This window comes from Dendrobates tinctorius, unplaced genomic scaffold (genome assembly GCF_039654945.1).
Source record: "Dendrobates tinctorius isolate UK_male_01 unplaced genomic scaffold, ASM3965494v1 ptg000098l, whole genome shotgun sequence".
Taxonomy (NCBI): domain Eukaryota; kingdom Metazoa; phylum Chordata; class Amphibia; order Anura; family Dendrobatidae; genus Dendrobates; species Dendrobates tinctorius.
Window position 1 is genome coordinate 22,892,156 of NW_027361766.1, and position 144,179 is coordinate 23,036,334.

General features: G+C 44.7%; 1 protein-coding gene and 1 long non-coding RNA gene across 7 annotated transcripts; one reads left to right on the forward strand and one right to left on the reverse strand.

Annotated features, from left to right (window-relative positions):
- Positions 1-3,255: 3,255 nt before the first annotated feature.
- On the reverse strand, positions 3,256-59,231 carry ELK4 (ETS transcription factor ELK4). 5 transcript variants are annotated; one of them, XM_073587219.1, is made up of 5 exons: positions 59,015-59,226; positions 51,198-51,413; positions 43,503-44,321; positions 21,409-21,522; positions 3,256-15,024 (listed from the first exon to the last, which is right to left on the reverse strand). In XM_073587219.1, the coding sequence occupies exons 2-5, from the start codon at positions 51,402-51,404 to the stop codon at positions 14,926-14,928; spliced, it is 1,239 nt and encodes a 412-aa protein (XP_073443320.1). In that variant the 5' UTR covers positions 51,405-51,413; positions 59,015-59,226; the 3' UTR covers positions 3,256-14,925. The 5 variants fall into 5 exon arrangements, with proteins under 5 accessions (XP_073443320.1, XP_073443321.1, XP_073443323.1 ...); XM_073587220.1 differs by lacking the exon at positions 59,015-59,226 and adding an exon at positions 58,515-58,911; XM_073587222.1 differs by lacking the exon at positions 59,015-59,226 and adding an exon at positions 53,863-53,970.
- Positions 59,232-135,858: 76,627 nt separating this feature from the next.
- On the forward strand, positions 135,859-138,822 carry LOC141099111 (uncharacterized). Of its 2 annotated transcripts, XR_012234414.1 has the most exons (3): positions 135,859-135,960; positions 136,044-136,088; positions 136,190-138,822. It is a non-coding gene; the product is annotated as an uncharacterized lncRNA (long non-coding RNA). The 2 variants fall into 2 exon arrangements; XR_012234413.1 differs by having other exon boundaries at positions 136,044-138,822.
- The last annotated feature ends 5,357 nt before the right edge of the window (positions 138,823-144,179 follow it).

The window sequence follows — 144,179 nt, forward strand, 5'->3', positions numbered from 1 at the left end:
GATCGTGGAGGGTCACAAGGCTGGCAAGGGGTACAAAACCCTTTCCAAGGAGTTGGGCCTACCTGTCTCCACTGTTGGGAGCATCATCCGGAAGTGGAAGGCTTATGGAACCACTGTTAGCCTTCCACGGCCTGGACAGCCTTTGAAAGTTTCCTCCCGTGCCAAGGCCAGGCTTGTCCGAAGAGTCAAGGCTAACCCAAGGACCACAAGGAAGGAGCTCCGGGAAGATCTCATGGCAGTGGGGACATTGGTTTCAGTCAATACCATAAGTAACGTACTCCACCGCAATGGTCTCCGTTCCAGACGAGCCCGTAAGGTACCTCTACTTTCAAAGCGTCATGTCAAGGCTCGTCTACAGTTTGCTCATGATCACTTGGAGGACTCTGAGACAGACTGGTTCAAGGTTCTCTGGTCTGATGAGACCAAGATCGAGATCTTTGGTGCCAACCACACACGTGACGTTTGGAGACTGGATGGCACTGCATACGACCCCAAGAATACCATCCCTACAGTCAAGCATGGTGGTGGCAGCATCATGCTGTGGGGCTGTTTCTCAGCCAAGGGGCCTGGCCATCTGGTCCGCATCCATGGGAAGATGGATAGCACGGCCTACCTGGAGATTTTGGCCAAGAACCTCCGCTCCTCCATCAAGGATCTTAAGATGGGTCGTCATTTCATCTTCCAACAAGACAACGACCCAAAGCATACAGCCAAGAAAACCAAGGCCTGGTTCAAGAGGGAAAAAATCAAGGTGTTGGAGTGGCCTAGTCAGTCTCCTGACCTTAACCCAATTGAAAACTTGTGGAAGGAGCTCAAGATTAAAGTCCACATGAGATACCCAAAGAACCTAGATAACTTGGAGAAGAACTGCATGGAGGAGTGGGCCAAGATAACTCCAGAGACCTGTGCCGGCCTGATCAGGTCTTATAAAAGACGATTATTAGCTGTAATTGCAAACAAGGGTTATTCCACAAAATATTAAACCTAGGGGTTGAATAATAATTGACCCACACTTTTTTGTTTAAAATGTATTAAAATTTAACTGAGCAACATAACTTTTTGGTTTGTAAGATTTATGCATCTGTTAATAAATCCTGCTCTTGTGTGAGGTTTGAAGGCTCTAACTTATTTGCATCTTATCAAACCTGCTAAATCTGCAGGGGGTTGAATACTACTTGTAGGCACTGTATACACACACACACACGTGGTCAAAGTTGTTGGTACCCCTAATTTAATGACAGAAAAACCCACAAACCCACAATGGTGACTGAAATAACTTGAATCTGACAAAAGTAACAAATCAAACATCTATAAAAATGAACAGATGAAAGTCAGAAATTGCTTTTCAACCATGCTTCCGCAGAATTTGAAAGAAATTAAACTCATGAAATAGGCCTGGACAGAAATGATGGCACCTTTAACTTAATATTTTGTTGCACAATCTTTTGAGGCAAATCACTGCAATCAAACAATTGCTGTAACTGTCAATGAGACTTCTGTACCTCTCAACAGGTATTTTGGCCCACTCCTCAAGAGCAAACTGCTCCAGTTGTCTTGTGTTTGAAGGTTGCCTTTTCCAGATGGCACGTTTCAGCGCTTTCCAAAGATGCTCAATAGGATTTAGGTCAAGGCTCATAGAAGGCCACATTAGAATAGTCCAACGTTTTCCTCTTAGCCATTCTTGGGTGTTTTTAGCTGTGTTTTGGGTCATTATCCTGTTGCAAGACCCATGAACTGCGACTGAGACCAAGCGTTCTGACACTGGGCAGCAACTTGAGATTTCATTGTACTCTGCACAGATTCTAGATACCCTGTGCCAGATGCAGCAAAGCAGCCCCAGAACATAACAGAGCCTCCTCCATGTTTCACAGTAGGGACAGTGTTTTCTTGATATGCTTTATTTTTCCATCTATGAACATAGAGCTGATGTGCCTTGCCATAAAGTTCCATTTTTGTCTCATCTGTCCATAGGACATTTTCTTAGAAACATAGTGTCTTATCAACATGTCAAGAAATTCCAGTCTGGCTTTTTTATGATTTTTTTCAACAATGGTGTCCTCCTTGGTCGTCTCCCATGAAGTCCACTTTGGCTCATACAACGACGGATGGTGCAATCTGACACTGATGTTCCTTTGAGCTTGAAGTTCACCTTTATCTGTTTAGAAGTTTTTCTGGGCTTTTTTACCATTCGTATTATCTATCTCTTTGATTTGTCATCAATTTTCCTCCTGCGGCCACATCCAGGGAAGTTAGCTACAGTCCCATGGAGCTTAAATTTTTGAATAATATGTGCAACTGTAGTCACAGGAACATCAAGCTGCTTGGAGATGGTCTTATAACTTTTGCCTTGAACATGTTTGTCTATAATTTTCTTTCTACTCTCCTGAGACAACTCTTTCCTTTGCTTCCTCTGGTCCATATTGAGTGTGATACACACCATGTCACCAAACAGCACAGTGAGTATCTGTAGCCCTCTATACAGGCCCACTCACTGATTCCAAGATTGTAGACACCTGTGATGCTAATTAGTGGACACACCTTGATTTAACATGTCCCTTTTGTCACATTATTTTCAGGGGTACCATCATTTCTGTCCAGGCCTATTTCTTGAGTTTTATTTTTTTAAAATTCAGTGAAAGCATGGGTGAAAAGCAATGTCTGACTTTCATTTGTTCAGTTTCATAGATTTTACATTTATTATTACTTTTGTGATTCAAGTTATTTCTGTGACCATTGTGGGTTTTTCTGTCATTAAACGAGGGGTACCAACAATTTTGACCACATGTGTATAATTTAGTATGGACTTCCACTACAGATGGGGCAGTCCAGACATCATCATGGGTCTGTCTTTTGAGGCCCAAGCAGAAATAGTTTGAGAAGGTCTGATCTAAATCAATGTCTTTCTTCCTGACCCACAAACAGGTGTCTTATCTAAGGATAGCGCATCTTAACCTACGTCAGCTTTCCTGTGATCTTGTGTAATCCAGTTTATCCACAAGTCTGGTAGACTATAGCAAATTACTGACTTATATAAGAACCATGCTCACCTCTGTTCAAGCTGCTTGTTGTAGGCCCCAATTATTTTCATAGAGATATAGAGATAAGGAGAGTTGACAGTTTTTGTAAATCATCAGTTGTTATCAGTGAACAGTGCATGACAAAAAAGATAAATTCAGATAACAACTGTGTTGAAGAATTGGAACAGAAAAATCTACAATCATGCCACGGCTACTGGGAAAATAAACACACCAGATGTAATATTTGCGTAAAAATGTTTATTTAAAAAAAATGCAAAAATGTATTTGCAATTCTGCCTGCACATTGACAAAGAAAGCAGATAAACACAATGTGTTTGGGTTTTGAGCCGATTATCACAGATCCATAACACACTCATCCTCCCTTTATAATGAACAAAATAACATAAAAACAGAACACCTACATGAATGGTATTACACGTAAGAGAAGGATAGCAGGAGCAAATTACCGACATATTACATAATTGTTCAACGCAAAAACACAAGATCTAAGGGATTTCATTGGTTAGTCTGAATTAAAATATATGAAGAATTCTACTGAAAATTAAATGTGGGTTTTATTATACAGAACTTCAAATCCCATGCATAAACCTGCCTTAAAGCAATAACATACTGGCTACCTGTAGCCTCCACCAGAGGGAGCTCAGGAGCCAAGTGCATACTTCTATAAGTTGAATGCATATATATTACAGTTTGCAGTAAACTCCTGTGCTCATTCCAATGGTGGCTGCAGGTAGCTGGCAAACTAAATTTTAGACAGGATGTGTAGCTCCAAAACATATATATTTAAACATACCTGAATTGACAAAGATGTAGTGATCTACAGATCTCAGCGCAGGGTCCACGAGCACATCTGGCTTTGGTTCAGCACACGAGAGCGTTCCCTGCGTCAGCACATGACCAGCGCTCTATGTGAACGAGGCTTAATTACTAGCTCATTTCAATAGTTAGGCCAGCCTCCTTCTCTGTCCATGAATTAATTGTGATAGAAAAGGGGGTGGTTTAGCTACGAAATGCCCTAACCAGCCTCAATTATACAAAGCAGGGGTCATATGCCAAAACAAAAAAACCGCTTCCCAAGGAATCAGCAAATTGGATGTTAGCTTTTTTGTGTAGGACACACCTTAAATCTATGATTATCTAGGCTCTTCATAGCTCAATTTCAGAAACACAAAGCTCTTACAGATAGAAAGACGGGTTATGATTGAACCTAAAACTATAATAAGAAAACGGTAAAGAATCTCCTTAAATGCGCGATGTAGGAGTTTGGACCTAGGTGTAAAATATGTGCATTAGCTTTACTACATAGTTAATACGGATGAAAAAAGATGAAATATCCATCAAGGTGCTCTTCTGAGTGTTCTTTGGTATCGTTGTTGCTAGAATTAGTACATTACCCTATAAAATATAATGTTGTAGGTCTGATTAAATATATAATCATATTACAGTAATAAGAGCCTTCACCTTATTTTATAAGATTATAGCAAGTTCTTAACTTAGAAGTTAAAAGTTCAAGCCCTTTTTATACCGTCCCTCGGTTATTCCTATTAGACAACAGGGTGTTACCATTGGGAGGTGTGTCTGACACTGTCCACTCACAGCTTGCAGTGCCAGACTGCAGGGACAAGCCCCCTTAGACAAGGAGATCAGTAACACCCAGTTGTCAATTTCTTTCTAAGTTTGGAGGAAAAATAACAGAGGATTGGCACAAAGGAAAGCTATGAGGATAAAGAATTTATAGTTATCCCATGGAAAATACAAGTACGGTATTTGGTAAAAACACTTAAGTTTGGAGAGTGGAGAGATACTCTCTCTGAACTCAAATTTAAGACAGAACTTTTACTAAAAAATTTCAGGAAATAACATTTTTTTTTAAATTATAAATCTTTTTATACAGCAATTCCCCAAAGCTAAAATCAAGAACAGTTTTACAAAAAAAGGCTTTGGAAAAAGTATAAAAAATACATTTTATAAAAAGGTACATAATAAGCGCCATTAAGTGCTGGATACTCTGTGCAGAATGCTAGTAACTCTGTGTCTGCCAGAGGCCAATGAAATACATGACCCTATAGCCAAACAGTTGAAACAAAAACAAGATCAATATTTTAAATGACGAAATTAAAGAAAGCGTCATAAGAGTAGCTCGTTATATATCTTAATAATGCACCATTATATACATAAGACTGTACACTGTCACTGGACGGGACGCTTGTCCCCAATGGGATAAACAGCGATGCAGATGGAAAGTTGTACCTTTGAGATGCGATGGTTTTGTCAGCAGTCTTAATGAGTCCTCTTGAGTAAGATGCGCCTCATTCATTAAGAGACACACACCACATTGAATGAGGCTCATCATACTATTGCTGTGCGTCTCCGGCAGAAGTGTTACTCCAGGGAGTGACTGGAGTACATTTCTGGAGTGATACCCAGCCACTAAATCTTGATGGATTTGCCAGGAGGGCTTTGCCACGTCTCATCCAGGCTCTGGTGCAGCTGGTCAGAACGGAGATAAAAACGCCAGAAGTGTCTACATTTTTGCACAACTTTGAAATGCGAAAAAGATTTGTGTATTTCATGCCAGGAACTAGTGCAAACACCTTGATGAATCGGAACTACGGTTTTTATTATGTTGCTAATCTGAAACCTCAAGATCATCCAAGATATATGCACGTAGATGTGTTGCCAAAATCTCTCCAACTACAAATCTCCTCTGTAGATGGATTGGGATTGTTCCTACAGCATGTGGAAATTCCAATGATATTTTTTTAAAACAAACCTGTAAAATGTGAATATACCCTTTGGGTTTTCCATCTGTTCTGACCCTGGATGCCAATAATGACACAAAGACTTGTGCTGCTGTGGTCAAGCTGGAGAACAACCCAACCAGCTGGGACTAAGGTTAAAACTTTAACCAATTTTTTTTTTAATTATTTTGGTTATTTATATAGCGCCATTAATTCCACAGCGCTTTACAGACACTACGATCACTTGTCATATGGCCGCGGTTTATAATACATGTGCCAAGTTCTGCAATGAGCCAGAAGTTGTAGTAATTTACAGAGAGAAGCAATCTGATAATAGGGAACATGTTCATCTGGGTTATTCACACATGTCCTATTCTGATCTGATAAAAGGAACTGGTTCTTTCTGCGCATGAAAAAGGAATGTTACACGAATGATAAAAACGGACACAATGAATGAAAAAATGGACCAAGCAACAGGATGCAAAACGGAAACGGATGTCTGAACAAGGCCTAGAGGACCTAGACTGATAAAAGCTTGGTTCAGTGAAACTACAAGGTAATTGAGTGTTACAGCAATGTAAAAAAGCTGAAAATATAAGGCCACAGGTAGCAGCCAAAATCCGGTTGTGACTTCTACATGCAGCCTTACCCTAAAAGTATCTTAGCCACCTGAGCCACTTATATGTCTAACTATGTCACACATACTGTACATACATTACATTAATACAATCCTGGTTGCATTAAGCCACCACTAAAGGGAGCCCTCTGAAGTTTTACTACCAAGCTTAACCCCCTGGTCTGGTTGGTTGCCACTGAGTACCAACATGGACGCTGGTAGAGGGTAGTGTGAATCTTTTTGCTAAACTTTAATTCCAATATATAGTGCAAGTTCAAGTCCTCTATGGAGTCTAAAAACTAGGTGAAAAAAAAAAAAGCATAAGTTCAAATGAAGCCCTTTTTTCCCAGATCTGAACATAAAAAAAAAAAAATACATTTTTATTTGTCATCGTCAGGTCAATAAAAGTCCGATCTATTAAAATATAAAAGTTATATTATTTATATAACAATATATTAATATAAATGGTAAGGAAAAAAATGAAAACGACAAAATGCAGTTGTCGAGCCACCTCGCTTCTCCCCAAAAAAATGAAATAAAAAGTGTTTACAAAGTTATATGTAGCACCCAATGAAACCAATAAAAATGTCAGTTCGCCTCCTAAAAAACAAGCCCCCATTAGAAAAAAGAATTTGGGCCTGATTCATCGTTGCCGGCGATTTATTCAATGGTCTTGATGAGGGGGCGCGCTGGAGTCAGACACCACTGATTTATGAAGAGGTGCACGCCTGTTCATGAAACTGGAGCATCTGACAAATGGCAGAAAAGTCCGTGCACTGTTCCAGAAATCTTACACTAGTCAAGGGTCAAAGACTCAAGCAAAAATTTCTGGTGTATGGAACGCCACAGCTCATCATGAATTAGACGAGCTGTGGTAGCATGCCCCTGCTGCGCCAAACTTTTGCAACTTTTCAAAGCTTTTGCACCACTTTTCTGGTGTAAAAGATTTGACGGATCAGGGCCTTTGACTTAGAAAATGTTTACACCAACCAAATTTAGGAATAAGAGAAATAAAAAGGGTAAAAATTAAAGTTGGCCCAGCAGTAAAGATTAAACAGTATGTAATAAACTCCTAATCTCTCCCAAATTGTGGCTGGTGTCAACGTGAATTATATGTAATATAATGGCTATGTATGCCTTGGAACTGACATTTTTTCTTATCATTCATTAACTTTATGTAAAATTGAGCCACATTCTAATATTCTTTATTAAACATTCTACACATTGCTACTGCGGAGCCTGTTTAACTTGTTCACATAGCTGACTGTCCAGCTGTTTTGACAAATATCTGACGGCATGTTGCTCCTGGTGGTATCATACCTATGCCTGACCCTTCATTCCATTGGAGATACTAGAAGGGAGAGAGAGGAGGTTGCACAACCCAGGTCAGATTGTAAAGAAAAAAAGGAAAGCAAGGTTTCAGTGAGGGGATGGGGATGGGAAGAAGGAAAACACACAAATGGCAGTGTTCATGAAGTTGGAAGGGGGTTAAGGTACTGTCACACTTAGCGATGTACCAGTGATCCCGACCAGCGATATGACGCGGTCAGGATAGCTGGTACATCGCTAAGTGGTCGCTAGTGAGCTGCCACACAAGCAGATCTCACCAGCGACATCGCTGGGGACGGGGGTCGCTACTTACCTGTCAGACGCGGTGATCCTGCGTCCTCCCGCCCACGCGTCGCAGGAAGCTGATGACGAGAAGCGGTCCAGGATCAGCGATAACCAGCGGGGGAGCGTGTTGTAGGTAAGTATCAGACACAGCGATGTCGCTAGCAATATCGCTATAACGTCACAAGTTATAGCGATATTGCTAGCGATATCGCTTAGTGTGACAGTACCTTTACACAGGCTGCATATCTGTGAAAAATGATGGGAGAGATCACAGGGAAGATATTGTAGGGAGAGGAAATCATATTCCTCGGGATCAATGTTAGCACAAAGAAGAGAACCCATAAGGGCAACAGTAACGGCAACACCAACCTGGATGAAGCGCTCAATCTGGTATGTACTACTGGAAAAAATATGCTGACAGATGAACAGTCTGAAACTAGTAGCAGGTTGCAACCTGCATGAGAGGACTGAAATGGATGAAGGAGTAAAGATTAGTCTGAAGTTAAGTGAAACGTAATAAATAGTTGACAGGTTATCAAACTTGGGGTTATTTAGCCTGAAAACCAAGGTTTAGGCGCAATGTTATTAAAATGTACAAATATATGAAGACATTTATATAGAAATACATGAGACAGTACAGAGATTTTTCTACTGATCTTTGTACACCCAGGCCTGCGACAGTGACAAGGGGGCATCCTCTATGTCTAGAGGAAAGAAGGTTCAATCATAATCATTGACGGTGATTCTTTACCGTAAGGGCAGTGAGGTTACAGAACTCTCTAATACAAGATGCTGTAATGTCTGATTCACTACAAAAGTTTAAGAAGGCTCAGAGAACTAGTCCGATTGCCATAAGTAAAAGTCAGAAAGGCATTCCCCCCCCCCATATGGGGCAATTGGCATCTGCCTCACAGGGATTTTGCCTTCCTCTGGATCAACATGTTAGGTTGTAGGTTGAACTCGATGGACTGGTGTCTAATATCAACCTTAATAGTTAAGGTTTTTTTCATAGTTTCACTCAACATACTGTATGTAATATGCCGTACCATGTCCATTGCCTTTAATCGAAACTGTGTCAGACGGGCAGTGCCATCATTCAAGAAATATTTATGATTAGTAAAGATTTTTGCACCCATTTAGACTAAAAAGAGAATGGTGATCAAGGGTGCATATTGACTTCTAGTTCATAGATAATGCGGGTTATCCGTGCCGTCAGATTAAACTACAACCTTACTGCGCCAAGTACAATTGGTACTGGTTATAAGAAAGATTACAACCCCCAGACACTATAAAAAGCCCACAATTATAATGATTAGTAAACAATACATTTTCTCCCTCTGAAAGTGCTTAAAGCCATAGAGCAAAGACACACTGATAACACTAATTTGCAGGCATTTCTAACTAATCCACAGACACTCAACATAAATCATGGATCAGTTAAGTTCCAAAGAGGTTCTGCAGAGGAAAGTGATTGACGATGAGCCCTAGCATGACCCACCAGATACAGGTCTACAGCATAAATTTCAGAAAGCCAAACTCTAGATGGTTTGCCTGAAATCACATATACATCACAGTTTTATGGAAGAATTGACTTCTGACCATTATATCCTTTGAGCTGCCCTGCCTCAAAGTTTAAAAACTCCCCCCACTCAGGTACAGCCTGTTTCCATGCAGACTTCCGATGCACTCCCTTAATTTCCACACATAGCCCTCCTGAAATGCTCTACCTAATTATTGAGAGAAATATGCAGTTCTGCTTCCTGCTACAAACTGTAAAGTCAATGAACATAAGTGGAGAGGGCACGTTGTGGAGTCTTAAAGGACCGTCAGCTCCTCCTAAACGTCCACCATAACTTTACATAAGCGGGTTCTGTATGTGCCACAGGTGACATCATCATGAGGGCTCTGCAACTCTTGTTCTGCCTTTCTGATCATGTGCAATGAAACAGTGCGTACAAGGACGACAGAACGTTGCATTCTTGTAAGTACGTTGGACAGTGTGAAGCCAATGATTTATTCCCATCCCTCAGCAACAAGGAAGTGAAGAGACTGGAAAGCTGTGAACTGCCCTAGACTTAAAGTGGTGTTTCCATCTCCAAGATCCTATCCCAATGTGTATCAGGTGTAATAATAATAATATTAGCAAATACCTCCAATTAGTAATGTAGTATAGTTTTTCTGATTTACTGTCTCTTTAATTATGTGCAGAACCTTAAGGCTGTGTGCACACGCTGCGGATTAGGTGCGGATTCATCCGCGCGGATTTTGTAAAATCCGCAGGTCAAAATACCTGCGGTTTTACCTGCGGATTGCTCTGCGGTTTTGCCCTGCGGTTTTTCATCTCCTCAATGGAGGAGATGGCAAACCGCAGCAGAATCCGCAGAAAGAATTGACATGTCAATTCTTTCTGCGGATTGAAAACCGCGGAAAATTCCGCACCGTCTGCATTGCGGTTTTTGATTCCCATATGGAATCATGGTACTGTACACCGCAGCAAAAACTGCTGCGGGTCCGCAGCGGCCAAAACCGCTGCGGAACCGCAGCGTGTGCACACAGCCTAAGGTGTCCACAGTTACGACCACTGACAGTGAATTAGCTAGTTGCTGGATGTCGTAACCATGGATACATAAGGACCTGCAATGCCTGCACATGAGGAAAGAAACATAACGATTCAGAAAAAATATACGACATTACTAATTGGAGGTATTTGCAAATACTATTATTATTATTACACCTACTACATGTTTGGATAGGACCTTGGAGATGGGAATACCCCTTTCAGTTGAGAATAACCCATTCAGGAGAATTCTGCATGAGCTAGACAGGAAATCATGGGAAACGGTGTATAAAAAAGGGGCATAAAAAACAATCTGTAAGGAGAAGGGAAAACAGTCAGGGGAGTGGACTTTGAGAGCACTGAGATAGAGCCATGGGGAGCAGTGTACAACTGAGAAGAGCATGGGGAGCAGTCTGCAACTGAGAAGAGCGTGGGGAGCAGTCTGCAACCGAGAAGAGCGTGGGGAGCAGTCTGCAACCGAGAAGGGCATGGGGAGCAGTCTGCAACCGAGAAGAGCATGGGGAGCAGTCTGCAACCGAGAAGGGCATGGGGAGCAGTCTGCAACCGAGAAGGGCATGGGGAGCAGTCTGCAACCGAGAAGGGCATGGGGAGCAGTCTGCAACCGAGAAGGGCATGGGGAGCAGTCTGCAACCGAGAAGGGCATGGGGAGCAGTCTGCAACCGAGAAGGGCATGGGGAGCAGTCTGCAACCGAGAAGGGCATGGGGAGCAGTCTGCAAACGAGAAGGGCATGGGGAGCAGTCTGCAACCGAGAAGAGCATGGGGAGCAGTCTGCAACCGAGAAGAGCATGGGGAGCAGTCTGCAACTGAGAAGAGCATGGGGAGCAGTCTGCAACTGAGAAGAGCATGGGGAGCAGTCTGCAACTGAGAAGGGCATGGGGAGCAGTCTGCAACTGAGAAGGGCATGGGGAGCAGTCTGCAACCGAGAAGGGCATGGGGAGCAGTCTGCAACTGAGAAGGGCATGGAGAGCAGTCTGCAACTGAGAAGGGCATGGGGAGCAGTCTGCAACTGAGAAGGGCATGGGGAGCAGTCTGCAACTGAGAAGGGCATGGGGAGCAGTCTGCAACCGAGAAGGGCATGGGGAGCAGTCTGCAACTGAGAAGGGCATGGAGAGCAGTCTGCAACTGAGAAGAGCATGGGGAGCAGTCTGCAACCGAGAAGGGCATGGGGAGCAGTCTGCTACCAAGAAGGGCATGGGGAGCAGTCTGCAACCGAGAAGGGCATGGGGAGCAGTCTGCAACTGAGAAGGGCATGGGGAGCAGTCTGCAACCGAGAAGAGCATGGGGAGCAGTCTGCAAACGAGAAGGGCATGGGGAGCAGTCTGCATTTGAGCTCAACTCCAGATGACTATTACATTTTTTTTTTTTTTTTACTGTAGAATCTTTTTGAAAGGAGATAAAAACAAACAGGAATATGATTAGTGGATAGCCAATGGTTCTCGATTACTATTATTGCACTTTAAGAGCAGTCACGCAAAGTCTGCAGGCTAAAATAGTAAACTTCATAAAAAGAGCTTGGAGTTTACTTTCCTTTAACAAGTTGACCCGTTTCAAAGATTATTGCACAATAGGTTCAGGAAATAAAAAACACAACCTTTTTCTAAGCCTCCTGGGACACTGTGTTGTCTTTCACCGCTGCTTCTGTCTTTACTGATTGACTACAGCGGTGATGTCATGTCGATAAAACAGTAGACAATCACTAGGCTTAAATGCTTGAGCTGTCCACATCGACAGGGGTGCTGAGGTCAGCGATTGGCTGAAGTTCTGACTATGTCATGTCACTGCTCCAGGCAATCAAGGAAGACTGGAGCACTAGTGAGAGGCAGTGCTGGGAGTGGGAAGGTGAGTAAAAGCTTGATTTGTTCTTTTTTTCCTCCATGAGTCGGTGGAGGAATAATCTTTGCAATGGCAAAACCCCTTCAACCCAAAGTTAAAGTGGTGTTCTCAAGTTCTGAAATTGCTTTAAGTAGTTAGACATCATGAAAATAAGAAGGTTTGCAACTGCCTTGTTTTTTTTACCAGCTGTCATTCTCCTGCAATGAAAGCTTTTGTCTTTTAAAGTGTGCAGCTGGTTTCTATAGAGCCCAGCCTCAAGAGGCAGGGCAAGTGTGTGTAGTAGCTACTAGAGTTGAGCGAATTTGATTGGGTCAGAGCTTGTTCGGCAAGCTATAGCGCTTACCGAATAAGCTGCAGAGGGAACCCAGCTTCCTGGAACGCTATGGCTGATCAGCTCTTCGGCTCCGCAGCTGCATGTGTGGCGGCTGTGCGACAGTCACGACACAAGCATGGAGAGGCTATTTATTGGGCCAAATAAGCCCTGACCCGCTCAAATTCACTCATCTCTAGTAGCTACATTCAATGAGAGATTAACTCCTAAAATACAAGCCAGATCTCTCCAGCCAATTGTTTTCCATACAACAGTTATCTGCTCACCTCATTCCCCCTCCCTCTCTTGCAACATCACCAAACCACAGCTTTCAGAGCAGGTCTAATCACACGCGCCATTCTGGCTGTCAGGAGCTTTGTGCCTGTTCAATCGCCCGCTTATCCCTATGTATAAACATAGTGATAGCAGTGTAGACTTAAAGGAAGTTTTGCTAGGTGTTCTGAGAGCAGCATTGTGTAGGAGCTGAGACCCTGATTCCAAAGATGTGCTACTTACTAAGCTGTACTTTTCTGTGTCAATATATTCAGTGAATAATCAGGAGGAGATTCACAATCTGACTAGCTGCCTTGTGCTTACTGGTCCAGCCACACCACTACTGAGTAGAAGCTCTCTGTCAATACATAATGTACACAGAAACCTAACACTCAGTGGACAGGGCTCAACATTTGAAGTTATGCTAAATCGGCAGCAGGTAAAACTGATTCTGTCACAACTGCTGCACCCAGTAAACTAATTGATACATCTTTAGAATCCGGGTCTCAGCTCCTACTTCATGCTGCTCTCGGATTACATAGCAAAAACCTGCTGACGTATTCCCTTTAAAACAAACCATTGCTAGCTGAATGGGTTACAGCAGAAGTTGTGCTGAGCTTTATAGTTCTAATTCTATAGTTTTACTTCACCATATCTATCACTGAAGGAGGAGAGAAGTAAGGAAACTGCACTGCTCTTAGCTGCTCAAGAGACAACTTAAATCCCTTTAAAGGAAAGTATCCTTTATCCTGTGATGCAGAGATGACAGTTTGATAAAATGAGGCACCGCCAATGCCAGGCTTGTTCTGGAAGCAGATAGGTCAGACCCGCTTCCTGCCATGCTAATACCAGTCGATAATACTGTAATATGACATTCTGAAAAATGTTTCCCTTTAAAAAAATATACTGTGACAATTTTCTTGTTAGTGGCTACAAAACATTGGCTAATCTTTAAGATCTACTTCACCATCTGTGCTTAAGCAATGTACAAGTAAATGTATTAAAATATACAATTTCTCTGAAACAAATATTGCATAGGTAGAGCAGGTAGGAAAAAAAAGCCCCGATTCTGGAGCAGACGTTAAAGACGCTTGTAGCAGGCACACGTGTAGATCCTATAGAATGGTGTCACTCTGGTGCTAGTCATCACATATGCCCGCAGCTAACGTATTAGTATGTTAGATGCCAAACATGGCTTTTTTCTTTCCGTGTTATTCCTGGGAGGCTTCAGCATTATACATTAGTGCAGTTTGAAGGGCGCACGTTATCTTGTGTGCGATCACTAAAAGCAAATGATCCTGATTGCTTTGCATTGTTCGTGTTTTTCAGCCGTCTGCTCCTTCCCTTTGGGTTCGGTCCAATTTAAGTGCTTTGTGTTTCCTAACAGCAATTTAGAAGTACTTTCTGAAAAGAAACTAAAATTTGTGTCTTCCTTTCCACTTGATTTCTTTCTTTTTTCTTTTTCGAATTTGGTAGGCAGCCCATATTATAAAATATTCCCGTAAAAATATAGATTTGCCTGGGGTCCTATTAAAGTAGGACGTCCACTGCAAAAGGATTTGGTAAAATGACTGGAACAACGTTACAGCGTATGTCTGAAAAGTCATTCCTGCATATAATACAAAAATATTCCTGGTTCTCCTCATTTTGATAAAACTCTGCTGAAAAAATAGATATGGTATATTAGGAGTCCTGGATTTTTGGAGCAGTTTTTGCTTACCAGTGATTCAAGTGCAAAGGACAATGGCTACTTTTCATCATTTCCTCAGAGGACATTCAATTTGCCAAAGTCATGGTGATTTAGTCACAAGGTATTTGTAAGGGGAATTCAACAAGCACATACATCAATGAAAGGAAATCCGTATGTAGCTCCAGGGAACCTGACAATCTTCTCCTTGTGTCCGGGTCTTCAGTGTGGCTGCTATGACTTTTGCAAATCGGGAGAGAATGGTCCAGGAGTAGATGGGCTGTCAAAGCCGGATAACGCCAGTGGCATGTGACTGTTGTAGACTGACGGAAACTAAAGTAAAACAACAATGCATTAAAATGTAGTCAAAAAAGTAAAAAATCAGTTTAAAGATCAATCTAGTATATAAGACGTCAGGAAAACCAGCAATGAGACAACAGCCACTTCAACTCAATAGTGGTAAATCAGTGTTCAGAAATCTACACAGGCAATTTAGGCCTCCGAATCAGAAAAATGGTGCTGGAACAAGCTATAGAGACCTTAAAGGAGTTGAACACTACTCAGACAAACCCTTTTTAATCCCTACGTTTCCCCTTTGTAGAAAAACAACACTTATACTCACCTCCAGTACCGACATCGTACCAGTGGTGTTGGCACTGTCTCCCCCGAGGATCGTGTGACATTGCTATGTCACGGGAACCCTGTGACCAATTAGCATTGGGTTCACACTCCCCACCTTTAGACAAATCACATACATCCGGTGGAAGTGAAAGAGCAACTTCATTTTTTAGTTTCTCACATTCCAGAGCCATAACTTTTTAATTCTATTTTTTCCCACACGTAGCAATATATAAGGGCTTTTGTTTTTTTTTTTTGCAGGAAGAGTTGCATTTGTTAGTGACACCATTTTGGGGTGCATACAACCAAGTACCATATATACTCGAGTATAAGCCGACCCGAGTATAAGCCGAGGCACCTAATTTTGCTACGGAAAACTGGATAAGCTTACTGACTCGAGTATAAGTCGTGTATGCATTGTCCCCTCATCCTTGTCCTGCTATGTGTGGCTCCCCCTGTCCTGTGTGGCTACCCTTGTATGCATGGCTCCCCCGGTCCCTCGTTGTATGTATGGTCCCCCCCCCCGTCCCATCTTATGCATGGCTCGGCTCCCCCCGTTGTATGCATGGCTGGGCTCCCCATCCCATCCTTGTATGCATGGCTCGGCTCCCCCCCGTCCTCCTTACGCCGTTGCTGCACGTCCCTGCATCACCGTTGTCCTGGTGCGGCAGCTTCCTGTGCTCAGCGGTCACGTGGTACCGCTCATTAAGGTAATGAATATGCGCTCCACGCCTATGGAGACGCTTGCATATTTATTAAATTAATGAGCAGTACCTCGTGACCGCTCAGCAAAGGGGAAGAGCTGCTGCTCCTGCACAACAGAGATGCAGGGACACTCCGCAATGGCGCAAGGAGGGCGAGAATGATGTGTGGTGCAATGACCGCTGTGACAGCTAGGGGGCGCAGTGTGGGCGTCCCAGGACATGCATATAGGCATGTCCATTATTGTAATGGAGAAAGGATGAACGGCAGGATGGTAAATGACCGATATGTATCAGAAGGTGGGTGGCCTTGTGATGGAAGCTGGAACCAGTATTAATCAGCAGATATTCTGCTGAGGGTTTGTTACTCTGTACTAGGGAAAGCTTCCAGGTGGCTTAGTGAGATGGGTGGGACCAGTCACCTACAAACCCACCCAGGGTCGTGTCTGAACGCCCATAGTAAAACCTGTATATGTGTGTGTATGGCTGGGTGTCTGGAAAGGACCTGCAATGAGGTCATAGCCATGTGATCCATACCTCACCTGTGGGTGTGGCTACGGACCATATAAGGTGAACAGGGTAGGTCTCCCTGGTTGGGCCATGTGGAAGGTCCCGGGAGGCCTAGGTTCTGGAAGGTGTGCTGACTCCCTGAAGAGCACATGCTGAGGCCACAGACCTGGTGAGGCCTGTGTATATTGGCCTGTGTGTGTGGGACAGTCCCCAGGAGGGAATGGATGTCCTGAATGAGAAGCAACTAAGAGGTAACCCCAGAGAGGGGGAAATAACTGTGAGGCTATAGAGCCTGATTGCTTGACAAAGCACAGCCTGTGTGACCACAGTGCTAAGAGAGCGGAGCTCTACATTTAACATTCGTTTGGTCTGATGTAAGACTGTTACCCTTTCTACATGCTTCTATGGTTTATGCTATGTAACAATAAACCGTATGGACTGGTTATGTTTAAAAACCCGGTGTCGGACCCTGTTAATCAGCTGCCAAGTGAGCGTCCCCAACACGAACAATAGGCGCTACCTTACAGATGTCACAGCCACCGGCTCCTGCCGCTGCTCCCCCTCCCCAGCTGGCTTTCTGGACAATGACTTGTGTATAAGCCGAGGGGGCCATTTTCAGCACACAAAAAATGTGTTGAAAATCTCGGCTTATACACGAGTATACAGTACAGACCAAAAGTTTGGACACACCTTCTCATTCAAAGAGTTTTCTTTATTTTCATGACTATGAAAATTGTAGATTCACTCTGAAGGCATCAAAACTATGAATTAACACATGTGGAATTATATAATTAACAAAAAAGTGTGAAACAACTGAAAATATGACTTATATTCTAGGTTCTTTAAAGTAGCCACCCTTTGCTTTGATTACTGCTTTGCACACTCTTGGCATTCTCTTGATGAGCTTCAAGAGGTAGTCACCGGAAATGGTTTTCACTTCACAGGTGTGCCTTGTCAGGTTTAACCCCGTAATGACAGCCAATACGTCTTTTAACTGACCTATCATCCCCATACAGGCGACAATCTAGCAGCTGTCATCTGTACACTATAGCTGACAACTTGCTGTATCACAAACGATCAGTGTTGACACCGTCCATATCTGTTTAACCCCTTAGTTGCTGCTGTCAAAAGAGACATCAAATAAATGGTTAATAGATTGTGGGGGCTTCTGCTTTAGTCTAATTGACACACAGAGATCATGATTGTCTGGTCCTGATGTTTGCCATAGCATTTCATGGCCAAATAGCAGCCTTAGAGTCTCCCGGCTCTAGTGGTCAGTTCAGAAGTTACCGACATTTAGGTTGTAAACAAACACTTTTTCATTCCTGCTATAACACTTTGCATTAATTCCTGAAAATCACCTTAAGGGTCAATAAACTACCTGACAGCAGTTTTCAATGTGTCAGGGGGTGCCGTTTTAAAATGGTATCATGATTGGGGTTTCCCAATATATAGCACCCCAAAAGTCACTTCAAACATTGATAGGTCCCTCAAAAAAATAAATTTTGTAAATTTCCTTGAAAAAATGAAAAATTACTGCTACATTTTTAAACCTCCTAAAAGGCTACAAAAATAAACTAGCGTTTTAAAAATGGTGCTGATGTAAGGCAGACATGTGGGAAATGTTATTTATTAATGGTTTTATGTGGAATGACTATCTGGATTAAAGGGATAATCATTCAAAGTTTGAAACTTGCATTTTTTTTTTTACATTTTTGCCAAATTTCTGATATTTTTTATAAATAAACCAAAAACATATCAACCTAAATTTATCATTATCATAAATTATAATGTGCCACGAAAAAACAATCTCAAAATCAATGAGATTTGTTGAAGCGTTCCAGAGTTATCACCATATAAACGGACAATGGTCAGAATTTAAAAAATTGGCCCTGTCACTAAGGGGTTAATGAGTGGGATTTCTTGCCTTATAAATGGGGTTGGGTAAATCAGTGGTGTTGTGGATACACAGCTGATAGTCCTACTGAATAGACTGTTAGAATTTGTATGATGACAAGAAGAAAGCAGCTAAGTAAAGCAAAACGAGTGGCCATCATTACTTTAAGAAATGAAGGTCAGTCAGTCTGAAAAATTGGGAAAACTTTGAAAGTGTCCCCAAGTGCATTGGCAAAAACCATCAAGCGCTACAAAGAAACTGGTTCACATGAGGACCGCCCCAGGAAAGGAAGACCAAGAGTCACCTCTGCTGCAGAGGATAAGTTCATCCGGGTCACCAGCCTCAGAAACATCAGCTCAGATTAGAGACCAGGTCAATGCCACACAGAGTTCTAGCAGCAGACACATCTCTACAACAACTGTTAAGAGGAGACTTTGTGCAGCAGGCCTTCATGGTAAAATAGCTGCTAGGAAACCACTGCTAAACACAGGCAACAAGCAGAAGAGACTTGTTTGGGCTAAAGAACACAAGGAATGGACATTAGACCAGTGGAAATCTGTGCTTTGGTCTGATGAGTCCAAATTTGAGATCTTTGGTTCCAAACACCGTGTCTTTGTGCGACGCAGAAAAGGTGAACGTATGGACTCTACGTGCCTGGTTCCCACCGTGAAGCATGGAGGAGGAGGTGTGATGGTGCTTTGCTGGTGACACTGTTGGGGATTTATTCAAAATTGAAGGCATACTGAACCAGCATGGCTACCACAGCATCTTGCAGCGGCATGCTATTCCATCCGGTTTGCATTTAGTTGGACCATCATTTATTTTCAATACCCCAAATGACCCCAAACACACCTCCAGGCCGTGTAAGGGCTATTTGACCAAGAAGAAGAGTGATGGGGTGCTACGCCAGATGACCTGGCCTCCACAGTCACCAGACCTGAACCCAATCGAGATGGTTTGGGGTGAGCTGGACCGCAGAGTGAAGGCAAAAGGGCCAACAAGTGCTAAGCATCTCTGGGAACTCCTTCAAGACTGTTGGAAGACCATTTCCGGTGACTACCTCTTGAAGCTCATCAAGAGAATGCAAAGAGTGTGCAAAGCAGTAATCAAAGCAAAAGGTGGCTACTTTGAAGAACCTAGTATATAAGACATATTTTCAGTTGGTTCACACTTTTTTGTTAACTATATAATTCCACATGTGTTAGCTCATAGTTTTGATGCCTTCAGAGTGAATCTACAATTTTCATAGTCATGAAAATAAAGAAAACTCTTTGAATGAGGTGGGTCCAAACTTTTGGTCTGTACTGTATACGGTACCTAACTTTTATTAACTCTCTATGGAAAAAAGTACCCTACCAAGTCTGATGTTTTTTGACATTTGAACCTCTCAATGACCACAAATTCGTCTTTTTAGTGACCTGAGATATAAGAGTATAGCATCACCCAACGGGTAAAAATGCAATAAGCTGTCACCCTGCAGCATCAGCCACGAAAAGGTGTTGACACGACCATAGCTGTTTAACCCCTTAGATGCTACTGTCAATGACTATGGATTCTAGATGGTTTAAAGAGTGTAGGGGCTCCCTCTTTAACCCCTTCATGCAGCAGCCCTTTTTCATTTTTGCATTTCTGCTTTTTGCTCCCCTTCTTCCTAGAGCCATAACTTTTTATTTTTCCGTCAATATGGCCATGTGAAGGCAACAATTTTGTGGAACAAGTTGTACTTTTTAACAGCACCATTGGTTTTACCATATTGTGTACTGGAAAACAGGAAAGAAATTCCAAGTGTGGTGAAATTGCAAAAAAAACTGCAATTCCCCAACAGTTTTTTGGATTTTTTTTTTTAATTTTTTTTATTATATTTACCAAATGTTAAAACTCACCTGCCATTATGATTTTCAAGGTCACTAAGAGTTTGTAGATACCAAACATGTATAGGGTTCTATTTTATTTCAGAGGTAAAAAAAAAACAAAACAAAAAAAAAACGTCATTTTCTGAGACCCATAGTGTCTCCATTTTTCGTGATCTGTGGCTGGGTGAGGGTTTAATGGGTGAGGGCTTATTTTTTGCGTGCCGAGCTGACGTTTTTAGTGACACCATTTTGGTGTGGATACGATCTTTATTGAGTTTTAATGCGATGTTGCGGCGACCAAAAAAACTTAATTCTGGCGTTTTGACTTTTTTTCGCTACGCCATTTACTGATCGGATTAATTCTTATTAGATCCTGGCAGATCGGGCGATTCTGAAAGCAGCGATACCAAATATGTGTATTTTTATTTTTTAAAAATTTAAATGGGGCAAATTTGAACTTTTGTATTTTTTTTTAAATTATTTTTAGAAACTTTTTTTTTTTTTTTTACTTTTCACTTGCTTCAATAGTCTCCATGGGAGACTAGAAGCTGCGATAATCCGATTGCCTCTTCTACACACAGATGATGATCAGATTGCCGGTATGTAGCAGAAATGCTCACTTGCTATGAGAGCTGACCACTGGGCAGCACTCATAGCAATCCGGCAATGACAACCACATGGGTCTGCTGCAGACCCCGGGTTGCTGTGCCAACCCATCGGCGACCGGCGGTCATTTGACACAGGTGACGATGGGCGGGATTAGTGACACGCTTCCGACACGATCATATTAAATGACGCTGTCAGAGATTGCAGCGGCATTTAGCATGTTAACAGGTGCGGGTGGATCGCGATTCCACCTGTGGCTGTTAGAGGCACATGTCAGCTGTTCAAAACATATATATTTATTTTTTTTTTTATTGAGGGAGTGGGGTGGAAGTTCTCAATTATGGCTTTTGCTATTGCGCCCCATGATTTCTATCTAGACATGTATAAATGTTGATATAAAAAGCACTGGTCGACTTGCTATGGAAACACAAGGAATGCAAGTGAGAAATGCAAGAAGTAATGCAAAATCTAACTGTGATTTACGTAACAGTCTGCAATAAACACTGACAAAACAGTTGTATAAGTAACTCACCTGGAAAAGAGAACTACCATGTAGCCTGGCAGGACTGAGAGGAGCCACAGGGCTCAGGGTACTCCAGAAGTGAATGCTAGAGAGCATGGCATTTGGAGTTAGCAATATAGGTGTCTGCAAAAGAAAAAGAAAATCAGTAAGTCATTATTTTATTGTAAAAGACAGAATATCACAGAATGAGCAATGTGGTAAGATTCACTTATGCAAACACCAGACCTGCAGCCCTTTATAACTCTAACTTATTACCATAAATATTAAGGGTGCTCTCTGTGAAAGGGACAGTATTACGCTGCTGTAACTTCCCAGCATGTCAGTGACAGCTTGTACTGTATTATCTGACAGCATGACCCAACATATGGGATTATAGTCTTGTAGGTTGTGAGCCCTAGTGGGCAGGGTCCTCTCTCATCCTGTACCAGTTGTGACTTGTATTGTTTAAGATTATTGTACTTGTATGTATTATGTATACCCCTCCTCACATGTAAAGCGCCATGGAATAAATGGCGCTATAATAATAATAGTCTCACGATTTTAACCCCTTCACCCCCCAGCCTCTTTTCACCTCCATTACCAGGCCATTTGTTTTCAAATCTGACCAGTGTCCATCTGTGGTAATAATTCTGGGATACTTCAACGGATCCCACCCATTCTGAGATTGTTTTTTTATGACCCATTGTATTTTATCGATAAATTTAGGTCGCTATGATTTGCGTTTACTTATGAAAATATCTAACATTTTGGCAAAAATTTAAAAAAAAAAAAAAAAAAATGTTTTTTGAAAGTTTGAATTTTTAGGGTAAGTTCACAATAGGTGTTTTTTTCAGCAGCAAAACCTGACATCTTGGCAGGAAAGAACCTGCAGGAAAAAAAAAGCATGTTTTCCTTGGATTTTTTTGTGTTTTTTTTTTCCAGCGGTTTTGGCATGCTAGATTTGTCTAGTGTTGAAAAAATAAGCCTTAGGCTGGTTTCACACTAGCGTTTGATTGCGCAGCGCAATGTTCCCCTATCTTTAACATGGTGATCGCAGGGTCTTGCGAATGTACGCGCTCATCAGTGTTTAGCGTGCGCTGCGCATTTTACAGGTGTGCGCCCAGACGCGCTGAACGCTACATGATGCATTTTTTGTGCCGCCTACATACTTAAAAAAAAATCGCGCACACACGTGTGCGCTCGATGTGCGCCCAAAAATACATGGATTTTTGTGAGTACTCACCGTAAAATCCTTTTCTCCGAGACGCTCATTGGGGGACACAGAGACTGTGGGGTGTGTGCTTCTGCCGTCTGGAGGCTGACACTAAGTATACAAAAAAAAGAGTTAGCTCCTCCTCCGCCGCATACACCCTCGCCCCCAGACCGGGCGTAACTCAGTTTAGTGCATAAGCAGTAGGAGAACGCGCCTTAAACTCAGGCAAGAAATTATACGTCTGAAAAAGGGACCACCCTGATCCTTACATAAGGATTTGTATAATTCAAAATAAACAGATGCCAACTGGCTAATAGGGTGGGTGCTGTGTCCCCCAATGAGCGTCTCGGAGAAAAGGATTTTACGGTGAGTACTCACAAAAATCCATGTTTCTCCTTCGTCTCATTGGGGGACACAGAGACTGTGGGACGTTCTAAAGCAGTCCCTGGGCGGGATCTTAGCTCACCCAATCCATGCTATTTTGCGCCCCTGATTAGAGGTGCGCAACTGCTGCCTGGAGAATCTTTCTTCCCAGGCTTGCATCCGAGGATGCCTGGGTATGTACGTTATAATGTTTGACAAACGTATGCAAACTGGACCAGGTAGCTGCTTTGCACACCTGTTCCGCTGAAGCCTGGTGTCGCAGTGCCCATGAGGCACCCACTGCTCGAGCCGAGTGTGCCCTGATCCCTGCCGGAACCGGCGTGCCACTGATTTGATATGATTCTTGGACTGTCAGACGAACCCATCTGGCCAAAGTCGCTCTGGACGCAGCGAGTCCCTTCCGCCGCCCTTCTGGAATCACGAATAGAGAGTCTGTCTGGCGGAATGGCGCTGTCCTTGTCACATATCTCCTAAGGGCTCTTACCAGATCCAGGGTGTGCAATGCCTTTTCTACCCTATGCACCGGTGCCGGGCAAAACGAGGGTAAGACAATGTCTTCGTTGATATGGAATGCAGAGACAACCTTCGGCAAGAAGGGGGGAGCTGGCCTTAAAACTACTTTATCCTTATAAAAAGTCAGGAACGGCGGTTTACAAGATAAAGCCGCCAGTTCCGAAACCCGCCTAATAGATGTTATCGCTACCAGAAAAACGACCTTCCTGGACAGGTAAGGTAAGGAGACTTCTTGTAACGGTTCGAAGGGAGGTTCCTGAAGGGCCCTGAGCACTAAGTTCAGGTCCCATGATTCCATCGGTGCCTTATAGGGGGGTACTAAATGTGCGACCCCTTGCATAAACGTCCTAACCTGCCAGACCGAAGCGACCTTTCGTTGGAAAAGCACCGACAGGGCCGAGACTTGCGTTCTGAGCGAACTCGGAGCCAATCCCGCGTCCAGCCCTGCCTGCAGAAAAGCCAGTACGTTGGGGATCGAAAAAACCAGAGGAGCCACTCCGCGATCCCTACACCAACGGAAAAACACTTCCCAAGTCCGATGATATACCTTCGCCGAGGAAGGCTTTCGGGCACTCACCATCGTGGCCACCACATCGCGCCTGAATCCTGCCTGTGTTAACAGCCAAGATTCAATGGCCACGCCGTCAAACACAGGGCCCCTAAGTTCGGATGGCAGATCGGCCCCTGGGACAGTAAGTCCGGCCAATCTGGGAGACGCCAGGGTACGTCCACCACTAGTTGAACCAGATCTTCCTACCAGGCCCGCCGAGGCCAGTCTGGGGCCAGCAGAATTGCTGGAACCCTCTCTCTCCTTATCTTTCTGATGACTCTTGGAAGCAGAGGTAGCGGGGGGAACAAGTATGGGAGCCGAAACTGGCTCCACGGAAGCACCAGAGCGTCTGCTGCGATTGCCTGCGGGTCGAGGGATCGAGCGACGAATCTTTGAATCTTGGCGTTCTCTCTGGATGCCATAAGGTCCACGTCTGGTGTCCCCCACCGTTGGCAGATCTGTTGAAAAACCTCGGGGTGCAGGGACCACTCCCCTGCCGCGACCCCCTGTCGGCTGAGAAAATCCGCCGCCCAGTTTTCGATTCCCGGAATGTGCACCGCTGAAATTACCACGTGGTTTTTCTCGGCCCAACGCAGTACCAGCCCGACCTCGCGCATGGCTGCCTGGCTGCGCGTGCCCCCCTGATGGTTCACATACGCTACCGCTGTAGCATTGTCCGACTGAACGCGCACCGGCCGGTTTGTCAGCCAACGCTGAAAATGTTGCAGGGCCAATCGTATTGCCCGTATCTCCAGAATGTTGATCGGGAGAATTACCTCCCGAAAGGACCACCGCCCCTGGGCTGTGTGACTCTGGAAAACTGCACCCCAACCCTGCAGGCTTGCATCGGTCGTCACCACCAACCACTGTTCCGGGGGAAAGGGTTTCCCCTGAACCAGAGACGAGTCGCGAGTCCACCACTGGAGTGACCGTCGGACCGGTGGAGACAAACTGCACCGATGATTGAGGGAAAGCAGCCTTCGGTCCCATGCTGACAAGAGCGCATGTTGAAGCGGACGGAGATGGAACTGGGCAAACGGGATTGCCTCCATCGCCGCCACCATTCTGCCCAACACACTCATGCCGTACCGGATGGATCTGAAGCCTGGCTGAAGAAGGTTCCGTACCCCCTGTTTGATCCTTTGCGCCTTGTCCTGAGGGAGGATCACCAGCCCCTGGGAGGTGTCGAAAATCATGCCTAGAAATACGATTCTCTGAGCCGGAACCAAGGACGACTTGTTCCGATTGATCAGCCAACCTAGGCGGGCCAGGGTATCCAGAGTGATACCGACATTCTCTTGGCACGCCTGAAACGACGGCCCCTTTACCAAAAGGTCGTCCAGGTAGGGTAGTACCGTTATGCCCCGAGCATGCAGGATGGCCATAACCACCGCCATTATCTTTGTAAAGACTCTGGGGGCAGTGGCCAGACCGAAGGGCAGAGCAACAAATTGGAAATGTCGCCCTCCGATCGCAAAACGCAGGAACCTCTGGTGTGGAGGAAAAATCGGGATGTGTAGATATGCATCCTGCACATCGATCGAGGCCAGGAATTCCCCTGGATCCATGGCTGAAATGACCGAACGGAGGGATTCCATCCGGAATCGCCTGACCCTGATAAACTTGTTCAGGATCTTTAAATCCAGTACTGGCCTTACTGTCCCGTCCTTTTTGGGGACTGAAAACAGGTTGGAGTAAAAACCTTGCGTCTCTTCGCTTTTCGGCACTGGGACAATGACCCCGTTGCGCTGTAGCGTCATTATAGCCTGCAACAGACCTTCCGCCTGCGATTCTGTTCCGGAGAGCCGGGAACGGAAGAAACGCCGTGGCGGGAGTCCGACAAACTCTATCTTGTACCCGGACGATATCAGTTCTGCCACCCAAGCGTCGCGTGCCACTGCGACCCAAACGTGGCTGAACCTTAGTAGGCGTCCGCCCACTCTGTCGTCCGTAGGTACGAAGTGCCTCGAGTCATTTTGCTGGAGGCTTTTGTGATCTGGCCCCCCTCGCTCTGGGCAAACGGCCCCGGCCTCTACCCAGCGGATTGGCCCTGTAAGAAACTTGCCTTTCTCTAATCTGACCATCATTTGCGGAGGTGGATGCCCTGGCCGAAGTCCACCTCCAGGAGCTACGAAAGGGCCGAAAACGCCTCTGCGTCTGCCTGAATGCCGGCCAACTCTTCTGCTGCGGTAGAAAACTACTCTTCCCCCCTGTGGCTTCTGAGATAAGTTTATCAAGCTTTTCACCGAACAATCGATTGCCTTGAAAAGGCAATGAGGTCAAGGATTTTTTAGAGATAGAATCCGCTTTCCATAATCTCAGCCATAATGCTCGCCTTACGGCGATCGCATTTGCTGCTGCCACAGCAGAACACTCGCCCGCATCCAGAGCGGCGCCGACGAGATAATCACTCGCTCCTGATATCTGATTTGTCACCTCCAAGATTTCCGCGGGCAGATCCCTGTCTTGGAGGGCCCTATGCAGAGTGTCTGCCCATGAAACCATGGCCTTAGCCACCCAGGTAGCCGCAAAGGAGGGGGCCAGAGCCGACCCTGCTGCCTCATACACTGAGCGGGCAAGCCCCTCTATGAGGCGATCAGTTGGGTCCTTAATAGAAGAACCGCTGGGTATCGACAATAGCGATCTTGATGCTAAACGTGACACCGGTGGGTCCACTACTGGCGACTCCACCCACCCTTTATGGAGTTCAGGAGGGAACGGATACTTTGCTTGCAGCGCCTTTTGCATTGCAAAGCGCTTATCCGGGTGTTCCCTATGTTTCTGGACTAGCTCCTCGAACTCCGGATGTGTGGCAAACCTTCTATGCGGACGCCTGGTTTTCTTGAAGGAGACCTTGTGACCTGAGGCCGTGGACACATCATCCTCGATCTCTAAAGTCTGGTTGACCGCCTCAATGAGGCTGTCCACCGAGTCCTGGTATCCCAGGCTTTCTGGATTCCAGGCTTCCTCTTCCTCCTCCTCGCCCTCGTCCTGATCGCTTCCTGAGCTTGGCGACAGGGAACGAGATGCCCTAAAAATCGCCGCCGACTCCCCAGAGGGCCCGGCCGACGGAGAACGAGCTCTCTTACCATGAGCTTGTCTGGTGCTGGAGCGGCCCCTAACGGACGAAGGGTCCTGAGACGTGGACGAGCTGTCTTCCGCTGGCAGACCACCATCCTTGACCCTGCCCGGGCCCCGAAGGGACTCAATTGCCTTCGTAAGGGACATCATAGAATGCGATAAAGACACTGCCCATTCTGGGGGGTCCTGACCCCTGGGCTCTGCAACAATGGGGGGCTCCTGGGCTCGCTCCGACTCACAGGCTTCGCAAAATTTACCCGGCTGCGCCTTAGGCAGCCTGACCCCACAGGAAACGCAAACAGCGTATAGGAAAGAGTGAGCTTTCCCTTTGCCAGACATATTGCAGGGTAGGGTAGGAGGAGGAGGGTAACCCCTTCCTTGACAACCAGTGCGGCACTCGAAACGGGGTTGCACTCACCCACCGGTAACGTCCCCCCTCTTCCACGGGGTGCTCTGGACGCAGCGAAAACCCTGAGACGTGGACGAGCTGCTTTGCACACCTGTTCCTTCACGTGCCGTTACTCGCCGGGGGCACTGCGGTGCACTTTGGAGAGGGGCGGCGGGGTTTCCGACCGCACTCCGGCGAGGAAATGCGAGGAGGGGGAGGAGGGCGGGAGCCTCTGGTCACTGTGCGCGCCCGCCGCGCTCCCCGTGCCGCCGGAAGTCAGTGGGCGGGGCTTCCGGCCCCCACCGGAAGCGGCGGGCGGGCGCGGAACTCGCGGCCCTCCCCATACAGCGGGGACCGCGGCCGCCGGCGGAGCTTCAGCCGTACTCCGGCGGGGACCTGCGAGGAGGGGGAGGAGGGCGCGCGCTCCCCGGACACTGCGCGCCCGCCGCGCCCCCCCGGGCTGCCGGAAGTCAGTGGGCGGGGCTTCCGGCTACCACCGGAAGGGGCGGGCAGGCCTCGCGCGGCCTTGCGGATCTCCCCATACCGCGGGGACCGCGGCCGCCGGCGGGACTTCTGGCCGCAGAGCGTCTGCTGCCGCATGTGGCACTACTCGCACCGGGTTCCACCGGGGAGAGAGTCGGGCCCCGTGAGAAGAAGTAACCCCGTCGGGCGGGGGAACAGACAGCCCCGCGGCGCCTTCTGGAGGGTCCCGTTCCGGGGGGTGACCCTACAAACAAAGGTGAGCCTGCCGCCGGGGGGCTCTCTTGGGGTGCTCTCAACCCCATCCCTGGGCGGGGAGGGGGAGGCTACTGGGGGTGGATGCTTCGATCCCCTGGCTCACCTGCGCCTCCAACTGCACCCCTGGTGTCACTACCTAGGGGTGGAAGGGGCCAACCTGAAATCCCGCGTTGCAGGAGAGGAACAAAACGTGGAGTCCGTTGGGGATCGCCCATCGCTCACACGTGCTCGCCCGTTGTAGCTCATGGGGAAATCGAATCCTCTCATCAGGATGCGTTGCCCCTCTTTACAAAATAAAAAAGAAAAATGGTTGTCTGGGGAAAAGTCCCAGATGTGTCCCTCGGTGCGGGAGAGAAAACACGTGGAGGACTACTCACACGTGGTCGCCCGTTGGTGATTTGGGGAGATCGGACCCTCTCTATAGGATCCGTCGCCCCTGTCTTATCTTCAAAGAAAGGGAAAAAAAAAAAAAAAAAAAAAAAAAAACCTAGTCTGGAGCTCCAGACTGCGTGTGCCTCCATCAGACACTAAGCAAAAACTGAGTTACGCCCGGTCTGGGGGCGAGGGTGTATGCGGCGGAGGAGGAGCTAACTCTTTTTTTGTATACTTAGTGTCAGCCTCCAGACGGCAGAAGCACACACCCCACAGTCTCTGTGTCCCCCAATGAGACGAAGGAGAAAGCATTACAGTCTATGTGATCGCTGACGAGCACTTGGCACCGCGCACGTCAGCGCCTTGTGCGCGCACGCGCTTTGAGTAAACAATGACTAGACACTTGTCTAAAACTCCCCCTAAACAAGCAACATTGTTTGGGAGGAGTGTAGATAAAAGAAGGTGTCTTCAGGGACAATTACTCTACAGACAGCCTTGCAGAGAGAACAGACAAAAGCCCAGAAGAGCCTTCCAAGTGTGGATTCAAGCTTCAGAAGCCAAAATGTGAGTATTCTTCAACATAATGTCTGTGTGTCCTGTACAATTTTATAATGTACTAATGTTTATTTTGTTTTCATTTCAGCATGTCTTCTTCTGGATCGGTCTATTCACCATCTCGGCAAGAACTGGCCCAAGCTGATCGTGAGGTGACAATCTTGCTGCCCTTGGGTAAGTATAGCTGCCTCTAGAAATGTGTTTTAATTTTTTATTTCTTTACAGACATCGGACACGGGCAGTGAAGATGGAGTGCGGGAGCGGTCTGAGCGGGAGGATTCTGAGCGGGAGCAGCGTAGTCAAGTCGTGGCGAGGAGACGCAATGTGAGTATATAATGTGCCTTTTTTTTGTCTTTATTTTCATGTTTTATCTTGCTTCTTCTCTGTTTCTTTTTCTATCTTTTTCATTCTCCAAAATTACAAACAATCTAATATATTTTTTTTTTCTAGGTTCCACAACGGGATGACGAAGAAGTCTACATCGACAACGAGCACCTGATCCGCCTCGTTGAGCGTATCCCGTTGTGGGACAGCCGTGACCAGCAGTACAAAGACACAGTGGTGACCCGGCAACTCTGGAATAAGGTGGCCGCAGCGATGATGGATGGCTGGGACAGCGCCTCTGCAGCTTCCAAAAGGGCGTTTAGTAAGTATAAAGATGCTCTGTGATACTGCATTGATTTTTTATCCTGATGGTGCTGGTGTTTTTTTGGCAAGATATATTCTTGCCTTAAAAACACCAATGCCATGTGGCACACTGTGATTGATTTTGGTCTTCAACTGCCGCATTGATTGATGGTGCTGGTGTTTTTTTGGCAAGATATATTCTTGCATTGAAAACACCAATACCATGTGGCACACTGTGATTGATTTTGGTCTTCAACTGCTGCATTGATTTATGGTCCTGATGTTTTTTTGGCAAGATATATTCTTGCCTTAAAAACACCAATGCCATGTGGCACACTGTGATTGATTTTGGTCTTCAACTGCCGCATTGATTGATGGTCCTTATGGTGCTAGTGTTTTTTTGGCAAGATATATTGTAGTAAAAAGTTCAATCTGTTGTGTGTGCTGATAATTAAGTTGCCTTAAGTGCATTTTATAATTTTTTTTATTTCTTTTTTCCCAACAGTGAACAAAATACGCACACGTTGGCGCTCGATGAAGGACCGCTTCAACACTGATGTTCGTGCAGAGGGACAGGTTCGGAGTGGTTCAGCGGCAAGGCGCAGACGAAAGTACCGCTACTATCGAGAGTTGGCTTTCCCGAGACCGGTCCTTGCCAGCAGAGCGTATTTTTTTTTTTTTTGTTTTGTTATTACTATGTGCTTTTTAATTCAACAGGTGATGCTTCTTGTAAATACATGATACTAATGTTTTCCCTTTCTTTCCACAGCACTTGGAGCAGCACCCTGCAACCTGTCCCGGGAGCGGTTCTTCATCGATCGACCTCGGACCCGTCCCAGCCGTCCGACAGCCAGGAAGCATCTTGCAGGTCAGCAACACAGACAGCTGGTGACCAGGAAGCTGGTCCATCAGGTGTTCCCCTGTCCCAGGTCTCTGTCACTGGTTATGCGGGCACTACCCGCCAGCGGCAGAGGGCCTCGGACAGGCCTGTCATGCCCGAGTTCATGCTCTTGAGCGAGGCCTTTAAGGGCAGCCTCAAGACGCTAGCCGCCAGAATGGAAAGCGTTTTTTCCCTGATGGAATGTGGTTTTAACCACATGGAACACCGCTTCCACTCTGTCGACCAGCGCCTTGACCGTCTGTATGCCGACCTCAACAGACCGGCGCAACATTTTTTCAGTAAAATTGAACAGGGCATGGCGGAACACCTTAGTCCTGAGCAACAGCTGAGTGTGTTACAGGTCTGCAACACTGCTTACTTGCAGGCTATGCAGCAGAATCGGTATGTTCAGCGGTGTCATTTCCAACAGTTCCACCGCTGACTCGCTTTACCACACTACCGACTTCTGCTGCATACCATTGCACGGCCACCTGCATTCCCAGCGAAGCCGGACACCACTACACCACCCCAAGTCTGAGTGCTGCTGGACACTCCTCCGCCACCACCACTATGCCAAGCGCTGCTCCTGTATGGAGCACCACCACCGCCAAAGCACCACCAGCTTGGAGCCAAACCACCACAGAACCTGCTTGGGCCACTGACACCACCAGTCAACACCAAAGGAGCACCGCCAGCACTCCTCAGCAACAGAGCACCGCCAGCACTCCTCAGCAACAGAGCACCGCCAGCACTCCTCAGCAACAGAGCACCGCCAGCACTCCTCAGCAACAGAGCACCGCCAGCACTCCTCAGCAACAGAGCACCGCCAGCACTCCTCAGCAACAGAGCACCGCCAGCACTCCTCAGCAACAGAGCACCGCCAGCACTCCTCAGCAACAGAGCACCGCCAGCACTCCTCAGCAACAGAGCACCGCCAGCACTCCTAAGCAACAGAGCACCGCCAGCACTCCTAAGCAACAGAGCACCGCCAGCACTCCTAAGCAACAGAGCACCGCCAGCACTCCGCATCAAAGGAGCACCGCCACCACTCCTCATCAAAGGAGCACCACCACCACTCCTCATCAAAGGAGCACCACCACCACTCCTCATCAAAGGAGCACCACCACCACTCCTCATCAAAGGAGCACCACCACCACTCCTTATCGAAAGATAACCGCCACCAATTCTCCTCGGAGTCCCCAAAGAACTTTGCCTGAGATCCCAGACAGGCAGCCTCCTGCTCGGAGCACCGACCCAACTTTCTCCCCTTCTAGGAGCACCGCCACTGCCACTTGCAGCAGCACCGACACCGCCACCACAGAGCAGCAAAGTGGGGATCCGCATTCCCTTTTTTTACAAGGCAACGCCACAGTCCACCGTCACCAGGCGGTCAACAAAAGTAAGGCTTTCACAGGCTGCCAGTCGGTCCGGGCAGGATATTCCTGCGCCAAAGAAAAAAAAAAAAAAAAAAAAAACTTTGTTCGTCCATCCACCCTCTCCTCCTAATGTCTCTCAACATGCCTCCTTGTCCATTCCAGAGCTCCCTTCCCCCAGTACTTTCGTTGCCCCTTCTCCTAGACCCCTTCCTCAATCTCCAGTCGTTCCTCGTCTCTCCACACACCCAAAGTATCCCAAACATCCCCCAAAGGTCATTCCTAATAAAATATTTTTTTGTTTGTTTGTTACAAAATAAATGTGCACTTGTGCTTTCACAAAATCTGGATTGGTTACTGTGTCTATCGCCAACTACACACACTGCGCCGTACACACACTGTGCCGTACACTTAGCGTTTTTGCCACCAGATATCTCCATTACTGACATGTTTCTTGTGTCAGTCTTGGAGATATGTGTTGTCAATGCAACAAATCTACATGACTTGTCTTTTCCACAGCAATCTCTACATTCTTGTAATATTGCACGGTTCCCCAACTCCAGTCCTCATGGGCCACCAACAGATTATGTTGTATGGAATCCTTTTTATTTCATTACAACTTGATCTGTTGGTGGACCTTAAGGACTGAAATTGGGGAACCTTGCTGTATCCAGTCTGTGCAATATTACACAAATGTAGAGAGTTACCTACTCAGGAGTATTAGTGAATTCATGATGCACAAAACACAGCATCATAAATTCACTGATACACCTGGCTACTTGCTAATGGTATTGGGAGTGTAAAAACTGAGAATGCACTCAGTACAGGTATCAAAACAGTTTTTTTTATTAACATACCAACAACAAGCAATACATTTTTTTTACAACATTTGCTCTTGCCATTCCACCCGTCCTACATCTGAGTTGAAGTAGGCCGCAAATTGGTCCCTCATTTGGCCAACTTCATCGAATGACCTGAGAGGGTGCTGTGTAAATTCTGGCAAAGGATTAGGAGCAACATCATCAAGATCAAAGTTCAGGTCCTCACGAGAAATTACAAAATTATGTAGATCAACACAGGCCTTGACCACCTCATCCACTGTTTCCAGTTTAAGATTAATAGCTGTGCCAAGAATGCGCCATCTCGATACAAGTATACCAAAAGCACACTCTACTGTTCTCCTGGCCCTGGTCAGCCTGTAATTAAAAATTCTTTTTTGTAGGTCCAAGTCCCGGCTGGAGTAGGGTTTGAGGAGGTTTTGGCACATCTGGAATGCTTCATCACCAACCATTACAAATGACTGTGGCGGACCTTCGGTGTTGGGAAGAGGCCGTGGCATGGGGAAATCGAAGTTGTTGCAATACAACCTCCTGCCCATGTCCGATGTCTTAAAAGCCTGGGAGTCATTCCCACGGCCAAATGCACCAATGTCCACTGCAATAAACTTACAGTCTGCATCCGCAATGGTCATCAGTACAGTAGAAAAGTACTTTTTGTAGTTATAGAACTCAGAGCCAGTTCTTTTGGGCTTGATAATCCGGATGTGTTTCCCATCCACCACTCCCAAACAGTTAGGGAAATTGCAGACAGTCCAGAACCTTTCAGCGATTTCCAACCACTTTGCTGCAGTGGGCATGGGCATGAATGCGGGACAAAGAACGTTCCAGAGAGCCCAGCAGGTGTCCGCTACAATTCCAGACAACATGGAGATTCCAATCCGGTACTGGAAGTGCAGTGATGAGAGGGTCTCTCCAGTAGCCAGGAATCTGTAACACAAAGAAAACAATAATTAATATTTGTGTATATGTAAATTTTTTTACACACGTTTAATTAAAAACCCCAAAAAATAAAAAATTCTGCAGCCTTTGGTTCAATACATGCCATGAAAAAATTACCATAGCTTTTATTAGTTAACGACATGGCAGAACTGTAATTCTGCAAGATTTGGAAGAGTACATGTCACAACCAAGAAAAATCAGCAGCCATTGGTTTAAGAAAACTACGTACCTTAATGTGACCAGGAGCCGTTCCTCAGGAGTAATCGCACGCCGGAGCTGCGAGTCCTGTCTCCGGATGACTTCTTTTACCCGACCAAGCAAATAGTTAAAGGTTTCTTGGGTCATCCGGGTATAATCCGTAAATTTCTGCGGGTTTGCCTGGAGCTCGCTGTAGAGGGTGTGGTACGCTCCACGGCTCTCCCGGCGTTCAATAATGGCATGTATCCACATACGCTGCTGCTGCCGTCTTCGCTGCCGTCTCTCTCTCTCTCTTCCTCTGTTCATGGCAAGCAACTGCATAAGCCTGAGCCGTCCTCATGTCCAGATCCAAGTCAAAGTAAAAGCTCTTCCAGCGCAGATCCATGTTTCTCAAGTCAAATGCAAGCAAATGTGAAGAATTCAGCTGTAAAAAGGGTCTATATAAAGAATTTCCATAAGGCACGCCCACTGCTTTCCCATTGCTTGAGTGTGTTGCAAGAATTTTCCAAGGATTTTTTCTCTAGTTTATTGCACATAAAAAATGCAAACGCATAAAAACGCTGCGATTTTTGGTCGTTATGCGCACAATAATGCTACAAAAAACCGCAGCGTTTACAAGCGTTTGTATGCGCTTTTCACATGCGTTTCATGTGCGCTCCTAACGCAGCGCAAAAAAACGCTAGTGTGAAACTAGCCTTGTTCCATAGAATCAGGTTTGGCACAAAAAACACAGCAAAACATGATACCTGCGTTTATGGTGCATTTTTTCAGTGTTTTCAATGGGTGAAAAATGCTGAAAAAAAGCTGAAAGAAGTGACATGCTCTATGTTCAAAAAACATATAAAGCACAAAATACTGATGACAAAAAACAATGTGTGTGCATGAGATTTCTGAAATCTCACAGGCTTTGCTGGTACTGCTAAAATAGCTGAAAATTAGCATAAAAAACATTAAAAAATGCAGCAGAAACACCGAGTGTGAACTTAGCCTTATGTTTTTAACTCAGATAGTCATACCACACATACCATCACATGCCTATGGACCACTTCACTTGTGAAGTGACTTTGAGAGGCCTGTATGTCAGAAAACCTGCAAACAAGGCTCTAGTTTAATAACGGTGCCTTTCAAAGTATTCAAAACCAAATTCAGTAAGTTTGCTTGCTAACCCTTCAGGTAATTCATAAAACTGAATAAAAAGGAAGAAAAAATGAAAAATTACATTTTTAACTAAAATTTAGCTTTAGCCCCAAGTTTCTAATTTTAGCTAGAGTAACAAGCGAGAGTGCACAATAGATTATGGGGTCCATTTTCTCCTGAGTAAGCTACTGTTTGGGCACATGTCGGTGCTGAGACGGGAAGAAGCAGCATTTGACTTCTGGAGCACAATTTTTTAAAGAACGTAGATTAAGGTCCCATTTAGAGACCCCCCTCAGGTACCAAAAAAGCAGACAACCCACACAAGTGACCCCATTTTGGAAACTACACCGCTAGAGAACTTTATCTGGGGTTGTAGTGAGTATTTTGAATCTGCAATGTGTTTCACAGAATTTTATGACCTTGAGCTGTGAAAATTAAGCATGTTTTTTTCCATGTAAATGTTGTAGACAGAATTTCTCATTACCACAATGATAACAAGCGAAAATGAACCACACTATTTGTTGAGCAATGCTCCCCGAGCACATCGAAATCCCATATGTTGACAGAAATTACTTTTCAGCACAGTGCAAAGATCAAAGGGGCAACAGCGCCATATTGGGGTCCAGATTTTGCTGGAATGGTTTTAAGCTGCTTCATTACATTGGAAAAGCCCCTGAGGTGCCAGAACAGTAACTCCCACCCCCCAAAAACACACACTACACCCCTCAATGAATAACCTAGTGTTGCAGTGAGCATGTTGACATCACAGGTGTTTCATGGAATTTTATCCCATAAAGTGGTGATGGAAAAAAAATTACAATTGTTACCGCTAAAATGCTGATTGACCCAAGATTCTACATTTTCATGGGGGAAATTAGGTACAAATTGCCCACTAATTTGTTACACAATTTCTGCTGAAAGTGGTAAAACCCCATATGGGGGGACACGCAAGGCTCGGGAGTGCAGATCTTTCTAGAATAGTTTATGGACTGCATTTGCAGAGTTCAAAACTGCTAGAACAGGAGAAAGCCCCTTCAAGTTACCCCATTTTAGAAAGTACACCCCTCTGGGAATTTATCTGCAGGTGTAGTGACGATTTTGACTCCATGGGTGTTTTCCAGAAACAAGCATGCATTGGATGTTGCAGAGTAAAAACTGTAAATCTGCCATTGTAGAGCCCAGTACATTGTAGCCAGCTTCTGTTTCTTGAGGCATATATCCCATAAATTGCTAAGCAGGCTCTGCTACAGTAATGCCAAGCATGTGGACAATACCTGCAGTTTAGGCACACTCAGGGGCTCAGAAGGGAGGGGGCATCTGGGAGAACACATGTCACTGGATTTCTTTTGGAGGGAGTCATGGCGCTTTTCTAGAGCCTTTCTGTGCTACCAGTAATTTGGAAACATCCCATATTTTCACTAACAAATGATGGACCTAAGTGGGGAGGACTTGATCTTGGGGGGCTGAGTGGAAGCTTTTATTAGTAGCACTTTGGGGTACATAACATTTTGGATCAATTCACATTTATTCTGTGCTCTACGCTGATCACTTACATTGCTTAGCTGTCTAAATCACTCAAATACGTGATTCAGATGGAAACTTTGACGGATCCATTCATTATAACGAGTCAGGTAGAGATACTTTGAACTCCGTCTGGTCTCTGGCGGAGTCAGTCTTTTCAGTGGTGCACAAAACTGTAGTTGACCGCACTCTCCATGGATAACACTACAAGATCAGAGGAGAGATGGACCTAAAGTGACTCCATTTGCTTCCTTATGATAAGTGATCCCTTGGGCTTTGTTTGAATCACGTTTCGGAGATTTAGATATAAACCTCGATGGACATGCTCAGTGAAGAGCACAGGATAAATGTGAACAGAGTCATATCGAGATTTCTGGGAGACAGAATTAACAGATTAACCGCACTTCAAGAATTTTTTACTTTTTTAGGCTATGTGCCCACGTAGCGTTTTAAAACGCACAGTGAAAACTGGACTCCTTCCCAGAAATCACGCGGTTTTTTTCCGTGCGATTTCACGGCGATTCTGTTTGCGATTTTTCCGCGATTTTCTCAAGCACTTTCCAAGCGATTTGAAGCATCGCTTGGAAAGTGATTGACAAGTTGGTCACACTTGTCAAACATAGTGTTTGACAAGTATGACCAGGTTTTTACTATTGAGGCCGCCTATGCGGCTTCAATAGTAAAAGATAGAATGTTAAAAAAGATAAAAAAAATAAAAAAATCGGGGTATATTTACCTTCCGATGTCCCGCGCTGCCATCCCGGGCCTCAGCGTTCCCAGTAATGCCTTGCGAGACCTGTGATGACGTTGGTCTCGCGTTACTATAGCGATCTCGCGAGACCGCTAGAGTCACGCGAGACTACGTCATCACAGGAACTTGCCGCAAGGCATTACTGGGAACGCTGTGGCCCGGGAATGCAGCTCGGGACGCCGGAAGGTAAATATACCCCGATTGGAATTCTAGGGGTTAAATTAAAGGCTATACTCACGGAAAAAAAATTGTGTGGTCTCCCGCACAATTTTATGCATCAGAGAGGGAAAGCCAGTGACTGAGGGCAGATATTAATAGCCTAGAGAGGGACCATGGTTATTGGCTCCCCCCTGGCTAAAAACATCTGCCCCCAGCCACAACAGAAATGGCGCATCTATAAGACGCGCCTTTTCTAGCACTTAGCCTCTCTATTCCCATAGCCCTATAGCGGTGGCATATGGGTGAATGTCACCTTGCTATTGGAAGGTGACATTAAGCCGGGTTAATAATGGAGAGGTGACAATAAGACACCTCTCCATTATTAATCCTATAGTAGTAAAGGGTTAAAAAATACACACATTAATTACAACATATTTTAACTAAATACACCAAGTTTTTGACCAAATTTGTTATTCAGCCAATCCATCATAAGCCTGTGTTCACCTGTAAAAAAACAAAATATAAAAAACCAATATCCATACCTGTAAACCACTGCCGAATGAATTAATCTCTTTTTGCAGCCTCCCTGGCTGACAGGAGATGAACTCATAAGCGTGGGAAAGTTTCGGAACTTTTTCCCACGCTCCTGAGTTCACCTCAGGTCAGCCGGGGAATCCACAAAGTCTGTGATGTCAGCGGTAGTCAGTGAGGCTGCGTGGAGTCTCCGGCTGACATGAGGTGAACTCAGGAGCGTGGGAAATTACAGAATGCTGTAGAAAAGCCCCGAAAGGCAGTGGCTGCATCTTATGTCTGATAAACGAGGTGACAGGTGCACTTTAAGCATTTACACCCTCTCTGCAATCTAGACAGGGCTCTGAAGATCTGAGTTCCCAGGAACACTGAGGAAGCAATTATATAAATTATCCCTCATCCAATAGATAGGGGGCTAATTTTCAGTTCTGGAATACCTCTTTATAGGTTAAGGTCCCCCTTAATATTCTAAAAGTAATAAGAATAATTGCTCTGTGGAGTACTAAGATTACAGCCATATCATATTTATATAGTTTTTACGTTTTTTTTCATCACTGTATTCAAACAATGATTTTCATATTACTGTTGTCTTGTCTTTTTTTTTTTTTTAATAGAATTGTCATGCGTATTTTTAGTTTGTTGCATACCTGCCCTCATTTCTAGTGTTTGCTACTCTCAGGTCCCCCTCCATAGACAACAGAACAGATCCGTCACCTAAATAGGTTGTCCCTTCTAGCAAGTCCACAGGATATGCCATAATTGTCAAATGCATGCCCGATCACCCATCTTAAAAACGAGAGTCCCGCCACATGCTGTGAGAAAGGAAGAGGTGTTCTCGCGTGCATCTCTCTCCATTCATTTCCAATGGGGCTCTAAAAATGGCAGGACGCAACATTTGGCACCAGGTGAAAACCTCTAGCACCTAAATGTACAAGGGGGATGAATTACCAGAAGACACAAAAAAATAACAGGAGTTTTTCTGGGGAGAAAAAACAAAACACTATCCAACCGTTTGCCAGGAAATTAAATAGACATGAAGCCAATAACAATGAGCGAATATTCTGCAAATATTACAAACTGTAATTCAGGGATTCAGAACGACTTCACAATTACTGGGGTTATTACACTAACAGTTCAGCTAGCCCATAGAACAAGATAACTCATGTCGTGAATAATCCTCCCCCCCATTGTAAGACAGTGTTTAGTGACATCACACCTACAATTATACACCCAGCAAGTGATAACAGCATGGGGAGTGTGGCTTCTAGAAACTTAGCAAACTGGCAGCAGTATGATCAGACTACTACAAAAGGGTTAACAAAAGAGACATTCATCTAGCACAACCAGCTCTGCTCATCTATTACAAGGCAAGACTGAACCTGCAAGAAGAGAGGTAATATCAGGGAATGTGGATTTGCAGAGGAGGATCGCTCAGGTATTCATACCCAGCTGCCTTTTCTATCTGGCACCTAGATAGTGTCAGCAATCCAATACATGCCAGCCAAGAAACAGACACTGCAACACAGTACAACATATACTAACTCCAGTAATGCAATTATACTCGGCATCTGAGGGCAAGTGCAAACGTTGTGGATTCTGCTGCGGAATTTTCCTCGCAGATTTTGCAAAATCCACAAGTCAAAAGACCTGCGGTTTATCTGCGGATTAGCCTGCGGTCTTCCCCTGCAGTTTGACACCTGCACAGTGGAGCAGGTGTAAAACTGCTGCGGACTCCGCACAAAGAAGTGACATGCTGCGGATTTAAAACAGCAGAAAAATCTGCAGCATGTGCACAGCGGTTTTCATTTTCCATTGAACATAAAGGTACTGTACAACGCAGCAGAAACTGCTGCGGATCCTAAGGGCCAAATCCGCTGCGGATCCGCAGCAGAATCCGCAACGTGTGCACATACCCTAAGGGATATATACTACATCTGGTTCCATAATAGGAGCTTACCAACCTCTTGGGTCAGAGCACCTGACTGTTAGTATTTACCCCCCAACCAATACAAGCATAATATCCCAGAACGCCCCATGTATTAAGCCATTCCAGACATCTACCTATTTAGATCAAGTTGTGCTACATCTATTTAAAAGAAAATAAACAATGTTTTTCTCCATGTCAGGATATGTATTTAAAAAATAAAATTAGTAATCTTGCGGTTTTCCTAATTGTCACTAGGACGTAGAGACTACAGGCCCCTATACACATAGGACTAATGTTGGCTGCATTTGCAAATAATCAATGGTTTTGACTGAAAATTTTATGTGTATGGGGGTACCAGCCAACTGATGAAAAAGGAACGGTGATTAAGGCTGGTTTTACACTGACCGTGTTTTTGCTGGCCGTTTTTGCGGCCCCAATAGATTTCTATGGGGCCGCAAAATCAGCCCGCAAAAATTAGTAGGAGGGCCGTGCTCTGTATGGCCGTATTTGCGGCCGTGAAAATATATCGAGCTTGCTCAATATTTTTCACGGCTTACGGACAGGCAGCAATGCATTTCAATGGTAACCGCAAAAACAACGCTTGCCTGTTTTTGCGGTACACCATATTTGCGGATCACCGTTGTTTTTTACCTGCTATTTGTTATAACAGTGAAAAACGGCGATCCGAGAATGTTTCTTGCGGCCCGTTTTTGCGGGAGACCCGTAAAAACACCCGGCTTGTGTAAAAGTAGCCTTACAAGTCTGAGGTAAGCTGCCGGCTGACAAGGAGAAAACAGAACACTCGGCTGAACGAGTGCTCCTGTGTATGGGAGAGTGGCCTGAGACTGCTATTGGCTGAATGATCCGATGAAGCATCATTCAGCTGTCTAATGGCTATGGGGGCTTTACTTCCTGACCCATCATGAAGAGTTCATAGCAAGGCTACATATTATCAGAGGCAGCAGTACAATGATTGGTAACACCTCTACACACAGCAGATAACAAAAAAAATCCACCAATCACAATAGGCCACGTCAGTGCTCACCCTGCTACCCTTCCCTTCACAGTGACACTTGCAAAGGCTCATTAGACACTTAGGGTAAGGTCACACTAAGCGATATCGCTAGCAATATCGCTATAACTTGTGACGTTATAGCAATATTGCTAGCGATATCGCTGTGTCTGATACTTAACTACGACCGGCTCCCCCGCTGATTATCGCTGATCGCGCGAGAACGTTCAGGACCGCTTCTCGTCGTCAGCTTCCTGCGGCGCGACGAGCGTGGGTTCGGGCGGGAGGACGTCAGGATCGCCTCGTCTGACAGGTAAGTAGCGACCCCCGACCCCTGCGATGTCGCTGGTGAGATCTGCCTGTGTGACAGCTCACTAGCGACCACTTAGTGATGTACCAGCGATCCTGACCGCGTCATATCGCTGGTCGGGATCGCTGGTACATCGCTAAGTGTGACAGTACCTTTAGGGTAAGGTCACACTAAGCATTTTTTTTTCTGCAGCAAGACCGGATCTCTTTTTTTAGCAAGAAACAATCTGCAGAAAAAAGCAGGTTTTCCTTGTTTTTTTTGCTGTGGTTTTGGCATGCTAGATTTGTGTCGTCTTGTGCATGCTGATAATGTTTAGTGTTGAAAAAAATGCCTATTCTGAACTTCAATTAATACAAAAGATAGCGATGGGATCCAACCAAATGTATATGTACAGGTGTTATTTACTGAAACAAAAGGAAGAAGTCTAAAAAAAGCCTTAAGAGCCAGTGTGGAAATTACAAGATATCTATTTAATAGATAAAATAAATTAAAAAATATTGTAAAAAAAGTTTAAGCAATAGATCTTAGAATATTTAAATAAGCTCCACAATTAGACGTGTTAAAATGTTTTTCCTGTGCTGAGATAATCTTATAAACGTGCCCTTGCTGTGTACTGTCAGTGTTCCAAAGGAGCGTCGTTCCAGGCGTTCACTTTTTGCTATACAGATGATAACAGGTTCAAGGTTATAAAAAAAATAAAGTAAAAAATTGCATTGTAATTAATGCCAGGTTTTGATGCAAATAATTCAACATACAATAGGTCCCCCACACCTTTAGTAATAAATTAATGTACAGGTGCACAAATACGTAATGTGGCCAAAATCCGAACATATACATACTCAATGTGCCAGCGCACTGCGACTAATAAATAAATGGATTCCAATATCGCTGTAAACATTAAAAACATAAGGTACGTAGAGTTTTTTGATCAATGAGAGCAAAAACCATCCAACCTCATTGGGGTGTACCTTTCAATATGGATGGTCCTTATCCACTACATGGTCTACCTCTCCATGCGCCAAATCATCCATATGAGGTCGCCTTGATGGGGTTGGATGGCTTTTAAGGTTTTTGATCAAAACCTTTCAACCAAGTACCTCACGTTTTACGTATATAGCAATAGTGGAATTAATTAATTTAATAAAAGGCGTGCAGGGCCTATTTTTTCTTTTGTATAGTATATATCGGGGTGTCCCTCCAGGCCTCACACCCTTAACCATCCATCTTTGCCATATAATCTTTAATTGCGAGCTATGCCTGGTCTCCATGTTACTACCCATTCAGATGTGGCTGGTTTGGCACATAAAGAGGTAGGATGTATAGTGGTTAGGAACCATTAAGCTTAAAGGTACACCTTGACGTGGTTGGATGGCTTTTGCGCTCATTGATCAAAAACCCGCAACTAAGTACTTACGTTTTTATCTTTTTACTGTTTACACTGTAAACAGGGGTGGGGAACCTCAAGCCCATGGGCCCATTTATGGCCCTCGATAACCTTTTCTCCTGCCCTGGCCATATATCCCAGGGACTGCAGTGCTTGGCCCAGCAGCTGTGTTTGACGGCCGCCAGCGCTTTAATTTCTTTTTGCTCAGTGAACATGCGCATGCAGCGTTCACTACTGAATGCTGAGACGCATGCAGTGAAAGATCATGTCCTCCCGCCAGTACCACAATGTGCTTTCTGGATAGAGTTTATACCATTCTGCCCCCCGCAGAATGTAATAAATATCTAAAAGGCCATTGGAAGAAAAAAGGTTCCCCACCCTTGTTTTACAGCAATATTGGATTTCATATATTCATTCGTAGTGTAACAATGCATTGTGTATGCAAATAATTCAATCTGGTCAACAGTGGGTTAAAAAACACATACGGACAGCAATCTAAAAATCAATAAGTGCCATTGAAAAAATAACAATGAGGAAATTAATGATAATGAAATTGACCGGTATACATGTGAAGGTTCACCATGTCAGTAATATATGTAAAGATGAAAATCCTAAGGAATCCCAAGAGAAAGACCGCACCTCAGTCTCTCCAGACGTGCTGGAAATCAAAGTATTATGTATGAAGCAAAGCAGAAAGAACAAACTCTATAGGCATGTAAATGAAAACAACCAGCGATGTTACCTGGGAGAAAAAGGCCGGCGTGAGAGATGCGGTGGGTAACGAAGGGCTGAGAATACCAAGAGTGCTGGAATCGCTACTTGTGATAACCAATGTGGGTGTCAACTCCAGCTCTTTGGGCTTTTTAGACTTGGTGCTCTTATTGTCCAGTACATAGGGTTCAGGCTCGAGATCTGCTTCAGCCTCTGGCCTGGATTCTGAATCCTCTATCTCCATGTCACTAGGAAAATCGAGTTGTGGGGATCCCAAATCTGTATCGTCGGCAATATCATGATTGGATAAATCAGGAGACAAAGCTGGAGAATGTTTTGGAATGGGCGAGATGGAAGTGTTTGGGGGAGCGAGAGAGGTGCTAATTGTCACACCTGGAGGAGGCTCCGCAGGCTTCTCATTGGGTTCTGGAGGCAGGCGAGGAGCTGTAGATAGAATGGGTGCAGGCTCAGCGTTTTTAGCTGGTGTAGTCACAAACTTAATGACTGATGGAGCCGCCTCGGGGGTTATTTTCTTATCGGCTGTATATTCCACATTTGCTGTTTTGAAGAGCTTTACACCAGATGAATTCAAGGAATTAAGGGTGAATGATGTGTACAAACCAGAGTGAATGTAATCATTGCGTCCAGTGGATTTGGCAGGAGGATACAATAACCGCTCCTTGCTACAGTTCTCCTGGTCACGCATGATGCAGGTGCTGACGGGATTGGCAGGGCTGCCATCTATATCTACTTCAGCTTTACACAATGTCGCAGGATCCATGGTGAGGATATCGGGGTACGAGACAAACTTGTAAACAAACTTCTGCCCATTTACTTTTTTGATGATATTCTGAAGAGAATAAGAGTTGTTAGTTCCATAAAATATTACACACACAGTCAGACAACTATATTACCAACACATCTCTTGCTTTTTTTTAGACTAAAGTTACATAATGCATTTTTTATTGGTATTACTCAAGGATTTGCATAGGCAACGGCAGTGGATTGCAATAACAGAGGAGTGGTGGGGAAGACTTCAGAAATCTCATCCACGTGCGTAATGAGAACATATGCCAAATTTATCACAGTGGCTCTTGCTCTACCGTACTACATATGTTAGGCACTTTATTCTTCCTAGATGTGCCTGGACATGACAAGAATACCAACCAGTGACCAATTATGAAATAATAAATCTTTATTGCACATAGGGAAAGAAAAATTAGTGCATATATTTAAGAAGTATCCTTAGGTACGTGATACAAGTGGCCATGACATGCCAAAATCCCAACGCACATTCCCACTTAACAGTCAAATGTATCTCACCTATGTTGCAGGGTATTGTGACACAGTTAGCTAATTTCTTACCTGGCCAATATGTATATTTTTGTAGGCTTGGTTTACAAATTAGCGTTTTCACTTATGGCCGAGCCCAAGGTTTTGGCTCATGTATGTAAGGGTACTTTCTGTATATGGAGTGTAGTGAGTTGACGCCCTAATTAACAAGTAGGTGGTGCTTTTGTCCTCCTTACACCATTTTTTGGTTAGATTAAAGAGTAATTTTTATTTCAGAAGTTAATAATACACATGAAGATGAGCAACTTTGTAATATATATTATCAGAGAAATCTGCTTCTTTCTCCTCCTGGACTGATCATTCACTCTCAATTCCAGGTTAAAATCTGTATTCAGTGAAGACAGACTTTTGCATTACTGAGATAGGAGATGGCAGTTGTTACTGATAAGATTCTACGATGAGTAGAGGATGGAGGAGCTAGAGGCAGAGCTCAGCCCTACTGCCATCTATATAGAACCTTATGAGCACCAACTGTCATCGCCCATCTCTGTAATGTAACAATCTGTCTTCACTGAATTTTAGAATTTTTTTTTACTCACCCCAAAATCTCGTTCTCATAGTCTTGGAGGACATAGTAACTCCCTGCATGTGTTGCGGCTGTCAATCAGCCACGACACATGCAGCCACGGTGACTCAAACATAGTATTCGAGGATGATGAAGATGCTCTATTATCGCTCATCACTTGTGTGGAACTGTAAAATTTGGAAAGGCTATGCATTGATAAGTGAGTGGCAGCTTTACAGAGCTGCAATGTCGATACCTGTTGAAGAACTGCCTGGACAGCGCTTGTAGTCCACACGAAATGCACCAGTAACCCTGGAGGGGTAGCAATGACACCTGCTGTATAAGCCTTGCTAATGTCTGATCTAATCCAGTGAAAAAAGATCACCCTAGAGGCGGTTGGACCTCTGCCAGAGCATATCGAGATGACCCTAAGGGTATGTGCGCACGTTGAGCATTCGCTTGCAGAAATTTCTGCAAGGTTTCTGCATCTCTTGGTAATTTCGTTCTGTAATTTCTTGGTTCAACACCATCTTTTTCACTTTGATGCAGAGTGACATCAGGGTAGAGGGATTATAGGGCTTGGTGTCAGCAGCTGTTATTGACACAAAACCCGAGGTTTAGTAATGAAAAGGTGTCAGCCAGACACCCTCATTACTAAGTCAGTAATTAAAAACAAACACATTGTTACCAGCGTACGTTTAACAGAATGAACCTAAACAGCAACTGTTAATTTATTTAAAAAAAAAAATGAAAAAAAAATTGCGTGGGCTCCCGCATAAATTTCAAATGAGCAGCGGGAAAGCCAGCGGCTGATGTTAAGATTCTGGGAAGGAGCCAATAGCCATATAGGTTCCCAGGTTATTAATATCAGCTCACAGCTGTTTGCTTAGTCTTTACTGGCTAGTTTAAAGGGGGACCCCAGAAAAAAATGTACATAGGGTCCTCCTAAAAAAAACAATCTAACCAGCAAAAGCGAGGCAGACAGCTGCGGGCTGATATTAATAGCCTAGGAAGGGGCCATGGATATTGACCCCCTCCCATACTAAAAACATCAGCTCTCAGATGCCCCAAAAAAGTCTGGTGTCTAGATTCGCTCATCCCACTTGCCCTGTAGCTGTGGCAAGTGGGTTAATGGTGTGTGTGTGATTTGATGTCAACTTTGTATTGTCAGATCACATCAAGCCCACAGGTTATTAATGGAGAGGCGCCATTACTAACCCCATAGTGATATTATAAAAACACACATACAAAGTCCTTTATTTGAAATGACAGTCCTTTATTGAATCTAAATGAAACCATACTCACCAAATGCCTAATGCACTGAAGCCAACATCTCCTGCAACAAAAATAAAATAATAATCCACAATATCCCTCACCTGTCCGCCAAGAAGATAGTAATCCATAATGTCCCACGACGATCCTGATGACTGAGAGCAGTCACTGACGTAACCACTCTCAAGAACAGCCGGCTACACACTGACGCAGGAGGTAACTGCTCCCACAGTGTACAGAACTGAGCTGTGGTAAGAGAGTTCATCAGCTGATCAGCTAAGGTGATCTCCCTTATGGCACAGTTGATGTTTGAGAAAGTTCTCACGCAGTGGTGGTGCCGTAAGTGAGAGCACCAGAGCTCATCAGCTGATTAACTCCAGTGAACTTTCTCACCACAGCACAGTGATAAACTGTGGGAGCGATGATACTCATGTCTGTGTATCGCCAGCGGTCGATTAGAGCAGTCACATCTCCCGATGTGACTGTTCTACATGTGAGATTACCGTGAAATGCTCTGGATTACGTGAACTACGGTGCACAGGAGAGTATATGGTTGTTTATTATTTTTGATTGTTTACAGAAGACATGGTCATCAGGGATTGGGCGCTCAGGTGGGTGTTTTATTTTAGATTTTTTATAGGAGACAAGGGCATCGGGGATTTGGTGTTAGGCTAGTATAATGGAGGCACTTCACAGCTTCTGACTACATCCACATATGTGAGAACCGGCATGATGGCTCAGTGGTTAGCACTGCAGCTTTGGGGTCCTAGATCCAAATCACCAAGGGCAACATCTGCAAGGAGTTTGCATGTTCTCCCCGTGTTTGCGTGGGTTTCCTCCCACATTCTAAAGACATACTGATAGGGAATGTAGATTGTGAGCCCCATCGGTGACAGTGCCGATAATGTCTGTAAAGCACTGTGGAATTAATAGCGCTATTTAACAGGGCTGTGGAGTCGGTAAGCCAAACCTGCGACTCCGACTCCTCAATTTCCCTTACACCGACTCCAACTCCACGACTCCGACTCCCACACATATTGCTTATATTTAAGTGAAAAATTTATTGTAGTACAATGTGAACCTCAGACATTTAATCATTTTTATGATCCAATAATCAAGATATTTAGATAGAACAGAATATATATTGGTGTACTACCCGGTTTTCATTCTTTTTGGTACAGATACGATATGGATAGACAGATATGGATAAATGGATAGATAGAGCAGATTTCTAATCTGCTTTTGCTATTGAAAACATTATCTATGAGCTCAAAAACCTTTCAGGTGATGCAGTTTTTTAAAAAGATGATCAGCTTTTGCAGCTGAAAAACGTATCCTCAAAAAACACAGGAAAAACGCTGTGTGTGAATGTAGCCTTAGATCAGGAATATAACAGCCATTTATAGGACATTTCATAACTTTCCCAAACTCCTATGAATAAATATTCAGCACATCCTGCATTGAATTACTGTACCCAATTTATTATATATTTTAGGAGTCAGAGTCGGTCCATTTTATACCGACTCCAACTCCGACTCCACCAAAATGACCACCGACTCCGACTCCACAGCCCTGCTATATAAATGAGTAAAATAAATAAACCTCTCAGGGAGACGAGGCGGAGTACCTAAAGATGGGAGATCAATTTGCTCATTAACATGAAAAGGCTGAGAGTTCCGCTAAGGAGAAAGTAGGGAGCTGTACACCTGAATGCTCTGTCCCGGAGAAAGTGAGAGAAAAATCACATAAAAGTGAACTGGAGAGATCTCTCTGATCAGCACAAAAGGGGGAGGACTGAAGGACAACTGGACCCCTAGAGGTCTCTCGGATCCAAGGGAATAGTATGCTAGCAGGCAGAGTATAGTTAGTCTGCTAGGGAGGAGCCAATTTTCAATTAGCTGAATTAATAGTGTCAACCTACAGGTGGCAGCAGACAATCCCACGGTAAGGCTGTGTGCACATGTAGCGATTTTTAAGCGTTTTTGCCGCGATTTTCGGCGCGAAAACGCTTAAAAATCGTGTACAGAACGCCTCCCATGCATTCCTATGGCATTCCGCACATGCTGTACTAATGCTGCACTTTTTTCCGCGGCGGAATCGCATCGCGGAAAAAATCGCAGCATGCTCATTCTTTTGCGTGGAATCGCAAAGAATTGCCGCGATTCCGCACCCATAGGAATGCATGAGAATCGCTTACTTCCCGCATGTGGCTATGCCCACCATGCGGGAAGTTAAGCGTCTCATGTGCGGTTGGTACCCACGGTGTGGAGGAGAGGAAACTGTCCTCCAGGCCCTGGGTACCATACCCCTGTAAAAAAAAAAAGAATAAAAAATAAAAAATCGGGGTATATTTACCTTCCGGTGTCCCGCGCTGCATTCCCGGCCTAGCGTTCCCAGTAATGCCTTGCGGCAAGGCCCTGTAATGACGTGGTCTCACGAGATCACTATAGCAACGCGAGACTACGTCATCACAGGTCTCGCAAGGCATTACTGGGAACACTGAGGCCCGGGAATGCAGCGCGGGACGCCGGAAGGTAAATATACCCCGATTTTTTATTTTTTTTTTAGCATTTTAACATCCTATCTTTTACTATTGATGCGGCATAGGCGGCCTCAATAGTAAAAACCTGGTCACACTTGTCAAACACTATGTTTAACGAGTGTGACCAACCTGTCAATCACTTTCCAAGCGATGCTTCAAATCGCTTGGAAAGTGCTTGAATAACGCACGTGAAAATCGCGGCAAAATCGCGATCATAATCGCGGTGAAATCGCACGGAAAAAAACGCGCGATTTCTGGGAAGGAGTCCGGTTTTTAGTGAGCGTTTTAAAACGCTACGTGTGCACATAGCCTTACTGTGTTCCCCAATGAGACGAACGAGAAAAAGATTTTACCTGTGAACTGAGAATTTTAAGAATCAATATCCTGTACTGGCAAAGAAATAAGCAGATTTCTCTGAAAAAAATAAATTGCAAAGATGTTTATTTTCATGTGTATTACTGATTTTTTTAAATACTTTTATCAGGTCAAAAGTTCAATACACGAAAGGAAATGAGCTAGTCCCTTGTTCGGGAACAAACCAGCTTTAATATTAATGACCCTATTTTATCTTATATAATAAAACATCTCCCTCTCCCCTTCACTAACAAAACTGTGTCAGATTCTCTCTAGCGCACTTAACAAAAGGAAAAATGTACATTAGTTTCACACAGTAATAATGTAAAAATGAAATAAAAATTAAAATGATGGTTACTCTTTCAGATCAATATTTTGCACCAAAATGTTGGTGCGCTGTTGACCATGCTGCCTTCTTAACTAAGTTAAAAACAAAAGTCATGAATGACAGTTTTTTAAAACAAGTGGAGCCAGAATTCTGGCACATTTAGCTTACATCTTTCTCCATTGTGTCCATTTCTGCCATCCGTCATGCCATTAATTTCATGACATGATGGATGACAAATCTATTTTGACTTCAGTGCTTCGAAAACAAAAGTGATGAAATTACTTACATGTTTCTGTATAAAAGGTATATGGTAAGGAAAGCTGCTATTTTAAGGGGAATCTGTCACTCCCTTGGCCGAATGTAACCTATTAATATGGGCATACAGGTAATAGAATGGTTAAAATAGTCCTATATCTGTGGTGTTGTGGAGAAAACCTATTTGATTTGTTTATAGTTATGAGTCCCATCACCATCACAGTGCCCTGTGTGATGTGTAGTCGTCGAGACCCCAGAATCCCACGCCTGCGCCCTGCAATAGCACAATCACAATTGACGTTTCCTCCCTTCGATGGGAATTGGCTTCTTCTGCGCAGGAAAGTTACTAAGTGGGGAGAGCACCTTATCACCGTGCACACCGAAGGTCACTGAAGCGGAAGTAGCATGGATTTTTGGGCATAGAGCATGTCACTTCTTTCAGCGTTTAAAATTCATTGAAAGCAATGGGTAATGAAATAAAGCAAGAACAGCAGTATATGAAACCCATTTAGATTTGTAACTTTTTCCAGGTTTACCATCTTGTCTTGGTCACCTGAGATGGCAGTTTGGATTAGTAAACTAAAATTAAATTAGCGTTGCGCTCAAAGTAAACATTGGCTGATGAAGGTAGGAGATTGATCAATAATACCTATGGCTGACCAAGGTGTGAGACTGTACAATGCGTGAGCAGCTCAATGGCTGATCGTAGTGTAAAATCCAAACAGTGTTCTACAAACTCAATGCACTGCCATGGTCTTAGGTAAATTATTCCACACTAATTCACCTGTTAAATTTGTATGTGTATGTTTTCATGAACATATGCCTTGCATTGGTGACCTGTGTTCAAGGCCAAGTTCACATGGCAGTATTTTGGTCTGTATTTCACATCAGCATTTGTAAGCCAACACCAGGAGTGAAACAATCAGAGGAAAAGTATAATAGAAACACGTCACCACTTCTGTATTTATCACCCACTCCTGGTTTGGCTTACAAATACTGAAATTAAATAGTGAACAAAATACTCCCATGTGAACATGGCCTAAAAAACATGTTCATATAAAGGTGTGGTCATATTATATAGGTTTATGGTTCAATGCTTAACTAATCAATTCTTTACCTTCACATAGTAATAGCGGAGTGCCCTACTGAGCTTGTCGTAGTTCATGCTCGGCTTGTTCTTGCGCTCGCCCCATAACCGGGCCACCTCTCCAGCCTTCAGAAGTTTAAACTCCCCATCATTTGATGTCCAGCAAATCAAATCATTGTTTCCAGGCTCCTGTAGAAGCTGGAGCAGGAACTGCCACAGAGTGATGGCACTGTCCATAGCAAATCACTGGAAAGAAAATACAGCTAAGTTCATTTCAATCACAAAAGCACGACTGCTGCACCACATTCTTCACGAGGCTTCTACCTGATCTACTACACAACATGTACAGGTCAAGACAAAGAGCCGCATAGTTACATATATACACACACACATACACACTTATAAAAATGTATTATTTTTCTATTCTATGTTTTTTTTACCATGAACGTTATCTGCTGCAGTTTTAGTTACATTTCAAGCTGAATAAAAGCTTATCTTCACTTTGACAGAAAGCAAAGAGCTTCCTTGACGCTCAAACTTTCCATAGTATTGCTGTCTGACTTTGATAATCTAGAAAGCAGCAATCAGACAGGAAGCAGACATCAAAGACAAAAACAAAAAGGGAAAATATTTACCCATTAACTAAAACATAACTGAGAAGCAGAGTGAAGAGCATAGCTGAAACAGACAGATGATATTATGATGGGGCTGATCTATCATGTGTCAAGAGAGCAGGCGCTACACAGCGATCTTGGCCAAGACACCTGTTGCACAACTAAAGTTCGCTAGTTTTTCTTTCAACAGGGCAATACAAGTGAATGGGATCACATCATAACCCAACAATTACGGCAACAAGAAAGTTGGAAAAAAAAACTGTTGCATTTAGACCAGGGCTGTGGAGTAAGCCAAACCTTCGACTCCTAAATTTCCTTGACTCTGACCCCACAGCACTGGTCACTACTGAGCATGTACATAAAGTGCAGCACAGATTCATCTCAACTACGACTCCCCAGCACTGGTCACTACTGAGCATGTACATAAAGTGCAGCACAAATTCATCTCAGCTACGACTCCACAGCACTGCCTCTCTACTGAGCATGTACATAAAGTGCAGCACAGATTCATCTCAGCTACAGAAAGTGCAGCACAGATTCATCTCAACTACGACTCCCCAGCACTGGTCACTACTGAGCATGTACATAAAGTGCAGCACAGATTCATCTCAGCTACGACTCCCCAGCACTGGTCACTACTGAGCATGTACATAAAGTGCAGCACAGATTCATCTCAGCTACGACTCCCCAGCACTGGTCACTACTGAGCATGTACATAAAGTGCAGCACAGATTCATCTCAACTACGACTCCCCAGCACTGGTCACTACTGAGCATGTACATAAAGTGCAGCACAGATTCATCTCAGCTACAGAAAGTGCAGCACAGATTCATCTCAACTACGACTCCCCAGCACTGGTCACTACTGAGCATGTACATAAAGTGCAGCACAGATTCATCTCAACTACGACTCCCCAGCACTGGTCACTACTGAGCATGTACATAAAGTGCAGCACAGATTCATCTCAACTACGACTGCCCAGCACTGGTCACTACTGAGCATGTACATAAAGTGCAGCACAGATTCATCTCAGCTACGACTCCCCAGCACTGGTCACTACTGAGCATGTACATAAAGTGCAGTACAGATTCATCTCAGCTATGACTCCCCAGCACTGCCTCTCTACTGAGCATGTACATAAAGTGCAGCACAGATTCATCTCAACTACGACTCCCCAGCACTGGTCACTACTGAGCATGTACATAAAGTGCAGCACAGATTCATCTCAGCTACGACTCCCCAGCACTGGTCACTTCTGAGCATGTACATAAAGTGCAGCACAGATTCATCTCAACTACAACTCCACAGCACTGGTCACTGAGAATGTACATAAAGAACAGCACAGATCCATCTCCACTATGACTCCCCAGCACTGCCTCACTACTGAGCATATACATAAAGTGCAGCACAGATTCATCTCAGCTACGACTCCCCAGCACTGGTCACTACTGAGCATGGACATAAAGTGCAGTACAGAGTCATCTCATCTACGACTCCCCAGCACTGGTCACTACTGAGCATGTACATAAAAGTGCAGCACAGATTCATCTCAGCTACGACTCCCCAGCACTGGTCACTACTGAGAATGTACATAAAGTGCAGTACAGATTCATCTCAGCTACGACTCCCCAGCACTGGTCACTACTGAGCATGTACATAAAGTGCAGCACAGATTCATTTAATCTCTGACCCCACAGCACTGGTTACTACTGAGCATGTACATAAAGTGCAGCACAGATTCATCTCATCTCTGACCCCACAGCACTGGTCACTACTGAGCATGTACATAAAGTGCAGCACAGATTCATCTCAGCTACGACTCCCCAGCACTGGTCACTACTGAGCATGTACACTCCTCAAAAAAATAAAGGAAACACTTAAACAACAGAATATAACTCCAAGTAAATCAAACTTCTGTGAAATCAAACTGTCCACTTAGGAAGCAACACTGATTGACAATCAATTTCACATTTTGTTGTGCAAATGGAACAGACAACAGATGGAAATTATTGGCAATTATCAAGACACCCTCAATAACGGAGTGGCTCTGCAGGTGGGCACCACAGACCACATCTCAGTACCAATGCTTTCTGGCTGATGTTTTGGTCACTTTTGAATGTTGGTTGTGTTTTCACACTCGTGGTAGCAGGAGACAGACTCTACAACCCACACAAGTGGCTCAGGTAGTGCAGGTCTGTGGTCCCCACCTGCAGAATCACTCCGTTATTGAGGGTGTCTTGATAATTGCCAATAATTTCCATCTGTTGTCTATTCCATTTGCACAACAAAATGTGAAATTGATTGTCAATCAGTGTTGCTTCCTAAATGGACAGTTTGATTTCACAGAAGTTTGATTTACTTGGAGTTTTATTCTGTTGTGTTCCCTTTATTTTTTTGAGCAGTGTACATAAAGTGCAGTACAGATTCATCTCAGCTATGACTCCCCAGCACTGCCTCTCTACTGAGCATGTACATAAAGTGCAGCACAGATTCATCTCAACTACGACTCCCCAGCACTGGTCACTACTGAGCATGTACATAAAGTGCAGCACAGATTCATCTCAGCTACGACTCCCCAGCACTGGTCACTTCTGAGCATGTACATAAAGTGCAGCACAGATTCATCTCAACTACAACTCCACAGCACTGGTCACTGAGAATGTACATAAAGAACAGCACAGATCCATCTCCACTATGACTCCCCAGCACTGCCTCACTACTGAGCATATACATAAAGTGCAGCACAGATTCATCTCAGCTACGACTCCCCAGCACTGGTCACTACTGAGCATGGACATAAAGTGCAGCACAGATTCATTTAATCTCTGACCCCACAGCACTGGTTACTACTGAGCATGTACATAAAGTGCAGCACAGATTCATCTCATCTCTGACCCCACAGCACTGGTCACTACTGAGCATGTACATAAAGTGCAGCACAGATTCATCTCAGCTACGACTCCCCAGCACTGGTCACTACTGAGCATGTACACTCCTCAAAAAAATAAAGGAAACACTTAAACAACAGAATATAACTCCAAGTAAATCAAACTTCTGTGAAATCAAACTGTCCACTTAGGAAGCAACACTGATTGACAATCAATTTCACATTTTGTTGTGCAAATGGAACAGACAACAGATGGAAATTATTGGCAATTATCAAGACACCCTCAATAACGGAGTGGCTCTGCAGGTGGGCACCACAGACCACATCTCAGTACCAATGCTTTCTGGCTGATGTTTTGGTCACTTTTGAATGTTGGTTGTGTTTTCACACTCGTGGTAGCAGGAGACAGACTCTACAACCCACACAAGTGGCTCAGGTAGTGCAGGTCTGTGGTCCCCACCTGCAGAATCACTCCGTTATTGAGGGTGTCTTGATAATTGCCAATAATTTCCATCTGTTGTCTATTCCATTTGCACAACAAAATGTGAAATTGATTGTCAATCAGTGTTGCTTCCTAAATGGACAGTTTGATTTCACAGAAGTTTGATTTACTTGGAGTTTTATTCTGTTGTGTTCCCTTTATTTTTTTGAGCAGTGTACATAAAGTGCAGCACAAATTCATCTTCACTAAAAGCCAAGATCCTGAGATCAGGAGCAGAACAGACATTTATATGACATTTCCTAACTTTCCCAAATTCTTTTGAAAACATTTACAGCACATCCTGCATTACCCACTCCAACTACACAGCCCTGGATTTGACCTCTTGTAACTTATTTATCGCAGTACCTTTGGGGAGAAAATGTGATCCTATTCACTTGTATTGTGCTGCGATGTAGAAGCAACACCAATCAAACTTTGGTTGCGTGACAGGTGTCCTGGCCAAACCCAACCAAACAGATGAAACAGCAGAGGCCATTACACACACAGAACACACTTGTGTCTTTACACTTGTTATGTGCACCATATCGGCCAGTGTCTTATCAAAAAAACAAATGTCCTTTGTCAGAAAAACGTTCCAGCACCCAAAATATTTCAAGAGACATAATTTTTGTCAAGAGCTGTGTGAGAGTTTGCTTTTGTGGAACGACCTGTAGTCCACATTGGTACCATTATAGTGCACATATGGAGTTTTGATCACTTATTATTCCCATATAGTTGGAAAGGCAAGGGGAACAAAAAAAAAAAATGTAAATTTTAATATTTTTCGTGCCCAATGCTGCAAGATAAATTGCATAATATTTTATTAGTACGGATCAATATGCATTTATGTAAAATTTTGAAATCCTAAATGGAAAAAGGGATTGTTTTAAATTTTTAATGCTTGAAGGTTTCTTTTAAAATTTTTATCTTAACTTTATTTTTTTTACCAACAGCCAACACCTGCTGTATATAGAGCAGGCTCAGCCCCTAGGCTCTATCTATACATTGTCTAATATGTACATGCACCTCACATGTCAGGGGGTACAGAGTAACAGTTGACTTTTAAAACTTTTGATATATAGTGACATGTGAGAACTTCTGATTGGTGGAATCTGGATGCGGCGACTCCATCTACTGTGGGGGTCTCAGCACTCAGACCCCCAATGATCAAAAATTATGAAATGTAAATATACACTCTAGATTTATTCAGCATCAAGTATGAGCACCATGTGCACAAATATAGGCACTTATATGCCTTGGCAAGTTATCAATGAGGTTAATGGTACTCTGAGGAATGCTTTACAATGCCAAAAGAATTTGAGCATTTAAATCATCAAGATTCGTTGCTGACAGCTCCCTTAACAATTGCTGACTAATAATGTCCCAGGTGTATATGATAGGTGACAAGTCGAGAGACCCTAAAGGCCATGGTAGCACGTTTTGGCCTTACAGTCTTCTCACAGTAGCACAAGCAACGTGTGCCTGGTGTTGTGCTGAAAAACAGCTGCTGGGAAATTCACGTTCCCTTACCTACATGGTCTACTAACCTAGTTCCGGCTATCATTGCATCCAAGACAAAAGTGGGACTTATTATCAAAGACAGACCTTCATTACAGCCTCCACTCCATTCCAGCAGCAGCGTGAGGTTAATGGAACACCTTCAGCAGAACATCTGGTTCACAGTCCAATGTCTTGCATAAGCTGACTGATGGCTTGTGCACACACTGATGCTTTAGACTTGGAATGTGGAGTCCAATCTCACATGTAGGACAGCATGGATCCCTATCTGCAAACCTTGAAATCCGATGAGACCACATGAGCAATGTCATGAAAAGGTTTCCTTGTGAAGTCATCACACAGGTCCTACTGGGATTATAGTGTTGGGTGCAATTATATATGGTATTCATACCTTTCTCACCGTCATTCCAAGCACAGTAACAGCTCTGCGTTACATTGATTTGGTGGTGGAACCAGTGGTACGGCCTTTTCTCCATAGTGTCCCAGGAGCTGTTTTTCAACACAACACCAGTCTGCATGTTGTTAGTGCTACTGAAAGAAGCCTGTGTGCCCTGATTGTGCCACCATGGCCTGCATATCCAATCAAGCACATCCGAGACATCATTGGGCAGCAACTGTAAAGAGCTGCCAGCAGTGGATCTTAATGATTTTCATGCCCAAGTGCAATCAGCGTGGCAGGACATTCCTCAGATCATTAATAACCTTATGGACAGCAGCCAAGGTGCTTGTGGCTCTCATAATCAATATATAAAGCTGAATATATGTATGTGTGTGTATGTATGTATCAAGTCCCACCCACTCCACATAGCCCCACCCACTGGCAGGAGAGCGGGGTTGCAGAGGGAAAGTGCGGGACGTGGGTGGAGAGAGCAGGGCTGCAGAGGGATAGAATGGGACGGTGCATGGAGAGCGGGGCTCCGGAAGGAGAGATGACGGGTGAAGAGCGGGAAGGCAGTTAGTTACTATGCCTGGGCAACGCCGGACTCCTCAGCTAGTACTAAATAAATTGAGTTGTTTTGAAAATGTTCTGTCAATCTTTTCGTCATTTGCATTTGATTATCATGTCTATTATCCAGTGATTTCCATTACTCCACAAGTTTTCCTTTTTTGGTGTTGCAATTTTAATATTGAGGAAAGTATGTCAAATGTTTTATACAATTAGGGTATGTTTCCACGCTGTGTAGTAGCAGTGGAAAGCGCTGCCCCCTGTTGTACGTGCGGTGATGACGCATGTGTTCATTGAACCATGGGCAATCACTGCGTCCGCACCGACTGTGTAATTTACCTTGCGGAGACGGAGCGTCGCCACAATCATAAATAGACATGCTGCAGTCTATAAAGACGCGCCGCATGTCCGGTTTCGTGGGTGTGTCACCTGCGTTCTTGCACGCATAGTGGAGACGGGATTTCATAAGATCCCCTCCACTATGCTGTAACGTCTGGACGCTGCGGTCCAATCCGCAGCAAATCCTGATGTATTACGCCACGTGGAAACACACCCTAACAGCTCCTCCTCCTATGTTCTACAATTTCCTAGGATACAGCGGGGACATTTCCTGATATATAATCCACGCACCCCCACAGAGGCATGCAGCGCCTTCTCTGTACTACACCAACTCCATATAAATGCGGCAGGACTCTTTTTGAACACAGGCAGCCCATTTATTCCGAGAAAAAAATATTTTAAAATGTTTAAGCTTTTGCAAAGAATGGGAATATTTATTTCCATGGGCTTTAAAGGGGCTGTCCAGGCTTGGAGGAAACGCCTGCATTCACTATATGTGAATCCAGAACTTCCAAACTGTGACGTTTGTGGTGCGCACACTGTCAGGATTTGCCTGTCATACCTGCGCTCACGTCCACCAGATGTGTCCGGCTTCTCTCAATAGAAGGGAATGGAGACGCTGGAAGTCAGCTCGTGCAGATCACACACGCGAAGAGTGCGTGTGTACAGACATAAGGCACCAGGCATGGCTAACGAGTGACAAAAGCTTTCTGAGACTATAAAAAGTGTGCGGGGGAAAAAGTTCACGTCATTCCGGTCACACAGTGAACGATCCCCCTAAAGCAAGAGGCAGGTGTGAACATGGGCTGACACACGGGGTGAGCGCCCCTACAGGCTGACCTGGGAGCAGCCGCCACCCTCGGGGGTTTGTTTACTCCTACAGGCGCACCATGTGTGGTCAGCAGGATGCCAGGCTCTGCAGGTGGCGCACCCGGAGCGGACACACGCACCGCCCGCCACAGCCGCTGTAGACACGTTACGTAACTGCACCCGCAGAGCCGGGCACGGCCGCCCCAGGGCGGTGGAGCCCCCCGCCCGCACCCCTCCCCATACCAGCCATACCCGCTGCTCGGTCACCACAGTCCGGCGCGCCCCATGTTCCCTCCTCCTGTCACTTTCGGGCACAGTTCGGCCACCACTACAGAGCGGGCCGCCATCCGCCGCACGTCACTTCCGGGGCAGAGACAAACATCACGTGGGGAGAGTTGCGGGGCTGGGAACACAGAGGAGGGAGCGGCGGGCTCAGTGTGGAGACACGGCACGGTTCATCCCTGCTCTGTACCGGCCAGGGGGATGTCTGCTGGGGGCTGCCTATACCAGTAATGCGCCAGTGTGTTGGAGGGGGAGGACTAGCGGGTCCCGGGGGGCAAGTGTAGTCATACGTGGGGTCTGTATGGTTCAAGTGTGTGTGTGACCCTTCCCCCTAGCAGTGTTGGTATTGGGACAGATCAATGGGTACAAGTGTGTGATAGAGTCCCCAAAGGTGGTTGTGTGTGATGAAGGGGTCCTCAGAGGTTAGGGAGTGTAATGTGGAAGTCCTCGGGGTGAGGGTGTGTGACAAGGAGGTCATCAGGGGTGAGGGCGTGTGACTGGGCCCTCGGGTGAGTGTGTGACGTGGGGGTCATCGGCTGTGAGGGCGTGTGACGAGGAGGTCATCGGCAGTGAGGGCGTGTGACGCGGAGGTCATCGGCAGTGAGGGCGTGTGACGAGGAGGTCATCGGCAGTGAGGGCGTGTGACGAGGAGGTCATCGGCAGTGAGGGCGTGTGACGAGGAGGTCATCGGCAGTGAGGGCGTGTGACGAGGAGGTCATCGGCAGTGAGGGCGTGTGACGAGGAGGTCATCGGCAGTGAGGGCGTGTGACGAGGAGGTCATCGGCAGTGAGGGCGTGTGACGAGGTCATCGGCAGTAAGGGCGTGTGACGAGGTCGTCATCGGCTGTAAGGGTGTGACGAAGAGGTCATCGGCAGTGAGCGTGTGACAAGGAGGTCATCGGCAGTGAGGGCGTGTGACAAGGAGGTCATCGGCAGTGAGGGCGTGTGACGAGGAGGTCATCTGGGGTGAGGGCGTGTGACGAGGAGGTCATCGGCAGTGAGGGCGTGTGACGAGGAGGTCATCGGCAGTGAGGGCGTGTGACGAGGAGGTCATCGGCAGTGAGGGCTTGTGACGAGGAGGTCATCGGCAGTGAGGGCGTGTGACGAGGAGGTCATCGGCAGTGAGGGCTTGTGACGAGGAGGTCATCGGCAGTGAGGGCGTGTGACGAGGTCATCGGCAGTGAGGGCGTGTGACGAGGAGGTCATCGGCAGTGAGGGCGTGTGACGAGGAGGTCATCGGCAGTGAGGGCGTGTGACGAGGAGGTCATCGGCAGTGAGGGCGTGTGACGAGGAGGTCATCGGCAGTGAGGGCTTGTGACGAGGAGGTCATCGGCAGTGAGGGTGTGTGACGAGGAGATCTCCCCATCATAGAGCTAATATTTGGGACAGGTGTCATGAAGTGCATGTGTTTGATTAGGGGGGCTCTGGGGGGTACAAGTGAGATGTGATTGCGTGCAGAACAGTTGGGTGCTGGTAGTAGTGTATGTGCACATCTTAAGTATTTGCTGCGTTGTTGCATTTTTTTCTGCACAGTTTTGTCACAAAATCTGCCGCGTTTCCTAATACAGCAGACCGAATGAGATTCCTGACGTCTTATGCACACTTTGCTTTTTTTTTTTACTTGCAGACGTGAAGCTCTGCAGCGTGTCCATTCTTCCAGCACTTCACCTCTACTAATGACTGATAAAAAACCACATAAACAACATTCATATTTTATGCTACATTTTTTCCTGCCAGTGCTTCAGTATTTGCAGCAGAAATGTCTGCAGCAAATACTTATCGTGTTCACGTTAGAAGAGATCCTTAGAGGAATATAGCCGCCCAAGGGGTGAATATTGTGAGGATATTGTTTTGGTAGGATTTGTACCTCCAAAACTGCTAGCCTTCAAACCTAAATTAAGGTTAGGATGGTCTCTGAGTAGCTACAGGCATCGATTCGGTCATTGCTTTGACCAATGTTGCTGGAGCTGGCACTTCATGTCCCTTGTATTTTTTTTTTCTGATATTGGGCAAAATTAGTGTAAAAGTATGAAAAACAAGTGGTGTCTCATTTTTATTACCCTTCTGGACTACCAAAGTGCAATTCAAAAATTTGTTCCTTATTCTGTAACAAATAGAAATCGGCAGCTGTAACCGCTCCACCCACACTTACAGACACCGCCTCTGCGTTGGGGCCGGCTGTCAGTCAGGGCCGAGGGCATGGTTATAGCTTCCACTGTGAATTTTCAGAGTGGTGACTGATCCGGCGCCTCCTCCATGGCTGAAACCGGAACCCTGCAGGGAGAATAAAATTCATTTTCTCCCCGCAGCATTTGGTGAAGTGCGGGCACTGAGCAGGCTAGTAATAAATTAAACCCTTAGGCCGGGGGGGTCACACTTGCAACTGCAATGCGAGAAACTCGCGCCTCAATTCCCGGGACCGGAGTGTGCGGTTGCACGTCTTTCTATGCAGCTGAACGCTCCAGTCCAAACCGGGTATTGAGGCGAGTTTCTCGCATTGCACTCGCAAGTGTGACCCCGGCCTTATCTGCAGGTTCATAGAATTTTTTTTGGTGACGTGTTTACTTTAAAGATGTGCAAAGATAATTATCCATAGAGAGATAAATAATAGATATGCGGAAGATATATAGTTTAACAACAACACAATACATTCTAAAATTACACCCTTTATTGCATTGCACGTGGAACTTACTGTCCAGCGTTGTATTAACCAAATAGAAGAAATGATGTGGGGTCCCCCCTATTTTTGATAAACAGCCAAGATAGAGCAGACAGCCACGGGTTTATATTATCAGCCACGGAACGTCCATGGATATTGACCCCTTCCCAGGCTAAAAATACCCGCCCACAGCTGTCCCCAAAGTGGCACATCAGATTTGCCAATTCTGGCACTTAGCCTTGGCACCTCCCGATTGCCCTAGTGCTTTTGCAAGCATGAAGCCCAGGGGTTAGTAATGGAGAGGCGTCTATCAGACACCTCCATTATTTGCCCAGTAATAAAAGGAAGAGCACAAAAATGCTTTATTGAAATAAACACTCCCTAGTTCACCACTTTAAAAAAAAGAAAAAATCCTACACAAGTCAGATGTACTAATCATTCTGACGTAGTCCAGCAAATCCAACAGTCTATGGGGCCTCGTTCTGACGTAGAATTTGCCAAAAGCCATTTCGAGGTCACACTGCTCTGCTCATGATTCGGAAGCTCTATACTGAATGGATAAATAGAGGAATAGATAGCTAATAGATGGTTGGATAGTAGATATATAGATGGATAGATAATAGATGGATAGTAGATTAACCTCTTAATGACTGCCAATACACCATTTAACGGCAGTCATTAAGGGACCTTAGTAAAAGAATAGCGTTGCCCGATGGCTGCAATTCCTGTGGCTTTCAGCTGTACATGACAGCTGACGCCCTGCAATTTTGGAGCCGATTAACACCTTAAATGCCGCTGTTAATTGATACAGCTGTATTTATTTGGTTGCAAGGGGGTTACTAGACACGAGTGCTGCTGTGTATGGGACCAGAGAGCAAAATAAAAATTACGGTATATGTTCTGCCTTCATGCACGTTGACACAGTGTGCAATCCAGCATACAGCCTAAACCACAGTTCTGTGTTCCAAATAAGCAGACTGTTCTCTGTAGCCTAACTTGCTTATTGGTGAACAGTATAGAACATGCGCGCGCGGTAAAACTATAAAGAAATACAAATGACATGGGTAAGTAATGGGAAAGTGTACAGTGATGCAAACATTACATAGGAATACATAAGTCTCTGATTACATTCACTGTGAACTGGCAGCTAAACAGTTACTGACATCTCATAACATCTCCTGACTGCTAAACAGTAATTAACACCTCTCTAAATCACTGCATTGCAAGAAAACATTGATTCTTACCAGATATGCTTTACCCAGGTAGTGACTCAAGTAGAGAAGTTGCAGGAAAACAAAGGTTAAACAGGAGGACAAAAAATAACATGTGCGTCCTATGAGATCCACAAAAGGAAAATGGAGTCTCCCTCATCCCAGAATACACTGCTTCATTCCCACAAAGCATTACTTCAATCCCACAGTGCATTGCTTCTGTTAAAGTCACAGTCTGTAAATGCTATCAAATACACTGCTATAAATTTAGCCACCACTATATGGTGCTATAACTAACCCAGCACATAATACAAACCTACTGCTTTATTTAGAGCACATAACACATCAGACTGCCCTATATCAGAGGGCAGAACACTCCCCGCCTGGCATCAACTGATGCCACTTACAGGCTCTTTAGGTGAAAGCAATAAAATTAACTCCGCAACTGGTCTGAGGAATAGTTTACTCTCCACAGCCTTGCACACTTTGACCTCGACCTTGCGCACCTTCACATCTTTGCTTGGGAATACCTTGGTGATGAGGCCCAGAGGCCACTCATTTCGATGTGACTGACTGTCCTTCATGAGCACAATATCACCGGGTTTGATGTTCGGCTTGTCGATCTGCCACTTCTTCCTAGGCTCTAAGGTGGAGAGGTATTGTTTTCTCCATCTGTCCCAGAAAGTATTGGAGAGACTTTGAACTTGTCTCCATTGACGTCTGTAGAGGTCCTTGTTGCTGAATTCTCCCAGTGGAGCGCCGGGAGTGTTGGTTTTCTGAGTAAGTAACATGGCGGGAGTGAGAATGGTTGGATCAAGCTTTTTCAAGACACTGTTGCCAGAAATGGGTTGACCTTTGCTGAGGTTGCCTTTCTTTGGCATAACACTCACATTGTATGGCACGAATGATCATGTTCTTGGCATTTTCCAGATTTGGAGCAGTAAAGGCGTGCTTGCAGTGGTGCCATCCTTTACAAGGTTTCTGACTGGTGGGTGATGTTGATTTGTAGGACTGAGCCACATGAATTAAGCAAGCAATGGCACAAACAAGCGAGTTCCAGGTTGAAAACCTGCTAAAATGGTGGGATTTGAGGTAATTGTCTGAAGTCACCGTACGAAGAACGGATACCTGAGGGCGGATTTCTTCATCTGCATCTGGGTCTACCAGTTCAAAGGTGTCTGATTCGTCACTGTAAGGCGTTGAACGGTATAATTCAGGGCCCGCAAACCAGGTTGTGTCCTTAAGGTGTCTTGATTCAGCAGATCTAGTAGCGTGGTCCGCAGGATTGTGGTGTGTGGACACATAGCGCCACTGTTTAGGTCAAGTGGACCTCCTGATCCTTAGCACCCGATTGCTGATGTAAACATAAAAGCGTTGAGTTTCATTGCAAGTGTACCCAAGCACTACCTTGCTGTCCGAGTAGAATTCAACGTCCTTGATTTCCAGGTCCATTTCTGTCTAGATAAGTTCAGCTAACTCTACTGCTAGCACAGCCGCACAGAGTTCCAATCTGGGTATTGTGTGCTCCTGGACTGGCGCTAGTTTTGTACGACTCATAACAAGCCTTACATGGCATCGTTCTTTAATGTCAGTAGTTTTCAGATATGCTACTGCTGCAATCGCTTTGGTTGAGGCATCGCAGAAGATACAGAGCTTTTGCATCTTGACTTCTGTTGATGGTATGGAAGCGTATAGTCGTGCCACATAAAGATTTGACAAGGCCTCCAAAGATTTCTTCCATCTTACCCACAAATCTCTCTTCTCTATGGGAAGCGGATCATCCCATTTAGACATCTCTTGGGTGAAGTCTCTCAACATCATTTTACCTTGGATAGTTACATGGGTTACAAATTCTAGAGGATCGTACAGGCTGTTTATCACGGACAGGACGCCTCTGCGTGTGAAAGGTTTTTCTTTGTTGATCCGAAAGGTAAATGCATCTCTTCAAATCCCAGAGCAAACCAAAACTCCGTTGCATGGGAAGGAAGTCCGTGTTTAAATACAAGTCTTTCAGATCAGTTGAGTAATCTTGAGAGGGAAAAGCTGCCTTCATTTTTTGGCTGTAGGAAGCAATTTTGTGTAGCCTCAAATTGGACAACGCGAGCATTTCTTGTGTCCTTCTTAGGAGACTAACTACCGATTCATCTGTGGGTGTGGATTTCAAGCAGTCGTCCACGTAGAAGTCCTCTACAAACGATTTAACATCCGACCCGTACTTTGCCTCACCCTCTCTGGCTGAATGTCTAAGACCATAGATTGCGACAGCAGGGGAAGGGCCGTTCCCGAAGATGTGCACTCTCATCCGATACTCCACGATGTCTTTGTAGGGGTTATTATCGCCGTACCAGAAAAGCCTCAAATAGTTTCTATGTTCTTTCTTGACAAGGAAGCAATGAAACATCTGTTGCATGTCAGCCATGAATGCCACTGCATCCTTGCGGAAGCAAAGAAGTACTCCTAGAAGTCTGTTATTGAGGTCTGGGCAAGACAAAAAGACATTGTTTAGCGAGACACCTTCATATCTGGTGCTTGAGTCAAACACTACTCTTATCTGACCAGGTTTCTTAGGATGATACACGCCAAAAATAGGTAAATACCAACATTCTTCGGAATTTCAAAGTACAGGTGCAATTTCTGCATGGCCATTCTGAAATATTTTCTCCATGAAGGCAAAGAAGTTCTCTCTCATTTCAGGTGCCTTCTGAAGTTTGCGTTTGAGGGAGCCAAATCGATCGTAAACAGGTTCTCTGTTGTTGGGTAAGCGTTGCCTCTGGGGTTTAAATGGTAGAGGGGCCATCCAACTCTTTGACTCATCTCTTACCATCTCTCGATCCATGATGTGCAAAAACAGTCTGTCTTCTATGGACATTGCTACCTTGTTGGCTTCTAATGTTCTGTGTAAAACTGCACCCTATGTGATCTCGATCACCGTCACATACGTGGTCTTCACAGGAAGGATCAGCTAACGGACAAGGTAGAGGAGCATTGCGTGGCAACTCTTTTATCAGGAAGCTACTCTTACATGGCTGGAAGTGAGACGGACATCCATTTTCAAGAGTATTAGTGAACATACTGCTGACTGAGGTTGGTTTGTGTGCTCCACCTAAACAGACTTCTCCTACGATGACTCAGCCCAGGTCAAGTCTCTGAGCATATGGGGCATTCTGTAAGCCATTAATCTGTCCTCTAGCCTTATGGACTCGTAGTATGTCTCTTCCGAGGAGTAAGACAATCGGAGCGTCTTGATCCAGCTCCGGTATCAGATGGGCTATATGCTTCAGATGAGGATGGTGAGCTGCTACCTCTGGCGTAGGTATCTCAGACCTATTGTCAGGAATCTGGTTGCAGTTAAGCATTGATGGCAAGGCTATGCAGGTTTGACCGTCTATAGACTCCACCTTTAACCCAGTTGCTTTTCTCCCCAACGTCTCGACAGTACCCGCACATGTTTTCAAGGAGTAAGGAGAATCGGGGCCAGCAATGTTGAAGGTGTCGAAGAGAAAGGACTTGGCTAGAGACCTGTTGCTCCGATCATCCAAGATTGCATACACCTTGATTGCCTTATCATGGTGGCTCGCTGGGTAGACTCTGACAAGGCAGATCTTCGAGCAGGATCTTCCTGTTACAAGTTCCTTACAGATCTCTGTACACTGGGAAGTGATTACTGGAGTGTCTACGTCTGTGACTATCGGCTTTTCGCCGCACTCTTCTACTCGCGATGATATCCCTGAGGGCGTTCCAGAGTGTAAGGCTGTGTTGTTCTCCAAGCTACCACATTCCTCGCATTTTACACTGGTTTCACGGTTCTTAGCGAAGTGCGAGGTCGTCGCACAGCATCTGAAACATATCTTGTTTTCTTGGAGGAAACCCTTGCGGTCTTCTAGAGACTTTTCCCTGAAGGCTCTGCATTTTAGCAGAGGATGTGGTTTCTTGTGTAGGGGGCAGTGTTTGCTGAGATCCTGAGGTTTGTCTTCCTCTGGGGAGGTCTTGCTTGCCCTGTAAGGAAAACCTGTGGGAGTAACATTAGTTTTGTGAACTGCCACTGGTGTTTTACAGGGTTTGACACCAGGGGCAGTGCTATATGACATAGTAAAATCGAAACTGGGGTCATTTCTAACTCTTGCTTGTTGAGTAACAAAGTCTACGAACACCTTGAAAGGGGGAATTGAGACCTTATGAGTCTGTTTGTAACGGGACCCGTGACTGATCCACTTCTCTAGTAGGTTATAAGGGAGTTTTTGAACAATTGGGTTGACACCTCTGGCGGTGTCCAGGAATGCCAACCCTGGCAGGTCTCCTTCTATCTGAGCAACCTGTACCTCCATTAACAAGTCACTCATTTCCATGAGCTTTGGATAACCAGTATTTCCTATTCTGGGAAAATCACCACGTCTTTTATACAAAGCATTTTCAATAGCTTCTACTGACCCATAACATTCATCAAGTCTCTTCCACACCATACGGAGGCCTATGTGTGGGTAATTTGTTAATGTTTCTGATTCTTTTGGCGTGTTCAGCGAACTCGTTCCCAAGCCACTTTACCAGTAGATCTAACTGTTCACTACTAGAAAGATCTAATTCTCTAATGGCATTTTGGAAGGAGGCTCGCCATGCTCTATAGCTCTCAGCTTGATGGGTGAACTTTACACGTCCCCTGTTCACCAGGTCCCGGCGAGCAAAGAACTTCGCAAAGTTCATAGTGGCTGGGTCAGCGCCAACATAAGCTGGTGTGCTGTTGTCATGCTATGTGTGTGGTGTATCCTCATACCTGTAAGGAGCTTCTGGCTTAGGACTGTCCGTATAATACCGTTCTGATGCAAAGGGTGTCCCTTTCAGTCTGGGTGAAGGCTGTACTTTCTGTTCTGTGGAATGGTAGCTGTGGTAGACATCTCTGTGTTGGACATCCTCTTGCCTATGGTAATGAAGTTCGTGGTTGGATCGCTGGTATTCGGCGTAGGCTGGTCGATGTGGTGCATCAGGGCTGTCATCCATGCTGGAATGTTGACGGACGTACTCTGCGATGCGCTGCGCTGGATCTTGCTGCTCTAGATCTAGTCCGGACTGGTTGCTGCGTCTGTCACAATCAGGATCCTTCATAGCTTCCAGATACTCTGCCTTAGCTATTGCAGCTGCTGTCTCTTTGTCTGCCGCAAGTTTTTCTAGCTCTGCTTGCAAACATGCAGTTTCTGCTTCTCTCTCTGCCTGCAGACGTGTGGTTTCGGCTTGCAGACATGCGGTTTCCGCTTCTCTCTCTGCCTGCAGTTGTGCGGTTTCCATCTCTCTCGCTGCCTGCAGACGTGCGGCTTCCGTCTCATGCTGCCTGCAAACGTGCAGTTTCTGCATCTTTCTCCGCCTGTCTCAGCTTTAAGTGCATCTCTCTTTCGGCAAACGAGGATCTTTCTTTGGCTGCCTCGGCCTCGACACGAGTGACAGCAGCGAGCTCTGCTTATGACGATCTGCTGGAGCTTGCTCGTGACCTCGTTTTCAGTGAGGATGTGCTGTTTCGAGACATTGTGCGCTTAACTTCGTACTGCTGAGTATATTAGAGGGAGACAATCTATGCACAGCAGCTTCCGCATGGCGGGAAAGATGAAGCACTTGTTGGCGGGCTGCACTCTCGATACTTGTCACTGTATGGCAGCCGCTGCAGTATCCGTGGCCGCGTGTTGTGGGTACAAGCGGCTCCTTAAGTCGTATTCACTATCGCAGGCGTCTAACATCTGTTTTACTGTTCTGCCTTCATACACGTTGACACGGTGTGCAATCCAGCATACAGCTTAAACCACGGTTCTGTGTTCCAAATAAGCAGACTGTTCTCTGTAGTCTAACTTGTTTATTGATGAACAGTATAGAACATGCGCGCAGTAAAACTATAAAGAAATACAAATGACATGGGTAAGTATTGGAAAAGTGTACAGTGATGCAAACATAACCTACGAATACATAAGTCTCTGATTACATTCACTGTGAACTGGCAGCTAAACAGTTAATGACATCTCATAAAATCTCCTGACTGCTAAACAGTAACTAACACCTCTAAATCACTGCAGAAGTGAGCAGCAACTAACAGAATGGTTTTTAACAGGGAAAAATGCAAAGTACTACATCTGGGCAATAAAAATGAAAAAAGCATATACAGAATGGGAGGAATAGGCCTAAGCAACAGCATATGTGGAAAAGACTTGGGTATACTAATAGATCACAGACTGAATGAGTCAACAGTGTGATGCAGCAGCAAAAAAGGCAAATGCAATTCTAGGATGTATTAACAGAAGCATACAGTCTAGATCACGTGAAGTCATTATTTCCCTCTACTCCTCTTTGGTCAGGCCTCATCTGGAATATTGTGTCCAGTTTTGGGCACCACATTTTAAAAAAGACATCAACAAATTGGAGCAAGTTCAGAAAAGAGCAACCAGAATGGTGACCGGTCTGCAAACCCTGTCTTATGAGGAAAGGTTGCAGGATTTGGGATTGTTTAGTTTGCAAAAGAGAAGACTGAGAGGAGACTTAATAGCTGTCTACAAATATCTAAAGGGCTGTCACATTGTAGAAGGATCAACTTTATTCTCATTTGCACAAGGAAAGACTAGAAGCAATGGGATGAAACTGAATGGGAGGAGACACAGATTAGATATTAGAAAAACTTTTTGACAGTGATCAATGAGTGGAACAAGCTGCCACGAGAAGTGGTGAGTTCTCCTTCAATGGAAGTCTTCAAACAGAGGCTGGACAGACATCTGACTGGGATGATTTAGCGAATCCTGCTTTGAGCAGGGGGTTGGACCAGATGGCCCAGGAGGTCCCTTCCAACTTTACGATTCTATGATTCATTGCAAGAAAACACTGATTCTTACCAGATATGCTTTACCCAGGTAGTGACTCAAGTAGAGAAGTTGCAGGAAAACAAAGGTTAAACAGGAGGACAAAAAATAACATGTGCGTCCTATGAGATCCACAAAAGGAAAATGGAGGATCCCTCGTCCCAGAATACACTGCTTCATTCCCACAAAGCATTGCTTTAATCCCACAGTGCATTGCTTCTGTTAAAGTCACAGACTATAAATGCTATCAAATACACTGCTAAAAATTTAGCCACCACTAGGTGGTGCTATAGCTAACCCAGCACATAGTACAAACATATTGCATTACTTACAGCACATAACACAACAGACTGCCCTATATCAGAGGGCAGAACAGTATACATGTCCCACAGTGGCACTAAATGAAAAAGTAAACTAAAATATATAACAAAGTAAAAAAAAAAAAAACGCACACAAATCACTAAAAGCCGTTTCGCCATGCAAAACGCAGAATTTGTGATCAAGCAAAAATAAACAAAAAAACACGTAATTGATATTGCCGTATCCAGAATGATCCGCTCTATAAAACTGGCATGTTTTTATTCCATATGGCGAATGCAAGAATGTCGCTTTTTCATCATACTGACTAAAAAGTGAGTAAAAAGCAATAAAAAAGTCATATGTAAAAAAAAATTCTATAAATGAAAACACCAAACTATCCCGCAAAAAGCAAGCCCTAATATGGCTCATTCAGCAATAAAATAAAAAGTTACAGCTCTCAGAATATGGTGATGCGAAAACAAATTCATTTTTATAAAATATTGTTAAAGTGTGTAACAATAGCAAAGCATGAAAAAAATATAAATCTGATATTGCTGTAATCTTACCGACCCGATGAACATATAGGTCTTATCACTTTTACTGCAAGGTGAACAGCGCAAAAAGTAAAAACAATTTAATTGCTGGGTTTTATTAATTCTAAAGCGATAAAAAAAACTATGTAACACAAAATGGTACCAAAGAAATCTGCAACTTATCCCGCAAAAAATAAGCCTTCATAAAGCTCTATTCAAAAAATTTACAGCTCTCAGAATATGGTGACGAAAAGAATTACTTTTTGTAATGAAACAAACATTTTTACTGTGAGAGCAGCAAAAACAAAAAAGAAATCTATATAAATCTGATATCGCTGGAATCGCTCCAACACGATGAATAAAACCACCTTATCACTTATACCGCATGAGGAACCTCTCAAAAATAAAATTAAGAACTATTCATGTACTGCTGTCTATTTGTTCATTCAACCTCCCAAAAATTGGAACAAGGCTTGGCTCATGTACAGCTCTGGCAAAAATTAAGAGACCACTGCAAAATTTACAGTTTGTCTGATTTTTCTCTTTATAGGTATATTTTTGAGTAAAATGTAAATTGCTCTTTTATTCTATACACTACTGACATCATGTCTCCGAATTTCCAAGCACTAAATTTTGTATTTATTTTCAGAAAATGAGAAATTGTCAAAAGAACAAAAAAAATGCAGTGCTTGCAGACCTCAAATAATGCTAAGAAAACAAGTTCATAATCTTTTAGAAACAACAGTACTAATGTTTTAACTCAGGAAGAGTTCAGAAATCAATATTTGGTGGAATAACCATGATTTATAATCACAGCTTTCACGCATCTTGGAATTCTTTCCACCAGTCTTTCACACTGCTATTGGGTGACCTTATGCCATGCCTGGCACAAAAATTTAAGCAGTTCTTCGTTTGATGGCTTGTGACTATCCATCTTCCTCTTGATTACATTCCAGAAGTTATCAATGGGGTTCAGGTCTGGAGATTGGGCTGGCCATGACAGGGATTTGATGTGGTGGTCCTTCATCCACTCATTGACTGACCTGGCTGTGTGGCATGGCGCATTGTCCTGCTGGAAAAACTAGTCAGAGTTGGGGAACATTGCCTGAGCAGAAGAAATCAACTGTTTTTCCAGGATAACCTTGTATGCGGCTTGATTCATACGTCCTTCGCAAAGATTAACCTGCCCAATTCCAGTCTTGCTGAAGCATCCCCAGATCATCACCGATCCTCCACCAAATTTCACAGTGAGTGCAAGACACTGTGGCTTGTATGACTCTCCAGGTCTCCGTCTAACCATTAGACAACCAGGTGTTGGGCAAAGCTGAAAATTAGACTCATCAGAGAAGATTGCCTTACTCCAGTCCTCTATGGTCCAATCCTTATGGTCCTTTACATGACTTGAGCCCTGCCTCTAGGAGCCTGTTGCGAACTGTTCTTGCTGTGCACTTCACCCCAGCTGCCATTTGCAATTCCTTTTGTAGGTCACTTGATGTCATCCTGCGGTTACTGAGTGACATTCGAATAAGATGACGGTCATTCCTGTCAGTGAAGGGTCGTTTTTGCCCTCTGCCAGTCTGTAGCTTTGTTATCCCCAATGTCTGCTGCTTCACCTTGTTGTAATGGACTGCCATCTTAGAAATTTTAAGGTTGGAGGCAACATGACGCTCACTGTATCCCTCTATTAAAGCCAGAATTGAGCCCTTATTTTCCTCACTCAAGACTTTTCTTTTCAACTCCTTTGGCATGGTTAAAAGTTATTTTTTCATTCCTATTACTTTTGGGATATTACTAGCACTTGTTGTGCCATCCAGCTTGTCCTATTGCAAGAGGATTGTGAACACCACAGCAGGGTTTTTTATACTTTCCTTCGATAAATAAGATTTGGTTCAGGTGATCACCTAATCAGAAGCACATTAAGTAGAATGAGGTGTCCTCTGGTTGGAATTCAACTGACAATGGAATGGAATGGCTGTCAGACATGTAGAGAAGCTGATTTTTATAAAACTACAGTGGCCTCTTAATTTTGCCAGAGTTGTATATGTATAGGGGGTTCTATTGAGTGCTAGTGGAATTAGGTCTATATACAATCCGTATGGTACTCGTTTTCTGCAACAAACATTTATACCAGCCAGCCTGTGTTGCTAGGCAAGTCTGTCTTGGTCTTCTTTTGTATCTTGTCTGTGTTGTTTTATACATTTTAATCATATAGTAAATGTTAAGGGTTTCATTTTTTAACCCCTTTACCCCCAAGGGTGGTTTGCACATTAATGATTTTTAACAGTTCTGACCACTGTCCCTTTATGAGGTAATAACTCTGTAACGCTTGAATGGATCCAGGTTATTCTGAGAATATTTTCGCACGACATATTGTACTTCATGATAGTGGTAAAATTTCTTTGATATGACTTATGCTTATTTGTGGAAAAAACGGACATTTGGCAAAAATTTCGCAATTTTTCAACTTTGAATTTTTATGCCTTTAAATCACAGAGATATGTCACAGAAAATACTTAATAAGTTGGGTCGCCTTCCTCCCAGGGCTGTGGGGCACTCGGTACCGGGCCGGTATCAGTGGGATGTGTCACAGCAGCGGTGACCCTGTCCATGGCCCTGGGCAACCAAATCAATGGTGGTTTGTAGTGTAGTGGAATGGAATGGAATAGCTAGTGAGTCGTGACGCCACCTGTGGTGTTCGGCAACGGAGATGTTAAGCCGATGCTGCAGACAGATCCTCTGGGACAGATGGTGTGATGCAGCAATGGTGGTATAGCCCTCCACAGGCAGGGCTGTTGTCCCAGGGCAGTGTAGATGTGGGGACACTCTGATGGTGTAGTGTCCGGCGCAGGGGATCTAACAGTGCTGGCGGACGCAAGAAGGAATGGAGGACACCAGGGCTTGCAGTTTCAACGCTTTACTCACAGTTCTTGGTACCCACTGGTGCCCGCCTCCATGACATGTCCTCCGGGGCAGAGACTCAATCAACCTCGGCAAGTCAGGGCTCTCCTCTCCAACACTCCGCCAACATGTACCTTTCCTGAACGACTCCGCCAATGCGCCTATTAGTGTGAAGCTCTCCAATACCGTGGTACTCTGGAGTTCCTCCTGTCAGATGTTCCTAACAACTCTACTCGTATTAATCCCTTTCGTGGTCACCTCATTCTCAAAAATCTTCAAGAAGTTTCCACACAATGATACATTAAAAAACCCTCTTTATTTATAAATATCACAATATTATAATCATAAAAAGAAGGTGCTGAACAATTTGTGAGAGACAGCAAATAAACATAGAACCACCATACAAGATACTCTTATGTACAGGAAGCTAATGGTGAATGCAATTCAATATACTGCCCAAATATCAAAGGAGATGCATGAAAATTAACTTGCTCCATATCTAATACTAATTATCCTCAGATATATATAAGTAAGGAGCATTTCACCCATTGATATCTAACAATGCATGTAATGAAAGCTGTTAATTCCCACCAACTACCCTAGATCTTAAACATGTGTGACAAAAAATTCACTGCAACATACCCATAATCGACGGTGCTTCCTATAGCGTCCCTCATACCCCGACACATGTTTCGCAATGCTTTATCAAGGAGGCTTCCTCTAGGCAGGGTTCCTCTTCCAACCCACAACTCCTCTCTGTTCTCTTACTCCTTCGATCCGTACTGATCTTTCTCTCTCTTATGGAAGCTTAGGTTGCAGTTCTACGTCTTTCTCCTTCTTGTTCCTTTCCCGTGCCAGCTGTCTCAGATCACTAAGGCAGCTGCAGCACTCCTTGTCCTCTCCCTATTCTAGGGATCTCCTTCCCTCTCAGACCCGTCCTCAGACTCTCCTGACTGACTGTCCTTCTCCCTCTCGCCTGACCTCCCACCAGACTGAACCTGTAATTCAAAACTTTCCCAACCTTTTATATGGGTCTCAACTCCACCCACCTCCCAGCACATCCAGTGTTCCATGCAGGGAACCACCAGAGGTGCTCTGCTACTCTCTAAGCACTGAGCCGCAATGTGGTTGTGCAGAACTACACTGTTGTATGGGATGAGAGTGTTGGAGTGTGAAAAGGAGTTCCCAACCTACCTAGGCGGTGGGGCACTACACCTTAGGAGAAGGTGCAGTACCTCTGTGGCGACTGAGCCTCAGGGGCACCACATACCCCCCGTTAAACACAGCACGTCCACGGGCTGCAAGACAACAAAGTTGACAGCAAAGAAACATACAAATTTTTATAATGCTGCATAAACATTTCTTATACTAAACTTCCTAGTATAGGAGGTACTCATTCTTGAACGTTACAAACAATTCTTACTTAACTATCTAAAGTTCAAGTCAAAAAGTGCAATTTTTCATTCTAAGTGCCATTATCTGTGACTCACTATCACTTTATTCAGCTTTCATCATTTTTCTACTTTCACTGTCTCTTCTAGACGCAAGACGCTGACCGCAAGTACCTGCTCCGTCACCTGTCTACTTTCAATTCTTTATTCTTAATTCTGTATCAGAACATTCTCAATTCTCTGTAAAAGCTATTTCTCAGTTACTAATACTCTTATAAAACACATTATCAAATACTTTATAGTTGTGACGGACTCAGCTCCTGCTGAGCCCATTTTTTGAGTGGACCCTCTGGGTCGTGGCACCCACCCACCGAGGGTGAGCTAACCTTGTGAGAATCCACCCCCTATACAGGGAGTGTCAGGGGCAAGACCAAGGGGGTGAGCCACCACGACTGCTGGGACCAGACGGCCGGCTCAGGGGACACTAGACGAGTGTCTGACGACAAGGACGAGCAGGAAGCAAGACGAGACAAGACGTCGGTGCAAGGTAACTTCATTAGAATAACTCAGGATCACATACAGTGTAAACAAGCAAAACGTGCAAGGTGCGCGCATGGGCACGCCAAGGTCCATAACATGGTACGTGCCAGGTGGCACGCCTAGGTACAGGTAATGGCATGATGGCATCGGACTCCGGACTGCTGGCAACGATCGACATCATCAAGGCATCAGGCTGCGGACATCAGCTCCGGAGGTCAGGCCGCAGTCATCCAGCTCGTGATCTCTGGCGGCGATCGACAGGTTCCGGGCATCCGGCAGGCAAACCAGGGTCCAGGCAAGGAGGCACGAAGATATCCAGGCAGGGCACGTGTTAGGGAACACGCCAAGGTCCAAGGCTAGGTGCGTGTATAGGGGACACGCCAGGGGTCAAGGCTAAGTGCAAGGCAAGGTGCATGTGTAGGGGACACGCCAGGGTTCAAGGCAAGGTGCGTGTGTAGGGGACACGCCAGGGTTCAAAGCGAGGTGCGTGTAGGGGACACGCCAAGGTTCACAAACGAGACAGGGTGCATGTGTAGAGCCACGCCAAAGCATAGGATAAGACAGTGCGTGTAGAGACACGCCAAGGCACAAGACAGTGTGTGTAGAGACACGCCAAGGCACAAGACAGGGTACGTGTAGAGACACGCCAGGGTCCAAGGTACAAGACAGAGTGCGTGTAGAGACACGCCAAGGTTCAAGGCAGGATGCGTGCTAGGAGCGACGCCAGGGTTCAAGGCAGGGTGCGTGCTAGGAGCCACGCCAGGGCACAAGGAAGGGCTGCATGCTAGGAGCCACGCAGGGGGAACGCCACACTGGCCAGTGCACACGGCTGTACACAAACACGTGGCACTTACCACGGCACAGGAGACGGCCAAGGGGAACCCACGCCGGGGTTCAATGCAAGGACAAGGCAGGGAACAAGGCAAGGAACAAACAGAAACAGAGCCAGGTCAGAGCGAGGACAGAGTCTAGCAGCGGAGCGTAGGCAGAAGCCCAGAGCCGGGCCAAGGGAAGACCTTGGGACTAGACATAGAACCGAGCACTAAGGAGAGGAGAAATGGTGCGTGTGCCAGGGAGCACTACAGAGCACCATAGGAGAGAGCGAGGCAGAGCAAGCAAAGACAGACCATATGGAGGAACACAAAGCAAGGAATAGCAAAAGCAAGACAAGGCAAAACAGGCGAGGCAGAGAACACAGGAAGGACTACAAGTCAAAGCATAGCTAAAGCAAGACATAGCAAAACAGACTAAGACAAAGAACGGCAGAAGGACTACAAGGCAAAGCAAGGCAAAGACAAACATGGCACGAGAGACAACACAAGACATGGCACAAGACAAGAGGCGGAATACGAGCACGGAGCGTGTGCAGAGACGCACTACAGAGCAAAGTGCAAGGGCACAGAATAGAGGGATCAACCCCACAGACCCAGAGCCTTGCAGGGAAGCAACACAACAATGAGGCCCTGAGCATAGGAAGGGGCGGCCTGATATAGGGCATAGCACCTCCTCCTCCAGGTCAGGACCAGGGGAGCAATTCCGGGATTCTAGACATGACGAGATGATAGCAGAACCAGACAGTGCAGGATCTTAGGAAACGTCACATGATCAGGGTTTCAGACATGACGAGATGATCACCGAACCAAACAGTGCAGGATCCTAGGAAGAACACATGGTCCGGGATTCTAGACATGACGAGATGATTGCAGAACCAGACAGTGCAGGATCTAAAGAAATGTCACATGATCAAGGACTCCAGACATGACGAGAAGATCACAGAAGGCAGAGCAGAAACGCAGGCATCCTGTAGCTCAGACATGAGGTGAGTGTGCACACTGCTCTAGGGGACATGCAGGACAGCAGACAAAGCATGCGCATGCACATCGCTCCAGGAGTTCTTGAGACAATCAGACATGGCAGACATGACAATAGTAAAACATTCAACAGTTATTCTTGTAAGTGCTGGACACCACTCCCAGCCGGGATTTCTTGCAGTGTCCTTTGAGGTAGACATCATCTTCGAAAAGTGTCCATGCAAAACATCATCTTCGCACAGTGTCCTTATATAAAACTTGACATTTTCTTTGCAAAGTGTCTCTTTATGTAAAACCAAGAAAGGGCACCTAAAGAGGTGCAAACTATTTACAAGAAAAGTTTTGGATCATACAGCATTCATGATCTCCTCAGTTCCAAATGTAGAAACGCTGCCATTACAAAAACAGGGCAACTTTGGGAAAAACAAAAATTAAACCATTATGCGCAAAAGCAAAAAAGGCACAACTGGTGCAAACAAACCCTCCTGGGTAACGAGATTTTTAGTGGAAATTTTCTTTAATTGTGGTCCCCTCCTGGGGTTCTGGAAGCTGAACTGGAACTGCTCTCATCCTGATTCTGTTGCTGGTTACTTGCTAGTTCCGGTGTTCCCCCCCGGGGACTGGTATCCCGGTCCCAGACCAGATCTAGCATGACCTGGCCAGCCGCTGCGACCGTGGTGCATCCCAGGGCCTCCCCAGGTGTCGGGGCATCTGATGTACCTGGGACCTCCTGGCGGTGTGGTCTCTGCTCCGGTGCCAGTGAAGGCGGGCCGGTGGTAGCGGGTGGTGGCTCCGGGTCCGCGGGGACCTCTGATGGGACCTGCGCAGCCGCGCCAGGTCCAGGCGGTAGCTTTTCCTCTGCTCCGGCCTCCGGTGCCTCATATAAGTCTTACTGTGGCGGCAGCAAGAGGGCTTCGGATGCTGCTGGTGGTGTAATGGCGGCGGCAGGCTCCACGGAATCTGCCTGGGGAAGCTCCGGTGCAGCGGTGATCACCGCAGATGTAGGCCCCTTCTGGGCGCGCTGCCAATTCAGCCTCCACAAGGCCTCCTGTCTCAGCCGCACACATGGGGTCAGCCAGGTGATTTCATCCTCCAGCTGCTGACGGTTCATCCCTGCTACGGGGTTGGAGCCTTCACCCATGGCGCTGGGGAGATCCACTTCCCTGCGCTCCGCAGGCCTCCTTCCCTCTCTCTCCAAGATGGCATTCTGGCGTTCTTCCTGCCTCGGCCCCTTTCCCGCCACTGGATTCTTTTGCCCCTCCTTCCGGGGGAGGCATCTTCTTCCAGCGCCTCCATACCAAGCCAGTATACGAACCTCTCGGGGGATGGGCCATGTTGCTGTCACATAGTAATTCAGGCAGGGGAGGCCCAATGCTCTTCGCGGTCTTTTCCTAGGACCTCCCATCTCTTCACGCCCTTCTTCTCCGCGCCAGCGGCCATTTCTAATGTCCATTTTACAGTCCATCAAATCAGGTCTTCTGCACATTTTCAAAAGTATAAAGTCCAACAAATCTCAGGCACACAGAACCCGATGGCATCGGGTCTCATCATCCTGTTCATGACGCCAAGTTGGGTCGCCCTCCTCCCAGGGCCGTGAGGCACTCGGTACCGGGCCGGTATCAGTGGGATGTGTCACAGCAGCGGTGACCTGGTCCGTGGCCCTGGGCACCCAAATCAATGGTGGTTTGTAGTGTAGTGGAATGGAATAGTTTGTGACGCCACCTGTGGTGTTCGGCAAGGGAGATGTTAAGCCGATGCTGCAGACAGATCCTCTGGGACAGATGGTGTGATGCAGCAATGGTGGTATAGCCCTCCACAGGCAGGGCTGTTGTCCCAGGGCAGTGTAGATGTGGGGACACTCTGATGGTGTAGTGTCCGGCGCAGGGGATCTAACAGTGCTGGCGGACGCAAGAAGGAATGGAGGACACCAGGGCTTGCAGTTTCAATGCTTTACTCACAGTTCTTGATACCCACTGGTGCCCGCCTCCATGCCGTGTCCTCCGAGGCAGAGACTCAATCAACCTCCCGGGCAAGTCAGGGCTCTCCTCTCCAACACTCCGCCAACATGTACCTTTCCTGAACGACTCCGCCAATGCGCCTATTAGTGTGAAGCTCTCCAATACCGTGGTACTCTGGAGTTCCTCCTGTCAGATGTTCCTAACAACTCTACTCGTATGGCAGACAGCTGTAGCCTCTATCGGGGACTCCCTTCTCCGAAGTCCTGGCTCTCTATTCCGTTGCTGTTGTGCCCCAAGTCTTAGATGGGAGTAGTGCATTTACAGCCAACTACTCCACCGGTGTCTGCTGCAGAACCATAAGTGTCCATACAACCTCGGGGACCGGGCCCCGGCCTTGCGCTGAGAACCTCTAGGCAGGGTTCCTCTTCCAACCCACAACTCCTCTCTGTTCTCTTACTCCTTCATTCCATACTGATCTTTCTCTCTCTTATGGAAGCTTAGGTTGCAGTTCTACGTCTTTCTCCTTCTTGTTCCTTTCCCGGACTTTTGGTCTCGTATGAGGGATGTTCACACTGGGATGCATTGAGGGTGTGCTGGCCAGCCCGCCCAGTCGAATAGTAGGGGCATGACTAATAGGCTGTGAGCCAGACACTGTGTAGTTCCCTTGTGTGAACAGCTTCCTATACGGGCCGTTATTGTGCAATTTTATACTGGGCAGTCACCCCTTCCAGGAATGGGTAGGTGGAGAGTGGCTGTTAATCTGGTATTTTGCACCAGTGTTGCTACCATCTTGCTTTATGGGCTGGCTGCACCCTGCAGTGCATTTGTTCTTACACCTGGGCAGGTAAGTGTTGCTGCCTTTTTTTCTGCTGTTTAAAAATGAATTTTTAGAGACCTTGAGTCTTCTTCAGTGGCTTTGCATTTTCTGAATACCAGCTTATACATGCTCGTCACACTGAGACTCAGCCAAGACACATAACAACTGTCGAGTGGGTGTGGATCGCTGATATTTGTGAGATGCTTGATAACTAGTGTTGAGCATTCCGATACCGCAAGTATCGGGTATCGGCCGATACTTGCTGTATCGGAATTCCGATACCGACATCCGATATTTTTTCAATATCGGATGTCGGTATCGGAATCGGAAGTTCAAAGTTGATTGACAGCCTGACGTCATCATGATGCGCGGTGTGTGCGCATCATGATGCGCCGTCATTTCAGGCCTTCCGGGGATCTCTGCCGGCCTGCCGGGGGGCTGTGCAGGCTCCGGTGGTCTGTGCCGGCCTGCCGGGGGGCTGTGCCGGCCTGCCGGTGGTCTGTGCAGGCTCCGGGGGGCTGTGCCGGCTTGCCGGGGGGCTGTGCCGGCCTGCCGGTGGTCTGTGCAGGCTTCGGGGGTCTGTGCAGGCATCGTCCGATGGGACTACAAGTCCCATCGGACGATGCCTGCTACCATGACAGTGATTGACACATTAGCCAATGATGGGACAGTAGTAGTCCCATCATCCGGCTAATGTGTTGAATGTAAAAAAAAAAAAAAAATTACATGCTACATACATGCTACATACATACAACATGCATACTACATATATACTACATGTAACATACATACTACATATATACTACATGCAACATGCATACTACATGCATGCTACATACATGCTACATGCTACATACATGCTACATACATACTACATATATACTACATGCATGCAACATGCATACTACATATATACTACATGTAACATACATACTACATATATACTACATGCATACTACATACATGCTACATACTACATGCATGCTACATGCATGCTACATGCATGCTACATGCATACTACATGCATGCTACATACAAACTACATGCATGCTACATACATACTACATACATGCTACATACTACATGCATGCTACATACATACTACATGCATGCTACATGCATGCTACATACATACTACATGCATGCTACATGCATGCTACATGCATGCTACATACATACTACATGCATGCTACATACATACTACATGCATGCTACATACATACTACATGCATGCTACATGCATGCTACATACATACTACATGCATGCTACATACATACTACATGCATGCTACATACATACTACATGCTACATACATACTACATACTACATACATACTACATACATACTACATATATACTACATGCATGCTACATACATACTACATACATACTACATGCATGCTATATACATACTACATATATACTACATACATACTACATGCATGCTACATACATACTACATGCATGCTACATACATACTACATGCTACATACATACTACATACATACTACATATATACTACATGCATGCTACATACATACTACATGCTACATACATACTACATATATACTACATGCATGCTACATACAATACATTCATACAATACATACATAGACATACAGTACATATAACATAGAGTAACATACTTACCAATACTTGTCACATTGTTCCCCGAAGCCATTGTCGTGTACGGAATAAATATTAACATAACAAACCACAAAAATACTCACCCATGAGTATGCTTCGGATCATGGGTGAGTATTTTTGTGGTTTGTTATGTTAATACTGTATGTCTGTGTATGTATTGTATGAATGTATTGTATGTAGCATGCATGTAGTATATATGTAGTATGTATGTAGCATGTAGTATGTATGTAGCATGCATGTAGTATATATGTAGTATGTATGTAGCATGTAGTATGTATGTAGCATGCATGTAGTATATATGTAGTATGTATGTAGCATGTAGTATGTATGTAGCATGCATGTAGTATATATGTAGTATGTATGTACCATGTAGTATGTATGTAGCATGCATGTAGTATATATGTAGTATGTATGTAGTATGTATGTAGCATGTAGTATGTATGTAGCATGTAGTATGTATGTAGCATGTAGTATGTATGTTGCATGCATGTATGTATGTAGCATGCATGTATGTATGTAGCATGCATGTAGTATGTATGTAGCATGCATGTAGCATGTATGTAGCATGCATGTAGTATGTAGCATGTATGTAGTATGCATGTAGTATATATGTAGTATGTACGTTACATGTAGTATATATGTAGTATGCATGTTGCATGCATGTAGTATATATGTAATATGTATGTTGCATGCATGTAGTATATATGTAGTATGTATGTTGCATGCATGTAGTATATATGTAGTATGAATGTAGCATGTATGTAGTATGTAGCATGTATGTAGCATGCATGTAGTATGCATGTTGCATGTAGTATATATGTAGTATGTATGTTACATGTAGTATATATGTAGTATGCATGTTGTATGTATGTAGCATGTATGTAGCATGTTATTTTTTTTTTTTTTACATTCAACACATTAGCCGGATGATGGGACTACTACTGTCCCATCATTGGCTAATGTGTCAATCACTGTCATGGTAGCAGGCATCGCCCGATGGGACTTGTAGTCCCATCGGACGATGCCTGCACAGACCCCCCGAAGCCTGCACAGACCACCGGCAGGCCGGCACAGCCCCCCGGCAGGCCGGCACAGCCCCCCGGAGCCTGCACAGACCACCGACAGGCCGGCACAGCCCCCCGGCAGGCCGGCACAGACCACCGGAGCCTGCACAGCCCCCCCGGCAGGCTGGCACAGACCACCGGAGCCTGCACAGACCCCCTGGCAGGCCGGCACAGCCCCCCGAAAGGCCCGTACAGACCCCAGAGAGGCTGTACAAGGCAAAAATAGGGTTTTTCTTATTCCGATACCGGAAGTCCCATAGACTTGAATGGGACTTCCGGTATCGGAATCGACGATACCGATACTTTTTTTTAAGATCGGCCGATCCATTCCGATCCGATACTTTGAAGTATCGGACGGTATCGCTCAACTCTATTGATAACTTTCAGTACTGCACCAAGCTTGTGAGCGGTAATCAGGCTATTATCAGCGTAACCATCCCTATGCTATGTCTGCTGAAAAAAATCGCTGCAGAATCAAAAAATGGAATCTTTGCGTGCCCAGTAAATGGGTGATTCTACCCAGCCCAGCCAATATCATCAGGTAACATTGGGGGATGAAGATGATGATGAAAATGAGGAGGGAGAGGACTTATTTTTCAGTGGTACCAAGGGGACACCTCATGCTACAGAGGGGAATCCGAACCCCAGCTTCATGTCTGTCTAGCATGGGTGGGCTGGAGAGGAGGAGGTGGAGGAGGAGAGTCAGTGTGAGGAAAGGATGGGTATTGTTCCTCCTTCAGGAGTCACAGAACATTTGCCTCTTTGCAGCTTGGCATGGCACACTTCATATCTGACTTCTTTTTAACATATTTATTAATGACCTTGTAGGGGGCATAGAGAGTAGAATTTCAGTATTTGCAGATGACACTAAACTCTGCAGGGTAATCAATACAGAGGAGGACAATTTTATATTACAGGAGGATTTATGTAAACTAGAAGCTTGGGCTGATAAATGGCAAATGAGCTTTAATGGGGATAAATGTAAGGTCATGCACTTGGGTAGAACAAACAAGATGTATAATTATGTGCTTAATTGTAAAGCACTGGGTAAAACTGTCACTGATAAAGACCTGGGTGTATGGGTGGACGACAAACTCACATTTAGTGGCCAGTGTCAGGCAGCTGCTGCAAAGGCAAATAAAATAATGGGATGCATTAAAAGAGGCATAGATGCTCATGAGTAGAACATCATTTTACCTCTATATAAGTCACTAGTGCAACCACACTTAGAATACTGTGTATAGTTCTGGTCTCCGGTGTATAAGAAAGACATAGCTGAACTGGAGCGGGTGCAGAGAAGAGCGACCAAGGTTATTAGGGAACTAGGAGGTCTGCAATACCAAGACAGGTTATTACACTTGGGGTTATTTAGTTTGGAAAATTGAAGGCTTAGGGGTGATCTTATTACAATGTATAAATATATACAAAGACCTTTCTAATGATCTTTTTACTCTTAGACCTGTGACGGGGACAAGGGGGCATCCTCTACGTCTGGAGGAAAGAAGGTTTAAGCATACTCACAGACGTGGATTCTTTACTGTAAGAGCAGGGAGACTATGGAACTCTCTGCCATATGATGTTGTAATGAGTGATTTCCTAATAAAATTTAAGAAGGGACTGGATGCCTTTCTTTAAAAGTATAATATTACAGGGTATATACACTAGTTTCCTTAATATTGCGTTGATCCAGGGAGCTAGTCTGATTGTCGTATGTGGAGTCGGGAAGGAATTTTTTTCCCCAATGTGAAGCTTACTGTTTGCCACATGGGTTTTTTTGCCTTCCTCTGGATGAACCTGTTAGGGCAAGTTAGGATAGGATATGGGTAGAACTAGATGGACTTAAAGTCTTCCTTCAACCTTAATAACTATTTTACTATGTTACTATGACTGTCTGTGCCAAGACCCTTGCGTAATCCACATTTTCAATAGCAACCTATACTGGTTGGCCTCCTTTCTAGATCCACGGTACAAGGACAAATTTCCTTCGCTACTGTTGCAGTCACCAAGGGGTTTCACAATGGAATCCTTCAAGAAGGCCGTTGTCGATCATTTGATGGCAACAGCACCCTCAGACACCACTGCTAGCAGATATACCAGCTCTGTGCAACAGCATGCATTAATGGGGAGAGATACGCCAAGCAGGTCCAAAAGAGGTGGTGGTAAAATGTCCACAGACTGGGCCATCTTCAATAAACCGGCTCATTACCAAGGACTAGCTGGAACAGTAGCAATGTCAAGGAGGGAGAAGTTGAACAAGATGGTCAACGACTATCTAAGGTACCATGCCTGCATCCTTCCTGACGCTTCTGTACCGTGTAATTACTGGGTATCCAAGCTGAATAGTTGGCCCGACCTCTCCTACTATGCCTTGGAGATGCTGGCCTGCCCGGCTCCTAGTGTGATGTCAGAGCATGTTTTCAGTGCCGCTGGGGCAATCATCACAGATACATGCACACGGTTGACTACAGAGAATGCAGACAGGCTGACTCTGATAAAATTTAATAAGGACTGTATTTCACAACAGTATTTAAGCCCTCCAGATGACAGTATCCCAACCTAAAGTCACCCAAAACTTTATTTTTTTTTAATATTGGAGATCATGTCCATCCCTTCCCATACAAGCCTCTCACGTGCCCCGTCTTGAGTGACACGGGCAGCAGGCCGGTAACTGATACAACAGGACGCGGCACGTGTAATTGTCCTATGTGACGCGGCCCGCAGGCCGGTAACTAATACAATAAGACAAAGGGAATAGGGAAAACCTGGGTAACAATAACAATGGTGGCCCTGCGATAGGGAACAAGGAAGTGGAGACCTCCAGCACTCCCCTGAGTCAGTGTCTCTACACTCTTAACATTCCCTAGGCCGGTTCCGCACTGGGCGCCGATCAGGAACCTAAAAACCATGACTCGCCCTGCACCTAAACCCTCACTAGGGATTTGGTCGGTGCGGAAACTAATCCCACCACTGCACTAAACACACATAAGGAAAAGCAACATAACAGGGGAACACCACTTAGCTTTGCTCTGTTGCCAACGCTCCCAGCAACAGAGCCCACCACCTGCGTGCATCTTTTCCTCCACCGAGTCCAACATCTGGGTGCACTGTCTAGAAACGGATTTTCTCAGCACCATAGTGCAACCTTGGAGCAAACAGAGTCCACACCTGCGTGCAGCTGTCCCGTAACAGAGTCCAGCAAATGAGTCCAGCTTGTCTGCCAAAGAGTCCAACATTTTGAGTCCAGCTTTCCACAACCGTGTCCAGCATTGAGTGCAGCTCTACACCATAGCTGCCACTCCACCAAGCAATGCCAGCCCTCCTTGCAGACACCATAGCTGACACTCCACCAATCCATGCCAGCCCTCCTTGCAGACACCATAGCTGCTACTCCAGCACTCTGACTGGGCTGCCCGTGACTCTCCTTCAGCTCCATTCTTTACCGAGGCTTGCTTGCAAATGAGGAACTTATCACCAACAGTGATAAACACACCTGATACTCTCTTATAGAGCTATCTCACCTGTTACATAATTACGTGCACAAACTAAGGTAACCAAAGTGCAATAACCCTAATGGCCACCGGGGGGAAACTACAACTGAAATCACCACAGTGCAATGACCCTAATTGCCACCGGGGGCAAAACCACCTTTGGCACCCTGCCAAAGGAAAAAAAAAGGTTACTTTGTGCATTTAATCTGTCAGATCCAACCTGGATCGTGACAAAGCCCCTTTTCTTCTTCTTACACATATTTTCAAAACCTGCTTCTGACACATGTACCTCATGGTCAATAAGCTAAAAGCAATGTTACGTTAATTAATATTTCTCATCGGAGGCACTTGTGATGAGAGTGAGACCCTTGTTCCTTCATCAATCATGGTATCATGCCCCTTGGGCTAATTTTTGGAGACACTATGGCTATGCCTGGACACTGGGCACTGCCACCTCTATGCTAGTAGTCCTAGCTTCATAATAATTGTTTGGCCCTTCAGACCTGTCTTGCTTCCGTCATCAACTATGATACAGCCCCTTGGGCTAATTTTTGTATTCCTGGACACTGGGCACTGCAACCTCTATGCTAGTAGTCCTAACTTCATCATAATTGTTTGGCCCTTCAGACCTGTCTTGCTTCCTTCATCAACTATGATACAGCCCCTTGGGCTAATTTTTGGAGACACTATGGCTATGCCTCGACACTGGGCACTGCAACCTCTATGCTAGCAGTCCTAGCTACGTCATAATTGTTTGGCTCTTCAGACCTGTCTTGCTTCCTTCATCAACTATGATACATCCCCTTGGGCTAATTTGTGGACACACTATGGCTATACCTGGACACTGGGCACTGCAACCTCTATGCTAGTAGTCCTAGCTTCATCATACTTGTTTGGCCCTTCAGACCTGTCTTGCTTCCTTCATCAACTATGATACAGCCCCTTGGGCTAAGTTTTGGTGACACCATGGCTATGCCTGGACACTGGGCACTGCAACCTCTATGCTAGTAGTCCTAGCTACATCATAATTATTTGGCTCTTCAGACCTGTCTTGCTTCCTTCATCAACCATGATACAGCCCCTAGGACTAATGTTTTGAAGACACTATGTCTATGCCTACACATTGGGCAGTGGCACAACAAGGACAGTAGTCCAAGCTTTATAATTGTGAATCCCTTGTGATGAAGACGATGATGGGTGGCTTCTTCCTGCAATAACCATAACACAGCCCCTAGGGCAGATTGCTCTCCTTACACCACTTACACACTTAGCTGTCAGAAGATTACCTCCATTATCACTCGCTCTTACGGCACTTCTGATATATCACTGGCACTGCGTAAGTGGCGTACGAGTCCCGCTCTGCCGGCAAAAAACTACAGGACTTCAAATAGAGTTTGTACATTCTAGTGAAGCAGTGGTGTAAAATCACTCGTGCAGCCCCTGGCCAGGTGCCCCCATGTTATATACATTTGTTTACAGCATACTTTTTTTAACATTTACACATGTTTTTAGCCTTTTTCCTCAACCCCCAGACCACTTTGTAGGGTCCAGCAGACAATTACTCGCATTTTCCATGAACTATCATTGAGCTTGCTACTCGTAGCGAATACCCGAGTATTATGGTATACTCGGCATGAGTATAGCGAGTCCAAATACTTCACTACTCACTCATCCCTAGTAATCAAATGTATGTATAAGCCTACTAGAACAGCTAAACTTTTCATGGAGTTAATCAGAATCACTGTAAATGATGTCTACTGTGTACTGACTAGTACTACTGCTTAACATGAGTTTAAATGTGATTTGCTAATTCTGATCACAATCTCATCGCCAATTATAAGAGTGTGTTTACACTTATGCATTCACATTTTTATTTTTAATTTTCCCACTCAAAATTATTTGTTTGTTTCTCAATTTGTACAGATTTTGGGTGACATTTAGGCTATGTGCACACGTTGCGGAATTGCCGCTGAAATTTCCGCAGGAATTCCGCAACTCCCTGCCGAGGAAAATGCTCTAGAATTCCGCATGCATAATTCCCGCGTATTTCCCGCGATAAACTAGCGTTTTGCAAGTGTAATTAGCTTGCAGAATGCCAGCGTTTTCCAAGCGATCTGTAGCATTGCTTGGAAAACTGATTGTCATGTTGGTCCCACTCGTCAATGCAGCCTCAATAGTAAAAAGAAAGAATGTTAAAAATAATAAAAAAAAATAAAAAATGGTGATTTCTCACCTTCTGGGGTGCCCGGCAGCGTTCTCGATCCTCGCGATGCTCCCGGAAAGTCCCGTTCCCAGTGATGCCTTGTGACCGCTACGGTATCGCGAGACTGCGACTTCATCACAGGTCATTGTCGCAAGGCATCACTGGGAACGGGAGTTGGCGGGAGCATCGCTGAGGCCTGTGGACACTGCGTGGGATGCCGGAAGGTGAGGAAAAACACCATTTTTTATTTTAATTCTTTTTTTTACAGGTCCGCCAGACCCTGGATAGCATCCGCACATTTTACGCTTACCTTGCGCATGGTGGCCATAGCCACATGCAAAAAGTAAGTGGAACAATGCTTTCCTATGTGTGCAGAATTCTCGCGATTCCGCACAAAAAATGGGCATGCTGCGTATTTTTCCGCGATGTGATTTTGCCACGGAAAAATACGCAGCATTAGCACAGCATGTGCGGAATGCCATTGAATACAATGGCTTACTTATTTTATGCGTTTTTGCAGCATCTATGCCACGTTTTTGTGGTGAAAAAAACTCATAAAATCCGCAGGAATTCCGGACGTGTGCACACAGCCTAAAGGAGGAAAACGTTCTGAAAAAAATGATTATACTTGCTATTATTTTTTTATATGAGATAAACCTTTTTACATCCATTATACATCATGAAGATGCACACAATCTCCACCTGGAGCTGTGCTTAAATAACAGCCAAGCTTATGCAGCAACAACCAAGGCCGGTGCCAGCTCTGTCTCGGTCACTTTGTCCCTGGCTGTTTACCAGTCCAAATGCCGCAGTCAATAGTGATTGCGGCATATAAAGGGTTGAGACAGGGCTGCCCATTTTTAGTCATACAGTGATGTGCGTTGCCTGGTATGCTGGCCTGTTTGGCCCTTCCATAAGCAGGGTATAACAGGTGTCCTTGCAATACATAAATAATGCAGTGTATTAGACAGCTAAAAGTTGATGTCCCATTGAAGGACTAAGTTAAAAGTAAAAAAAAAAAAAAAAAATCTAAACAAAAAAAAAATAAAGAAAAAATTACTGAGAATTGCGCAAAAATTAGTATTGCTGACTCCAGAACAACCTATTCTATAAAACTGTAACCTAAAAAAGTCAACGCCCAAAAAAGCAAAATGGCAAACGCGCTGCTATTATATCATATCACTGTACAAAATGTGGCATAATAGAGACCAAAAAGGTATATGTAAATGAAAATTATATCACTAAAAACATCATCTCCGCCTGTAAAAAGTACGGTTAGCCTTTACACGGCTCTGTTGGCCGAATATAGGATCAAACTTGGGATTGCAGTCTGTGTCCAAGGAAAAAAATCGGACATGTGAATGGCCCCATAGACTCATTGGTCATGAATGCGATCCAATGTCTTGTCGAATCACACTTGTACTGCAAGTAAACTCATCTGTACTTGCCCTTAGGCTCGATGCAAGTTGATCCTGTGCTCTACAATAAGCATTTACATTGGGATTTCTGTATAAATCCCCCCCAAAAAGGATTCAGACAAAACCGCTGATGGAATCATTTACTGAAATAAGGCAGAGGGAGTCTCTTTGGACTCCTTTTTTCTAGGGGGGTCCCATCTATTTAACTCCTTAAGGATGGGGTGATTTTCAGTTTTTATACTATCGTTTTTTCCTCCCCATACTTCAAGAGCCATAACCTTTTTACTTTTCTGTCTACACAGCCGTGTGAGGTCTTGTTTTTTGCAGGTCGAGTTGTACTTTTGAATGACTTCATCCATATTATCATGTAATGTACTGGAAATAGGGAAAAAACTTCCAAGTGTGGCGAAATAGCAAAAAAGTGCAATTCTGCAACTGTTTTGTTTTTTATTTACAGTGTTTCATTTTACATAAAAATTATGAGCCAATATGTTTCTCCAGGCTAATACAATTGCAGAAATACCAAACATGCATAGTTTCTGTTTTGTTTAAATGGTGCTAAAAAAAATTAAGAAATTTGTTAAAAAAAAAAAAAAAAATTGGTTGTGACTAGAGATGAGCAACTTTTCCTTTTTCGGGTCGAGTCGGGTTTCATGAAACCCGACTTTCTTAAAAGTCGGGTTGAACGAAATCGGCCGACTATAGGGAAAAGTCGGGGTCCGACTGAAACACGAAACCCAATGCAAGTCCATGGGGAAGCAAAGTCGGCAGGGAGTGGAGGACAGTAAACACACCTACAGTGCCCATTTCAATGCCAACAACATCAATTCTTATTACTTAAGCTTGGCAACCTTAATTTACTTTATAATAATAGTTATGCATTGAAAACTGGGGGTTATTTGGCTCAAGTTGTGGGGGGGTAGGGCTGGCTCCAGGTTTTCGTGTGCCCTGGGCCAAAGAGTGTCAGTGCGCCCTTTTAACACATACCACAATTCATAATGCTCTGATACGGCACAGAAATATAGGTATAGTACAATGAAAAATACTTCACTGCTTACATGACATGACTGATATCTATTTGAAATTCTACAATAGCTCAAAAAATGGACAGTATATTTCTCCATACAGTATTATGGCCACCACCTAGTGCGCCATACAGAAAAATGAGCCCCATATATTTCTCCATACAGAATAATTGGTCCCATATAATGTTCCATACAGTATATGATGAGCTCCACATAATGCTACAGTATATGTTGGTCCCCATGGATGATGCTCCACTGTCTTATGGGCCCAAATAATGCTGCATAGAGTCCATATATAATGGACCCCATTTCTAAGGCTCCAGTGTATAATGGGCCCCGTAAATGCTGCTCCAGTGTCTGATGTCCCCCATTTGGAATGCTCCAGTATATGATGGGCTAAATGGATGATGCTCCAGTGTATGATGGGCCCCATATATCATTCTCCAGTGTATATTGCTCCCTAAAAAATGCTCCCAACATTTAAAAAAATTAAATACCTCTCCTCGCTGGGCACTGCTCTACTCTGGACTCCTCAGCATTGCCATTTTAAAGCTCTCTGCACTTATACTGTTTTGGTAGAAGGCATACACACGTGATGTCATCGCGATGTGTAACCTGAATGTCACTGTCAGGAAAGGCGGAAGACGTCACGGCGGTGGAGCAGGGAGAGGTAAGTATTGCAAGTGCTGTGGCCCTGAGCAAGCATGGGGGGCCCACTCGTGGGCAATGGCACTGGCACAGGGCCCCTCATAGTACGACGGTATGTCTGACGGCGAGTGGTCCCTCCCACCGGCAGAGACACTTTTTCATACTATGAGGGGCCCTGTGCCACTGCCGTTGCCCACGAGTAGGACCCCCCCACCGTGTAATGTGGTATAGTATGCGGGATGGAGCACCTGAGTTTCATCAGTGTCACATTCTGGCTCTGTAGAGTGCGAGGGGAATGTAGTGCTGTGGGTCAATGTACCAGCAGCATCATCTAGCAGTGGCTGTGCATCAGTGCACTCCATCTCCGATTCATGTTGGACTGGGGAATTCAGAATTTCACTTGATAACAGAGGCATGGCCTGTGAAAAGAGCTCCATGGAGTAATCTGAAGTGTGGGCTGCCGCATCCTTCACTCTTAGTGGGGGTGAAGGAGACAAGGAAAGGGGTGGTTCCTGACCAGAAGCCTGCACTGACGACTCAGTGCTTGCATTTTTTTTGAACTTCAGAAGAGGAGGCGATAGAGCTGGAGGCTTTTTTGGCAATGTAAGGCAAAACCAGTTCCTGATGATCCGGCTTTAAAAGCAGTTTACCTACTCCCAGAAAAGGGAGCCTTAAAGGCCTTCTTGTGCCAGCTGATGACACAGGCTCAACACCTCCAGCCTTAGCTGCTATTGTGCTTTTTGCACTACCAGCAGATGCACCACCACCACCACCATCAGAATCAGCTGGCCCCCCCACACCCACGTCCGCAGCCTCTTCCACCATACGTAATAATTTTTGTGAAAATGGACTCAAAATACCAGCAGATATATGGTACTGTTTCAGAAGCAGACAGCTCTATACAGTCTAGGGATAATTGTAAATCTGCGTATATATTTCATGAGTCAGACACAGATGGTCACAGGCTGAGTTTGGATTAGACAATAATATAAAAATTTCCAAAATGGTACAGTATCACTAGATACAAGGTATATATAGTATAGTTTAAACATACTGAATCTCTGTATACATTTCAGGAGACAAACACAGACGCTCTCAAGCCCAGTATGGATCCGACAACAATATAGAAAGTTGAGAAAGGGTACTATGGCGCCCCTGAGGGTACGGTCGCCACAGAGGTACTGTACCTCATCCAAAGGTATGGTATCCCACCCTCAGGTAAGGAGGGATCACCACTCATGACTCCTAACCCTGCACTCAGCACACACACTAGTTAGTCAGTGCTTTCTGGGTGTACCCAGTGGGAGGATAGCCTCATCTCAGACTGACTAGGAAAGGGTGTTGGGGGTTAGTGTGGAAGATAGGTACAGTGGGAGGAGCTTAGGTAGTGGAGTGATTGTGGGCATCCAATCAGAGAGAGCAAGCTGACAGTTGCTGGGTGGAGCTAGTCTGAGGTAAATGGATCTTTCTAGAGAGTTGTCAGTCGTAACAGGACAGAGTAAGGGAAGGATTGCTGTGAGAGGGCTAAGGGTCAGAGAAGAGAGAAAAATCTCGTCCAAGCTCCTAGACTGGAAGGAAGGGGTCCTTGCGGCACGGGAAGTGCAATAAGCCACCTGTGAAGCCCGTTTCTGGAGAAGGAAGGACTAGCCCTCGTTGGGGAAGGTGGCTCCTGAAGGTAGTGGAGAAATACAGGGCTCAGCTAGAAAGACGGAGGCTGAGATAACTTTAAGTGCCTCAGTCGCAGCCGCATTCAATACTGAAAAAGGCAGCAGTTGGAATAAAGGACCCCGGAGCCTGACCCACGTTGCCCGGTGTGATCCGTGGCTGCTGGCTTGGGACACTGTTTGCGAAGGCGCACAGCAAGAAGGAAGGGAGAGATCAGCGCAGAGACACGGCCTAGAAAGGATACACAAGGAGGAGTCTTGAACAGGTGTTCCTGATCTACCTTTGAGTTTGCCGAACCCCTCCCTCGGATGACACAGTACCAATCGGGTCATCTGGTGCACAAAACTTTTGAGGAAAAACTCATAAAATGCACCCAAGTGTGGCCTTGGTGTCTTTTACAACTCGCCTGCTACACACGCTACACTCACCATCACCGGCTCACAAACACCATCTCAACTGCCCTGGGATACAGCTCTGCCTGTGGAGAGTTTCATCATCTTGGCTGCTTTAACACCGGCCCAGAGGATCTGCATTGCAGCGTCGGCTACCCTAGCCGAGCACCACGGGTGGCGTCACGATCCCCCTTTTCCAAATTAACTATCATACCCTCTTCCCCCTCATCTGAGCTGTCATCTTCTTTATTGGACACCCAGGGCCACGGACCGGGTCCCAATCACCACCGTGACATACTTCCCTCTTAAAAGAGCCTGAAAGGCCCGGTACTGAGTAACCCCCGGCCCTGCATGGCGTTTCATTTTAACACCAGATAACAGGGATATATTGTATAGTTTCAACATTATAAATCTACGTATATATTTGAGGAGGCAGACACAGACTCTGTCATGGCCAGTATGGATTCGACAACAATCTAAAAAGTAGAAAAAGGGTACAGTATCACCATATACAAGGTATATATAGTATAGTTTCAACATTCAAAATCTCCGTATTTATTTCAGGAGGCAGACACAGACGCTCTGAGTCCCAGTATGGATTACATAACAATTTAAAAAGCAGTAATGTCATGATCCAGCATGGATCTGACAGATTAAATGGATAAGTGAACTTTTTTTTCCTTTGGCTTGGTGCCAAAGTGGGTTGATTGCCCCCGGTGGCCATTAGAATTATTACACGTGGTGTCGTTCATTCTAAGTTGCCCCGGTGGTGGTGAGCGGTAGTTCACTTTAGTTTCTTTGGTTTAATGTGCACTTAATTATAAATCAGGTGTGAGGCTCTTTAAAAGAGTTCAGGTGTGTTTGATGACTGGTGGTGATATTGTGTGTTTGTCATTCACAAGGAAACCTGGGTGAAAGAGGGAGCTGAACATGAGTCTTGCGCAGCCCAGCCAGAGGGGATGAGTGGCAGCTATGTGGTCTGCAAGAAGGGCTGGCATGGCGTGGTGGAGTCACAGTTTATGGTGTCAGCAGGAAGTGCTGGCATGGCTTGGTGGAGTGGCGACGATGGTGAGAGTTGCACTCAGCATGCTGGACTTGGTTGCTGAAAACTGGACTCAAGCATGCTGGACTTTTTGGCAGAAGCTGGACTCATCTTTGGGACTCTGTTTACTGGGCAGCTGCAAGTGGTGGTGGACTCTGCGCCACGGCTGCACTATGGTGAAGGATCCAGTTATGGTGATGGATCCGGGTGGAGGAGAATTCCCTAGTGAGGGTTTAGGTTCAGCGCGAGCTAGGGTTTTTAGGTTCCTGTGCGTCGCCCGGTGCAGAACCGGCATAGGGAACGTTAGGAGAGCAGGGACACTGGCTCAGGGGAGTCCCGGAGGTCTCCACTTCCCTATTCCCTATTGCAGGGCCCACTATTGTTAATGTTACCCAGGTTCCCCTTTATTATTTAAATTCGCCTTACTGGAGGCGGGATTTCCAGACTATTGTAGAAATACGTGTAATACCTAAATTCGCCAGTTGGAGGCGGTGTATCCAGCTGCACGTTTTATTATTTAAATTCGCCCCACGGGAGGCGGTGTATCCAGGGTCACGTGTGTCATGGGTTCGCCTTGCGGTACTCGCTGCGTCCAGACACACGTGACCGTGACAAGTAAAAGGGGAATGGATCCCAAACGTACTGCTGTATACAGTGTTGTGGTCAATTTGGCAATCTACATATATATTTCAAGAGTAACACACAGCCTCTCACAGGCTCAGTATGGATCACACCATAATATAAAAAGAAGATCCGCAAGAAATAATCACACATGTGGGCCAATGTTCCAGGTGTCAATGTTGCATTTTGAGGGGTGGGTGGAGGATGAATTTCGGGCACAAAGGGTACTGGATCAACAGATACAAGGTATAAATAGTATACTTAAAATACACAAATATCTCCGTATGTATTTCAGGAGGCAGACACATATGCTCACACGCTCAGTATGGATTTGACAATAATGTAACAAGTTGAAAAAGGGTACAGTATGACCAGATACAAGGTATATATAGTATAGTTTAAACATTCTTAATCTCCGTGGACATTTCTTGAGGCAGACACAGACGCTCTCAGTCCCAGTATGCATTAGCCAAGAATCTAAAAAGTATACAAAGGTTACTGTATCACCAGATGCAAGGTACATATAGTATTGTTTAAACATTGTAAATCTCCCTATTTATTTCAGGAGGCAGACACAGATACTCTCAGGGTCAGTATGGATTACACAATATAAAAAGCAGTAAAAGGGTAATGGATCAGAAGCGTTCAGCTGTATACAGTGTAGGGGGCATTGTAAAACTCAGTATATATTTCCAGAGTCAGAAACAGACTCTCACTGGCTCAGTATGGATTATACTCGAATATAAAAAAGAGAAAAAAGGGAAATGTATTCGAAACGTACACCAGTATACAGTGTTGGACTACTTTGAAATCTTCATTTATATTTCAGTGTCAGTCAGCCAGTCCAGACTGTCCACTAGAGGAAGGTAGATGGATAAAAGTACAGACATAAAGTCGAGTGATTTTAGATGTTTTGGAATTAGTAATTACGGGAAAACCTCCTGGGAGAATTTGCAGAGGCGATGCTGACCCTCTATAACTTTAACTGTGGATACAGCTAAAACGGAAATTAGTGAAGAAATGGTTGCTGTATTGCAGTAGCATCGATCCCATCACCGTAACTCGTCTCCATCAAATTGTGATCACAGGGAGAGCAGTAGACATGGTCCTCACTCGGGTGAACCTAGCCTATCTGCTGCCTGAGGCGAGCAGCAAAATGATGCCCCCCCCCGCACGCAAAGTAAATTTTCATATCTATCCTGTAAAACTGAGTACAATAGTGGACATTTTGATTTAGATAAATAGAAAAAAAAAGTGTCCAAACACAAGGATGTCAGCGCCATCGCACGCACATACAAGAACAACACGTAAGTATCCAGAACAAGGGTCAATAATGGCAATGGTAGGCCTGGCACAGGGCCGGACTGGGACAAAAATGCAGTCCTGTCACACAAATCCCCCCAGCCCACAAACTATAGCACTCATCACCCCGATCAGTGAATTTTTGCTATACTTTGTCGTCCCCTCATCACTCTCTTTAAGGAGTTATTTGAAGAGCCACATGTGAATGGCACCACAGTGTGTATGATTGACCAAAGCTCCATTTACATGGTGCTCTTCAAAGTTACGTTTCCCAGGATCATGGGGGTCCCAGCAGTCTGATCCACACCAAACAGAAAGTCATCCCCTATCCCCACATAATGCTCCATACAGTATTATGGGCCCCATATATTACTGCATACAGTATATTGTGCCCCAAATATTATTTCATACAGTATAATGGGCCCCATATATTACTTCATACAGTATAATGGGCCCAAAAATATTACATAGTGTGAACAGCACCGCATACAAGTGTTTTGTTGTGCATTAACATACCAGGCAACCGCCCCCTCCATGTATTGGTAGGCTGCGAGCGGTTGTTTTATCGGTATTCTTGCACCTGTGTTGTCATCTTAATTATATGGGTCCACTGCATCCTGATAGTGCATTTTTCTGGAGGCCTGTACTGGTAAACCTCTTTGCTCTTTTGCTGTCCCATATATTACTTCATACAGCATAATAGGCACCATATATTACTTAATACAGTATAATGGGCCCCATATATTACTTCATCCAGTATAATGGGCCCCATATATTACTTCATACAGTATAATGGGCCCCATATATTACTTCATACAGTATAATAGGCACCATACAGTTGTGTCCAAAAGTATTGACACCCCTGCAATTCTGTCAGATAATACTCAATTTCTTCCTGAAAATGATTGCAAACACAAATTCTTTGGTATTATTATCTTCATTTAATTTGTCTTAAATGAAAAAACACAAAAGAGAATGAAGCAAAAAGCAAAACATTGATCATTTCACACAAAACTGCAAAAATGGGCCAGACAAAAGTTTTGGCACCCTCAGCCTAATACTTAGTTGCACAACCTTTAGCCAAAATAACTGCGACCAACCACTTCCGGTAACCATCAATGAGTTTCTTACAGTGCTCTGCTGGAATTTTAGACCATTCTTCTTTGGCAAACTGCTCCAGGTCCCTGATATTTGAAGGGTGCCTTCTCCAAACTGCCATTTTTAGATCTCTCCACAGGTGTTCTATGGGATTCAGGTCTCATTGCTGGCCACCTTAGAAGTCTCCAGTGCTTTCTCTCAAACCATTTTCTAGTGCCTTTTGAAGTGTGTTTTGGGTCATTGTCCTGCTGGAAGACCCATGACCTCTGAGGAAGACCCAGCTTTCTCACACTGGGCCCTACATTATGCTGCAAAATTTGTTGGTAGTCTTCAGACTTCATAATGCCATGCACACGGTCAAGCAGTCCAGTGCCAGAGGCAGCAAAGCAACCCCAAAACATCAGGGAACCTCCGCCATGTTTGACTGTAGGGACCGTGTTCTTTTCTTTGAATGCCTCTTTTTTTCTCCTGTAAACTCTATGTTGATGCCTTTGCCCAAAAGGCTCTACTTTTGTCTCATCTGACCAGAGAACATTCTTCCAAAACATTTTAGGCTTTTTCAGGTAAGTTTTGGCAAACTCCAGCCAGGCTTTTTTATGTCTCGGGGTAAGAAGTGGGGTCTTCCTGGGTCTCCTACCATACAGTCCCTTTTCATTCAGACACCGACGAATAGTACGGGTTGACACTGTTGTACCCTCGGACTGCAGGGCAGCTTGAACTTGTTTGGATGTTAGTCGATGTTCTTCATCCAACATCCGCACAATCTTGCGTTGAAATCTCTTGTCAATTTTTCTTTTCCGTCCACATCTAGGGAGGTTAGCCACAGTGCCATGGGCTTTAAACTTCTTGATGACACTGCTCATGGTAGACACAGGAACATTTTGGTCTTTGGAGATGGACTTGTAGCCTTGAGATTGCTCATGCTTCCTCACAATTTGGTTTCTCAAGTCCTCAGACAGTTCTTTGGTCTTCTTTCTTTTCTCCATGCTCAATGTGGTACACACAAGGACACAGGACAGAGGTTGAGTCAACTTTAATCCATGTCAACTGGCTGCAAGTGTGATTTAGTTATTGTCAACACCTGTTAGGTGCCACAGGTAAGTTACAGGTGCTGTTATTTACACAAATTAGAGAAGCATCACATGATTTTTTGAACAGGGCCAATTCTTTTGTTCACCCTCTTTTTTATGTTTGGTGTGGAATTATATCCGATTTGGCTTTATGACAATTCTTTTTGTGTTTTTTCATTTAAGACAAATTAAATGAAGATAATAATCATTTTCAGGAAAAAACTGAGTATTATCTGACAGAATTGCAGGGGTGTCAATACTTTTGGCCACAACTGTATGTATGCTCTGTATGTTGTATGTTCTGTATGTTATATGTATGTTCTGTATGTTATATGTATGTTTTGTATGTTATATGTTGTATGTTCTGTATGTTGTATGCTCTGTATGTTATATGTTGTATGTTCTGTATGTTATATGTATGTTCTGTATGTTGTATGTTCTGTATCTTATATGTATGTTCTGTATGTTATATGTATGTTTTGTATGTTATATGTTGTATGTTCTGTATGTTGTATGCTCTGTATCTTATATGTTGTATGTTCTGTATGTTATATGTATGTTTTCTATGTTATATGTTGTATGTTCTGTATCTTATATGTTGTATGTTCTATATGTTATATGTATGTTCTGTATGTTGTATGTTCTGTATGTTATATGTATATTTTGTATGTTGTATGTTTTTTTTTACATTCAACATATTAGCCGGATGATGGGACCACTACTGTCCCATCATTGGCTAATGTGTCAATCGCTGTCAGGGTAGCAGGCATCGCCGGATGGGACTTTTAGTCCCATCGGACGATGCCTGCATACACATACACATACACACACATACATGCATACATACACAGCCCCGCACCCTCCCGGCCGGACAGACCGATGCCCCGCAGCCCCCTCATAGCCCCGCGCGGACCTCCGACAGCCCCGCGCGGACCTCCGACAGCCCCGCACGGACCTCCGACAGCCCGATGACCATCGCACAGGCCCCGCCAGATCCCCGGACAGCCCGATGAGCCCCGCAGACCCCCCGCGCACACACTTAGCCCGCACACACATACACGCCCAGTCACCGCCCACACACCATATACACACACAGTCACCGCCCACACTCCGCCCACACTCTTCCCCCCTCCCGATCTGCAGCGTTTCATCCACAGCAAAGCCGCAGATCTTTTTCAGAACTGCGGTTTTGCTGCGGATCAATGCAAGTCAATGGGTGCAGAAACGCTGCTAAACCGCCCAAAGAATTGACATGCTGCGGAAATGAACCCGCAGCTAATCCACACGGATTTTTCCGCAGCATGTGCACAGCAGTTTTCAAATCCCATTGACTTTAATGCTACTGTACAACGCAGCAGAATCTGCTGCGGACCCGCAGGGCCAAAAATGCTGCGGATCCGCGGGAGAATCCGCAACGTGTGCACATAGCCTAAGGGATCATGTACCTCATTGTTTGTCATTACCAAAAATAAAGATTACTTGAGGTAATAGTAAGAGCTCCATCAACGTTATATGATCTACTATTTTATAATGAGGGGCTAACACCTCAAAACACATCTGCAAATGGAGTTTCTGATTTGACTTCTTATCCTCAGTTCTCTAGCAATGCCCTTTAAAGAATCAACATTAACTTTTAGGATTTTTACTTCCAATAGGTGGCACTACAGTTCTAGTCCTTTTTCTCTGAGGCTACTGGCATATTTAAAGGTTAGTTTACAACAAATCCTCAAAGCGAAATAGCCACTCAGCATAAGCTAATGCCTTTGTTGTGCCAAGCATGTAGATTGGCATGTAAAAGTTTGTGCAAAATATATATATATTTTTGCCTAAAATACACAGGAAATGTGTCATCCTTAACTTTATGCCTTTTAGAGAACATTTCATCTTCAACTTTCACAGTAAAAGTAATTTTGACCAGGGGTGCCCAAACTTTTACATGGCACTGTATGTAATTAATTAATTTACTTCAACACATAGGCAGTTCGTGCTTTTAGTATATGCTGCTTTGTGTACCTTAGTTTCTATTTATTGAAAGTGGGGGCGCTGGTATATACCTCTAATTTAGCATTAGAAGTTGTTTACTTGTAGAAATCCATCTGGTTGGTCATCCAGAACCCTACTCTAATGAGCAGAACAATCTTAGTCATCCTACATGGTTGATTAATAGAAGTCTGTCACTCCCCCCATAATACTAAATAAACTACTTAAAAAGTTATTTAGCCCCTGTAAATATCATACCAGCAGTCACCTCTCTGCTGACCAGAATCCCAGAGTGTCTATCAGCCATTTCCTCCTTCTCCTCTCGCTTCCTCAAGCTCAACGTGGACAAATCTGAACTAATTATCTTTCCTCCATCTCGCATACCTTCCCTACCTGATCTATCTATCACAGTAAATGAAATCACACTTTCCCCTGTCCCGGAAATCCGCTGCCTCGTAGTAACCCTTGACTCTCGCCACCTCCTGTTGCCTCCAGCTCAAAAATATTTCCAGAATCCGTCCTTTCCTCAATCCTCACTCTACCAAAATGCTTGTGCATGCCTTAATCATCTCTAGCCTTGACTACTGCAACGTCCTCCTCTGTGGCCAACCTTTTAACACTCACACACCCCTCCAGTCCGTCATTAACTCTGCTGCCCGACTAATTAATCTCTCTCCTCGCTACACTCCTGCTTCCAGGACCTCCTTCTCTCCTCCACGCCTATTCGCTCCACACCCGATCACCTCCAAGATTTCTCCCGAATATCCCCCATCTTCATTGTGTGGCCCAACACGTCCGCTTATCCACCACATTTGAATCCTTCAGACAGAACCTTAAAACCTATCTCTTCTAAAAAGCTTACAACCTGTAATGACCATGCATCCACCTCAACACCACCGGAGCTACTGCAACCCCCCGACCTACTGTCTCCTTCCCCATAATCCTGTAGAATGTAAGCCCGCAAGGGCAGGGTCCTCTTCCCTTTGTACCAGTCCGTCATTGTTAGTTTACTGTAAGTGATATTTGTATTTTGATGTAACCCCGTCTCATGTACAGCACCATAGAATAAATGGTGCTATATAAATAAATAACAATAATTAATAATTTATTGTCTTAGTGGCTGAGAAATAGACTTTTAATCCATATGCAAATGAGTAGACTTCATTATACTCTTGGTGTGGCCAAGCAATCTGTTTTACATTACATTGCCAGTAGCTCTGATCCCTGGCTCCTGTTTGTGGCCACTGCTTGCTACACTGATACACCAGGAGATGTTGCGAGCAAGCGGCTTCAGAGGAAAGGGTGGAGAACATCTATTAGGTTCAGCTCCTGACATCATTCCATCAGTGCCTACCGATGTAGATTGATATAAGCCAGAAGCACTGTCAATCAGGATCAAGGGGAGTGCTAAAATTGCAAATTGGGGAGAGTAACAGTACAGAACCCCCTCATTTGCATATGGATTGTAGAATGTGTAGTCTTGATTTCATTTTTATAGGGCCTAAGCCCCTTATATAGCCATTTAAGTAGTTTACTTTGTATTTTAGGGGTACTAAACTCCTTCAGATAGTGACTTAGCGTATGGTCACCTATAGGTGGCACTAGAGAAATTGATTCCTTCTCAAAGAGAGAGATTGTGAACATTTAATAGACTAAGGGAAAATGGAGTGAATTTGCTGCATTCAGGTTTCATATGATAATGACCCACATCTGTTTTTTTTTATCCACAAACTGAGCTAATCACCTGCATTTTAATACTTGTTATTACAAAGGGTGAAATCCACCTCATTTAAATAGAAGCGTAGGCCATGTTCACACAATCCTTGTTTGCCAGCAGATCCGAATGTAAATAAACCCTATTACATTTCAGTAGAGATAATCCACAGCTTTTCTGCATGCTATTCCCCTTAATAATGAACAAGCCGTGGATTTTAAAATCTTCACATCGTAGCTTATTGCATGTTAATTTTTTTTCAGGACCTATGAATAGGGTAACCAGCATTTTTAATATTTCTCTATAGCTGTGATCTGCAGCTTTCTCCTTCCTGCAATGTTTTTTTTAATTTCAGGATCAGTTACTTCCTGTCACTTTCCCTACCCACTCCAGCATGCCTAAGCTTGGTCTCTCAGCCAGCACTTGTTCTAACCCTCTTGTGTAATTGAGAGATTATGGGCCCTATTCTTTATTGCTTTTGCACCTTTTTTGTCTAGTTTTTGGTGTTTTTAGCTTTTTTAATTTGCGCCTTATTCATATTTAATTTGCGCTTGTTTTAAAGTCTCTTTTATATGTGCTTGCCTTCTGTTTTGTTTTTTTGTGGGGTTTTTTGTGTGGGGTTTGGCGCTTCCAGTTGTTTTAAACTGATTCATCAGTTGCAAATTTTAAAAAAGTTGAAAACATTTTTGCACAAATACACCCTAGTTCCACATAGAGTGATTTTACACCTGTTTGTGCAAATTTTGTTTCAGTGGAAACATTCAACTTTTTTGCAAAAAGGACAAAAGACAAAAATGATGAACATTTTTAATTTTGCACAAAATTCATGAACCATCTGCGCCATTTTGAAGATTAGGGCTAAAAAAATTAATTAAATACCTTAAAGACTATAAAATGCAAATGTTGTAAAGTGTCTGCCACATTACACTCCCTGTATCTATATTGCATCTTCAGTCCTGCGGATATCCTGCATAGTGTGGAAAGAAAGCCACAGAAGCGCTCCTGCCTCTTTTGCTCAATTTCATTGTCAGCATGTGTAATGGGCTGGGTGGTGGAACCACTGTGCCAAAGCCCAAGGAAGACCCGGAGGGGTGTGACTAGGAGCCTCACCCAATCCGACAACGGACATGCAGCAGCTAACGACACCGTGGTCCATGGAGAGACAAGGGAGGTGATCCAGATGCTAAGGTCCCGTTACATTTAGCGATGCACCAGCGATCCCAACAACGATACGACCCGGTCAGGATCGTTGGTGCATCGCTAAATGGTCGCTAGTGAGCTGCCAAACAGGCAGATCTCACCAGCGACGTAGCAGCGGTCGGCGGTCGTTAATTACCTGTCAGATGGCATCTCAGGTGACGACTTCCTCCCACATCCATGGAGTCGCTCGTCGGCGCCAGCAAGAAGCCGACGTCGAGAAATGGACCAGCACGATCTCGCGTAATGAGCGATATCCAGCGGGGAGCCGGGTCTGAGGTAAGTGTCACATGTAGCGAGATCGCTAGCGATATCGCTGTTGACAAAATCGGTGACGCTTTAGCGAGATCGCTAGCGATCTCGCTATGTGTGAAGGGGGCTCTACTGCAGGACTGACCTTAGGTAGATGGCAGCTGACCCCTAGGAACAGGTAGCTTGGATGGCCCAGGGGAATGTCCAACAAATGCAGGCAGGCAGAGAAGATGACAGGAACAGCAGGTGCAGACAAGAAAGTCTAACGGAGAGATGAGCACTGGCAGGTGTACCTGGCCCGGCTGCCTTTGAGGTAAGCACTGGCGGGTGCAGCTCGCTCGGCTGCTATTGAGGAAAGCACTGGTGGGTGCAGCTGGCTTGGCTGCCATTGAGGAAAGCACTGGCGGGTGCAGCTGGCTCAGTTACCATTGAAGGAAGCACTGGCGGGTGCAGCAGACTCGGGTACCATTGAAGGAAGCACTGGCGGGTGCAGCAGACTCAGCTACCATTGAAGGAAGCTCTGGTGGGTGCAGCAGACTCAGATACAAGTATAGGGACTTGAGAAGTGGCAAGCGTGTTAGGAGCAAACTCACAGCATCGCACAGACACCTCCATGTTGGAGGAGGCACTTTAAATAGAAAGAGACCTCCAGCTATTGACTGGGGACACTTTAGAGAAATGTGTGAGGCCCCTTCAAGAAAGAGGAAGTGTTTGCGCGCTCTAAGCTCAGTGCCTGGAGACCGGCTAGGAGTGCACGCATACCGGGCAGCAGCAGACCCAAAAGGAGCAGGACAGGAGCCTCAGTGGTGAGTACGCTGAGGTGTCTGCAGAGAGAGAAGGACTGCAGTCAGAGATGTGGGCGCCACAGCATGCAGTGTTTGTACTTTTCTGACTTTTTTCCCTTTTTATAAATTAAACTTGTTTTTTCATTTAGACAGGATAGCCTGGTGGGAATTTTCTTTTTGTATAAAACTGTCAGCTCCATTGGAGTGTATAAAGAGAAGGAGATTCACTCTCTTTATAAACCCATTGAGGGTCAAATCAGATTATTTTCTGATCTTGGCCATCACTGAATGAGGATGGCAGTGCCTACACAATCACCTTGCAGTATACAAGTGTGAGCAGGTGACTAAATACAACAGCGGAAGCACCAGGGAGAAACAACAATTTAATTATTGTATTAGCAACGTGAACTAGGAACAGAGACACTGAAAATGACAAATCACAAACACACAACAATTACAGAGTATTTGACAAGCAATTATATAAATATAACGGAGGCATATAGATTAGTATACAACAGGAAACATCAGTATCTGCTCCGAGTCTACATTCCAGCCTAGTTCTAGTGGGAGGAGGGAACAAGCCCAGTATTTGGCGGTATCAGTTTCTAGAAGTTTCTACCACTTTCTGGCATTGACTAGGGCCACTACTCCATCTCACTAGCTGCACGTTTTTCTTACAAACTCTATCAATGTTCTCTGAGCAACTCTAGCATCAGCCAGACCCTGTCTCACACGTCTCCTTTGATCACCGGCCCAGGCTGGAGCCTCTGGCTGGGTATTCCCATGGCCTCTTTGGTGCTTGACCGTCGACAAGCATCTCCTAGGTCTGTATGGGTGGGGGCTGGTCCTCGAATGTTGACTGGCGTTGTTTAGGTTGGGAACCTTGACCAGCGTCGTTCGGGTCTTCAGCGTTTAACCATCGACGAGTGCAGTCTGGATCTTGACCAACGTAGCTCTGGTCTTTGGTACTTGACGGTCATCGTCTAGGTCCAGGCCTGACTGGCACCTGCGGCGGCGGCCTACTATGTCAGCTGCTGGAGCTGCAGTGAGAGCATCTGCCACCTCTCTTGGCACCAAATCTCCTCCCGTTTTGGCACGCTGACATTTTATATTGGAAGCTGGTTTCATTGCTGCCACCTGATCTGAGGCACTGCCTAATTCTTTCCCTTTGGCAACTCTTCTTCTTGAGAATAGTTCCGCTGGGTTTTGTTCAAGACTAGAGGCCGCTCGGCTTTGTAAGGCTGGTTTCACATTAGCGTTTTTTAGCGCATCGTGTGCGTCCATGCGCATGCGCCATGCGCCCCTATGTTTAACATGGGGGCGCATGGTCTAGCATTTGCACGCGTTTGTATGCGTTTTTGTGCGCATGCGGTTTCTTGCAGTGTGCACCTAGGCGCGCCGGACGCAACCTGTTGCATTTTTGGTCCGTTCAACCTGTGTCAAAAAAATGCATGCGCATGGAATGCGCCAAAATAACACATTACAGTCTATGGAAACGCAGGCATGCGCATGGACATGGACATGCGCATGCCTGCGTTTAAAATCGCATGCTTTTTAAGAGTTAACATGGCTAGAAACGCATGCACCTAAAAAAGCAAATGCATGCAAAACGCATCATGCGTTTTTTTGCATGCGTTTCTATTGCACACGAAGTGCAGCGCTAAAAAACGCTAATGTGAAAGTAGATAACACTTTGTTCCCCATCCTCAGTTCTCCTACATTAGCAGCAAGTGTTCAACACACATGGAAAACACAGCTATTACCATATCATTACTGTAGATCCTAACATCTAACAACCAATCTGTTCTTACCTTATCATTTTAATGTGTCTCTGACTTTTAATCTGAATTTTAAAAGTTCTGAATGGAAAAAAAAACTCAGGCTACTGAGCACATACTGGTATAACCTGTTCTTTTTTTTCTTCTACTCCCTACTTCCTGATAGACTGGTAGTTGCAATTTCTAATAAATGCTGTATACATAACGAGTCAGATTTATCAATGCTATCAAATTCTTAGTGCAAACTTAGATAACACAGTCTTAAAATGCACCATATTTATTGCAGTGTTTCATCCTGTTTGATAAATCTCTCCAATTTTTAGGACTGTTTAGTCTCAGACCCCGATTCATTAAGCAGTTTTCACCAGAATTCTTTTGTAAAACCGCTTGAAATGTCTCAGAATTTTTTGTGCAACTCAGAGTTGTGCAAAAATTTGCAACATTTTACACTAGTCCTGGCCAGCTTTGCAAATTTTTTGAAGGTTAAAAGGAATTCCGGCAGAATGTGGCTAAGGTCGCCCAACAGTAATTAGGTGCAGCAGTCACATAATCTGTAGCCTTGATATTATTGCTGCTGCCTGTCAGTAAAGAACAAATTAGTACCATAGAGGCAGTGCTAGACCTGTGGAAGGATGGGTTTAGCTTAAAAATTCAGGAAGTCCTTTTAAGGAGGTTGTGCACTCTTCGGACAACCCCTTTTTAATCAGAATGTTTCCCTCTAGTAAAATAATAAGACCTATATTCACTTCCGGTGCGGATGGTATTCCAGTGGTGTTGGTACTGGCTTTTTAGGGGTTTGCGTGACATTATTATGTGACCAATCAGCGGCCACGTCACTGTCACCTCCTTTGTATGACACTAACATCAAGAGGAAGACAGAGCTGTGGCTGTTCTTTCACTTCCTCCAGATGTCTGATTTGTTCAAGGAGAGAAGAGCAAAGTGCCTGCCACATTGATCACATGACATAACAATGTCAGATGAGCCCCAGGAGTGCCAGTGTCAACATCGCTAGAATGGCGCCGGTACTGGAGGTGAGATCTCAGCAACGAGATCTCAACCTGCGCATGCCTGCCTCCATTGGTCATTTTCCTGGAGGCCACCGCATTGCAGCAATTGATGTGCGGGAGCTCTGGGCTTTCACAAAAAGTCAGCGGAGCCCCCACACCACTGAGCACCCCGCCGAACCTACCACCCCAGCCTGAGAAGGGAGTCTGATCATCGCCGGACCACCGAACACTTCATGTGACCCCGCTCCACCAACACTGCCCCCCCCACCCCCATAAGCTGAATTCAGACTGTAAGACGGACCCCCATTTGAAGCATCAATTTTTTCCCCTATTTTCCTTCTGAAAATTTGGGGTGTCCGAAAAATATGATACCTTTCTTGGGTTTCTGTTCAATTTCATTGGTATTCAGGACTTACTATTTATTCAAAATTTATATTTCCTTCTTCTTATAGGATTTAGTCCCTTGTGAACTAAACCTGCCACACTGACCACACTTATTAGCTATGACCACCACAGTCTCTCTCATGGCCTATAACTGCCACACTGTCTGCCCTTCTGAACTATAGCAGCCATACTGTCCGCTTTTATTAGCTATAACCATGGCACTGTCTGCCCTTATTAAGTATAGCCACCACACTGTCTGTCCTTATTATTCATAACCGCCACAGTGTCCCCTCCATGCTGCTACCTTTTTAAACTGGTCCCTCTCAAACTGATGACCCAAGCTGTTCCCTCTCCACCATATTGTGTCCCATACTGTCCTTTCACACTGTGTCCTCCCCACCCTGCCAAGTCTCTTGTGACCCACTTCTAACACTTTTCTCCTCTCTTCGCACTTTTCTCCTTTTGCATACTTTCAGCATACTGTGCCCTTACACTTTCCCACCATGCTGTCACATTTCTATACTGTCCCACAAACTGCCCAATCATAGTATACCCCTACAATGCCCAGTCTTTGTAATATGCCCCATCCTTACAACCCTCTTCAACTGTTCACTCACACAATAAAACTCCACTGTTTCTTCTGCACCTTGAAGCGCTCAACTTCCCTCCATCTGTACATTCTCTGCCACCCAACAGTGACATCAGCAGCATTACGAGGTGATATTCTCTTACTGCCGCGCTACATCTGAACCCCAGAAGTGATAACGCTCAAAGCTTTAATTGTATTCTCGTCTGAAAGATGCAAACAGAAATGACAGCAAAGGACCGGCATTGTACTCTAAGTGATTTCAGTTTAACAACCAGCTCAGAAAATCGCTGAATCCCAAAATCTGTCCCTTGAAAGACAAATCAGTCTACTGCACGAGGCGAGATAGTTATCTTGCTTTATTGCCGAAGCAGCCCAATGGATTCCTCCTGTTAACAGCGCAACTTGTTACTCCCCTGCAATACCTAATATACATTGATCCTCACATTTAAGCCATGTAGGCAGCTTAGCAGGGTTGATCCTACAAACAGATTCCCTTTAATGTACCTGTAACCTTGTAACGCACTAAAAAAAATTTTATTTCCAGATAGTTGGATACCTTTGTTTGCTTTGTCTGCATCTCAAGCCAAGCAAGGGCTTTTACTTTCTATGTCAAGGATCTTCACAGCCAGTCTATGGGAGCTGGTGAACTTTGTACTTTATGTTTTTCATATGCACATAGCCACTAAGTGGAAACCAAGTTTTTGAGGAGGACTTTGGAGAGTTTCCACTCAGTATCAGGTCCAAAAACACAGCAAAAAGACTTGTTAGCACATACCGCAGAAACACTCAAAAGACTGAGCTTATGAACTGCAAGTTGTTTTTCAGTACATACGAGTAGGAAGTTTCTTCAAAGCAATTTTGAGTAAAACGCAAAATGCTCTTGTGGCGTCCCCAGGAGTATGGCCGCCACAGTGGCTTTGCCTTCCTTCAGGGGAGGGTAATGCCAGGCTTGGAGGCAATGATGGGTCTCTCTCGCAGTCAATCTATGTATGCAACACAGTTCCACTCCAGGCCAGCAGGGGGAACTCTGAACCGGGATTAAGGGGAGGAGTGTTCTCTGAGGGCCAAGAGAAAGGAGTGGTTAGTTAGTCTGCGGAGGGTGAAGTGTGCAGACGTGTAGAGAGAAGCTGGAGGTTGAGCTAGGAAAGGAAAGCTCCCTCACAGTGAGAGCGCATGAACTGGAGCCTGGTCTCCACGGTTGTACAGATACTAACGGTCCTGCAACAGACACCAGAGGAGTAGGAGGCTGTAAATGCCCTACTCCCATCTAAGACTCTCTCTGCTGAGAGAGAATCCCTGAATTGCTTCCAGGCTAGCCTGCTCCATTACCATCTGTAATCAGGACCCTGGACTGCAGTTATCAAGTAAAGGTACAGAAATTAAATCCCCGCTGTGTCTTGTCTGCTTCCGACCCTTAAGGCACTGCTACATCCCCGTGCCAACCACTACTACACTGCCCTGGGACTATAGCTTCACCTGTGGGGAGCTTTTACATCTTTGCTGTACCATACCATCAGTCCCAGAGGATCTGTCTGCAGCATCGGCTTAACACCTCACTTGCCGAACACCACAGGTGGCATCACGAACTATTCATCTAACTACATTCCACCATTCAGATCTCCCTATTACTTGGGCGCCCAGGGCTACGGTCCGGGTCACCGCTGCTGTGACACATCCCACTGATACCGGCCCTGTACCGATTACCCCACAGCCCTGGGAGGGCGACCCAATTTGGCATCACGAACAGGATACGGAGCCCGGTACCCCCGGGTCCTGTGTGCCATAGACTGTGTTTGTGTAAAAGACTGTGTGTGAAATTGGCGCCAATTGCCGCCATTGCCGCGCCGCTTGGCGCGCGCGGGAAGAAAAAGGGGCAGGCTTTTGAGGGCGGAGCCTGCCACAGAGTGCGAAGAAACGAAGTGCCGCGCGGGAAGAGAGGACAGTGCGCGAGAGAAGGAGGAGCTGAGGCCTACAGCCCAGAGCGTCGGGCCTGTGAAGCGGCCGCCAGTGAGCTCACATAACCCCCGGCCCTGGCTAACGTTAACTAGGGGGGGAAGAGGATGTTCGCGCCAGACGGCAATGCAGCGGAAGGTGCCGTTGCCAACCCCGCAGCACCGCAAGGAGGAGCGCCCGCCGCAGCGGTCTCCATAATGTGGCTGTCCATGCTCTACATCCCGGGAGCGGCCTGGTTACCGCAGTACTCGGGTGAGTCGCATACCCTGAGTGAATTTAAAGAGAGACAGTTTGTTTCTTTTAAGTGTACCCTCTGTCTGAAAGCCAGAAAGTGTATATCCTGATTGGACAGCTAACGGGTGCAGCACAGAGAGAGGTGAAAGCCTGGCAGGACAGTGATAAAGAGACTGTTGCAAAGATCCTGGCCTAGCTGAGAAGTACCTTTGACACCCGCACTACAGCTGAAATCAAGATGAGGTTCTTTGGCTGTAAACAGAAGGCGCAGGATAGTATCAGGGACTATGCTCTCAACCTGCAGGAGGCGCTGCAAGCAGTTAAGCAAGTTGATCCTGACAGTGTTAAAGAGGAAGATAAACTGTTAAAGGAGCAGTTCATTGAAGGACTCCTATCCAGTACTCACAGAGGACAGTTACGTATCATAACCCTGCAAAACCCTGATCTGGACTTTGCTGATTTTAAGGACAGGGCTATTTGGGTACTGCAGGAATCCACTGACAGCCGTCCAGCTCCCCCTAGCCACCCAGCGATCACTTACCATCAGGAAGCAACATCTTTTACTTCCATCCCTATGGAGGCTGATGCACAAACTCTGGATAAAGATCCAACAGAGGAGCTGCGTCTTCAGGTCCAGGAGTTGACCAAAGGGATGGCTGCACTTACTAAAACAGTGCAGTCCCTGCAGGTGACCTCCAAAGAAAAGATCCAACTTGCTTCCTGTCCAGAGGATGTCCCGTGGCTCCGGAGGAGGAGAGCCCCGCCACTTCGAGTAAGGAACAACGACCGCTATGACCAGAATGGACGTCCCATCTGTCGTCGCTGCTACAAGGCAGGTCATCTTGCAAGATTTTGTCCTTTAAACGAGCAACCCCTGGGGCAGAGGGCCAACCCCCAGGTGTAGGATCCCCAGGCCCAAGGAACTGGAGAGCCAAGTATGTTGGAGGGAGACCAATCCTTCCAGTGGTGATTGACGGCATCCCCATGAACGCTTTGCTGGACACTGGCTCCCAGGTGACCACTATGCCGTACATTCTTTACAAGAGGTATTGGGCTGATTCTGAACTTACCCGTGGCCCAACTGATGAACTGACAGTAGTTGCCAGTAATGATCAGTCTTTGCCGCAGATTGAATGCAAAGAAATTACTGTTAAAGTGGGTCGGGTAGAACTAAAGTTTCAAGGTCTGATATTATTATTATTATTTATTTATATAGCACCATTGATTTCATGGTGCTGTATATGAGAAGGGGTTACATACAAATTACAGATATCACTTACAGTAAACAAACTAACAATGACAGACTGACACAGAGGGGAGAGAGGACCCTGCCCTTTCGGGCTTACATGCTACAGGATGGTGGGGAAGGAGACAGTAGGTTGGCCGACGTGAATGTAATCCCATAATGACTCTTGGTACTAATGTAATTGAAAACTGTCCGAGGTTATTGTCTTGTTGCAACAGGTGGCTGAGACTGCTGGTTCCGGTGAACAACGAGTACTGCAGAAGGAGATCTGAGCCCTGATGCAAAGACAACAGGTAGAACTCTCTGGCGGAGATATTGGCAGCGTCAGAGTGAGTGATGCTTTCCCCATTGCAATACCCCTAGATGTGAAATGTTGGTTTGGTGTCGGGCAGCTATAGGTCTTAGAGGGAGAGATTACCAGGCATTGGTAGAACCAGTATACTCCGACAGCAGGCCCACTGTCCTGACAGCCAGAGGGGTGGTTGATGTACGAAAAGGGAGAGTACATGTACGTTTTTTGAATTGTGGGGAGGAAGAGGCCACAATACCTCGGTACGCCACAGTTGCTAAGCTGCTCACAGTTAATAACAACTCTTTGCAGGCAGCAGAGTCCTTGGTCTCATCCAATCAGGTGGAGGACAATGGCTCTGTGAAGCAGATGGAGGAGTGGTGCCAGCAATTGCAGGTGGGAACTGACTCTACGCCCTCTTACCAGAAAAATAGGGTATACAGAGTGACGCAAGAGTATGAGTGGGTATTCAGCAAACACCCACTAGATTTTGGGCAGGCAAAAGGGGTTCAACATCATATCCCCACTGGAGACCATCCACCCGTAAAGGCGAGGTACAGACCTATACCTCCAACACAATACCAATGTGCTAAGAGTATGTTGAGAGAGATGAAGGAGGCAGGGGTCATCAGAGACAGTTGTAGCCCATGGGCAGCTCCCATAGTTTTTGTAAAAAGGATGGTACCATGAGAATGTGTGTTGATTATAGGAAAATTAACAGTATTACACATAAAGATGCCTACCCACTACCTAGAATTGAGGAATCATTAGCTGTACTTAAAACTGCTAATTACTTTTCCACCTTGGATCTCACTAGTGGGTATTGGCAGGTTCCCGTGGCAGAGGCAGACAAGGAGAAGACAGCGTTTACCACTCCAATGGGTCTCTGTGAGTTAAATTATATGCCATTTGGGCTCTGCACAGCTCCAGGAACATTTCAACGGCTGATGGAGTGCTGCCTGGGACACATGAACTTTGAAACGGTCCTGTTGTATCTGGATGATGTCATTGTTTTCTCCAAAACCTATGAAGATCATCTGGAACACCTGGCTGAAGTGTTTGAAGCTTTGTCCAATTTTGGCCTGATGGTGACGCCTTCCAAATGCCACCTCCTGAAGCCCAAGGTACAGTACCTCGGTCATGTGGTCAGTGCAGAAGGAGTGGCACCAGATCCTGACAAGGTCACAGTCATCCGGGACTGGCCGAAGCCCAGCAACCTTCATGAAGTACGTCAATTCCTTGGACTGGTAGGCTACTACCGAAGATTCATCAAGGGCTTTACTGAAATAGCCACCCCTATGCAAAATCTCCTGGTGGGCAGTCCAAGAAGACCAAACAGAAAAATTCCACCTTTGAATGGACTGAAGAGTTGGAAAGGTCCTTCACCAGATTGAAGATGGCTCTCACAGGAGATGAAGTTCTGACCTACCCAGATTATGACAAACCCTTTGTTCTGTACACTGATGCCAGCAACGTGGGACTAGGAGCAGTACTGTCACAGGTACAGAATGGGAAAGAAAGAGTGATTTCCTACACTAGCAGGAAGCTGCGCCCCACTGAAAGGAACCCTGATAACTACAGTTCTTTCAAGCTGGAGTTCCTTGCCATAGTCTGGGCTGTCACCGAAAGGTTCAAACATTACCTAGCCTCCGCCAAGTTCACTATCTTCATGGACAACAACTCGTTGACGCACTTGGACACTGCAAAACTAGGTGCACTGGAGCAGCGATGGATGGCTCGGCTATCTAGCTATGAGTTTACCATCAAGTACCGGGCAGGGCACAAGAATGCCAATGCTGATGTGCTGTCCAGAATGCCTAACCTACTAGATGCAGGAGAAGACCCTGAGGCTCTTGAGGAAATAGAATTGCCTCCCTTCCACCGGCCACTTGCGGCCCAACGTGCTCAAGGAGTGAGAAACAGATGGTCTGGCTTGAAGGAGGTCACCCTGAATCCATTGCCCCATCATGATTGGGCAGAAACGCAAGATAGTGACCCTGCAGTCCGCCTGGTGAAGGAGCTGCTGACACGAGCTGACTCACGGAATGTAATCGTAAACTGGAAACGAGAAAAAAAAAGTGACCAACAGGCCTGTCTGGGCGTTAATCTTTTAGCAGACTCGATGTAAGACAAATTTTTGTGATCAGTGATCACAGTGACCGGGTGACTGGCCCCCTCCAAAAACTGCTTCCATTCCTCAAACGCCAACTTAACCGCAAGAAGCTCTCTATTGCCTACATCATAATTTCTTTCAGCAGCAGAGAACTTCCTGGAAAAGAAGGCACATGGCCTGAGTTTGGTTAGAGTGGCAGGCCCTTGAGACAACACCGCCCCTACCCCCACCTCGGAGGCGTCCACCTCCACCACAAATGGCTTGGAAGGATCTGGCTGTATCAAGACAGGAGCAGACATAAAACATTTTTTCAGCATCGCAAAGGCCTCTTTTGCAAGTGAGGACCAATTTCTCACATCCGCACCTTTGCATGTTAGATCCGTGAGAGGTTTGACCACTTGCAAAAACCCCCGGATAAATTTGCAGTAATAATTGGCGAACCCCAAGAAGCGCTGAAGACCCTTAAGATCTCGGGGTTGCACCCAATCCGCAATGGCCTGCACCTTCTTGGGGTCCATGCGAAAACCCTCCCCGGATACAATTAAACCCAAAAAAGACAATTCTTGTACACAGAATACACATTTCTCCAATTTGGCATACAGATGATTTTCTCTCAGTCTTTGGAGAACAGTTCGTACATGTTCCAAATGAGAATGCTTGTCGGTGGAGTATATCAAAATATCATCTAAATAGATAACGACAAAACGACAAATGAGATCTGAGAATACCACGTTGATGAAATTCTGAAATATGGCGGGGGCGTTGGTAAGACCAAACGGCATGACTAAATTTTCAAATAGTCCCTCGGTCGTGAGGAACGCGGTTTTCCATTCATCCCCCTCTCGGACCCTTATCAAATTATATGCCCCCCGAAGATCCAGTTTAGAAAACCACTTTGCCCCTGATAGTTGGTTACATAAATCGGGAATCAACGGAAGGGGGTACGTATTCCATACAGTAATCTGATTAAGCTCCCGGAAGTCGAGACAGGGACGTAACCCGCCATCTTTTTTCTTTACAAAAAAGAAACCTGCCACCACAGGTGAGACTGAAGGACGTATGTGTCCTTTGCGCAGACTTTCAGCAATGTACTCCTTCATAGCCAAGCGCTCAGGACCGGACAAATTAAACTGACGAGCTTTAAGTAATTTAGCCCCCAGGACCAGCTCAATAGCGCAGTCAAAGGGTCTATGTGGCGGTATCGTCTCGGCCTCGCTTTCGGAGAATACATCTTCGAAGTCCTTCAGGCATTCTGGAATACCTTCCAGCTCGACAGATGATACAGACACAGATTTAACAGGTTCAACCAGCAGTGCGGATTTATCACATGACTCAAAATCATTAAACCCCCATTGAACAATCTCCCCCGTTTTCCAGTTAATAACTGGGTCATGGCGTTGTAACCAGGGCATGCCCAACACCAACCCTGCAGGTAGATTGTCCAGCACAAAACAGCTTAGGTTTTCCACATGAGTAGCGCCCACTCTGAGCGAAAACAAGTCAGTCATAAAGCGAATTCCCTCCTTAGTGAGGGGAGAGGAGTCAATGGCCATCACCTTGATCGGAACCTTGAGCCTAACTGTCCCTATCTTGCAGTGTGTGACCAATTGGGAGTCAATGAGATTAAATCGATGACCCGCAGTCCACGAAGGCTGTAGAGGAAAAAAACTACCGTCCACAAACAGTTCCACAGGCAGTAACACTTTAGAAAACGAGGAAAAGGGTACCTGAGGGTCTGAGTAGTCTCCCCGTTGACCACCCAGACCTAGTCGTTTCCCGCCGACCGGGTTTGAAGACGGGCAATCAGGACACTCCCTTTTCCAATGTCCCGTTTTACCGCAGTAAAAGCATAACTGCTTGTCCTTCCGGCGTTTCCTCTCCGTATCCTTCAGGGAGAGGGCGCCTACATCCATGAGCTCAGGGGCAGTTTCTTTTCCACTGGGGAACAATGGAGTTTCCACTTGCATCACCCCTCTGGCCCGCAGCCTGCGGTCCATCCGGACGGCCTGGGTCATGGCGTCCTCAAGAGAGTTAGGTGGGGGATGTAACGCCAAGGCATCCTGCAGCCGCTCGGACAAGCCTCTGCGAAAGAGTCCTCGGAGTGCTGCGTCGTTCCAAGAGACCTCTGCGGCCGAGCGGCGGAACTCAGTACAAAACCACTCGGCTGAGTGTTTCCCCTGACAGACACTCATCACCATGTCCTCTGCCACTCGCACTCGGTCAGGCTCATCATAAATGTGCCCGAGGGCCTCAAAAAATGCATTCACCGACACTCTCTCAGGGGCAGTGGGAGGAAGGGAGAAAGCCCAAGCTTGTGGGGACCCTCTTAATAGAGACATAACGACCCCAACCTTCTGACTTTCATCCCCAGAGGAACATGGTCTCAAACTAAAAAAAGTTTGCACCCCTCCATGAAGACCCTGAACTCTTTTTTGTTTCCAGAAAAAAAGTCAGGCAGTTTAACAGGTAGTTCTGGGGACACCAAAACAACATCACTCGCCCCAGCCCCCAGAGACCCAGCAGCTAAAGCCCCCCGCACTGTCTCAGAAACCTGCTGCTGAGAACGAGCCAGAGCTTGCTGCTCCAGAGAAAAACCCTGAAACATCTGACTCAGACTTTTCATCAGGTCAGCCAAAGACTGTATGGGATCCATAACTCTCTGCATAAAAAACCCTCAAAAAACTTAATGGTCAGTTATAATGTCAGGGTCCTGACATCGCCGGCGTACAGCCTGTGCTAAGCAGGGACTCACCCGCACTGTAGGGACCCCTGGGGACAAGAACAGCTGGACAATAACGATGCACGGGACCTGAATGTAGAAGTTTAGAAAGCAGGCACAGGACCTACGGTCATGTGAACGGTCATGTGACTGCAAGGGGCGGGGCTTAGCGCCCTGCTTTCAGAGGAGGAAGAAAACTCAGAGTCGGGCAAAGCAGAAGTCAGGCACAATACAGGCAAGCGAGGTACAGGAGGGATAAACAGACGGAAGGTCAGACAAAGCCAAAGGTCATACACAAGATATCAATACAGTACCAGGGATGAGACAGAACGGACAGTCAGGGCCAAGCAGAGATCAAAAACAAAATGGACATAGAAGGTACCAGGCAGAATCCAAAGCGATATCCAGAGAACAGACCGAGTCATACACAGGGAATCAAACAACCAGAACACAGCACTAACACACTCAGGGGTCACCTCACTATGCCAAGGGCGAAAGTATAACTGACGGGGGATGGGAGCTTCCTGAGGCTATAAGAAGCCTCCCCAGAACCAATGAGAGGCCACCATAATAGGTCCCAGGTGTGCAGGTGAGAGACTGCACTGCGATCAGAACATTAACCCCAGAAGTGCCGGTCACCCAGCGCTGGTATCATGACAACCTGTAAGAGTTTCCTTGGATTTGCCAGTTGTGTTTTATGGACATTGTACCACAGGACTTGTGTGGTCAAAAACTTTCTTGTATATATTTCACCATTGGCCCAGGAATGGACCATGGACATTGATGCTGGACTTATCATCATAGGACCATTTTTGAAGCACTTGGTTTTTGTACATTTTTCCTTTTTACAAATCTTGTACAATTATTATTGTTTAACTGTTTATATGTTTCATGTTTTTGTTCAGCCCAGGAGTGCTGACTTGCACTAGGGGGGAATGTGGCGCCCCCAGGAGTATGGCCGCCACAGTGGCTTTGCCTTCCTCCAGGGGAGGGTAATGCCAGGCTTGGAGGCAATGATGGGTCTCTCTCTCAGTCAATCTATGCATGCAACACAGTTCCACTCCAGGCAAGCAGGGGGAACTCTGAACCGGAATTAAGGGGAGGAGTGTTCTCTGAGGGCCAAGAGAAAGGAGTGGTTAGTTAGTCTGCGGAGGATGAAGTGTGCAGACGTGTAGAGAGAAGCTGGACGTTGAGCTAGGAAAGGAAAGCTCCCTCACAGTGAGAGTGCATGAACTGGAGCCTGGTCTCCACGGTTGTACGGATACTAACGGTCCTGCAACAGACACCAGAGGAGTAGGAGGCTGTAAATGCCCTACTCCCATCTAAGACTTGATGGCACAACAGCAGCTTGGATAGTGAGCCAGGACTCAAGAGAGAGGAGTCCCCGGGAAAGGCTACAGCTGTCTGCCGTGCAAGTAAGGTTCTTGGGAACATCTGACAGGAGGAACTTCAGTGTAACTCAGTACTTGGAGTACTTCATTCAAACAAGCGCTAGGAAGGAGACTGCACAGCCCATCTGCTGAGACAGAATCCCTGAATTGCTTCCAGGATAGCCTGTTCCGTTACCATCTGTAATCAGGACCCTGGACTGCAGTTATCAAGTAAAGGTATAGAAATTGCACCCCGCTGTGTCTTGTCTGCTTCCTACCCTTACGGCACTGCTACATCCCCGTGCCAACCACTTCTACACTGCCCTGGGACTATAGCTTCACCTGTGGGGAGCTTTTACATCTTTGCTGCACCGTACCATCAGTCCCAGAGGATCTGTCTGCAGCGTCGACTTAACACCTCCCTTGCCGAACCCCACAGGTGGCGTCACAAACTATTCATCTAACTACATTCCACCATTCACATCTCCCTATTACTTGGGTGCCCAGGGCTACGGTCCGGGTCACCGCTGCTGTGACACATCCCACTGATACCGGCCCGGCACCGAGTACCCCACAGCCCTGGGAGGGCGACCCACTCTTCAAGTACCCTTTTCCCAGAGTTTTTTTGCACAGAAAATGCTGGTGAAAAAAATCAGTCAAAAGAATGAACATATTCACTTCTATGCAAAAACAACATGCTGCTCATACACACGTGGTCAAAATTGTTGGTACCCATCGTTTAATGACAGAAAAACCCACAATGGTCAAGCCCAGTGTCAGGAAGCTTGGTTTCAGTCGTAGGTCATGGGTCTTGCAACAGGATAACGACCCAAAACACACAGCTAAAAACAACCAAGAATGGCTAAGAGGAAAACATTGGACTATTCTGAGGTGGCCTTCTATGAGCCCTGACCTAAATCCTATTGAGCATCTTTGGAAGGAGCTGAAACATGCCATCTGGATAAGACAACCTTCAAACACGAGACACCTGGAGCAGTTTGCTCTTGAGGAGTGGGCCAAAATACCTGTCGAGAGGTGCAGAAGTCTCATTGACAGTTACAGGAGTCGTTTGATTGCAGTGATTGCCTCAAAAGATTGTGCAACAAAATATTAAGTTAAGGCTACCATCATTTCTGTCCAGGCCTATTTCATGAGTTTTATTTTTTTTAAATTCTGTGGAAGCATGGTTGAAAAGCAATGTTTGACTTTCATTTTTTCATTTTCATAGATTTTTTAATTATTATTACTTTTGTGATATTCAAGTTATTTCTGTGACCATTGTGGGTTTTTCTGTTCTTAAACAAGGGATACCAACAATTTTGACCACGTGTGTATATTAAGGCATTTTAGGTTCCTTTCAACACTTCATGCTGTTAGAACACACCAAGCATTTTTCAAAAATATCATGTACATTCTTCTGGCATTTTCTGTTAGCTAGATGAGATGACTGAAAAACACGTGGAACACACCATAATGTTTTTTGCGCATTTTGTAAACCGCAAAAATAAAAATAAATAAATTGAGTTTTCTTTATTGGTTAGTGGATTTAAAAAACATAAAAAAAGCATCTGGAGAATGCTGTTAAAAAAATGCACAGAAAATGCAGCAGGAAAAGAAATGCCCAGAGGAAAGGACAGAGAAAAGCACAGTTTCCTGAAATTTCATCTGCTTGAAAAATGGACATTATTGACCAGTGGAAAAAGACACATGGTGAACATACCCCAAGGCCTTATTCAGACGTCCGTGTTGCACGTATGTGTTGTATCCATTTTTTTTTCACATAATCTATGGTGCTATTCACATGTCCGTTTTTTCTGGTATCATGTATGAAAAAGGCCAATACAAGTCTATTTGTCCGTGAAAAGCACGTACATTACACGTATGGCATCCATGTGTCATCCGTCTGCTGTCCGTATGTAACCCTGCAATGTGTAGAAGAAACTTTGTAATTTATTTGATTTTCCATTCAAATACATATACAGCAGAGTGTATAGTAAAAAAGAGGAAGAAAAATAAATAAAAAAATATAAATTCTTGTGGTTTTTTTATATTTTTTATTTATTTTTATTCCTCTTTTTTACTATACGCTCTGTTGTATTTGTACTCCTGATTTGAATTTTATCAATAGTGTCCTTGATTCTTATTTTTGAAGACGCGGCAGCAACGTGTGTGAGCCGGGACATGATTAAATGGAGTCCCCGAAGCAGGCTTACAGCTGCCCTTCATACGAGTGGAGCTATACGTAACATCAAGAAGGAGGAACTTGAGTCTAATTCATAACTACAAGTACTTTAGTTTAGCGCTAGAAAGGAGACGTTCAGAAAAGGCACACGGAAGGGAGTGCTGGAAGGGTTAATTCCTTCTGCCTGGGAGTCGGCTGAGCCCCTGACCTGGAGGCTGCGACACTGAAGCGGGCACCTGTCTGTGCCAGAAACGTGAGTAAAAGAATTGGAACTGCACACAGCTGTGTCATCACCTTCTTCCTGCGCCAACATACTCAGCACTGCTACATCTCTGTGCCTAACACTACACAATCTACCTCAACACCTATTACTACTACTGCCCTGGGACTACAGCTCTACCTGTGGAGAGCTATTCCATCTTTGCTGCCTTATACGATCTGTCCCAGAGGATCTGCACCACAGCGTCGGCTTAACACCTTCATTTTACATGGACGCCCAGGGCCATGGACCAGGTCACCGCCACCGCGACACATCCCTTTAAGACACCGGCCCGGTACCGAGTAATCCCACACCTTCCCTGGGGGTGCTCCAGTTCACTCTCTCACTCATGATTATTCATGCTATGTTACCTCTCCCCCTATAATGCGCTGATGACGCTACTCTGCCATCTTATGCTAGCCTTGCTGACCCAGAAATGATTGATCGCTGTGAATCACAAGTTCATGTTGCATGATCTCTTCTTGATCAGGTACTCGGAAGTGATGCATGCATTCCAAGGGGTGTTCTCCTTGCCCCTGTTGGAATGCAAGAGCACTGATGTCATTTGATCTTTAGTAGATAATCCGGAAGCTATCTCTGCGTTCCAGGGGATTTTCTTCCTTCTTCTGGAACGCATCTCTATGTGTGCAGCACGGGCTTTCTAATATACCGGACCATTCAAATGTGTAGTACCCCGAACCGGGTGGTAACTTATCTGCAAGACTGTGGAATATGTGTAATCAACTAAGAGAGACAATGTGTGTCTCTGTCATTGGCCAATGACAATATAAATCGCCTCTCCCTCAGCTACCCACCACCCCTGGATGAAGCTTTCCACAATGAAACGCGTGTCGGGTGTGGTGGGTCTCTTGTTTGCAGCTCTCAATAGGTAATTATCATTGTTGCATATCTATTGTGGGTCTAGTTGGCCACCTTTTATTACCTCGTGTTCTTATCTGCTCTGGTCATTGTGTATTCCAGAAACCACAATACTGTCATGGTTTAATCAGGGTTCTTGCCCTGCATTCACATGGTTAAGTGTACGTGGCCTCTTTCTGGATCTGGGAGGGTTATTTATACTCACTCTTTACCTGGATTCTCTGTCAGCTATACTGTTATTCTGGCTGTGTGTCTGACCCCCCTGGTGTGCGTGTATACTGCATTGCTTGTTTGCTTCCCGTGTATGACCCGGTCCGTCCCCTCACTCTGTACTCCATCTCTTGTTTTGGTACTATTGTCTTTTCTGGTTCTGACCTCCTGGCTTGGCTATCGTTACTCCGTTACAGTTTGTCCCTATTGTACCGTCTATTGCCTGTTCTGTTTTTCTGATCTATTGCCACGTCCCGGCTATCCATTCTGTCTAACCCTTTGGTACTGTCATGCGATCTCGTGCTTTGACCTCGGCTTGATCTGGTTTCTGTCTCTGTCTATGCCCCTTGGTAACTTTGTCCAGTAGTTACCTTTCTAGGAGTTTCCCTGCAGCTCCTAGCTCTGTGGAGCTTAGGCCACGCCCCCAGCAGTCACGTGCTTCAGGTCCTGTGAGCCTGGAGCATGCATCATCACCACTGCTGCCCGCTCCGCAGGTATCTTTGTGCACAGTTTTTGTACTCAGGACACACGCACTGGCTCAGTGAGCAAGTGCAGTGCGGTGTTCCTGACAAATACCTTGCTACTACGTTTATCACTACTAATGTCAGTCTTTATGCTATGTGGCTTTTTGGTTTTCCCCATAGACTGAGCAGATTTATAATATTCTGACAGCATTTGTTTGCACATTTATTTATGTTATATGAATTTATATGGGCATTTGCAATTTATATATTATAATTCTAAACTCCCTCATTTATGCATTATATGTTTTGCCATATTAAGCCATACCCACCATTTTTCTCCAGTATTGTGTCACCCCCCATTAGTTTCTTCATGCTTTTACTGTATGAACCCTTGCGGTTCTTTTATATTGATTGTAAACAATACAATGTATTCATTTAGTAGCCACTCTTTGAAAGCATCATTGTTAGTGTTGCTTAATCATTCCCAGGGCAACGACTGGGTATGATGCTCACTGAAGAGTATGACAGCCCTCACACCTGTTCAAAGCAGTTAAAACTGGTTTGAATCACTGACTGGTAACCAACTTACGATTTTACTTTAAAAAAAATGCTTTGTCCCAATTAATTTGCACAGCACTGTATAAGGCTGGTTTCACACTTGTATTTGGAGGTGCAGCGGATGCTAGCCGTGAAGCTCCACCCCCTGCTGCGCCTCCTCCCGTCAGCTCCACCTATGGGCGCATGCCACTGCATGCGGCCTGCGTACCTTATCTTTAGCATTGGGTACGTAGGCCGTGCGTAGGTATGCTTTTTCCGTCGCATGCGTCCTTTGATGGTGCGACGACCTGCGCCAAATGCAACATGTTGCATTTTGGTGCGATCGCCGCACTGTTTTATAGGGCGGGTCATTACGGATGCAGCGATACCAAATATGTGTACTTTTATTGTTTAGATTTCTTTTTCATTCAAATATTTATTTATTGATATAATAACTATTGATTCTTTTATTATTATTTTCTTTTTAAATATTTTTACAATTTTTATTTATTTTTTTAAGTTTCATTCTTACTTTTACACTTTGTCCCAATATGGGACACTTATTTTGTGCAGGCTGATTGCTTCTATAGCATGCAGATGAAGCAGCATCTGCATGCCATATAAGCTGTCAGCGCTGCAATCTGTGCACACTGACCTGAGAGACTTCTTGACATGCACTGCGCATGACAGGAAGTTTCTCAGCTCTGGTAACCCGGATATCGTCAGGACAACATCGGGTTACCATGGGAGCAATCTGAACCCCGCGTCATGCCGCTGGGTCTCCGATCCAAAGGCAGAGGGGCTATCAGCCCCTCTGCCTGCACCGGAACTCTGCGATCTTGTTTGATTGCAGTGTTCTGGGGTTTAGGCCAGGTTCATACTGCATTAGAGCAGTCCGTTCAACGCATGCATTAAATGGACTGTGCTAACGCTACTCCTAATTATGATCACGTTATGCTATTACGCTAGCGCAGATGCTCCATCTGCGCTAGCAGTGATGGACCCTCGGACGCTGAATACCGCGTCCGAGGGTCCGTCACAGAATGATGGCACATCGCTAACGCATGCCAATTACAACATGCGTTAGTGATGTGCTACGTTATGGCAGTCAAAGGGTGCGTTAATGCATCTGTTACATAGAGTTAATGCCGCTATGTAACGGATGCGTTAAACGGACTGCCATAACGCAGTATGAACCTGGCCTTAAAGTGCCGGGCGCAGTCCGTGACCACTCCTGGCTCTTAGTGTTGGGTGTCAGCTGTGTGAATCAGCTGACACCTGGCCGCGATCGGCTGCGCTCCTCCCGTGAGCACGTCCGATCGCCGTGACGTACTCTCCCGTCCATGGACTAATTGTGCCAGGGCACATGGACAGGATAGTCCGTCAGAGGTCAGAGAGGGGTTAAAAGCTACGTTTTATGGCTTGCTAGAGAGTGATTTATCTATGGGGTTCTCCCCTTTTTGTTTATTAGTGTCAATATAGCCCTCCTGGGTCATTTCTTTCCCACTTTGTTTTCCAATATAGACAGAGGTCAAATACTATGGACTATGGAGAGTGAGGGTCTAGTATAGTTGGGGAATCCAGACAGGAAGAAACTTTTTATTCCAGAGATCGCAATACTTGTCACACTATTGCATTATAGCACTGCTTTTCTCATGAATATAATGTGTATAAATAAAATATCAGAATTAACAGTGGTTGGATATCCTCCATAGTTGGAACTATTTAATTCCATGAATGTTTTAAAGTGGATTTGTCATTATATTTCATATTATAAACTGTAGATATTTATAAACAGATCTGTTCGACCTCATGAAGCTGGTGTAGTTAATTTAAGAAAAAAAATGTCAAAATAGCTTTTATTATTCTCACATTAAAAGAAGCATTTGGTGAGTCTAACTATAGAATGATTGAGCTCATGAGCCCAAGTGTATTCAGTTTCTGATCACATTGACACCTGCAGTTTGTACTGAGCAGTGCGAGATTTCAGCCACAGCATGGAGGAGGGACACTGAGGAGCTGTCAATCATGCTATCTGGGCAAAGGCTACAGTTAAAATTTAAAAATGGATTTTACCGCCATTCTGACATGGATTATCAAAGTAAGTTCGACATCATCGTTAGTATTAATAAATCTAATTATAATATATGCAGTTTGCATTGTGAAATCTGATAACAAATGTGCTTTCATTTAGGAGATCAGTTCATATACAGTAAGTATTCAAGTTCCATTTTAAGGAGTGAAAAGTTTTAGAACGGTATCCTGCTACCACCTGTCTCTGATTACCCTCATAACCTTTCCCTGTAGAATCTCTCCAGGAGGCAGATCCTGCTTAGCTTGTCTGATCTGCATTTCAAGTCTTCTGAACCCTTTACTTGGAGACTGAGCAGGAAAAATTATAACACTAGGGTTTGTCCAAAGAGAGGTTATTTAACGTAGATTTTTCTTACTGAAAAATCCTCATCTAAAAACCATGCATGTTTTTTTACATTATTGTGATGTGTTATAATTATAATATGGTGTGTAGCAATACAATGTGTGCACAATTATTAGGCAATTTGTATTTTTGATTATATATTTTACTATTGAAAAACTACAGTGCTGTCGGTCAATCCAAAAGGTTAATAAACCTGAATATATATGAAAATAAAAATGAGGTTTTGTCTTTCTTAGGAGAATAATTATTGGGAACTATTAGTGTGCAAAATTATTATGCAACTAAATTAAAACCGTAAATTTTCCCATGTTAATTGTTTATTTTCATATGTTAAAGTGAGAATAACAATAAAAACTGAAAATGTACATATATATATATTTTTTTTAAACACCAAAAATGTATTTAAGTCACCAATATAGCCCCCTTCTGTTCAGTAACAGTCATAAGGCTGCCATCCATGAAGTCTGTCAGTTTGCTAATCTGTTGATGATTACCATACTTTCTTTGAGCAGCACCAACCAAAGCCTCCCGGATACTGTTCGGAGAAGAGGACTGTTTTCCTTCACTATAAATCTCCCATTTAAGAAGGGCCCATAAGTTCTCAGTAGGTTTTAGATCAGGTAAGGAAGGGGCCATGTCATTATTCTTTCATGTTTAAGGCCTTTACTGGCAGCCTAGCAGTGGAGACTTTGTTGCATGTCATGGAGCATTGTCCTGCATAAAGATCATGGTTTGTTTGAAAAATGCAGATTTTTTCCTGTTCCATTGCTTGAAGAAAGTGTTTTCTAAATACTGGCAGTAAGTTTGGTAATTGGTTTTGAGTCCATCTTCAACCTGAAAAGGTCGAGCTAACTCATCTTTAATAATACCAACCCATAGCAGTACCCCACTAACTCCTGACTGCTGTCTGAGTCGCAGTGGAGGTTTGTGCCCATTACTAATCCAGCTATGGGCCCATCCATTTGGTCCATTGATAGATGAGAGAAACTATCTCATCAATCCATAAAATCTTTGAAAAACCTGTCTTCAAATATTTCTTGGGCCAGTCTTGATGTTTCAATTTTTGTGTCTTGTTAAGTGGTGGCCAGGTTTCAGCCTCCCTTATCTCGGCCATTTCTCTAAGTGCGGAACACCTTAGGCTACTTTCACACATCAGGTTTTTTCTGAAAGGCAGGATCCGGCTATTTGTTAAAAAACGGATCCAGTTTTCTCTCAATAAATTGTATTAGCTCCGGATCGTGCCGCATGGCCTTCCGTTTCTTCCAATTTTCGCCGGATATTTCGGCTTCTGGAAAAAACGTCTCTAGTAACGTTTTTTGTCTGTGGCAAAAAATCGGACAGAGGCGCTTCCGATTTTTTGCTATAATGGAAGCCTATGGGCTCCGGAATGCGCCGGATACGGAAAAAGATGGATCCGGCCACCGGATCGTTTTTTTTAAGACTGCGCATGCTCAGATCCAATTGGCTAGCCCCCAGGAAACAGAGATATAAACCTGCTGGACGGATCCGGCAGAAAAACGGATCCATTTCTTCAGTTCTCCAAAATTTACGCCGGATCCGGTTTTTTAACAAATAGCCGGATCCTGCCTGTCAGAAAAACCCTGATGTATGAAAGTAGCCTTATACTTCTGGGCACTCCAGGGAGGTTGCAGTTCTGGAACATGACAGCACTTGAGGATAATGGGTTCCTGGTCGCTTCACATTTGAATCTTTTTAAATCTTTGTTAGTTAATGTGTGTTCTTTTTTCTCAACACATTTTTTGCAACCCTGTTGACTATTTGCAAAAAAACTTTTGATGGTTCTGTGATAATGTGAGCAGGGTCGGGATGCAGTGACAGGCAGGAGGCAGACAAAGGGTTAGCAATTCTTACTGATTTAAATTAACAGGTGATGGATTAAACAGGGGAATAAACAGTCCAATTGTAAAAGGATATGCAGAGTTAATGAAAGAGGTAACGACAGTTCCTTTGTACACTTATCGCGTCAGAAGTTCCTCAGGCTGCAGATACTACTTAGGGGTTCATAGTGCCAACAACGGCTGGCACGGTGCTTGTCCAATAAGGTTCTGTTGGTAACGGCTGTCCGTCTTCTGGTGGCAGCAGGCAGTATCCGGCACCTTCCGCTGAGCCCTGTAGCACTATCAGGGTCCAACGCGAGCGGGCAGGTATACACTGGTAAGGTGGGCCGCAAACGTCTGTCCAGCACCCGGTCTTCTCTATAGGGCATGTGCGCTTTACTCACTGTCACAAAGCGCATGGCACCTCGCTCTCTGCCAGCTACCGGACACACTGCACTTCTCTTTCTGGAATCCCCACTGGCGACGTCGGGAGTACACGTATACGGGCAGGTGCTCAAGGGACGCAGCACTCCTCTCGCTGTGCTGCTCGCTGCCTGTTCCCGACAAGATTGACTGCTTCCGCACGCACTGTGGCTGTTGCAGCTTAGCCACACACCCTGTTTCCCGAGTGCAAAGGTCTGTCCGGTCTCTTACTCTTCCCCCGGACAACAGAGGAGACAGCCCCGACAGTCCCGGACCCGGCACAGGAGAGGTACCCACGGCCCGGTTTTTCTCCTTACAATAGCGGCCCAATATCTTAGCAATTTCAAGAGTACTGTATCCCTCTGTTAGACTTTTAGGCCACAAATGTCATGGTGTGACTCGACCTCAATGGGTGGTTGGTCAGCGTACGGCACAACTCACACACAACGGGATGGAAAAAGCAAAAGGAAGGCCCTAGCGATATGAGGGATGGTCATCACCTGAGATCAGCCTGAGCCTGTCCCTGCACTCCCCTAACACCCTATGCAGGTCATTCCCCCTGCCGCCATCAGGAACCTAATCCCTAGTTTCACCTGTCTCTCCCCTGGCTAATGCACTGGCCAGCAAGGAGCACTAGCCTTTGTCACTGCAGATAGGACACACAGTGGAAAGTGACAAACACCAGAAAGGACTAGGAGAAAAAACATCACACTTAGCTTATATGAACCGCTGCAAAGCTCCACACTGCAGATATCAACAGCAACAGGACTCTTCACACCAAATGTGGCAGGCACCAGAGAGCTGTTTCTGCTAGGCTGGTCTCCAGAAAGTACCTGAATAACCAACAGTCAGCTGATGCATCAGGTGACCTCTTGAAGGATGGTGGGAGTGGTCATCACCCATATTAGCAGACCCAGAAGCAATGCAATTACACCAGCAGGCCAGCGGGGAAAAAAACTGACATTAACCCCCGATGGCCTGAAAGGAAATACGTTTTAATCTGAGAAGCCAGATCTGCCACAGATCCAAATGTGGATCATGACAATGATGCATACCGTGAGTATTTGGTGAGTTTTTTACCTCCATATTTGTAAATCAGGAGTTGAACAATCCGAGGAAAAGTATAATAGAAACATGTCACCACTTCTGTATTTTTCCCCACTCCTGACTTTGGCTTGCAAATATTGAGGTAATAAACTCACCAGATACTCAACATGTGCACATGGCCTTAGCAATTTCTGTAGTTAAATCTCTTCTTTTTTTGGCCAATTTTGCCAGAGGTAAACAAGCTGCCTAAGGGTATGTTTCCACAGTCAGTAAACGCTGCGGATTGGACGCTGCGTACAGCCGCAGCGTCCAATCCGCAGTGGACAGATGTTACAGCATAGTGGATGGAATTTTATGAAATTAACCCTGCACAATGCTCGCCTGCTGAAGATTTTAAATATGAAATAAAGGTGGATTTTATGAACGGTGAATGCCATTTTTATTTTTCCTTTTGCTTGGATTCCTAATAAGTGTGCTCACAGGATAAATTGCTATGATTCTGCTGCAAACAACTCACAAAAATTCATCAAAAGCTAGATAAAAGAGTCCTATTTCCATTGATTTGCAGGTGGAAGTGGGAAATGCACCAGGGAATTGACATGATACTTTTTCTAACACAATTTAAAAACACGTGGAGAAACAACTTCTTATATTAAACCTACATCTAGTCTGCCAAAAATATGTGGAAAAACGTGTTATATTCTGATGAGACCAAAGATTAACTTTTTGTCCATTATTTTTTCAAAAGGTAAGTTGGTAAGTTTGGGACAAAGCTAACACTGCGCATCATCAAAAGAACACCATTTCCGCAGTGAAGCATGGTGGAGGCGGCATTATTCTTTTGGACTCTCTTTCGGCAGCTGGAACTGGAGCTTAATCAAGGTGGAAGGAATTATTAACATTTTCAAATATCAGTTAATTTTACAATAAAACCTTCCGGTTTCTGCTAAAAATCTGAAGATGAAAAAAATTTCACCTTTCAACATGACAGAGACCGTAAGCATACCTCCAAGTCAACACAATATTGGCTTTGTCAGAAGATCAGAGTTTTTGAATGGTCTAGCCAAAGCCCAGACCAAAATCCAATTGAAGATCTGTGTGCTGACCTTAATAGGGCACTGTACACAGAAGATGCCCTCACAATCAGACAGATTTAGAGTGCTACTGAAAGTAAGAATGGGCAAAGATTGCCAATTCTAGATGTGCCATGCTGATAGAGTCTTACCCAAAAATAGTGAATACTATCATAAATTCAAAGGGTAAGTATTAGTTTAACGGTGTGCATGTTTATCCAACCAGATTATTTTACTTCTTTATTTTTTTCCACACAAAAGATTTCTGCTTATTTTTCAATTGATATATTTACACTTTAACAATATTTGGGAAAACAAAAAGCAGAAAAACACAAATATCCTGAACTAAAAAGTAAAAAATACTGCAAATAATGCATAAAGGTAATAATAATAAGGGTATTTAGTAAACATAATTTTGATCAAAATAATGTACAAGCCATCCCGCCACGTCACGGCAACCCTTGTGGGACAGTCCCTACTCTAGTATTTAAAACCTTTTCCCTTGCCAAGTGGCGTGAATGTGAATAAGGGTCGAGCGGCTGAACCACTAGTAACAGCTTAGGCCAGACTGGATGGCTTTCCCAGCTCAGAAAGAGGGCGGTCACACCCATATATGCACTGAATGCACAATGAAATTAATAAAAAAAAAAAAAGTGGAGCTTAATCAAGGTGGAAGGAATTATTAACATTTTCAAATATCAGTTAATTTTACAATAAAACCTTCCGGTTTCTGCTAAAAATCTGAAGATGAAAAAAATTTCACCTTTCAACATGACAGAGACCGTAAGCATACCTCCAAGTCAACACAATATTGGCTTTGTCAGAAGATCAGAGTTTTTGAATGGTCTAGCCAAAGCCCAGACCAAAATCCAATTGAAGATCTGTGTGCTGACCTTAATAGGGCACTGTACACAGAGGATGCCCTCACAATCAGACAGATTTAGAGTGCTACTGAAAGTAAGAATGGGCAAAGATTGCCAATTCTAGATGTGCCATGCTGATAGAGTCTTACCCAAAAATAGTGAATACTATCATAAATTCAAAGGGTAAGTATTAGTTTAACGGTGTGCATGTTTATCCAACCAGATTATTTTACTTCTTTATTTTTTTTCCACACAAAAGATTTCTGCTTATTTTTCAATTGATATATTTACACTTTAACAATATTTGTGAATTTTGTCTTCCTTTTAGATATTGTTATTTTGTTGCACAGTTTGCTGCTTAACCCCTTTACCCCCAAGGGTGGTTTGCACGTTCATGACCGGGCTAATTTTTACAATTCTGACCACTGTCTCTTTATGAGGTAATAACTCCGAAATGCTTCCATGGATCCCACTGATTCTGACACTGCTTTCTCATGACATATTGTACTTCATGCTAGTGGTAAAATTTCATTCATATAACTTGCGTTTATTTGTGAAAAAATGGAAATTTGGCAAAAATTTCCAACTTTGAATTTGTATGGCCTTAAATCACAGAGCTATGGCACACAAAAAACTTAATAAATAACATTTCACATATGTTTACTTTACATCAGCACAATTTTGGAACCAATTTTTTTTTTGTTAGGAAGTTATAAGGGTTAAAAGTTGACCAGCGATTTCTCATTTTTGCAACACCATTTTATTTTTACGGACCACATCACATTTGAAGTCACTTTGAGGGGTCTATATGATAGAAAATACCCAAAAGTGAGACCATTCTAAAAACTGCACCCCTCAAGGTGCTCAAAACCACATTCAAGAAGTTTATTAACCCTTCAGGTGCTTCACAGGAATTTTTTGAATGTTTAAAAAAAATGAACATTTAACTTTTTTTCACAAAAACATTACTTCAGGTCCAATTTTTTTTACTTTACCAAGGGTAACAGGAGAAATTGGAAATTGGACTGCAAAAGTTATTGTGCAATTTGTCCTGAGTACGCTGATACCTGATATGTGGGGGGAACCACTGTTTCGGTGCAAGGCAAAGCTCAGAAGGGAAGGAGCGCCGTTTGACTTTTTCAATGCAAAATTGGCTGGAATTCAGATCGGACACCATGTCGCATTTGGAAAGCCCCTGATGTGCCAAAACAGTGGAAATCCCCCACAAATGACACCAATTTCGAAACTAGACCCCCCAAGGAACTTATCTAGATGTGTGGTGAGAACTTTGAACCTCCCAGGGCTTCACAGAAGTTTATAATGTACAGCCGTAAAATTAAAAAAATCACATTTTTTCCACAAAAATGATCTTTTCACCCCCAATTTTTATTTTCCCAAGGGTATCAGGACCCTAAAAGTTATTATGCAATTTGTCCTGAGTACGCTGATACCCCACATGTGGGGGTAAACCGCTATTTGGGCACATTGCAAAGCTTGGAAGGGAAGCAGCACCATTTGACTTTTTTGGCTGGAATTGGGATTGGACGCCATGCCGCGTTTGGAAAGCCCCTGATGTGCCTAAACAGTGGAAACCCCCCACAGATGACACAATTTTGGAAACTAGACCCCCCAAGGAACTTATCTAGATGTGTGGTGTGCACTTTGAACCCCCAAGGGCTGCACAGAAGTTTATAACGCCCGGGCGTGAAAATAAAAAAATCATATTTTTTCCACAAACGTGATCTTTTAGTCCCCAATTTTTTTATTTATTTTCCCAAGGGTAACAGGAGAAATTGGACCCCAAAAGTTGTTGTCCAATTTGTCCTGAGTAGGCTGATACCCCATATGTAGGGGTAAACAACTGTTTGGGTGCATGGCAGAGCTTGGAAGGGAAGGAGCACCATTTGACTTTCTCAACGCAGAATTGGCTGGAATTGAGATCAGAAGCCATGTTGCGTTTGGAGAGCCCCTGATGTGCCCAAACAGTGGAAACTCCCAATTCCAACTCCAACCCTAACCCCAACACACCCCTAACCCTAATCTCAGCCCTAACCCTAGCCCTAACCCTAATGAGAAAATGGAAATAAATACATTTTTTAATTTTATTATTTTTCCCTAACTAAGGGGGTGATAGAGGGGGGTTTGATTTACTATTTATGGTGGTTTTTATGTTTGGCAGCTGTCACACGCTAAAAGACGCTTTTTATTGTAAAAATAGTTTTTGCATCACCACATTTTGAGAGCTATAATTTTTCCATATTTTGACCCACCGAGTCATGTGAGGTCTTTTGGGACGAGTTGATGTTTTTATTGGTACCATTATTATGGTACTCGGTTAATGTAGCATAATGCAGTTCATAGCTGATTTGATGATGCAACTCTCTCTCAAGGGACCTTGATGCTGAGACAAGAAAGAGAATCAAGTTCAAGAGGGACTTGGGGGATTATGACAATAACCGGGTTATGGCAAAATAGGTCTAATCCAAGGTCATATAATCTGAGATCTGACTTTTCTAACGGTCCCTCCCCATCAGGTTCGGAATCTGACCAACGGGACCTTCAGAACAGACCAGGACATTTTTTAGGAGAAAGAAGACGTCGCCCCAGAAGAAAAGGACCCACCGAGGGCGGCGATCGAAGGGACATAGATCAACCCAGAATGACACGTTCTCAGGTAATAACCCGTTAGTCATCAATATTTCATCTCGGACTCTAAGTATCACAGAATATAACTTAATACAAAAAGGTTTATGCTATTGTCCCTCCTATAAATTCGACACATTCACCATGGATATGGACTTACATCGTTTCTATCGGCGCCTAAGATTATCTGTACATTTTTCATCTAACCCTGACATTTTACCATCTGATGCCCCCACTGACCCACCTCAAATTATTATGACTGAACTAGGTTTGCGTAACAAAAGCACCTATAGACTCCCTCAGGGATCACATGCGCTCGAAACTTTCATTGGTTTTGTTGACCAAGCATTCCAGAAATTGAGAAATGACATGGAAAGTGGTAGGCTACACTATCAATCTAATTTGACTCCCTTAGATTTTCAGGCCCTCCAATCCCTTCGCGAAGATGATCGCATTATTATTAAACCCGCAGACAAAGGGGGAGCGATCATGGTTAAGGACAAGATAGCCTATACCAATGAGGTTTTTCGGCAACTAAATGACAACACGGTCTACACCGTATTATCTAACAATCCTACAAATGGGATTAAGGACCAGATCAACTTGATCTTGAAGAATTTTCTATCCAGGGGAGTCATTGACCAGAAAACACAGGAATTCTTTACCAAAAAAGATCCCATAGTTCCTGTATTTTATATATTACCTAAAATTCACAAGAATTTGGAAAAAACCCCTGGTAGACCTATAGTGGCCTCCACTGAGTCTATTCTCTCACCACTGTCTATCTTCTTAGAGAAGGTTCTCACTCCGTTGACACATCGAGTACCATCCTTTCTCCTGGACACAGGGGATTTCCTACAAACTATCCATAACCTCGGCCAAATACCCACCACTTCTATACTCGTTTCCTTCAATGTGAAGGATTTATACACATCTATCCCACATCAACAGGGTATAGCCTGTGTACGACGTCTTCTCCTTAGCTCTAACAAAAGCCCTGATGTGATTGAACTATGCTTAGAGTTCCATACAATAGTTCTACTTCATGTTTGAAGACACATTCTATTTACAGACAAGGGGCACCACGATGGGATCGAATGTAGTACCACCTTATGCAAATAGCTACATGGTTGCATTTGAGGAGGGAATAGTATACACTGACCCCCCTCTATAAATCCCATTGTCTTCTTTGGAGAAGATTTATCGACGTCATCTTCTGTATTTGGACCGGTACTTTGGATTCTCTGAATCTATTTTTTTCTAAACTCAATTCATCCTGGGCAGGCCTATCTTTCACAATGACCCATAACAGTGAACAAGTGAGCTTTCTGGATACCCTTGTACTCAAGGATGAACATGGCAGAATTAGCACTGATTTATATACCAAACCTACCGATCGGAATAGCCTTCTGCACTATAACCGTCTCCACCCTCCATCCTTAAAAAAATCCATTCCTAGGTCACAGTTCAGACGAGTACAGAGAATTGTCACTGATCCCACTATGAGCGCAGAGGATTAATGAGATGCAGATGAAATTTGTAGAACGTGGCTATCCTCCAACACTGCTAGCAGAAGCCAAGAAACCCTCTGATACACCAAGGCGATCGGTTGAGAAACGCATTCCACTGGTACACACATACCATCTGTATGTGCACATCTTACACCGCACGATATGTAAACACTGGAACCTACTACAGCCAGCATATCCCAATGTCAGTGAGTTTCACAACACTTTTTTGCCATGCTACAAATGCCCCTCCAACATCCGTGACTCACTAGTGCGTGCAGATGTTGGCACCCGGACATGACTATCCACACAGAGGTTCCTCCATACGCCTAAGTTAGGCACGTACCCCTGCCTGCATTGTAATCAGTGCAATAATGTATTAAAGGGTGATGCTTTTTACCATCCCCCCTCAGGCAAAAAATATACAGTAAAAGATTATTCCACATGTGACTCATCTTTCGTGATTTATCTAATAAAATGCCCCTGCAGACTATTATATGTAGGCGAGACAACACAACCCATAAAGGACCGCATCTCAAAACATAAATCTACCATCCGCTGCAAGAATGTTATTACCGGTTCCATTTCATTTCATCACCAAGGGGCATACCATAGCCCAATTGAAATTTCAGGTGATTGAGCACATTCCTATTCCCAGAAGAGGGGGCAACCGGATCCTAACATTGAAGAGGAGAGAGGCCTATTGGATCCATCAATTACAGGCCTTGTCTCCCAAGGGGTTAAATAGAGAGTACGATTTACATTCTTTTATATGAGTTTTTTGTCTGCATTGTATCCTTTACGTATACCTTTGAGAACTATTGTGGTTATCTGTAGTCAATGAATTCTGCATTTGCATATTGTTCCACTATATATATATATATACATTGTATATCTTTATATGACATGTTCTTTCATCAACTGTATTTATGGGCATTGTATTAATACCTATATCTTTTTCCATACAGAGCCATCTTTACTGAACACACCTTGAAAACTCTCGAACCGGATTCATCCCTCTGGATCTCTGGATTCCTACCCCCTGCTCGACTGCTATATAGATTACTCGTTTCTAGTCACATAGCGCTTAATTCTTGTTTTCACATACTGATTTAGGTTACACCTATTCAAATATGGCTGCTGGAACACAAACCTGGCAAATGACATCACTTCTTGTGACACACTTCCTGCATGATCACACAGGCATGTCCCGCCCCTTTCCCATTTATGCAGTGTCTCAGAGACACTTCAGCTCACCACAGCAAGCGGTGGACACCGTGCTGATGAGCCTGACACACCGCCCACTAAACCACCACTGGTAAGATACACTGTGCTTCTGATTACATTTAACCCTATAATGCTTTCCACTAGTAGCAGTAATGGGCCATATTATTTTCTTAGGGCTGACGCTAATACTGCCTGGGGACACAGTGAGACCATACATAAGTAAGCATATCTCTGGTTCCAGTTCCCCGTATGTTGTTCTTTCCTCTTACACTAACTGGACATATTTTTTCTTATATTTATTGGACATATTATCATTATAGGTAAAGGCTTTTCCCTATATGAGAGATTTAAACACTTTTCCATTATCCTATCAGAGGACGTTTTCTCCTGAATACATCTGGCCATATTTAAGTGCCTTCTGCCATCCATGAAAGTAAGCACCACTGATTTTTACTAATTTTGAGCGCTCTTTACTTGTTATTTACATGCTCATACATATCTCTTCCTTTTACAGATTTTTTGATACCCATGGTAGTGGATGCTCATTAGATGCAATTTATACCCTTTAAAGAACAATGAGGGTGAAATCATAGAGAGCGATGTGGGAAAAGCAAATGTTTTAAATACTTTTTTCTCAACAGTGTTCACACAGGAAAAGGATTTGCCAGGGGAAATGCAGAGTGATAATGTAAACTCCCCATTAAGTATTACCTGCCTAACCCAGGAAGAAGTGCAGAACCGCCTTAGTAAGATTAAAATTGACAAATCACCAGGCCCTGATGGCATTCACCCTTGGGTATTAAGGGAGTTAAGTAATGTGATAGACAGGCCTTATATTTAAAGACTCTATAGAAACAGGGTCTGTTCCTTTTGATTGGCGGCAAGCAAATGTGGTACCAATATTCAAAAAGGGGTGTAAAAGGGAATCTGGAAACTATAGGCCGGTAAGCTTAACATCTGTTGTGAGTAAAATTTTTCATGGGTTTCTAAGGGATATCATTATGGAATAACTCAATGTTAATAAATGTTTAACTCCATATCAACATGGATTTATGAAGGATCGTTCCTGTCAAACTAACCTGATCAGCTTCTATGAGGATGTAAGCTCTCAAATGGACCAAGGAAAATCATTGGATGTCATTTATCTCGACTTCTCTAAAGCATTTGATACTGTCCCACATAAAAGATTGGTAAGTAAGATGAGAAAGCTTGGGCTAGGGGAAAATGTGTGTAGATGGGTAGGTAGCTGGCTTAGTGATAGAAAACAAAGAGTGGTTATTAATGGTGCATTCTCAGATTGGGCCAGGGTTACTAGTGGGGTACCACAGGGTTCTGTATTGGGCCCCCTACTATTTAATATATTTATTAATCATCTAGTGGATGGCTTACACAGTAAAATATCAGTATTTGCAGATGATACAAAACTATGTAAGGTAGTTAACACAAAGGAGGACAGTTTGCAACTACAGACAGATTTGAGTAAATTGGAGAATTGGGCTGAAAAATGGCAAATGAGGTTTAACACAGATAAGTGTAAGGTTATGCACATGGGAAGGAGAAACAGATGCTATAATTACTTACTAAATGGGAAACTGCTGGGGAAATCAGACATGGAAAAAGACTTAGGCATCTTAGTCAATAAGAAGCTAAATTGGAGTGTCCAGTGTCAGGCAGCTGCCACCAAAGCAAATAGGGTCATGGGATGCATTAGAAGAGGTCTGGGGACACGAGATGAAAGCATAATTCTCCCTCTGTACAAATCACTTGTCAGACCACACTTGGACGCCGGTGCTGAAGAAAGACATTACTGAACTTGAAAGGGTTCAAAGGCGGGCTACTAAAATGATAAATGGAGTTGGTTCACTACAATACCCAGAAAGGTTATTAAAATTAGGTCTATTTACTCTAGAAAAGAGAAGACTTAGGGGAGACCTAATATATATGTACAAGTATATCAGAGGGCAATACAGAGATCTCTCCAATGAACTGTTTGTACCAAGGACTGTGACAAGAACAAGGGGGCAGTCTCTTCGTTTGCAGGAAAGACAATTTCTGCACCAGCATAGAAGAGGGTTCTTCACGGTAAGAGCAGTGAGGCTCTGGAATTCTCTTCCTGAGGAAGTGGTGATGGCCAACTCACTGAATGAATTTAAGAAAGGAATGGATGCTTTTCTTGTGAGTAACAGTATAGAAGGTTACGAATAACATAATATTATAGGTAGATGGTTGACCCAGCTTAGGGGTAGGAATTTTTTTCTCTATGGAGAAAATTGGCTTCTACTCTGTGGGTTTTTTGCCTTCCCCAGGATCAACAATGTAGAACAGCTGCACTAAAAATAGGCTGAACTAGATGGACATAAGGTCTTCCTTCAGCCTTCAAAACTATGTTACTATGTTATACAAATGAGCAATTTGGTTGGTACCATTGCTTTGAAATGATTACTGACACATATCCCTCACACTCAATATGATATGTCAATCGATTTATTTATCTCCATAGGGTCAATTTACCCACTGATCATTTAACTATACCTTTTGAAGGTGCACCCCAGTCTACATAGTATGTTCACTTACCTGAGATACTTACCTCAATCTAGTATTCATGACCACTTAGGTTAATTATTTAATATTTCCAGGCTGGTTTCTATCCCACCATATTGGAGTGTGTTCACACTGAGCAGTCAGGTAGGTATCCCCATACCCCTCTTTTCCTTCCCAACTTCTCTTTTGCACTTTAAGCACGTATATGATGCCTGATTGGCTGTTGATTAATTTTCAGTTTTGACATGTATATTTTTTGTCTCATGTTTATGTTCAAAGTATCATGTATTTGAGATATGTAATTTACTTATTGTATATGATACACATTTGTTGCAGTACTTGATGAAGGTTCACTTTGGCACCGAAACGTTGTTGATTTTGGACTGCATTAAAATTTTCATAATCATCAAAAGTTGAGTGCCAAGTTTTCTCTTGATATTACTCACGGGTTGGGATCCTACTTAGGCACCACTCACAGCAGTGCCACGTGTATATTTTCTAAGATGATGTTTGCAGCGGTACCATGGTTATTAATATCCTTCTTTTTGATCGACCGCTAATGCACTTTTTGTTCGGCAGTATGATAATAAAGCATTATATTTTGCTTTGTTTTTTATTTTTAAGGGGTTCGCTAAAGGGGTTAACTAATGGGACAGTTTTATAGGGCGGGTTATTACGGACGCGGCGATACTAAATATGTGCACTTTTATTGTTTTTTTTTTATTTCCAAAAAATTAATTTATTAGGGAATATTTTTTTTTAATTTATTTAGCGATTTTTATAAATTATTTTTACACTTTTTTTTTTTAAACTTTATTACACTGTCCCAGGGGGGACATCACTGTCAAGTGTGAGATCGCTGATCTGACACATCACAGATCGCTGCTTTATTTTTTATACTTTTGAAAAAAAATTAAGTAATCTAATTTAGCTAACTGATGCAGAAAAGTTGCAGAAAATCTATAGTGTTAACCCCTTTCCGACATCAGGTATAATAGTACACCAATGTCGGACACCCTCCCTTTAATGTGGGCTCCGGCGCTGAGCCCACATCTTTTTCGGCACATGTCAGATGTTTTGTGCCTCTAACAGCTACGGGTGAAATCGCGATCCACCCACGGCTGTTAACTAGTTAAAAACTTGCCAAAGACTCATGGGAATGTAACCTCAGGGGAAGAAGAAACGCTAATTTAATGTGTTCCCATATAGAATCATGTTGATAGCGCATCCCCTGCTCACAAGATCAAATTGTTTCCCGACTGTCACGCTGCAGCTCGGCAGGTAAATGCAAACTCCACAAGTTGGCAGCAGAGTGGAGGGAAGACTGAAATTCTGCTCAGAGCAGACCAGCAGCACTGCAGCAAGGTTACCACCAGGTGGCAGCAGAATAGTCAAACAAGCTGGGTCGATACCAGAGAGTAGCGCAGTACCAAGGGAAATACCAAACACAGAGTCAGAGGAATGCCAAAAAGGTTGGTACCGGACAGAAACAGAAGTATCAGAAGCAAGAGCCAGGATCAGGTTAGAGCCAAAGCAGAATCGAGTACCAGGGAGTGCAAACTTGAAGGGAAACACTGAGTTGGGGCGGGAAGAGAGGAATGAACAGACATGGTCAAAGTCAGCAAAACACAGCAGAACAAATCAGGGTTTCACCAGAGCCAGCTACACACGCCGTAGGCAGAAAGTATAACTGACAATGACTGCAGGATGCAGCGCAGAGAAATAGCAGACCTGACACCAGAACGAGGCAGAGAAGAGTTAACCCCTGACATGACCAGACCGGGAAAAGGAGAGACAGAAAAAACCCGGTCTGGATCATGACACCGACGGAGTGTTTTACTTTTGCTAGTTCATCATGTGATTGCCGACATGTCTAAATGGGCCTTGACCTACAGTCTCTCTTTAAACATCACTGTGATCTCATCTTGTTGGTCAGTGCCCCACGCATTGATGCTACTTTCTCCATTAGGTTATGGATTATATATAATGATAAAGTATTATTAGTAATGTAATATTATATGTAGATGAAGTAGTATACAGAACAGACACTGACTCGTATATATGCATGATCACAATATCTGATCCCATTCCTTGAGATACAACCACCTTCTTGGTCTGAAATAGTATAAGCAAAGATAAGCCATTTATTTTTAGAATCAGTCTTTTCCAATCTATATAGTCAATGTCTAATCCAGCAGGGACGAGCTATAACTGGTCCAGTCGTAAAGTACAAAAATAGACTTCTCAGCCCGGAGAGCAGCTCTCTCATTCCGACAAGACAGACTTCATAGCTCGTACCTCTTATACAGTAAATGTATTTTACAAGCAAATTACAAAGAGCCTTTGTCAAGCAAAGTCATGGAGAAAATTTGATTTCAATAATTGATTTATTTTCCTTACGTGGAAGGTTTTCAAACCAAAAACAATCATTTCTTGCTTAAAGATTAAATGAGTTGCGCAAATATTACATTTTAACGCTAGATTACAAACACATTGTGAATTTTTCACTTGAATCGCAAAAAAATAGTTTTATTGTCTACAATGTTGTTACAGACTTGTTATGATGCTCTCTGCTGTTCATTTGATTCCCACTCCTAAATAAGACCAGACAGGTGTTGAGAGTTGAGCGAAACAGGTCGGTCAGATTCAAAAGTCGCCAACTTTCGCCAAAGCCCATAGCGTGAGGTTGGCCATGCGGTTGCCGACCCGAGCGCCAAAGTCGCATTTCCCATAATGCTTACAGGTGCCTTTTCTCAGCCAATGAGCAAGGACGCACTCTGTGGGCAACGCGATGACATGGGCAGCGGCCACCACCATCTTAGAGAAGGGCATTGCAGTGATTGGCTTGCTTTGTGTGGCGTCACAGTGGCTATAAAAGCCCTGACCACCGACCGCCATTTTACTTCTGCCAATCTTAGCATAGGGAGAGGTTGCTGCCGCTGTTTCTCAATAGGGAGAGTGTTAAGCCCCCATCACACACAGCGATCTCACTAGCGAGATCGCTGCTGAGTCACAAGTTTTGTGAAGCAACAGCGATCTCACCAGCGAGATCGCTGTGTGTGACACTTATCAGCGACCGGCCCCCCTACCGGGTATCGCTGATCGTGCTCGAATGCCCTGGACTTTTTTTGGATCGTTGGTCTTCCGCTGGCCAGCACGCATCGCTGCATGTGGCAGGCAGGAGAGCAGCGCTTAGAAACCCTCTGTGTACCTTAGTTACCAGTGCGCTGGTGCAGGGAGCTGGTAACCAAGGTAACCAGCGGGTTTCTAAGTGCCGTGCGGTGCTTAGAAACCCGCTGTTTACCTTGGTTACCAGCTCCCTGCATCAGCACGCTGGTAACTAAGGTACACAGCGACGCGAGCAGGGAGGAAATGGTTGAGGAGGTAAAAGTGGCTGGAACCCTAGGAGGTAGCGACCATGCTATTTTAGAATTTTGGATAACTAGAGGCGGAAGACCTGTGAAGACTCAGACGTCAAGGTTAGATTTCAGAAAGGCAGATTTTAAGGGATTCAGAAAGATAATTGGAGGGATCCAATGGCTGGATATCCTTAAAGACAAAAATGTCCAGGAAGGATGGGAAATCTTGAAAAATGAAATTCTCAAAGCACAGTTGTTAACAATTCCGAAAAGAGGGAAGAATAGGAAGCATTTAAGGAAACCAGGATGGGTGAACACAGAACTTAAGCACATGCTAAAAAGGAAGAAAAAAATGTTTATAAAATGGAAAGAGGGAGGCATATCTAAAGAAGAATATAATGCTGTCTGCAGAATCTGCAGGGCACAAATCAGATTAGCTAAAGCTGAAAATGAATTGAGGCTTGCAAGAGATGTCAAAAGCAATAATAAAGGATTTTGGGGATATGTCAAAAGTAAAAGAAAAGTCAAAGATGCTATAGGATTTTTACAGGATGAAAATGATGAAATGGTAAGACAGGATGTTGAGAAGGCTGAACTTTTAAATTCCTATTTTGCATCTGTTTTCTCTCAGAAAGGAAATGTAGCACCAACTGTTAACCACTGTCCTATTAAGGGAATAGAAGAATCCAGGATATCTATAAACAGAAAGATAGTGAGGAAACACTTAGCTAACCTAAATGAATTCAAGTCTCCAGGTCCAGATGAATTACACCCCAGAGTACTGAAGGAGATAGCAGAAGAAATTTCTGAACCACTCTCCATAATCTTTGAATATTCTTGGAGAACAGGAGAAGTGCCAGAAGACTGGAGAAGAGCAAATGTTGTTCCTATCTTCAAAAAGGGGAAGAAGGTGGACCCAGGCAACTATAGGCCGGTGAGTCTGACTTCTATACCAGGAAAGATCTTTGAACAAATTATTAAACAACATGTAAGTCAATACCTGGATAAGAATGAAGTGATCAAACAGAGTCAGCATGGGTTTGTAACTAATAAGTCATGTCAGACTAACTTAATTTCCTTCTATGACGGTATCACTGATTGGGTGGATCAAGGAAATGCTGTAGATATAGTATATCTTGACTTCAGCAAAGCATTTGACAAAGTCTCTCATACAATCCTTATTGAAAAAATGACTAAGTATGGAATGGACAAGGCAACTGTTAGGTGGATTCATAGCTGGCTTAGTGATCGGACCCAAAGAGTGGTCGTAAATGGCTGCACATCCAGTTGGAAGAATGTCTCAAGTGGGGTACCACAGGGCTCTGTCCTGGGCCCTGTATTGTTCAACATCTTTATCAACGATTTAGATGAAGGAATTGAGGGTAAACTGATTAAATTTGCTGATGACACAAAGCTAGGAGGGATAGCTAATACTAGAGAAGAGAGAGAGGATTCAAAAAGATTTAAATAAACTGGAGAAGTGGGCAGTAACTAACAGAATGGTTTTTAACAGGGAGAAATGCAAAGTACTACATCTGGGCAATAAAAATGAAAAAAGCATATATAGAATGGGAGGAATAGGGCTAAGTGACAGCACATGTGAAAAAGACTTGGGTATACTAATAGATCACAGACTGAATATGAGTCAACAGTGTGATGCAGCAGCAAAAAAGGCAAATGCAGTTCTAGGATGTATTAACAGAAGCATACAGTCTAGATCACGTGAAGTCATTATTTCCCTCTACTCCTCTTTGGTCAGACCTCATCTGGAATATTGTGTCCAGTTTTGGGCACCACATTTTAAAAAAGACATCAACAAACTGGAGCAAGTTCAGAAAAGAGCGACCAGAATGGTGACCGGTCTGCAAACCCTGTCTTATGAGGAAAGGTTGCAGGATTTGGGAATGTTTAGTTTGAAAAAGAGAAGACTGAGAGGAGACTTAATAGCTGTCTACAAATATCTAAAGGGCTGTCACATTGTAGAAGGATCAACTTTATTCTCATTTGCACAAGGAAAGACTAGAAGCAATGGGATGAAACTGAATGGGAGGAGACACAGATTAGATATTAGAAAAAACTTTTTGACAGTTAGAGTGATCAATGAGTGGAACAGGCTGCCACGAGAAGTGGTGAGTTCTCCTTCAATGGAAGTCTTCAAACAGAGGCTGGACAGACATCTGACTGGGATGATTTAGCGAATCCTGCTTTGAGCAGGGGGTTGGACCAGATGGCCCAGGAGGTCCCTTCCAACTCTACGATTCTATGATTCTATGATTCTATGATTCTATGATTCTATGGTGCTGATCGCTGGTGAAGCTGCCTGTTTGGCAGCTCACCAGCGATCATGTAGCGACACAACAGCGATCCTGACAAGATCATATCGTTGTCAGGATTGCTGGTGAGTCGCTAT

What these genes read in the sequence shown, in the direction of transcription:
- ELK4 (XM_073587219.1), bottom strand. Translation starts at nt 51,404, where the DNA reads ATGGACAGTGCCATCACTCTGTGGCAGTTCCTGCTCCAGCTTCTACAG. An exon ending in TCCGCTATTACTATGTGAAG is followed by an intron (nt 44,322 to 51,197) that starts GTAAAGAATTGA and finishes TATTCTCTTCAG; the next exon opens with AATATCATCAAAAAAGTAAA. An exon ending in ATGGTAGTTCTCTTTTCCAG is followed by an intron (nt 15,025 to 21,408) that starts GTGAGTTACTTA and finishes GTTTTACTTTAG; the next exon opens with TTTCCGTCAGTCTACAACAG.